The sequence below is a fragment of the Buteo buteo genome, chromosome Z (assembly GCF_964188355.1).
Source record: "Buteo buteo chromosome Z, bButBut1.hap1.1, whole genome shotgun sequence".
NCBI lineage: Eukaryota > Metazoa > Chordata > Aves > Accipitriformes > Accipitridae > Buteo > Buteo buteo.
Genome location: NC_134204.1, coordinates 29068661 through 29212839, shown reverse-complemented (window position 1 = coordinate 29212839; position 144179 = coordinate 29068661). Strand labels below are relative to the sequence as shown.

Here is a 144179-nt window from a genome sequence, read left to right as displayed (position 1 = left end):
GAATTGTTTTTCTCTCTGCCTGATGACGTCTTGTTCATTCCTGAAAACACATCTCCTCTCCTAATCAAACTATTTTTCTTACAGTCACTGGTCTCCCCAGTCAGGTAATTCTGTTTGACAGGTGATCTGGTCCTTCCTTGCTGCCTCTGGGGATTTGGAGTGGGGAAACTGCTTTATGCATCACTACCACAACAACCTGGACATCCACCAAACTCAGCGTGTGGTAGGTGGAGCAGGTCTGAAATTTGAAAAGGACAGCATCTGTGCTCCCAGTGCCTAGCTAGGAGGTAGGCCAAGAATCACCAGGTCACCTCTCTTCTTCCCTCTTTTAACCTGAGCAAATTAAAGGAAACATGAAAGCAAATTCGTCAAGTAATGGTGTGTGAATTCTGCAGGCTTTGCAGATACTTGTTCTTCTCACCTTGGTTAATTCAGCTGAGTAAAACACCTGAACTCCAAAGTGAGGCTTGCCCAATGCGTTGGCATGAGTCCAACTGCTGTGGCGTTTTGCTGACTCCACAGTCCTGGTAGCACCAGGGGTTTATCACTGCAGTCCAAAAGGGGTTTCCTTGTGTTATCACATTGCTTTATGTCTGGCATATTTTAAACATGTACTTACTCTTATTTGGAACAGCTGCTTTTATTCTGCTTTGCAAAGACTTGTAGCTGGCAAAAGCACCTCACTCTCTATTAACATCCTAAGGATAGAAGCACAGGCAGCTCATAAAGATGTAGCTGTTTGTATAATGCTTACCTGGAAATTAAAGACTATTCATTTTGGGTGCTACTATGGGAAATTAAATTCTTTTCCTCAAGAAAGAAAAGAAAGTGAAATCACCTTGTTCCTATAATCATGGGAAAAAAGATTCAAGCCTGGTGACTTTTGCAGGTCTGGGGGAAAAAATCTTAGCAGCCCAGTAAATTGTGTATTTTATTTTTTGGTATTCCTCACATAAAAAGAACACAAATGAAAAGGCCTGACCTTTTCACAGGCAGCAGCAGAGCTCTGACAATAGTCAATACTTACAGCTAATAGTTGCGCAATTTAAGATCTGTATAATGATACATTTGTAAACAATTTTTTTTTTCTCTTTTCCTAGAGCAACACATGGCTTTCTGAGTCGTCTTTGCTGCTATGGGTGGTGACATCACCAAATGAGATCAACATGTGCTTAATGTGGAACCTGTAATTATAGGGTTGTTTCAGACTGCCCACAGAGCAGTGCTGCTCTTGCCATGCTTACTTAGGATCACCTTGTTATTGGCAATGAAAAGCTGCACTTAAAGTACAATAAGTGAGTGTCTATTTCTGCAGTATCAAACTCATCAGAAATCAAGGATAGTAATTTGCAAATATGGTATTTTCTGTTATCACAAGAGGCTAAATGTTATCTACTGATTGATAGAAAAGATATTACAACAATGTCTGAAGACACTTCCAAGAGGTTTAGGCTTTTGCTAGTGGGCTGGTGATTTGGAGTCCCCATAGGGCCAGTCCCAGATGGGCCTACAACTGAGCAAATAGTTTTTCAGGAGATGGAAGGTAAAAGTGTGCCTCTGAGAGTTGTGCTCCCTGTGGACATCGATTCTGTGATGTGCCCCATTTTGTAGCAAGGGCAGTGGCATGTCAGGCACAAGCAGCCATAGCTGGAGCAAGTGGGGATGTATGTAAACTGCAAGAATGGTGATGGTGATAGACTAAAACCTCTCTGAAACACCCTGTCACAATGATCTCTGTTCTCTCCAAGGAGAGGTGAGCAGGGAAGCAGAAAAGATTGAAAGGTTTGCTATGCATCTTCACAGTGTGGTTGAAGCCATTCATTTCCCCAGTTTTCAGGTCTGACCAGATCTTGATTTTTTTTTCTTTTTGGTCTACGTAGGAATTGTTTATAAGCATTTAATAGCTAGTTTTGTTAGCAGTGTTCAGTCTCTGATTGTTCTTAGGGCTGAGACTGCTTGTATACCCTGACTCTTACGGGTTTAAAGGAAATCTCTGCTACGCTAAATACCAAAGTATAAGGGCTGATGTTTCAAGGCAGTTTTCTTTATTGTGGGTTGAATTCTGCAAATTCCTTAGTCATGAAAGATTTGCTCATAATCCTTTGCATCCAGAATGTAGCAGACCAATGTGTATTAATCAGACTGATACTTGACTTGCACACACAGATGGTCAGTAGACCCTGCAAACTCTGCCTGCTTCTTGTAGAAGTGTGACTGCATGAGCGGCACCCAGATCATGTATTAACAGAAAGCAGCATGGAGAAATCTGATCCCATGAAGGCTACAATTATTTTGGTTGGATTAAGAAATGTATGTATGCATAATTGCAAAGCAAACTCTAGCTGTTTTAAAAGATACTGAAATGCAATGGTTTCATGAAAGGCCTGATACAAAACAGATGAATGAGGCAGTCATAGTAGATGAGGAATGAATGAAACCACAGAGAGCAGCAGCAGCAGGGCTTTGCAAAGAGCTACGGCAGTACCTTTTAAACTGTCTTCACTGGGCTACAAGCAATGCAATAGCCCTAAAAGTGTGCAGATATAAAATTTGCACGGAAATTTTCAGCAAACGATGCAATAAACCGTTCCATGTTGCAAATAGGCTGTTCATTTATGTTCAGACTGGTAGGTCTCTCACAGAAGCCTGAAGGTTACCGGGTGCCCCACAGGAGATGCCCCTGCACCCCTCTGTCTCACCGGCAGGCAAGCGGCAAAGGCCAGGGAAGACTGTCTGCTGCCAGGATTGCTCCTGGGGGCTGCCAGCATCTGGTGCCACTTGAATAAAGTATATGGGAGCTCTTGGTTGTGGCCACATCTGCACTGAGATACAGTGGTGCCAGGGCTGGGCAGATGTGCTTTTGTCTCTGTCACCTCTGAACTTCAGCAAGTTTTAACCTTTCCACTCCAGCTCAGAAGCAAGTCCCATGCTGTAACACCTCCATCTGGGGTGATGTGGGAATGAACCAACTCAGGATGTCTGATTTATGTCCATGTGGAGGGCACTGATACTGTGCCTGGGCTATAGACACAGACCTCTCAGCTTTAAATGCTGCTGGTTGCCCATTCTTTCCCTTCAGATATTGAAGTAATAAAATATAATTCAAACTTGAATCCATAGTTGACAGGTGAGATAAGGAAAATGAAAGCTGTCCTTCATCAGCCTATAAAATCAGATCCGAGCCAGGACTACAAATATTCAAACAATGGAAAAAGATGTCCCCAGAGTCTTTTGGCAGATAAGGACGACAATTTGGCTCAACTGCTTCATGTAGGATTACAATAAGGACAGTACACTGTGGTGCTGTATTCATGAGCATGTCTGCAGAACTGAGAAGTTTTACAAGGCCAAGCAAAAGTGACATCCGTTTGAAAATGCATAACCAAATGTTCCCTATTTCCAGTTCCACATTCATGATTAGTTAATAACCTGTTCTAAAGTTTGCTCTTCAGGCAGGGGAAGGAAGCCAGACCGTGTGAATACCATGATCAGTCACATCTTGGGAAATGAATGGCTTGACATAGACTGATTTTGCACCCCTGAAGTGGAGCTGAATTTGCCCAGAGCCCTGATGCCCTGAGTCGGAGACACAGAGTGTGATGGTGTCCCTCCCTTCACCCCAAATACCAATACTGTGCAGGCTGCAGGGAGTGGAAATGCCTCCTGAAACCATATGGAAAGGAAGCTAGGGCAACAGACAATGGAGATTTGCTGTTAAACAAGAGGTGGGCAGCTGCTATGCTCTCTGACTAATGGCTGTGCTGAAGGAAAATGTATCCTGAGTTGCTGGGGTCTGAACTTACAACTCCTCAGGAAGGTCTCTAACAGCAAGAAGGTTTGCCATATGGCTCGCAGTACAGAAGCAGACCTTAACAGCAAAACACTGCCCTACGTTTAATGAGAGGATTTGCAGTTGCAGGTTTGGCAGTATTATCACAGCATGCAGCTGCTTTGCCCTGTTTTTGTGTATATGTTTGTACATGTATAAAACCTGTACTATATAATATCTTGCTTTCTGCTTTTCTTCCTCCCTCTCGTGCAAGAGCTGCCTCAGGGCTGTGAACTGCTCACATCTGCGCTGCTCGAGCATGGTTCAAAAGGAGCAGACAGCATGAATGCTGGTGTGGATATGGACCCAGTCTCTGCACTGGTCTGCAGAGTTATCTCACCTTCAGGGTTACCATTGCAGGCATAGTTTGTACTGTGAGCAGGGAGTAATCACAGGACCTCAGATTTTACTTCCTGAGAGGTGCAAAAATTATGTGAAGACCAGAACTCTCTTTGCTCTACTAACAGTTTTGCTTCATCTATGAAGATACTGAAAATAATTCCTTCTTACACTACGTAGTCTGGTAAATTTTCACTCACAACAATTATAGTGGACATCCTGGATGTTCCCAAATGGGTGCTCACCTAACTTACAGAGGGTTGCCTTCTTTTTACTCTCTTTTCTCTTTTAATCTTCCCTCTTTCTTATCACATCCAAGGCACCTGTTGAGTCAGGCTGCTTTACGATGGAGGTCCCTCTGATGCACCCATCACTTGAAACTTTGACCTGTACTCTAGAATTGTAACTTCCCCCCTTTTTTCTAAAAACAAAACCAACAAAAAAATTCCAAACAAACAAACCCCCCAAACAACAAAAAAAACCCCAAACAAGAAACCCCCCAAAACCCAAGCAAACAAAACCACTGGTGCTTGTGGCAGTGAAGTCAAGTTACGGCCAGACCTTCAGTCCCATGTTTGGTCTCAGGCCCCATTGCAGGCTCAGCCAAACACTGGGGCAATACAAATACAGGAGGTAAACGTCTGGCCTTCAGAGAAATAGGATTTGGTGGCAGTCAGGGGCCAGATGTTCCTGCAGGACTGCAGAGCATTACTGACCTTCACTGGTGCACTGGGGACAGAGCATGGGAGTGACACCTTTGGGCTGCTTTCTTCTTTAGAAACAGTATCTGCCATCACCTGAATCTTCAAGTGAAAAAGAACATACATTCTTTTTGGTTTTGAAACATATTCTCGTTTGTACAACAGTGTTAATTCCAGCAAAAAAGGTAAAACATACAGAATATCTGAAATACAATGGAAAAGATATTCAGTGATGGAAATGGAAAATCTTTCAACTGACCTAGATCAAAAGTGGTTTTGGAGTTCCAGTTTGTAGAAACTTGTGAGATTTTAATTTTTGGCTTGGAAAACTCTCCGTTAAACTAGCTGATGATTAAGTACTGTTAAAATTATACAATCTAATCTTGTGATCTATCTAAAAAATATTAATAAACCCTAAATTGCTGCTAAACCAAAGCTGTGTAGCAAAATCTCATTTGCGACATGAGGTCAGCCTCAGATAACTGAGCCCTTGTCTGTGCCCCGCTACGACACATGTGAGTGAGCAGGCAGGGAGGAAGGTTTGCATTTATTCCCTAGGTTCATATTAGGCTCCCTGTGGCCTGTGCAAAGCAGGAAGTTTGTTATGTGTCCCCAAACCCCATGGTGAAATTCTGCACTACTCTCATTTTCCTAAAGCCTCACTTCATTTCAAACATCACTCACACTGACTTTAACAAAAAACAAACAAGGGAAGCCTCTAGCTCTTGCTTTTTAACAGTGCTGCAGTACTGTTATCAATTAATATGTATAATATCATTGAAATAACCAGGGAGCTGCTGAAGTCCTGTGTACAGCCCCCATCAGTTAATATTTAAAATAGAAAAGCTATAACTAGACATGATTTAGGGTTTAGGAACTAACTATTAGGCAATGGGGCTTTATGTTTATGTCAGAAAAGGTAACAAACCGTGGTCTGGTCTAGGGGTCAGCGTTCGGAAGATCTTGCGATGTCATGGAAAGTTAGAGGGTTAGTCGCAGCCTTGTGATGTACCTGTAACCCCACCTCCCCTTGTTAGTATAAAAGGAATTAACTGCGCAATAAAAGGCGGAAGTTGGCGCTCACACTGTGTGTGTTATCTGTCTCTTTCCCTGGTCCGGGCCGACCAGTGATCTAAGCGTGGCACCTTGATATGTAGCGAATGCTACAGTCTGGTTAATAAGCCTTGAAGAACCATTTGGAACTGCCAAGACAGAGTAAGAAGTAGGTAAAGGTAATTCCTACAGGGCGAGATTGTGACCACCAACTCATTGACCACCTACTCAAATGATCCCACCTACTCAAAAGAAGGCAATGAAGGAAGAAAACAGAGTCTGCACACTAAATTTACATGAGCGGCAAAGAAGAAAGAACCAATCATTAAGGAAAATAACAGTGAATATGTATTAGTTCAGTGTATAAATGTGAGAATTTTTAAGACAAGGGTGTGCTGTCTTGGGACAGGCACCCATTCATGCGCGTCAATAAAATTAATTTGAAGATACCTCGACTCTGTGTGTTATTGGCTTGCACACTGAGTAAATGGACCCTGTTTGTGGGACAACAGTAGTGCAGGGGTATTATAAGCACAGTAACAAATGAGGCACCAGCAAAATACATGGGCTGCTTTAGCTGATCATTTTCAAGAAGTTTAACCTCTGAATTTTTACATGGGCTTTTTTACAGGTATGCTGAATAGCCAATAACTTCTGAATACATGCTGTAGAGAAGTAGAAACATGATTTCCTTTTGAATCACAGACATCTAAGCAGAGTCCATATGTCGACAGAGCTCCCCTAATAAAATTCCCTCACTGAGCTATGGAAGTGACGGCAATTGTACAGTTCTGCAGCCCCTATAACCCGAATAGAGATTATTCTTTCCCTTGTTACAATAGCAGTAGCAGTGTAGAGTGAGTTGATGTATGGAACTTGGCTTCCGTTTAAAGAAATCACATTGTAGGTCACTGTAGTATACTGTGCCTAACAGCATGAAGTTTGCAAACTTAGAGCTGGATTGCAAGTAACTTAGAGCAGTACTGCTTCTTTGGTAGCTTGAAAATGGCTTGAAAAACTACTGAGATTTTGGATCTCCATGCATTTCTTACCCTTATTATCATATCCAGTCATCTAGTTCAATGGCAGTTATGTGTTTGCTATGCCTTTGAGATAGTCACCAAAGACATTGCCTGGTATGCTTTAGTTGACTGAACATTTTTATTGGAATTTGGAGGTAACTGTGGAGAAAAGACATCTTGAAGCTGGGTCAATAAAACGGTGGAGTCTCTTGCTGTAATAGGAATTGAGACTTCTCCTAAGCAAGCTGTGTCTTGGCATGTAGCATAAAGGGTGGTGGCTGGACAGGTCTTTGCCTCAATTATTAGCCCTTTCTAGTAGCAGTTGGATATAAAATAATTGCAACAGTGATGCTTTTACATACCTTAAACTCCTGTCCTCATTCACTTCTGCATGTAGCTAAATGGCATTTGCATTTTGCTCACTATGAAGGCAATATGGCTGCAATCTACCACTGGCACAAATTGTCATGGCTCCTTTGGGTCTCGCAGAGGTCCTGGGAGGATGCAGTCCCTGGGACCTAGACAGGTTGATTTTTCAGTTGAATGTGATTGAACTGCAACTTGAACTAGTGATTTCACGTTGTCTGAAACACAGGTACAGTGCTGTGCTGTGTTCAGTCCTCAATATCAAAAAGTGCATGACGGTTTCTATTAATAGTATAAATGCTAATCTTCTGGTAACTAGCACAACATGTTCATGCAATATGTTTGCCATAATGTATGAATTAGTTTGGCCCAGCTTCTGATGTCCTCATTTTTTATGATATAATGCTCACTTGGACAAGGCTGGAAATTTTTGTGAGGAGATGGGGTTTGTCAAAAAGGGGCAAGGCTATTCCTGGGATTTAAAGGGAGATCTAGAGCTCAAGTCACTCCCTTTCATTTCAGAAAAAAGCAAGTGTTGACTTTTATGAAGCCATTTCTACCTGCTTTTCCAACCAATATTTCTTTTGCACAGCAACTATTGAACAAGCAATTTTTAATTCTGCACAAGATGAAAATTGCTCTGAGATTATTTGAATACCTCTGCTCCAGAATTTGCTCTGAAAAAAAGGCTATTGAAAATGATATGAATGCCTCAGGGTTTGGTCCCTTGTTTCTTAATGCACTGGAAATGTTCAGCAGTGAATCTTCTGAGGGATGAAAGTGAATGTTTCAAACCCCCCACATTACTATTCACGGACAGTTTGGAAAGGTAAGTACATAGTGGCTTGCTGTCCAGAAGGGTACGTGCCCTTATTTGTCTTGTAAATTTGCCCAGAGAGCATTTCACAGGTCACCAACCTGAATTATATTGCTTCTGACAGTGATGTCAGAATGAGCAAATGCTGAGGTCATCTGCAAGAAACGCTGCCATCATGGTACAGCAGTCTTCGGCTTGTAGATGGACGCTTTCCCTGTCTAAAGAAAAACTAAAGACGGCAGAATAAATACTTTCAGCTGCATGGTCTGATTTCACGAGCCTTTGCCTCTGGCTGCGAACAGGCAGGACTCCCTGGATGCCTGCCTGGGTCTGGGGCTGCCTCCTCCAGGCGCTGCGGAAGGAGCCAGCTGTCTGTGGGGACAAGTGGCAGGGGCAGGGGCAGACCCTGGCCCCCAGCAAGGCTGTCTGCAGCCCTGCTGCTTCTCTGGGCTTTCCTCCTGATCGCTGTTGGTGTCTTACACCTGCAGGAGTTGGACCCACAGTGACATGCTTTGTTATTTTCTATATTTCCCATCTATTCCAGTTGCCCTGAATGTCAAAGAAATGCCTGCTCTGATCCTCCTGTGACACGGGGCCCCACTTTGTAAGGCAGCCACAAATAAATGTGAAGATTGCCATCTAGGCCAGTCGTCTATGACTTCAAAATCTCTCCACAGCACCATACTTCCAGAAGGTACAGCTGGTGGGAAACGGCTTACAAACGCTGCATATCCATACGCAGCTGGGAAGCCTGGTATTGCAATCTTCAAAGTTCAGTAAACAAAAACTAGGCGAGGCTGAGCGTCTGTGTGGAGATGTATGGTCACAGGGACAGGGCTGACTGCAAACCAACTGGCTCCCATCAAGTGATGGCTGTGTTAAAGAGCAGGGTGCCTCGGCAGAGAGAGGCATGATTTCTCTGAAGCAAGACAGGAGAAGACCCGCGGTGGAGCAAGAGCTCCAGCAGTGTCCTCCTGTCAGCTTCAGCGACTGCAGAGCAACGGAGGCAAGGCACCATGTGAGAAGAGAGGAAGGGGTTTAATCCTGTTTTCCCCAACCTCTGCCTGGTTTCATTCACTGCCAGTGTTACTTCCAACTCAAGCACCGCCATGCGGTACTCGATGTTGGCATGGAGCCGCTGACATGAAGACGAAATGTCAAATCGTTGCCCTGCTGCTGCCTGCCTGCCTGGCTGTATTTCACTGTTTCTTTCCCCCACTGGTCGGGATGAGAGGTGGTGGGAAGTGCAGCCCCCCTCACTGGGGAGGACGTTGCGAAGGACAGCCGTTCAGCAAGAGCAACTTTTCTGCACAGCTGGACTACTTGGGAAGGGTGGGTGTGTATGCTGAATTTGGGTGGGGGTTTTTTTCATTATCCCAGAAAGGAGAGGAATTTTTATCATAACCACAAAGCTCAACTCTCTACTGATGAAGGGAGGGAGAAGGTGTATGGTAAACACCACTGGCAGCTGCTAACTGCAGTGGAAACAAGCAGCATCTCTGATTGACCTGCTTTGCATGTCTCAGATTGCATGCCCCAAAACCTGCAGCATGGGAGTTTCAACTGACAACTCCAGTGGACCCAGTTATACTGCTTCCAATATTTTTTCAGTGTTATTTTTTATACTGGAGAGATCTTGTCCACCTCCCGTAGTTCTTTGCTTTCTAGCCTCTCCAGCATTTCCTTGCTGCTTCCATAGTACCAGGACTAAATTAATCCTTATTTCACCTAATGCAAAGCTGGTCCCTGAGCACCCCTGTGTCTCTCCCTGCTTCTGCTGTGCAGTCCTGGGTCACGGCAGGGCACAGCTATTTTGCTGGAGGGGAAAGTTAAAGGCTTTGCCCTCTGTGGTGATTCTAGCACTGCCTGTTGTGAGTTTGAGATCTACCCAGGGATGGTCTGAAGGCAGAAGTCCTCACATATGGCATTTACAACTAACAAAAAAATGCCTTTAGGGAAAATATAGCTAAAATTCATTGAAGAAACAAGAGTGGATGCATTTCTAGGTTTGTGCGTAGTACTGTCAGAGGTGTGAGAGCAACATAGGTTTAGGGACCAAAGCCTGCTCTGGCATGGTGAGATTAGGCATCTATAGCAGCAAAGGAGGAGCAGCACAGTGCTGTGACCACTCTGGTAAAAAGACACAAACTAAGCCATTTTTGTGTGTCTACACGGGAACGCTCACTATGCAGTGCTGGGACTTGCTTTTCTGGAGCTGTAAAGTGCTCTGCCACCAGTTGTCCCACTGGTGTCCTCTCCCAGAAGCCATTCACTGCCTCCATCCTCAGTTGAACTAACAGGCACAGGCATGGTAATATTCTGCTTTATATGGGGATTTTTTTTTTCTGCCTTTGACAAGAAAACGGCACTACAGTATTGAATATCCTCTGTAAATTTAATACAAGGACCTAGAGTACTAATGCATTGCAGCTCTTTGAACTGAGACAAGTCATGTAATAGAGGATTCATGCCAAACTGAAGCTGCTGTTGAAATAGAAGAATTGAGTGTAATAAATATCCCCAGATACTGGAGAAGTCAAAGCCACTGTCTTCCGTTCTCCATGTTATAAGTAAATGCAGAAAAACATGCTGTCCATGGATATCTAATGTGCTGGTTTGAATTCATGGATGTAGAAGCATGAGTCTGGAAAGAGATAAACACCTTTTTTTTTTCTGTTGGTAAGATACACCCCATACCTCCTTGTTCCCCACAGCATGGTGGGTCACCTGTGACCTCCAGCCAAGGTCAGGCTCTCTGTTTTCTACCTGCTGTACAAACACATAGTAAGTAACAGCATCTGTTCTAATAAATTTACAGTGTAAATAAACAAGGTCAGTAAAGGATTTAGAATGAGAGCGCAATTTTATGGCTGGCTATCTGAGGCACAGAGGAATTAAGTTACGTGGCCAAGGTCACATCAGAAGTCAGCTGGAACATGAGGACTTGTTGCAGCTCTTGGATGTACACATCCAGATCATCTGGGGAGCACCCAAAGAGGGCAACTGACCTGTTTTGTCCCTCCTGTATTTTGTGATTTTGTGATTGTATGGAAACTGTTTATCAAACACATAATTTTATAAGTCCTGTGAACAGTATACAGTTGGTTGTTTGTGGGTTGTGTATGTGGGGGGGTTGTGTTTGCATTCTAAACTGTAGTGTGTGCAAGCAAAACTCTTGGTTTTGCTTTTAAAGCCCAGAGACCATTAGCAATGTAAAGTCAGATTTCATTTCTGTAGGTAACTGTGATGAGTTTGGAGTTATTGCTGAATCTCAAGATTGCCTTACTGTCTTGTTGTTTGCTGTTACCAGTCCACAACCAGGGCCTTGCAGGTTAGTAGGGGATGTGCAAGGAGCAGCCCTGTAGAGTTGCTGGGTGTCCTAAACCTGAAAGTGTGCACAGCACTTCACAAGCCATTCACCCTTTGCTGACACATTTGCCACCTTCTGATTGTGGAGCGGTCTGTGTTCAGTTTCCTGGGGGCGAATGAAAGAAACAAAAGACTAAGTATGCTGCTTTCTATCAAAAAGGGTCAAAATTTACACTGGCAATCACAGAAACAGGTACGAAAACAGAGCACTTCATTAGGATTGTACTTACCAAGAAGAGGCTTCCCCACCATCCAATCTACAGGTGGCTCCCTGCCGGAGGAAACCCAGAGGGCTGGCATACCCAGGCGGCAGGCACTACATCGCTCGTGCCTCGTTGCCTCTAAACCACCTCCCTTCACTCACAATGGCATTTCTTATTCCTATTTTCCTTCCCACTAGTTGTGCTGTCTGGATGCTGGGACAGGCATTTCTGCTTCATGTCTTTAGGTTTGCTTAGTGAACACATCTACCGCTTTGCTTATACCTCTTACTTCTCCCTGGCCTCTCCTAGCACTATCACCTGAGGATAGAGATCTCATTTGTACATTTAATAATTTCTTTTATAATCTCTGCAAGTTTCATTCTTACTCAAACTTCACATAAATATGTAATGTGAAATAACTGATGGTGAGTTTGGGTAGCTGCTGCATGCGCGGTGCTCATCTTACAGGGAGGCTTCTTCTGGGGCACTGTCCCAGCACACTAGTTACACGTGGTAACAAACTTGTGGAAACTTTTCTGTTCAGTGCAGAAGACTATTTCGGAAGCATCGTTACACCACCCTGACTGCAAACTCTCCCTGTGAGGCTAGTATCCCTCTCCCTCCTCACCAAGCCTGCAGACCTGCTGCCACAGATGAGTCTGTGTAGCAACAGTGCAGCAAAGCTCGGACTGATGATGGCACAGCTTGGTAATCTTTTCCAAAATGGAATAAACTCAAAGCCAGCACTACCATGTAGCCCCCAGGGACCTTGGTCTTCTGGGGAGTGGGGTGGGTTGCTAGCACAATTGCTTTCCCTCTCCCTCTTCTGGATGACTTTTCTTCAAAATTAACTGCTTTATTCTGCATGTTTCATAGATGAGGCTGATAGCAATCTTTCTTGCTCATGTCATCCCACCAGTCAATGAAACTGTCTACAAAAGGAACAGAATCCATAACTTCTCTCCCCTCCACCACGTGTTGCCTAAAGAAAGGGGATAAATGATCTGACTCCATCTGGTGTGGATGTTGCTTTCATTTTTGATTCAGGATCGCTATGTCTGTAAGACTAATACAAATCTTCTAGGTGGTAAGTACAAAAAAATGGACCAATTCAAAGCCCTTGTTGCAGTCCATCTTGGCTCTGTAGAAGATTATGTGATGTGTAAGCAAGTTCCTTTGGGTCCAAGATGAAGCTATCTTTTACAAACTTGTCTGTATCTCAGGTCCTATTTCAATGTTGATGCGTACTGATTTTCTTCACCCCCATTGCTTCACTATTATTGCTTTGGCATACCTGATTTTTGCACCGATGTATGTCACGATGTATTTACTTAATAGTATTACTAATATTCATTTATTCATTGTATTCTAGAAACAGCAGGCATTTCCAGACATCTAGCAGGGGCCACCTCTGATCTAAAAAAGCTGCCAGGTTAAGGGAAGGAAGTCAAGTCTATGACACCAGGCAAACGATACCCTCACTCAGCAGATCATATACGTAGGGTTTGCGCCGGCACATTTAATGAATGTGTTCAGCCATATAGAGATACTTGTGTGTGCTGAACAACATATACCCATTGGCACAGGGACAGCAGCTAACACTGCAAAAGTGTCTGTATTGAAGAGTCTTAAAATTCGCAGTCAGGGAGATTTTCCTCATAACTAATCCTGCATTTCAGTCTGGATTTAGTAAATAAAGCACCAGTCTGGGAGTCATTTAGTAAAGGTGAGTAGACTTCCTGCTCTACCCATAAAAATGGGTGTATTTCAGTGAATTATATATTAAACCTTCCAGTTTATGAGACAAATACTAAAATATTAATTTTTTTGGCCCCACAAATATTGTGAAAGAAAGATATTGCTGTCTGCTCCTGTAGATTGGCTTGGACAAAGGTGCCAAATCAGAGAAAATATATGTGTCAGAAACATATGTATTACATATATTCATAAGAATTGATAGAATTTTTTATATTTAGTCTATGTGAGATGTACTTACTCAATAAACCATATATTTCATATCTGATATGGTGTATTGAAGAAATGTGTTTAGACATGTAAAAGTACCTGCATAAGCTGGATCACACTCATGCACATCTATATAAACACACACACAGAGCTAGGTAGATAGATATAATATGGCAGAATGACCACAATGACGAACTACTGCAGAAATATCCAATGCACAATATGAACCAAAATAAAAACATAAATGAGACATTTTAGGGAAATCATGAATGCCTTTTATTTCTGCCTTTGGAAGCTGAATGTTGCCTTGCTCTGGGTCTCTTTTTCCCAAAGGTTAGCAAAGTGCTAATTACAAAGTGTGAGGAGCATTCAATTTCCTAACAGAATTTATTCTGAAATCATTTTTCCTCTGAGCCTCCTATCCATTGTCTCCACAATTTACCCTCTTCAGTATTGTTCCTTCAAGTTTTTTGGAAACCATCTTTTAAGAACTAGAAAAGCTTCAGCAAAAGAAACTACTTCAGCGAAAGGGTATTTCTGAAGTACTAAACCAGTGTAACATTTCTGTTCAAAGAAACACACAAATGAATCAATCAATGGGGGATGAAAACATGGCAAAAATGGCCTAAAAAATAAAAAAAGTTTTAAAAGAAATTATCAGGGATTGAGCCCATCCTTATTCAGTTAGGCAGCAGATTTTGGTGACTGAAATAGAAGCAGGAGCAGGCCCAGTAAGTCAAATTACGATGGTGAATGAAGGAAATATCTACATCAACAGATTGTAGGTGACACATTTTTAGCTTGAAATGAATTTTGTAGCCTGGAAAAGCTCTCCCACAAAATCTGTAAGTTTAAAAAAAATGATAACATTTTACAAGCAGACTAATAAACCTTTTTAAAACATTTTTTTAATAGGCCATAGAATATAAAGTGAGGTTAATGAATCAGGGGCCATTCTGGTCTCATGAAGGATGTTACCTATGTCAGATGTCACCTGGGCATCAGGGCTGTGATGCTCTGTGGCTACTGGAGAGGCAGGTTGAACTCTCCAGGGACAGCAAGCGCACACTCAGTAAGAGGAAGGAAGAAACTGCAGGTCTTGAATCATAATCCTAATTAAAATACTGAACGATATAATCATGTTACCTATTATTGCTAACAATGGTTACTGGAGGCAGTAGATGTGGCAATTCACATGTGACATGGAAAATGATGAATAGGAGAGAGGAAAACTCCCAGAGCATACATACAGTAACACAACAGGGAAAAGGCATGTACAAAGCAGATCATGCTATCCCAAGGTTAATCAGCAAAACTGTGGCAGTGACTGAAGGTATGGAGCAAGACACTTTTAAGATACAAATGAATTAATTATTGAAGACATAGGCTAAAAGAAGACAGGATAATATCAAAAAGCTTTCAATTATTTATACTTTATTGCACTGAATCTCTAAGCGATGTGTCATGCTTTGTCTCATACCGGGGCTGTGTAGGGAGAGCAACCACTGGAATGCACCACCAGCAATTTGTCTCCCATCAAATTTATGGTCATATAGATCCACTTCCTCATTTACAAGTGAGATTTTACACAGGAATGACTTACTGAAAAGTCACCTGCTGGGAAAATAGCTTCATGATCACTGGTCTGAATGTGCATACTCATAGCAGGCAGCTAAAAGGGTGTTATTCAGAAATATCCTTTATTATTAAAAGAAAACAAGGTTTATGCAATCTTTGTCATTGTGAAACATGGTGCTATTTATCTGGCTTTTTATTTTTAAGTAGTATTCTGATAGCTTGTTAAGCATACTTCATTCTATTAAATTGGGCTATGATTTCTTGGGCTCTGACAAAATGTCCGATTTTTTTCCACTGTCAGCTCTTGCATGTGCTCTCTCTCCACCCCCCTGCCCCACCACTTTGGGATAAACCCTACAAAACTGCAGCATGCCAGCAACGTTTGGCTTTGCACAGAGAAGGGCATATCTCATTTGTGTTAAGGAGATTACACCCACTTTAATCATCTGTATGTTACCAATATACTTATGCATATGTTTAGAGTAGACCAGAGAGAATATTTTATTCATTACACAGAAATCAGAGCCCAGATATGGCATTTCAGTTCTTGCCTGGAGTCATGGTGTGTCTCTTGGCTATTTGCTTCTAGCAAGGTGGATGCTTGCCTGGGGAAAAACCTGCCTGAAAGTCAGCACCTCTAGATATTCCCACTCCAGTCCTTTGCTCCTTACCAGGTCTCAGGCCCCAGCCCCTCCATCCACTGAAAGTATTTTGGGGATCATGTGGCTTCACTGTCCTCATGGAGGCAGTGTGCCCCTTGCACCTTGGTACACCTTTCTCCAGGTACCTCAGGTGGGAGTGCTGGTTCTTTGATAAAACAAAAACTGAAGCGTCCAGCTGAAAGTCTAGCAATGAAAGAGTACTATTAAAATAAAATTTAAATCATAATTCTAGCTTAAATTTAAAATGTGTTTAACAGTCAATTAATGGTTGGCAATGGGGTGGCTGGACATGCTCTTTTCTGAGTCCATCAGCAAGCCTGACATCCCTGGACTGACATCATGATGCCTGTCATAGGATGAAAAAGGCTGTGATTATCCACACAGATCAGTAAAGCCATGATTTCTGAGAGGTAGCCAGCATGACATAAAGTCCATGTTTGATACATAAATGACACTGATGACAGACTGAGCAAAAACTTTGCACTAGCACTTTGCACCAGCACTTTGCACCTTCTAACCTGAAATTACTGTGAATTCAGGATGCAGGTGTTACAAAAATATTGAGTGCCTATGTGGAACTCTCTTCTAGAGAAAGTGGCAAGCGGTACAATTTTTTTTATCATACTAGAATCACAAAATTTGACATGCACTTCTGTATTTCCCTTGAGTCATAAAAACCGCAGCCTAAAACTATTTTTAAAAGCCCCAAGATATTTTATTCTGTACTAAACGTGCACTTCATTCAAGCAAATGATCTCTTTCTTCCACACAGCAGAGAACAAGGATTCAGCCTGCTGGGCTTACCACCTTTTGCGAGCAGCTTTTGGTGTGCCCACGGCGAGGCAAGCCCATGCTGCTGTCAGATGTTTCCCTGTTTCCTCTAACAGGCAACAGTGGAAGTCCCTAAATGCTGGCTGTGTCTTGTGGGTATACCTTCCTCAATCCTGCCCCAATTTTCTTTTTTTTCATGTTTTTCAGTGTTCTTTCCTTAGGAAAAAATGGATTTCTTTAATAAGTACTGATTTTAGGGAATCTATTGTAGCCTTCTCAAAGGGGCTGGAGCTCTGACTTACAGAAGCATTGATAAGCCTTAATTCATCCTCAATGACCAAGGTACATTGTTCTTTTAGAAATGAAGTTACAATCTAAATTTAGCTGAAGTCAACAGGAAAAATAATCTGAAGAAGCTGCTTAAATGGTGCAAACTCATTTTCTGAACTGTGTGAAATTTTACTGACTTGTCTAGGGGAAAAGAAACCACTGAGATGAGATTCTGAATGTGAAATGTTCATCCTGAATATTACATTTCATTCAGAAAGATGCAAACACATGCAGATGAGTGTTTCAAATGAAAACACCTTTCTTTCTGCCCTGAAAACATTTCTGGTGGACTGATAAAGTCAATGTGTTCATATATCTAGTGAATGTTTGCATATGTGTGCACACACTCACACCACATGCACACGCACTCACTCAAAGTATTACCCAACAGTCTTCATTTCCAACAGGTAATATCAGATTGGATACAGAGCAATTGTGACATGCTCACATCTGGCATGCGGGTCCAGGCAACTGACATCACATCCACATTCTGCTGGAACGAGGAATGAAGGAAGTGATTTTTTTTTTTCTGTCTTTATGAATTGCTTTTTGATGGGGAGGCTTTTCTCCAGCGGGAATTTGTGCACAGTTCATAACACCTAGTATGAGTGCATGCCTGAAAAATACTATAAAATGCTTTATAGCGTGCTGCTCAGGTCTTCCATAAACACAAATACTATGATTCATTTGAATAGCACCTTTACATCAGCCAGGGATGCTGTTTCTGCCAGGCAACCACAAAAGTCAATCAGCAGTGCACAAGAATTGCACAATTATCATAGGAATCTTCATGAGCTGTTTCTGAAGCTAACGAAATACCATGATCTTTTCCTATCATGTGTACCATATTATTTGGAAAGAAGCTGAGATTTTGCAAAGTTGTAAGCACGTCCAATGCCAACACGTGCATGAGATAGCCTAGCTCTGCCTTTGAGAATGGCAGCCCCCTGCACCTTCAACAGCCCTGGGACTAAGCATTTCCAACAGGGCTTTCCAGTCTCCCTCCATTCTCTTCCAAAGCTCCCAGTCTCTGTGATTGAAGTCATTCACCAGTTAGGGATCATTCACTAGAAAAATATATAAATACCTTTCCTATACGTCTTTAGAAAGAATTGTAGCTGGTATTTTTGCTTCAGCTGTGGATCGTAATTCCCATGCCCTTGTAATTTTGGCTCTCCTGAGCACGACCTGGATGAAGGATTTTGTTTTTCAGAAGTCATGTCAATGCATGCTCCATGATGATTTAAAAATACAACAGAAAGATAGCTGTGAATGCTTTAATCTGTGATTCCCACAAGTCTCTGAGGTCTGTGTACATTCCCACACTCCTAATCACTTCTGTAAAGGCAGTTTGTTGTCTTTGTCTTATGTCTGGTGAACTTTGGGAAGAAAGTAGGTAACAGCAACAGAAAAAGTGCTCATCAACAAGTACTGCTTACATGAAAATAACTCTTAATCCTGTGAAATATCTTCCTTCCTCTCAGATTTTTCCTACTGTGCTTTCCAGTGGGCACTAAGTGTTGAAGGCACACCACGTACTGGGTAGCATGTCCTGTGCATCATGGGGAGTTATGACACCCTCTCCATGGCCTCCAGTGAGGCTGCACCTGGGGTGCTGTGCAAGGGGTTTAGCCCCCTGTTCGAGGGATGTGAGAAACCTGGTGACGGTCCAGCCGAGACCCTCTCAGACTTCAGGTCCTAAGGCACACAGACAGGCTGAGGGGGATGGGCTTGGGTGGTCTACAAGGAGGAGTCTAAAGTACATTCTGAGAATTGCCTGCAGTTGTGCAAGGGTTGACTACCAAGTTGGTGGGGCTGAGAACATCTGGGTAGCAGCAGCTGGTGAGATGAGGCTGCAGCATTGCAGCTTGAGAGTTCAGACCAGGCACCCTGCTCACTAGGAGGTGGCACAGCACTGGCACAGGTGGCCCACAGAGGGGTCTCCATCCTTAGGGGCTTTAAAGTCTTGGCTAGGCAAAGCCCGGGCAACCCGTCAGAGAGCTGGAGAAAGTCCTGCCTCAAGTGGAAGGTTGGAGGAAAGATCTCCAGGGTGTCATCCCAGCCAATACTTCTGTGATTCTCTGATATTTGAACCTATGAGCCATGCCACTGTGCTTCAGACCTCAAATGCACCAGATATTTCTCTTCCTTATTTAAAAGTAAAATTCACACAAGTTTTCTGCCTGTTGCTCTACAGTCCTCAGTACAGGAGGTGTACAGCAAACCGATCCTTCTGCCTCTCCCCAGGACTGTGTGCATTCAAGCAGATGTCCCTGACAGAGAGGCTTGCTGGGGGTGAGGTTTGCTGTTCGTGCAAGGCTCGCCCCCTCCCTGATCTGCCAGCTCGTAGTTATAGAGCTGGATTTTAACACATCAAACACAGCTGAAGACAAATCACGGACACAGCATTGGTGTAATTTTTGCTTCAGAGCAATAACATTTCTGCAGCAGCTAGATGTCTCAGCACCAGAATTCAAGGTTTTACTTCTACTTTTCCAATCTGAGAGTTCATGCGGCTGTGAGACAAGGGCAATGGGCCCGAGTTTCTCAAGGATTGAATCTCTTGTGTGCGCTAGGGAAGAAGATTTCCCCAAGAGAGCAAGGAAAGAGGATATTGTGAAACAGTGGAGAAGCTTGTAGTAGGCTTTCTGTCTCTGACTTTGCAAAAACTTGTTTGCTCAAGTTTTCTGAGATGCAGAAATTAATCTACAGGGAAAGTGATGAACCAAGATCAGACAGACCCACAAATGGAAATACCTCAAAGAGGAGCACAGAAAGAGTATCTATATGTCTATTTATATCTGTCTATTTATCTATCAATCATCTAACAATGACACTTTCATGGCAACATCAGAATTACACCTGAAATCAGTCCACCTAATGCCTGCACCTTGACTGCTAAAAATCACTCTCCCTTCAATCAATCAGCTTTTGCAACTGCCACTGGCATGAACCACTTAATGAAGACAAGTCACGGTGGTTATCCACATCTGAACCTCTCCATCCAGGCATTTGTTCATTTACTTTCATAATTTTTATGGCTTTTTTGTCATAGGAAAGTCCTCTGTGAAGACCTGTTAGCTAAGCTTACAATGAGAGAGGAAAAGCGAAAGTAATCCCCAATGGGCAATATCTCAGCTCCTGCTGTAAAAAGGGATTAATTCAATTACATTAAATACATGGCATACAAGAATAGGGGTCAGGGTCAGTGACAGGAACAAAGTGATGAGAGCTAGTGTCTTATTAGCATAGCAGTGGTGAGAGACAGGAGAAAAACCTATGGCAAAGACATAGGAAGTAAGGAAAATACCTTCAGACAAGTATTTGGGACTGACTTACCTTTACGTTTGTCACTGTGTAAACTTCTAAAGTAATTTATAATCACTTAAGAATCCCCCATCTTACTTAGCTTCTATTTTTGGCACTGCTTTTCAGTTACTTCCTAAATCAATGTGGTTGGTTGCTGTCCTTCTTTTTTGCTAGTGTTTCCAGTCTATCTCCTCTTTATCATAAGTTTTTTTCTTTATGATTTTTAATAGACATAAACATTTCAAATTAGATCCTAGTAACCTATTGACTTCCATCCTTTCCAGTGGGAGTAAATTAAAATTCAGTACTTTTTCTCTAGGACTTAATCTTAAAACCTACCAGTACCTCACAATGGAAGGTAACAATAACCCATCATGCATAACACATGTGGACTTTTGCAACTCAACCTGCATTTAAGCACTTATCATCACAAATTTTAACCAACTCTGCAGGAAACTCCAGAAGAAAGAAAGAAAAATCCTTTTCCCATACTTTATCTCTGCTAATATAATCAGCCATTTCTCTTGCCTTTTTCCTCCTTGTTATCTGCTCTGACACAAAGTGTTAGAAAATTCTAGACTGTTGCTTAGAACTCACACCTTTCTCAGAAAAATTGTCCCATCATCTTTCACAAGCTAACACATGTAGGTTCGCAGCACCAGGCTTTTTTTTGCAAAATTTACTGCAATATTCCATTGCAAGGTAAGAAGTATCCCAGATGTGACCATAAGTACACCTCACCTTGTTTTTACCTTAAGTTATTCTTTACCCATCAGACCATTCTCCCCAGCTTTTGATTACACTTCTTGTCCACAGCTACCTTCGGAGCAGGAGCTGGCACACTCTTTTTGCAGGGATGTGATTGAAATGAGACACCTGCAGTTTCTGCATAGTGTGTGCTCTTAAGATGGAATTTCAATATGTGCAAAAAATACTGTCTCGGTTGAGGGGTATGGAAAAAACTCCCTGCCTTTTTAAGTGGACGGCTATTTTAGCTCTGACTGCTGTCACTAAAAAGGTCCAGCAAATGTGTCTCTAAAAATACAGAGATTATTTTTCAGCTATAAATAGAAGCTTTGAGAAATGAATACAAACCTCAGAGAGATTTTAGCGGTTGCAAACACATGTAATGGCATGCCTTGTGGTAGATGTAAGCCACCTTGCACTTATAGCAAGAGGTAAGAATGTGCAGCTGGGTGATGGATAAACACTGATGAGCCACATGTTCAGCCCTTTACTCAATATTGTTTGTCTGGGTATCTGGTCTGAGTCTTTTGAATAAAATACAGCTAAAAACTTCCAGTCAAAGATGACATGAAGGTGGGGTCAAACTGAGATCCATCATGTCAGCCCAACTGGTGAGCTGGTGAGGGTTAATTCCACCAGGCCAAGATGGTTCAGGCCCATGGTCTACCCACCCTTGCAAAAACTACAAGTAAGCCTGGGGGATACACAAGGGCAGCGGTTTTCCCCTGCCTTGTGATGTCTCCTTTACAGCAGAGGTCAAATAAATCAACCAGTCACAACCTGAACTGTATCTGTCATCTCTGCCATGGTTAAGAAAGATGCACAAATTTTCATGAGCATGCATCTGGCAAGGTAATGAGCAGTGTTATCTCTTGAGCATGACACAGCCCCCAAATGTGACAGCTTAATGTTTGCTCATTTCCTTTTTATTTCTCTAACAACAACAAGACTGCCAAGGAACAAGTAATGCTCCTCATTACCAAAACTGAAATAACCAAAATTCCAAAAAAGCCCATCGAAGTGATCTGCTATTTTTACACAAAATGAAGATGTGCCAGAAACTCCTGAAAGTGCATGAAAGACCTACCAAAAAGTTGTTGGTTTGTGTGGAAAGCACTAAAATAGCAGAGTCTTACAAATGCCTCAGATCGATACTGAGCTTGGCTTGCTGAAGCACATAAAGGATGCTGGGGCTGGAAATCAGGAGCCGCTGACTCCCCTGTCTGTTGCTAAACTGCTAGCTCATGTCTTTCTATTAACGTCGGTAGTATTTTTAGAAATGCTCCATGTTACTCTTTTCACTTACCCATTCAAATATATTTGTTTTCTCTTGACCTCTTAGCTGAACTGTGGTTACTGTTTTCACCTTTTACAGCAAAAGTGACCGACTTGTGGAGATACTGCCACATTCCTCTTGATGTCTCCTGACTGTAAACTAAGGGCAGGCTACCATAAAACCAGCATCTGCTTTCTTTGCTTCTGTTTTATCAGTTTCTTAGTCCTTAACTTTTACGAGGCCAATTAGTTTCCCATGTCTTGTCTGGTACAGTTTGTTGAGAGAGGATGTTTTGTGCTTATAAAGATTTTAATTAAAGGTTAACTCAAATATCAGGGTTTAACAGCCTCTAGAACTCAATGTACAATATGCTGATCTGTCTGAGCTGGCTAATCATGCTGTGGGCTAATTGGTGCCATGACGGGCACAGTGCTAGCGGGGGCATGGTGAGAGAAACGGGAGCTGCACCCCTGCATAGGGAACCCATTTTGCTCAGTGATGCCAGGAGGAGCACAGCTCTTTGACGCAGCTTTGCTCAGGGTGGAAATTAGCATTGTGAAAGATCAGATGACAGCGGGCCTCATAGTTTAGCCTGATTCCTGTGGAAGATTGAGGTTTCTTCCCTGAACTGGCTGGGAATTTTTTTCAGCAAAGTCTCCCTTTTTTAATGAACTTCTGATGGATTGTCAAACCTGAAACTTTTCATGGGGAAGGGGCAGTTTCCCTTAGTTTCTGGATTGAAGACAGTACTGCTATGTCCACTTGGAAATGAGACTGTGACCTCGTATTCAATCCGTGAAAGCACAAAACCCCAGGAGCAGTCCAGAAAACAAATTGAACTACTAGGAAAGAGGACAGGAAGCATATACTTGTGATGCTGTGTAAATCCCTGGTGTGCCCACATGCTGGATGGTCTGTGCAATTCTGTTTCTGAGTCTCAAAGGGGATATGGGCAGGGGATGACCAGAGGCAAGGCACAGCCTCTGCCCAGGGAATGAGAGGGTTTTACGTTGGAGGGGAGCTCACAGGGTGGAGGTGAGTGGGCTCTGTAGACACCCGAGAGCTGCAGGCATGTGGGGAGAGGAACAACAGCTCAATGCCTTTTCCATCACGTGTTGTGCTGCAGGGACACGGATCTTTGCATGACCTGCAGCTGAGCCAGGGAACTCCTGGACACAGGATACAGTAGGTGCTAAAGTCCCACAGTGATGTAAAAGGCACTGAGCTTCTCAAACCAAAAGCCACTGGGAGCTGCTAATTACAAAGGTAGCTGCCCTGGCTGAGGAAGTCCTGGGCTGCCAGCTGCTGCTGGGGCAGTGTTCAGGGGCAGCTTCGTAACACACTTGCTCGGCCCTGCCCCAAGCACTGGCTTTTGGCAGCTGCCAGTGATGGGACACAAGGTGAGATGAAGATTTGGTCTAACCTCATACAGCACTTCCTATGCAATAACTTTTTGAAATTCCTTACCTGCTTTGTTTTGATGCTTCCTCAGCAGAAAGTGTAAGTTTTCCAGAGACAAAGTTTTTGTTTCAAAGAACAAGGCAGTTTCAAAAGACAAAAATAAATAAATCTGGTATCTGAATGAAATGTTTAGAAATTATTCTTTGCACATTTTTCCTGAGTATCAGGGAGATGCTTTGTAACACAACTGAGCAGGCCTGTGTGAGATGCTCAATTAGGCATGTTGGAGGTTTCTCAATTCCTAAACACTTACATTTTAAAAGTCTGTTAAAAACTGTTTGAATACTTCTTAGTAAGAAAGGTTTCTTCACAAAGGACTGTAGTTTGCTTCAATGGGAAATGGAAATAAACAATTCTGCCTTTAAAGAGCTCTGCTTTTTCAATGCAGATACCTTTCTCTACATGCACAGTACCAGGAACTGCTACTAGCTGAATTGCCCTTCACACAAACAAATATAAAACATATGAACAATTGTCTAAACTGGAGAAGGCAAGGTTTGTATTCTTCTCAGAAAGTTGAACTTAAAGGATACCCAGTCAAGAATTTTGCACTGATTGTTTGTAAAAGGGAAAAGATACAATCTGCCAAAAATGGGAAATCCTGTATTCCCTGTAGAATCAAAACTTTTTCTCAAAACCAGCATGCACAGAGGAGTTAAGGCTCCAACTGCTGTTACACTGGGGTGAAGAAAGTTTACCATAAAGAACATCAATGAAGCTGTCAAGGGTGCAGCCTCATAAACTCACGTCAGGCTACTTTTGTGACAATGGGCACAGATCAGGATCTGACATGAAGTGCACTTACGGAAGTCTGTTGGAAGCAGCTGTGGATACCTATAAACTGTAACTTGCTAGATTCAGCTAAAGCATCTCTCAAACTAATAAGAGAGGAGACAGAGACAAGAACACATGCTCATATCCTCATGAACATCTTGCCTGCTGGCCTTGTTCAAGGAGGCTTCTACAGAGTTCTTTTCCTTTAGGAAGAATCCTGAGGGAGGGTGAGCAGGGTAAACAACAACCGCCTCACCAAGGAGACAGTCAAGGCAATCCCTGTGGAGTACAGCTTGCAATTAAAAGCCCCTGTGACTGGTGAAGGGGAACAGAAATTGCACTATAAATTGCCTCCTGTCATCCATCTATAGAAAGCATCCTGCTTTCACAGATTACAAGAATCAGGGCCACCCATCTTTTAATTGCTGAAGGATACTGCATGGCTTTTAACTGCAGGGATGCGAACAGTTGAGGCTGTTGTTTCTCACCCACGTGGGGTAGGCTCTGTTGGGAGTCTGTCCCATGCTGACTGTAGTACAGGTCACTTGAGCAGGCATGGAGATGACCTAGGAGCCCAACTAACAAAGCTCCTGGGATTTACCACAGTGAGGTTGTCTGTGGAAGAGTCTTCTGCAAATGCCATCCAGGTTTGAAAGTGCAGGATTCACTGCTACTGCGAGGGCTGGCCAGCTGTCCAGAGAAGCACAAGGCTATGGACTGGTCACTGAGATTTATGGTCTTACATGATGCACTTCTGAGCCAAAGACAGATGGCTGCCAATTGCAAAAGGAAGGTGAAATGCCCTCCCTCCTAATGGAGGTGGAATTCTCTTCTGTTAACATTTTGCAAGACATAATGATGCATGAACTGAGGTTTTCTAGACAACTCTGGTGCAGTTACCTGCTCTTTCAGGAGCTATGCAGAACATTTTTTTACTCTAGTTAATTACTGAGTCCCAATAGTATTTCATGTTTACATGCAAGCAGTCTTTGCTCCGAAGAGCTGATGGGTTTATATATGGACAACAAGCTCTTGTTTTGAAACTCTATTTTTTCTTCCAGTGCTTTCATTTTTTTTTTTTACAGCACTGGATAATTTCTTGTTTCTTATTGCACGCATTGACTGTACCTTCCTTTTTATGTATTTTCAGGGCATTTGTTACATTCGGTTTTTTGGAAGCTCTGTGCTAAGCTCTCACCTTGCCAGAAGTCCCTGCTGGGAAGACTCCCATTGGAAACACTCCAGCTCTTTGAAGGAACATGGCTTTGTCCAACAGGCACCCACCTACTCCTGGTGGCCACACATTGGAGACAAGTTGTGCTTAAGGATTTGCATACTGGAGCCTCTGTCCCACTGCACATTGCTAAGAGGTGTTGGGAAAAGGAGGAAAACTGGGAAGATGAAGAAGGACAGTGATAAAGAGCAGGTGGAGGCCTGATGAAGCAGAGCCGATAGGTGATAATGACTGGTAGCATTAGAGCATGAATGAGGGAAAAGGTAAGAAATGAGGGAGCATGTAGAGGTGGTCTGATATCTTTGCAGCACCTGGGTGTCTGGAGTGATACTAGTTCTGCCAGTGGGCAAACAGGACCCAAGGGACTACAGCAGCAGCTGCTGCTGACCATGGGGAGTGGGTGGCCTCAGGGGAAGAGGAAAGTGGCTGAGCTGTGCAATGCCCTTGGCACAAGGCCCCAGAGTTAATGGTGCTCTTTCCCAGACTTCTCACTGCCTTTGGATGCCTTTCCTAGTCTTGCTAGTTTGGTCTTTCTCCTGACGGCATTTCTGTTCACTGTGTGTACTGGTTTCCAGTGGGTTGGTCACCACACCTCTTCTTGTGGCTAGCAGCTTGCCCCGAGGATGTGCAGCTCTCTTCAGGCTGGTTCCTGGCACTGCCAAGGATGGGACTGGGGAGCCTGTACTCTGGAAGCACTGCGCTGTGCCTGGCTCCTCTCTTGGAGAGAGATCTGTTATATGGCCCTTTAAGTCAGACCTGCAGCAGCTGCTGTCATGGTTTGTAACTAGGCCATAGGAGTTAGCTGAGTTATTCCTTCCTCAAGAGCTTAACTCCTGACACAACTTTAGAGAAAGACAGGGAGTTTTGATTTAAAACATTGAGGTGAGAGTGTTGGCCTAGAAAATTGCTCTATTGCTTAATTACACTTACTGATTTTTAAAAAGGAGCCTCTTTTTTTGCTATGAATTCAGCTGGCTTCTGCTTCTAGCCATTTCATCTTGTCAAGTCTCTGCTTGCCGAAGAGCTCTCTGCTAGTGGTAATCACATCCACATGCAGCTACTCCTGGACAGGGAGCAAGTCACCTCTTAACCTTTCCTTGGCTAAATTGACTAGACTGTGCTTCTTTGGTAAACAGCTTTTCCTGGACCTTCCAGCATTCTCCTTATTCTCCTCTGAGCTCTTTTCAATGCTGGAATGTGTCTGTCATGGAGGCTCCCAGCAGAGGTGTGGGATTCCATAGTGGCTCTACAAATGCTGCATGTAGCTATAGGGTAACACCTCCCTACTTCTTCTGGTCATAGTCCTGTGCTTATTACTTATTTTGTTAGGCATGCTGGCAGGACAGGCACAGTAGGTTAACCTGCTTGACTCTGAACCTTTTTGAACCCTGGCTTTCCAAACTATGTCTGTATTTGTGTGTCCTATAACCTTCACTCCTACATGCATTTCTATAGACATAATGCAACATGTTAATATGAAGCTGTCTTACCACTGGGATACAGATCTGACAGCAGTCATGACCTGATCTATTCACCATTCCAGCCATTCTGCCTCATATTCCAGATTTCCAGCTGTATGTTTGCCATCCTCTAGAGGAAAATACATCAAATAGCACTGGACTGTGAACAGACTCCTTTGGGCCACCAGAAATGCCTCCATTTATCATCTATCTTTGTAACGTTGAGATCTAGCAGCAGGCAGGCATCTGAATATGGGTCTGCCAAGCTGATACAGAAAGGTGTCTTCTGGCCAAGTTTATACTGGTGGGTAGGGTTTATCCAGCGTCTGTCTCAAAACTGGACAAAAAACTGCTGAAGTAGTGCTTGGTAGAGATCCAGGATCTGTGTACTTCATAATTTATTTCAGTCTTCAAACCATGGCCAGTCCCCTGTGGCTGATTAACAGTAATTTTCCAGGAGTTAAACTATGAAGTATGTTATGAAGGCATGCTTAAAAAAAAAAAAAGGAGAAACAAAAGCCCCCAAAAGAGCCCTTCCTGGATTTGGTAGCAGCAGAGTGAGAGCTGTGGTAGCTCTAAGGAAGAGATGAACATAGAAATGCAAGCTTGCTGGCCTTGCGTCTCTGTGCAGGACAGAGACATAAATTAGGCCAGCTGTTGCCAACTGTGTGGGGTGGGCTGGCTGGTTGGTTTGTCTGTTTGTTTTTACACCTACTGATCTGAGCTCCTTGCCCAGCTCCCGGGACTGCTGTCACCCAGGTTGCTGGGGCCAGGAGGGACGGTTAGTTTTGTCCCCTGTGCTCCCCAGCCCCACAATGTGGACATGAAACATCTGGCCTGGCCCCAGGCACGCTTCTTCCTCTGCCCGCTGAATTCTGCACCAGGCACAGAGGGCGCAGAGGGCAGCCTGCAACTTTTGCTGAAAGTAAAGGCTTGGTAGCTCTGGCAGAGCTAAGCAGGCAAAAGCCTGCTTTGAGGCAAGAAGGACAGCTGGCACACTGGAGAGTTTCAGGATAAAGAGGGACTGGAAAAGACAAAGACGTAGCAATACGGTTGGGGAGAATACCATCTGAGGATGAGCAAGGGTGCTTGAGCCTGTGTGATGAACAGGAGGACATGGGGCTGAGGGAGCAGGCTGGGGTTAGTGGAAGAGGTTGTTCTGAACTGGAGGTGTGCTGAAGGAGTGGAAAACATCCAGAGCATTTCATGAAATAATCCCGCACCTCTGAATATGTAATGCTTTTATGCACACAAATGTCCCAAGAAACACTTGAGAGAAAAAAAGGCATTCACTGCAGGAAGAGGGAGTCCGGGCAGCACATACTTCAGCCAAAAGTCCTCCATCCTTTCAGTGGGGAAAGAAAAAGTAGACCCGGGTACTGAGAGGTGAGCATTTGAACAAAGGGGAAGTTCAATGGGTTTGTGCCATCGAATGATTTATATCTTCTCAGCTTTATTGTGGTGAAGATAATAAAATAGAATTAGGTCACTGTGGTTTAAAGGCGAATGATCACTGGGAGGTTACATATACTGTGTTTTTCTTAATGTATTTACTGAAAACTTCACTGACTCCAGGTATTTTGCACATATCAGTGCTTTTTGTGAGGTTTTATCTTTTATGTGACAGCTTGATTATCTATAAAGTCAAAGCAAACAGCCAGGGCTTTTTTCTCTGCAGACATTCAGTTTCGAATTACTGGCCATCAAACTGGGACCTGCTGGAGTTTTGTGCATGTGATCTCTTCACCTCTCCTTCTTCTCAATGAGCTGTGGATTGACTGCTTAAATACAGCTATTTTTGTCTTCCCTTTTTTTTATACCTACCCTGCAACCTGAGCTCTTCCACAGTGATAAGAACTCATGTTGCTGCTAAAATGAAGTTCCAACAGTCTGATATAATGTCCGTTTGTCACTTCTAGAAATGAATTTCCAAATAAAGCCTTGTATATTTTTCTCTATTCAAAGGTGAAAAAGCAAACCAGAAGAAATAATAATAATTTAAAAAAAGCCACACAAACCCACACAACAAAGCCCAGCTATTTACTGTGGAGTGTTTCTGAAAGGCAGCAAAAAAATACAAATGTCTCATTAGAAAGATATTCTATATCTCAGAGGCAGCATAAACAACCATATGATGTGGCAGTTTCTATAGTGACTACTCGCTTTCCTTTGAAAACTCACTAAGCAGCCAGACAAAACCAGAGTGACTGGCTGAGGTGTTGTGTAATTATTTCCCCCTGCACCCCCCCCCGCCCCCCAAAATACTGAATACACAGATTTTCTACCCTTGAATTGGAAATGCCCCTCCCTGTGAAACAGCTTTTGTTGCATGATAGAAAGGAGGGGGAGGCTTCAGAAACAGCACAGCAGTGGTGTGGAGAGCAGAAAATTACTCAACGAGGTGAACTGCCTTCTGGCTTGTGGTCTAGCATTTGGCTGGCTCCAGCGGGACCCTCGGTGGGACTGCTGCCCGCCTGGCATGCCATGCCTGCCTCCGCGGCATCGCAGCCGCCTCAGCCTCTCTGTCGTTGGAGGGAAATCACCAGGCAGAATAATGTAAAGAACATTTACAGAAGCACAGTGTAACGCTTGGCCTTCCTGAAAACCTCTGAGCTGTGCTGTGAGGTGACACAGAGCAACGGTTACAGACCTTGGGAGAGAGATACATGCTGGTAGTTTCAAGGAAAAAGAAAAGAAAAGCCTTTTTTTTTCCTTGAAGCCCTTCGTTCTCTTCCAACATCTTTGCCCTACTTTTATTTGATAGAAGTTTAACAGCAACACTTTTTTTGCTTTGTGATATGAACACTTCATTGCAGAGCACGGAGTGAAATCGTGTACTTGATTCCTGCTGTAAGTTTTCAGCTGATTTTTTGAATGCCTTCTTGAGCACTAATTCCTAGAGAACAGAGAATCAGAGATGGGCTTAGCAGAAGTTTAAGTTTTTCCACCCTCATGGCTGCTCCTAGTATATTAGTAGTGTTCCCCTTGACGTTGTCACTCAGAGCTTCAAGAGCTGCCAGACAATCCCCCGTGGCTGACTGACAAGAAGTGGATATAAGCACTTTAGTCATGGGGAAAAAAACCCAAACCACTCAGTGTCCAAAGAAATATGACTCACCTGACAGAGCAGGCTGCAGTAACATTGAGTTTAACTTCACCTCTAAAGCAACCCTGCTCCAAATATGTCCTGACTAGTTCTGAGTAAATAATTCAGCAGTGCATGATTTATTTGATTTGTTTCAGCTCTCCTTCTGCTTATAGAATGGTGGTGAGACAATCCTGATTTCCTATCCTTGAGTTTCTCAGTAAAATTTCCCCCTTCTTCCTGAACCCTGGATTTATGACAGACAATTTGCTGTGAGAATTCAGTGCTTAAGACTGGAGACACATTGACTAGAGCATCAATCACATGGCATTGCTCTGTTACATTTTGGGTTTCATGCCTTTTCCGGATGGATATAGCTTGTGCTCAAAAGCTTTGGAGATACTTCCGTTCAAGGAGGGGTGTTTTGGGTATCAAACCTGTGAATTTAAAATTTGCTCTCTGCAGGTACTATTGAAATAAAGAGAAATTGCACCAATAATCATGGGAAATGAGCACAAAAGAAAAGAGTGCATTTCAAGGAATAGTCAGAGAAAAACATATGCATACTTTTGCTAGTGGTACTTTAAAAGATAAGTTGGCACACTGACCATGAACTGTTCTTGTGTTAGTTTTATTGTTGCTGAATAATGTTCTGGTGCTAAAACTGAGTACAATTATGCTGTGCTTTTGGAAGGACAATCCTGGTTTTGAGGTATTAATATCCTAAGATAGAGTAAGACAAAAGCTTTGGAAAGGAAAAAGGGATGCTGCAGGTTGGGTTTTTGGCAGGGAAGGATCATCAAAATTGTTGCTGCTCTTAACATACAATGCACCTAGTTAATGTTTTAATAAAAAAGAAGTGTGCTATCAAAGTAGATCTTAACTGCCTTTAAGTTAAGATTTACTTGTGGGCGAGATTATGATCTCAGTAACTCATCTTCAGTCTGAGGCAGTATTTTGCTTCTGCACCTGTGACAAATCCAGCTGTTCTAGATGAACTTCATAAAGAAGTGCTGTAAATTAACATGGTGTCCACACATAAATACTGAAGAAAGGGTGACAACCTGGTAAAAATGGTGGTTGCAGCAGTGCTCCAGAAATTAGAAAATCTGGTTTTAATACCTGACTCTGCCACAGACTTTCTCTGAGACCTTGAACAGACCCTTGAAGCCTGGTCAACCCGAAGCAGTCTGTGGTGCATGGTCTGAGCTGCAATACTCTCACTGATATAGCAGTTCATGTGGCACAGTCCAAAGTTAGGCTTTATAAGGTGCTTTACACTGGAATGGCTTACTGCCTTCTCAGATGGGAATATACTTTATGGGTATGAACAATAGTGTTGATAGCTGGGATTCTCAGTATTTTTCAGAGTTGACCTCATTTTCTTCTGTGGGATCAGAATCCAGCTAATGCAGGCTGGCTTTAAAAATCTAGCCCTACAATCAATTTCAATGTCACTGGTAGCATTAACTGGTTTGCAACAGCAACAGAAAATGCCATCCACATCATTTCTGTGACTTCTATATTGTCACTTTAAAGGTGTTTGAAGAATATTAATAAATAATTTCATACCAAAGTTTGTTGGTTTACTACCTGCCAGGGTTTGTTTACAGATTGTAAATGGATATGCTAATGAAGAAGTCAGCTGTGTGATTTATTGAAGTGTTTATCACCTCAGCTGATTTTACTTAAGCATAGATGAGTTTGTGAGATTTACATGCAGGCTGGAGAGGAGCTTGGAGAGACCTTGCATTTTTTTCAAGATGCACAGGCAGGCTTTTGTATGAAACAGCAAGTTCAATTCAGAAAGCAGCTTCCTGATATGTGTCCAGTCTTCTCAGAAGACAAGAGCAGTGACAGACCTTGCTGCTGTGACTCATTTGACTGCTCTGTAACCCCACGCTCTCCACTACATGGGAGCAAGCTGCCACTTCAGCGTTTTCCACACCCCTAAGGAGCTGGGTTTCCTGGCTTTTTTCCTCCCTGGCCTCAGCTCAAGTCCCTCTCGCACAGCATAGTGCTCTGTCACCTGCCAGTGCCCAGGCAAGTAGTGGACTGGGCTAGTTTTTCTCTTGCTATTTGAGCCTGGCCGTGCTGATAACAAATGCGTCTACACATTTCTAACATATAGGGGAGGAGGGTTGGTGACTTTAAACCCTTGTGTCTCCTTAAGTCTAGGGTCTGCTTCATTCCACCCCAGGTAATGCCTCACCCGTTGCATTTTCACATCTTTCATGCTTCATTTTGCAAGTACAAGTGCTCACTTTCAATGAAAGCTCGCTCACTTGTTTCTGTGTTGCAGAACAGTTTTGAATTGCTAGCAAGGTTTTGCCATCAGCTGAAATCAGAAGAGATAAAAACGATAACAGGATTTTTCAACTTGCTAAATGCACCTTTGCAGGTTGCCCTGTGCAAATATGTCCCTTCACAAGGGGTAATAAGGTTGCAGTGACCTTACAGGCAGGTCAGATGGGATGCAAAACAGGCAGTGCTTGCTTCAGGCAAGGGCAGGAGAAGGTTGTATACACGGTCTTGAGTGATGTATATCTGACGGTGGGGAGGAGGGTTCATTAAAGAGCACTTTCCTGAGCTGCAGGTGAATGTTGGGGCCCTTCTGAGGTAACTGCTGTGCCATGGCAAGTGTCATGAGGAGGAGCCTGGAGCCTGAGGGTCATCAAATGATAAACTGATAAGAGACAGGAGGCACAGTCACTGCTATGGAAGCTCCCACCTCAGCAAAGTCTTAAATAGCCTGAACCAAAATCTGAGATGCAAGTGGTTGTTGAGTGCAGAGAAAATATGGAACCAAAGGTTGCAGCTACCCCATCAATGGGAGTGTAGGAAGTAGCATACTGGACCAGCCTGCAGGTCCAGGTACCCAAAGATGCCATGCCACAAAGCTCTCTTTCCTGAAGTATTATAAGAAATTCTGATATATCTGGTATTAAAGAAATAGCCGGTATTATAAGAAACTCTGCTTGCAATGGCATTTGCATCATGCAAGTGGTTAAAATGCCCTGTTCACAAAACCAGTTAATTTTTAGCATTGGAAAGCTGTTCTGTTCCAAACAAGAAAGCAGAAGTATTTGTCTTGGATTAGATGGAAAGATGCAGTAGCTGGAAATATGCTGGTATCAAAAGAGGGATTTCCCAAATTGTTAATGAGACATCATTTGTCTCAGCTGATGATACTTCCAAAAATTGTTTACACACTGAATTATCAAGGAAGTTTTATAGGTAACTCTGGCTCTCTGTAGATACTTTTACTTTCTTAACAATGAAATAATATTGTTCTATATTGTTGGAGATATTAAAAACCTGACTGGACATGCTCTGGGGCAATCTGCTGCCTGTCACACTACTGGGGCAGGGGGTGGGATTATAGGATCTCCAAAGGTGCCAGTCAGTCCCCACAAATCTGTGATTCTTTCTTTCCTAATGCTAAAGTTGCTATTGGTTTTTTTCCCCCACAGAAATAAACAGATTTGATATGTGCATCTGTTGTCTGGTTTTAGTGAGCAATTATCAGTTAAATAGAAATTTTAGAGAGTGATAAATAGGATTTTAATCTTAAAAATATAGAGACTAGAAAGAAAACCAAGGCTGAAAACAGTAGGTTAAAGCCAAAAGACCTGAAATGAGATTATTCATTCCTTGAAATACACATCAGAATATTCTAACAGTAAGTCAAGGGAAACTGAGGCAGCCCAGGTTGGGCCCAGGTTGGTAAATCTGAGGCCAGAGCATTTTTTTAAAAAAGGAAATGCTCCCATGTAGACAGAGGGCATGCCACTGAGCCCCAGTTGGTGCTGCAAGCCATCTGTTTTGTTTGTCTCCAACCCGAGCTTTGAGACACTGACCCAGCTGTCCAGTTCGCTCTTTTTTATCAGCTTGTCAGGCTGGCCACTTCCACATATGGGGCAAAATGCTGCTGACAGGTCATGGCTGGAGGTCCAGGGCAGGTTGACCTACTACTGGTCCTTGAACCGTCAAAACTGCTGTTGGATGCAGGGGTCCTTCCTCTAGTAAAGGCATTGGGAGGATGGCTGGGGGAAGGGAGAGCAAGTCCCATTGGGCCATCAGTTAGTGTGAGTTAATTGCGCTGTTGCTCTGCTGCTGCTAATGCTCAGTTAGCACTTGTTGAGACTGTACTGTGCCAGACCTTAGCCCAGGTGACAAAGGTAACCAAAAGTAAAATCAGACATTGCTGTTAATTCAGCATTTTCCATTGTCGAAAGCAGTGTACCATTCTTCATGGGTAGATGCTGATTATAGGACTCACAAAGGAATAAATGAAGTAAGATTTCTAAGCAATTATCCTGATTGTTAGAGGGATGAATGTTCATGGAGCCAATTCTGAAGTCACTGGGACCAAAGGAACAGGAGTTAAATATGTAACTCTTCTTGCCAATGGCACCAGTAGAATGTGATATCTGTCCTTTTCCTTGTGTTAAGAATAAAAGACAAGTAGCTTTGAGAGACTTGATTAAAATCCTACCCTGAAGCAAAAAAGTAGGGTTCAGACACTTGAATTGGTGATTTCACCCTGACCGGTCTCTCTGTAAGGTCACCAGTTCTTTTATCATTTCCCAGTTATCCATGATGCGTTGGCTGCAGTGGCCACGTGAGAGATGTCTTTGCATGAATCCTCTGTATGGTCAAAAGCTGCAGAACTGTAGTAGCTGTAGTAACTATAGTGAAAATTCGTCTCCACTTGTTAGAAATAGACCTATGCCCTGGAATAAATGCTGCACAGGATGAAATTTCCATGATCAGCTGTCCATGGCAGAACAGCCAGCAACAAGTCTAATGCAACAGTGTGTCTTGCAATGAGATTTTGTTGTGATCAGGTGCCCATGGTAGTGATTTTATAATGAAAAATATGCAGGAAGTGGACAAAAATCAAAATGGGACTCTGTTGTTCTTGATGTCTGAAGGATGTTTGCAAGAAAAAAAATCCTTTGTGAGAATTAAATTAGAAAACACTGACATGCATCATTAAATTTTAACACTCAACCCTAATAAAAAGGGGAATGCTAAAGGAGATTGGGCAAGTGATTGATGCAGGCTTGGCGCACCTCAATTCTATTAAGGCAGCGAGATGACTGGTAAGCCTGAGACGCTCTGTCAACACTACTTGAATTAACTTGCCAACTCCAGCCCTTCTCTTGCTCTGGCAGCTGTGCCAAGTCCAGAGTGTGGATGCTGCTGCCATGGGAAGAAGCAACACTAGCAGGTGTTGTGAGGACTCGGTTTGTGACCATTACTCCTGCACAACAAGATGTCCTCCTTCCCTCTGAAGAGGGGGTGGGAGGTGGGGGGAAGGTGGTGAAAACCCTCTTCCGTTCTGACAGCAAGATTTATTGATTCTTGAGAATATTGCATTTTACAGTGATCTGTTTTTCCAGTTAATGCAACTTGAATCTGAACCTGGAAAATTTATGACGGCTTTTTAGATCAATACAAGCCTGCCCAGAAGCACATCGTTTATGCAGTGACCAAAAAAGGGAGAGAAGAAAAGGTTAGGTATTTCAGCTGCAGAGCAAGGAACAATAAATATGCTTTCGAGATGAAGCCTAATTTTGCTACGAGGTGATCCAGTTGTTTGAGACTCCAAGAAGAGAACACAAAATATGCCACTGCCTACAAGTAATCTTGTTTAACTGCAAACAAAAATTTTGAGCGAGGACAGCATTGAAATAACACCCTTTAAAAAAAAAAAAAAAAAAAAAAAAAAAGGCATCTCAACTCTTTCATGCAGTGCCAGAAATGACCTGCACAGGTTTCTAAGAGGAGACAAGCATTGGCCCTAATAGTACAGATGAGTTCTGAGGATGAATTTTCCACATAAACATGCAGTTTATACATTTGAGAAATCCTGTCTGCTACTGAGATCTCAATCCTTTATCAATAAGCCAGTCTAGGTGACTTGTCTAGGTCTCTGCCAGACTTCCCTTCATCCTTGAGGCTGCATCTCAGGATCTGAGAGGCAAGAATACATGTCATTTTAAGGCAAGATATATCATAGTTATTTATTATGTTTTGGGGTGGGTTTTCTTTTTTTTTGGGGGGGGGGGGAGGAGGCCAGTGTGGTGTTTAGATCAGACCATTGCCTAAGATAGCCTGCTGAGGCAAATGAGAACTCATATGAACAGCTAGAAGAGTCCTGAGGGCTCCACACATTTTTTAGTTCAATTGTTTTGTTTCAACAGGGTGCCATATTACAGCCATGAAAATAAACGCACTGCAATGGGAAATACTGCAGTTTAGGAATAATGATTACATATGGTAACCCTCCATGGCATCTCATAACAGATGGAAGTGCCTGAACAATGATGTGTGATCAACAAATGGTTGAGCAGTGTTCGCTCTTAATTTTAATTTTTTTTCCTCTTCCTTTCCTAGCCATAATGATGGGCATCCAGATTTTTAGTATCTCTTATCAAGGGTGTAGGATCAAGTGACACCCCCTCCCTACTCCTCCCTTTCACCACCCCAGCTTAACCTTGATGAACTGGTGTTCCTCTGAGCCTCCAATAAACTCTGGTAAACATGGATTGCATGTTTTACTAGGATGCAAACTTAACTCTTAGTTGCATGGGCCACACATAAATGTCACTGTCAACTTCTTCACTGTGACTCTTGATTATTATTTTTTTTTTCCCCAGAAACACCTACCAAAAATGTTTATCACAGAATCTCAAAGCCCTCCAACACCAAACCTTCAGGTTCGGTAAAGATGCTGTTGTTGTTCGGACCAGTACCAAGGTCATTAGAACTTGTATGAGTTGTCAGTACTTGGCATATAGGTAGCAGGAGAACCTAAGCACCAGCTCAGTAGCCAGGCAAATAAGAGAAGGTGTGTGCCACTGACCTCATTGCACATTTTTTGTGTTTCAGCCCTTTGCCACTCTGCAGGCTGTGCCCATTTAGGGGAAGCCACAATGAGGTTTCCTTTCTGCTGCACCCAGAGGACCAAAGATATCCATCTATGGCCTGTGATGGGGGCAACTGCACATGGCCTTGCCACTACACACTTCCAGAGCATTACCAGTGGGGTGGGAAGCAGCAGGCAGAAGATTGACTTAACCTGTGGTTGCCCTCCACAAATCACTTAATCCGGTGTCAGCTTCCACCTAAAACCCTGGAAAACTATGCAGTCTCCTAAATGATGCTCTCAGCTAGAACTTCCTTAGCTCCAAGCCTGGGTGTGAAGAGGCTTTTGGTAGGGGAATATCTGTCTGCAGCAATGGCATACAGACACAAGCAGTCTTATACCCATCCCAACCTCCTGGTAAGCATGCTAAACCTTTCCCCTTGTCAGGAGCACTGGTGTAGAGCTCACCCTGCTCTGTTCTGAACACAAGACACATGCTTTTCTTAAACCAAGAGCATCCTTTAGGTTGGTTACTGGGGAAAAAATGCAGATGTAAGATCCTGAGTGGCTGGGGTTTAATGAATTGCTGAAATACAAGCAAGATAGCTTTTTGCCTCTGTTTTGTAACATGAGATGTCCCTGCACTGTGGTCTGGTCCTTGCTGCCAAATACTGCTGAGTTCTGGAACTCACCCAGTCCCTGTTCGGCTTCTGAAACACTTTCTGCAAGCACCTAGGATCCACTGAGGAGGACTGTGAGTTGCACGAACAGTAAAGATATGAAGAAAAGGACAGAAATGCTCTTAAAAGACTGAAAAGTCAGCAAAGAAATGCATTAGGGAAGCATCAAGATATCCATTCCCAGCAAGCCTTTGTTTTTATTTTGGTGAGTGTTTGAAATGTGCTTGGCCTTCCGAAGGAAAGTTAGGGTCCTCTAGAATAAACTTGTAATATCAGGCAGTTTATGGTTGTCCATCACCACTTTCCTGATACAGCTGCAGTGGATTGCAAAGCATTTCACAGATGCCAAGCCCCTGTGATTCAACCAGTTCACCTGACAGTCTGCAGACAAATGCATTCATTTTCAGTAAAGGTCATAAGTTAAAGGGAAGCAGGAGAGCTATAAAATGAAAACGTATGCTATCTGAAACACTGTGACAGAAAAAATATAGAGCAGATATTGGTAACGCAGTGTAAACATTGGATGCAAGCCCAGTACCAAAGCTAGAAAGGCAGCATTTCAGCTAGCAAAACTATGAAAGAAGAACTGAAACCATGAGAAAGTGTTTTAAGCTTGTCAGCCTCTGTTTGCCCCGATGGTTTGAAATTGCAGCAGCAGGGGTTCTTGTTTAGTAAGAACATCTTTCATCTCCATGCTGCCAGGGACAGTGAAAGGGATCACACACTTCTTTTTCCCATGGCCACTTTGAACAGTGAGGCAAATCTGAAGGGAAGGTGTAGCAAGGACCTTTGTGAAAGTAAGGGTGAAATTATGTGGGATAATAGGTAGTCAGCTGGAAATGGGCCTGCAGGCCACACTTTGCAGAGCCAGACCTGCTTTCATTTGTTGCTGCTTTGTGTTGGAGGGACATTTCCCCAGGGAAATGGGGGGGAGGGGGAGGTTAGACACCATGATGTGATTACTTGAACTCAGTTGCAAAAGTTTAGTGTAGAATTATCAATTGTCCTTGGTTTGTAAAAAAATATTGGTAAATTTTCAATTTTATCTCTCAAAATGAACAGAATTGTGTCTGCTGTGTTTCAGCTGGGATTAGTAACATTTTGTGCTTTCATCCAAAATAAATCTGAATTAGCTTCACTCTCTCAGTGCTTCAATGATTGCCTTATTTCAGTAGTGTCACTTATTGCCTTATTTCAGTATTGTCACTTATTGCTCATATTTTGGATGAAAACAGAGCCTCCACCTTGTCTTATTTTTGCACATTCCTGCCTCTGAATTTGAGCTGATGAATGGTAAAGGTCAAAATGCCAGCAAGATTCAAACTGATACTTGAGTTTACGTGTACATATGCTGAACCTTCCTTTATTTCTGCCTTCAGAATTAGCATTTCTGTATGTGTGCAAAGGCCAACTAGGAAGTATCTAATAATGGATGTATTAATTGGAATGAATGAATACCCGCTTGCATGCAAAAATACATGCCTGTATGTTTCACATACAGTTTTTGGGGCAGGAGTTTAAAAACTAGTACTGAAAATAGAACTTTAAAGTAGGCAGAAGTGGCAAGAGGCTGGAGACAACTTGATGTGATGACTATAAAGAACTGCAGAGCTGTCATGAAACAACATCTATGGTACCAAAGTTGACTTGCATAAGGGTAAGCAATAGCAAAATTATATGGGTGGTTCATTGGGTAATGAATTTCAATTTTTAATGTTGTGTCAGTTATGGAATATACTATTACATGGTCAAAGGAGGTTGATATGAACAGTGATTAAATCTTATGACCCTTTAGGCAAATTCAGTCTTAGAGATGCAAAGTGTCAAATCTGTCACTGAGTGTTACATTAATCTCCCATTGACTTTTTTGGCAGTTCCACTTTCAGGGTGATGGGAAATAGCCAAGGGCTCTGAGGCAGGTGGCAGTGTCCCCTAAAATATTAGAAATGGAAAAATAAGAACAGCTTGTTATCAAGCAACTTTAGGCATGTTGGGATTCAAATCCTGCTGCTATATTTTAATGGGTCTTTGTGAGGGATACTCTAGGAAGTACTCCATCTTCAGTTGTAAGACTCCCCAACAACGGAAAGCGAGCAAACCTGAGAGTCTTCGAAGATTCTGGTAGATGACACTAAATACATTGATGGAAAAAAGTGCAGATCATCAAAAGCTAAGTACAATGCTTTTGAAATGAGAGGGGGAGAGTATCTGAGAAAGCTTTAGAGGGCACAGCAGGCAATAGGACTCATCTTGTCACAGCATCCAGGCAGTGTGTGAGAGCTGCCTGAGCAGTGTCTTCTCTGAATCCCTACAGTATGAATGCCCTTACCTTGGAAAAGGCTGCAGCGGCAGGCCTAAAATCCTCCCTTTTCACTAATTTGTTTTTGCAGCTTGTTCTGAGCTGCTATTTATCTGTTGATTTTGTTTCATGCAAGTAGGGCCTCCATTGCCCTAATTAGCTGATTTTGTAAAGCTCAGGTGCTCCTCTCATGTGGCACTAGGGTGGAGGGTATCTTTTCATTACTGATCCACCATGACTTGCAGTTTCCTGTTTCTTGCATTGCTCCTGAGGGCTGTGTTGCTGATTATTTAAATGCCCTCTTATTAGTAAATGTCCTCTTGTGTTGAGCAAGCAGTCATCAGCTGTATTAAACAAAATTTCCTCCACAAATTTTGGCAATTAGAAAGTCATTAGAAAGCATAGACAACAAAAAAGTAAATTAAAAAGCTCATTTAGTAAAATGGGAATATTAAAATAATCATTAAAAAAATCAGGAGAAGAGGTTTGATCAATTTTGAAAGTCCCCAATCCGTCACAAATGTTTTTGTGCTTACATTCTCCCTACAGTAAGCACGCAAAGTAATACACAGTGGTTGGAAATGACTGTGTACACACTATCTAGGGCTATTAAAAAAAAAAAAAAAGCATCTTGAAAGCATCTAGTTAGGAAAGAGAAAAGGGCGAAGAGACGGAAGAGGCATTGAGAGGATATCAAAGATGGATTGAAAAAAGTAAAAACCAAACAGAGCAAGACAGAAGAAAGCAGCAGATATGAGGAAGGTGGCATTTACAAAACCCAAACCCAAGGTTTTCAGCAGGCAGGGGTCATCTAGGAGGCTGCTGGAGTAGAGGAGGGCTTTCCTGCACTCTGTCACAGAGCTCACCTAGGTATTTATATGCAAGTGATGGACTCTGCTCCTCTCCTGTTGTTAAGTGATGAGCAAGGGGACCAGCTCTCAATGTTCGCCTGAAATCCACGCAGACTAGTGCAGGTATTATGTCCCCTGTAGTCTTTCAGATCTTGGTATTTTTCCCACCCTGGCTTTTAAAGGAGATTTTTTGGGGCATAGAGGAATACCTTGGGGAAAGAGTAGTGTCAGGGGCAGGACATCCTTGATTGCTTATAGCTGGGAAAAACTGGAAGCAGTGTTTGTGGCCTTACATTTTGTGGGACCCTTGTGAAGCCAGAATGTTTCTGTGGAGTGTAAATCAGCAGCCAAAAATATAGATGGGGCCATTTCTGAAATGTAATAAGAAACATATGGGTCCTGAATTATTCAGCTGTATGTTTTGCCTTCAAAACTCATAGCAAAGCATCATGTCTGCTTACAAAACCCCCAAAGCTATGAGAGTGCGAATGGAGACCTGGGATATCATGCAGTCTTGATGTCAATTCACTTTCACTGCTGATCAGTCCATGCAATTGGAAGAAAACCTGGGCTACCGAGTTTGATATCTGCAGGGCTGGGAGACCCTATTATGCCTATGACCCTTCCTGCTCATTCACATTTCAGAGCTTAGACGATGCTTCTCTGTTCTTGGAAGAGAATAGCCTTTACAAAAGCTCGGCGGGGGTGATTGAGACGGGTGGGTGGGAGAGGGGGATCTGGCTCTTCAGGTTAGGAAAAGCCCTTTCCTCTGGAAGCCAGCAGCCCAAGTAGCCGTGGGTTCAGCTCCTCCAGGGAGAGTGCTTTGAGTCATGGTCTGAAGGTTGCAAACAGGAGCCACAGCCATAAGAGTGAAAATGACATCATCTGTTACACTTTTAGCTACTGCTTTATTTTAAGCACTTACTTGCAAATGTAATTTGAAGAGGGGTTAGTCAATATGTTTTTTTCCTTCTGATACAAAGCTGAATAAGCAACTCATGCATGAAATACATCAAGGCTTGTTAATTTTCCATTAAATCTGTGAAAAGGGAATTTTCCCTGCAGACAAGATGTTTATTATAATAATTAGTAACTGATGCGATGATACCTGAATTTGGATTTCTATTGCTGCCTTTTTCTCATGATTGTCCAGGATTACACTTTTGATACACCTTTAAAAGATAGTTCATCCTACAGAACTCTAAAGTGTAGATGCATGTATATAGAGAAAAGTGTTTGTGTGTGTGTATTTGTGCATCTGTGCAGAGATAGCACATGCATGTAGATATACATATTAGTCTTTCTACATAGCATATACATTATATATATTTAAAGAACCACAGTGCGAGTGTACAATGTATATTTTTAGCATGGCTGAAATGCAATCATGATGATGGGGCGGAATCAAGATGATTAACAAACCATTGTACAGGAAACAGCCATTTCAGCCAAATGCATCAGGCAAATTCTCACTCTTTTGTGAAAACCAGTGCTATCTTGAACATGCAGGTAATGGGGAGGCAGGTGGTGAGTAACTGTGTGCACAGCTAATCTACGTGAACACACACTTAGGTTATCCCTGCTTCATCCTTCTCCTCATGTATCTCTTTGTTTGGAGCAAGTGTTCAATTCTATATTGGTGGAAAAATGTTGGCCTTGAATACTGCATAGTTCATGCTCTTATAGGAAGAGCCAGGACTGAGCCAGAGAAGGACAATTTTATCTGTCTGAAATAGTCACGGTTGTTTCCTTTCAGATTTCTGCAGCACCCAGCACCAAACTGTTCAGTTTGGGCTAGAGTGTAATAATGTAACACAAATGAGTAGTGATAATAATGATAAAGTATTCCTGAATGCAGATGAAGAAAAACTTGATAATTCAAGAAAAAAAAAAAAAGAAAGAAAAAATTTCCAAGGGAAGCCTATACTTCTAGCCAGGTGGAGTAAGTAAGGGCTTGTGACCTCTGTGTGAGAGTGTCTTTGCTCTTTATAGAACAATGTGCTTGTTTCTTACATTAGGAAACTATCTATCTCCTTTATCGTGGCAGACATTCTTGAAGACTGGGGAATTAAGAGTTTTATGACTTCAGTGTGGCTATGAAAGTAGGATGAACTTCACTGGGAATTTTTATTCCCAGCCCCTTTGCAGTGTTTTGGGGGATAGATTCTTTGCTGCACCTGATCTTTCCCAGGACATTGGGTGGGCAGCAGCCCCCCACACATACACACTGGGATCTGGGCAGGGTCCAGCGTCGTGTCCCCCCAAAAAACAGGAAAGCACTGCCTGGAGGTGTTACTCAGACTTCCAAACTCCTGCTGGCCCCCCAGGTGCACATCCAGGGAGCCCACAATATACCATGCATCAGGCATCACTTGATACTCATGCCTGATACTCTATTGTTGCCACTGGTGGAGCTTCAGCAGGGATCATGTGGGGGAAGAAAGGCTATTGTCCAGCCTGGCTGCAGCTGCAGGATGAATGCAAGGGGGATGGGCAGTGGGCTGCGTGGCCTCTGGGGTCTCCCATGCCCTTGGACATGTGTGGGGCTAGTGTGCATGGGTGTGTGGTAACACAGAGTACATTTCCATACCTCTCCCTCCTCATCCTGTAGAACAAAGGACATGCCTGATTTCAGGCACATAGCCACTTAGAGCATGGGGAAAAAAGGGATATCCTTGGAAGGCTGCAGAATAAAATGTGTCTTATATGGAAGATCAATGTGCAGTGGGAAAAAAGTGCATATAGGACTGCTATTTTTCTTATCTTTAGAACCACACTGCAACTGTTATTAGTATACTACATACAAAATCCATGCAAATGAACTTGCTCCTGATTTTTTTTTTTTTTTTGTAAATGAGATGATTTCTGTGCTATAGTAGCCACTTTGAAGTCAATCATACTGTGTTTGAAAGGCTGGCACACGTTTCATTTTAATATGTTATCCTATTCTATATTTTCAGTAACTTCACATACAGCAGGCAGGATGCTGATCTCATTTCTACCAGTATGAATCCAGAATAACTCCACTGGCTTTGATGTCAACACATGGCAATGAGAACCCGACAGCGCAGTGTGCTCATTTATTTACCAGCTGTCACCTATTACGTGTTGGTCACGTGCTTCTAAAATACTGCTTAACCTTAAGAGCAGCAGGGCAATCCTAGTCAACCCTTAGGCCCAGGTTTTGCACGTACAATGTCGTGTACATGCAGCAGGACCTCTGACAGGACCTCTGTGCCTATGCAGAGCTGCCCGGTGAGCTTCTCGGTGACGGCTGGTTCAGGAGAGCACGTCAGGCTGAGCCGCTCTAACCATACCAGCCTCACTGGCCCTGCCTGCTGCCGGCGATGCAACTAGCATCAGAGCGAAAGCTAGGCGCTTGCTGTAGGGCAACCTTCAAAGTGTTGGTTTTTTGGGGGGAGGTATGCATGGAGATGAGATGGCACTAAGTAGGAAAGGCTCCTTATCAAAGAAGAAGAGATTTTAACATAGCAGACAGCTGAATGCATGTTATCTTTTCCAATGGTTCAAAGGGCCGTTCTTGTCTGAAGCTGTTAAATTCTGAAGAGCAGAGACCAGTCAGCTCTTCAGAAATCTCTAAGTCACTTCAGAGCCCTCGAGACCCCCTTTTAAAAAACCCTGGCAGATGGGTTTTCTCTGCCCCATATCCTAAACTTTGCCGAACCATTTCTGGTAGTTCAATGTAGTTTCGGAATAGCATCACAAAGTGGAAACTGCACTGTTTCTTATTTCATGAATAAGAATTTGACAAACAGTGTAAATATTAGGATCAAATCCAGCCTCATCATGATTCCTCCATAAATTTTCTGATCTGACTGCTAGTAAACTTCATCTGTGTGCACAATTAAATAATGCCTGCTCAAGGCATGGAATTAATAAATTAGTATAGATCAGTGCAATGTCTTTCGAAAGCAGTGCCCAGTCTCACACTGATGTGATTGGCTCCAAACAATAAGACAGTGGCAATGTTTTTTCTGACAGAAGAAAGACTGCTCTGTAATTCTGCTCCTGGTCTTTCATTCTGCTGCATCCAAATGCCTGCCAGACTCCTCCTGCATCCACTGAAAAGCAAGTTTTTTGTGCATAAATGAATAAATAAAAGATCTGGCCAAAATTTTGGAACCCAAACATTTCATTTATTTTCTACTACTTTAATCCACAAGCATGGCACAGAAGCTGTAGCTGCTGTGAATCAGTGCGTCACTACTGTGATATGAAGCACGTATGTCTGTGCTTTGAAAGAAAGCACCAGTCCTTTGTAGTTTTCTTTCCTTTTGCCAGTTGTAGCATTAAAAAAATAACCTTTTTTTATACCCCATGCATTAAATATAAAAGGTAAACACCATTTATCAGTAAAACACGATATGATTTTCCATTTTGACAGCCAAAGGATATCTCTTATTTATAGGAAGATCTCCTTATGCATCTAATTTTTTTTATTATTGCATTCCCAGCATTGCCAGCTGAGGCAGGAATGTGAGCCCCGATGAAATGAAGATGTCTGGGGTTTTGGCAAATCGAGTGAAGGACTTTGCTACATTGGTACTGGATAAGGCATCACACCATTGAAGATTCTGTATTAACGGGCTGCTTTTGAGTGAAGGAAAGCAAAGTCCATAAGGTGATGTTTAAATAAATAAGGAAAATGCACAAATAATAAGGTCTCATCACGGTTCAAAGTTATAGTTAAAAATGAACAAATAGTGAGCCTTTACCACATCTGCGAGCTATTTGTTGTATGAATTGACAAGCACCACTTACACCAATTCCAGTATACGTATGCAAGAAAGTGCTAAATGACATGCAAAAATGCAAGTAAAATGACAATGCAAAGGCCATGAATCTATCTTAATGGGAAAGAAAAAAAGGGACCTATAAAGGCAGGAGTATGGAAGTGTTCCTTTCCAGGACCTTAGATCATAAGCTTGTGACTGCAGGGTATAAAAATCAAAACTGCAAGGAATGACATGCCACAACCATACGAAATCCCATCATCAGCCTCACGGGATATCATTAAACTGATTGAGGACAAGATCAAAATGGTCTGGATAGTCATTTTCAGAGTTATACTGATAACAGCCATCCAACAGCTCCACCATCACCCAGGTTGCAAATTAAAGGGGAACTGTCAAAAAAAATCTTACGAATTCTTAGACTTTGTTTTGTGTTAAAAGTCTATACTTATACAAAGTAAACTTTATGTCACTTTATTTTTTTCAAATGTTGCATGCTGTTGTACACACATATCAAGTATGCTGACAGCCTTAAGACATATTTTAGCTCGGCTATCACCAGCATATCCCATTATTTTTTGTTTCAGTGGAAGAGAGGGAATAATGAATATGATGGGTTTAAGTGAAGGTGTGATGGGTTGGCCCGGGCTGGACGCCAGGTGCCCACCAAAGCCGTTCTATCACTCCCCCATCCTCAGCTGGACAGGGGAGAGAAATATATAACATAAAGCTTGCGGGTTGAGATAAGGACAGGAGAGATCATTCACTAATTACCGTCACGGGCAAACCAGACTCAGCTTAGGGAAAATTAGATCAATTTATTACAAATCAGCCACAGTAAGGTAATGAGAAATAAAACCAAATCTCAGGACACCTTCCCACCACCCCTCCCTCTTCCCGGGCACAACTTCACTCCCGGATTTCTCCACCAAGCCCCCCCAGCAGCACAAGGGGGACAGGGATGGGGTTTATGGTCATCACACGTTATTCTCTGCCGCTTCACCTCCTCAGGGCGAGGGCTCATCACACTCTTTCCCTGCTCCAGCGTGGGGTCCCACCCACGGGAGACAGTCCTCCACGAACTTCTCCAACGTGGGCCATTCCCATGGGCTGCAGCTCTTCACAAACTGCTCCAGCATGGGTCCTTTCCACGGTGTGCAGTCCTTCAGGAGCGTGGTAGGACAAGAGGAAATGGCCTGAAGTTGCACCAGGGGAGGTTTAGATTGGATATTAGGAAAAATTTCTTCACCAAAAGGGTTGTAAAGCATTGGAACAGACTGCCTAGGAAAGTGGTTGTGTCACCACCCTGGAGGTACTTAAAAGATGGGTAGGTGTGGTGCTTAGGGACATGGTTTAGTGGTGGACTTGGCAATGCTAAGTTAATGGTAGGACTTGATGATCCTAAGATCATCTTAAGGTTTCTTCCAACCTAAACAATTCTATGATTCTATATATTTTCCAGTTTCAGGTGCTAGCAGTGGGAGGTAGACTACTGAATCACTATTCTGGATAGCTGATGTCCTGATTACCCAACACTGTGCTTGGGCAAGTGATTATAAAGGTATACATTAGCTATCATACTGGAAATTAGAAGTGAACAAACATGTATTTAAAACAATATAGAAACCATTCTGGTCATTTATCTCATAAAAAAACGTTTCAGTTAATGTCCCTTTGCAATGTCACTGCCAAACCATTTTCATTTGAAGGAAAATAATTCTGTTGATCACCATGGCATTGCTCTTATTTTCACTAATGGACATGGGAATAGGTCTGGTCCTCATCTATAGTTGTACTTACCCAAGCCTGCAAGAACTGTTTCAGAAACTCAAAGTTGATATTTGACTAAAATTGATTCTTAGCCAAAAGTTGATTCATCAAAGTGGTTGATGTGCTTTGATTAGGAAAAAATAAGACCCAGTAACTGAAACAATCCAGGATGAGAGATCAGAGTTAAAGATATATTTCATTCTTTTGGGGGGATGAAAGTGTCCATGACAATACCAAAAAAGAGGGTGTATGGCTCTTACTTTATGTCTATTCTCATTCTCATGATCATTTCAGCAAAATTTGGCCCTTGGTTATCCATTAAATTCAAGAGGCTACAGAAGCATTACTAAAGAGAGATATTTGGCCCCAAACAGATAAGATATTCCTAAGTGATGGGGTTTGGGGTTTTATGTACTTATTTATTTTGGGGATGCATAAATTTGAGACTTCCTAGCCTGTTGGGGGGTTGCATGTAATCCATGACTTCAGCTGGAATATTCTTTATTGCTGCTTAGTAGCATAAGAACCCATGCAATGCCAAAGCTGTGCAGTGCCTCCTTTGGTACAGAGTGAAGTTCATGTCCTGTCTTGGGGCTGTTCCATGGGAGGTAGTCCACGGGCGATGATAATGTTGTGGCTTGTGTAGCCACATTGTACAGGCTGTGTGCTTCATCAAGGAGATATTATAATGATTCTTTCTGTGCTAGCTGCAATAACCTAAATAAAGCCATTCAGACTAAAAGCATGTGTGAGCTGTGAAGGTGCATAATACCAGGTTTCACGGAATAACAAAACAGTGTTGGGCTGGAATTTCTAATGCAACTGGGGACTGTTGAAAATTGAAGAGTAAACTGTTTTCAGTGAAGTAGTGCAATAAACAATAAGAATTGTTCTAGCTACAGAGCAAACAAGGAACAAACTTTACTATCAGGCTCTGAATGTTCTTTGTCAAAACGCACATAGTTTGAATTACCAGGTGAGCCTCTTTTTATGTTGACCCTGATGTCAGGATTGTTTTGACTTTTCTCATGTGTTGAAATAAACAGACAATATTGCTGTCTGCTAGTGACTACGACAGATCTATAAGCTCCTTGAATAAGCCTTCTCAAAAAGCAGTTTGACCAAGGTCTGCTTTAGAAAACTAAACTGAATTAAAAAGTTGGAAGAAAAAAAAATAATTTTAAAGTTTATTTTAATTTGGTAATTTTTAATCTGCCCTCAAAATTTCAGCTAATTAGTTGGCTTTTAAGATTTCTGCATTGTTCTGAATGGTATTTCTGTTCTCAGACTTACCGGTGACCTTAACCTCAAAGTTACCCTTACCTCTATTTTGTCAGCTTGACACTCTGCTATGTTCAGGAGTAACCTGGGGGCTACTTGTCCAATCTCAGATCCCTTCAACACTGGTGAAAGTGATAAAATTTACCACTTTGTAGCGCTTCTAAGCGTCTTTTACCAATGGTGAATTAAACTAACAGCACTGAAAATGATGATATTTGAAAAATCCAAGAGAAAGGACTGAAGAAATTGGCCCTTGCAGGAGAAAATCTATAAGTCATGGCAAAGTTTTCTTTCATTCAAAGTATAGGATATTGGGAATTTAATTATCATTTAGGATTCACCTAAATGCATTTACCTTAACAGCTCATTTCACAGGGGTAAATATATGATCTTTGTATGGAGATGGACTTTAGGTTGATTTTAGGCCTGCATAATATATATAGTGCAGGAAAAGTGGCTGGGAGACAATGGTAATGTGTAGTTTATCAAATATTTATATTTTTCAAGACTACGGAAACAGTTATTCACTGTATCGTACCTCAGAAAAAGGCTAAACCTTGACTGCTTGTTTCACCTTTCAGGCCATAAATCGATGCTGATGGTAATCAGCAGATGGGGGGTGGCTTCTGAGCATGCTGAGTAGGGAGGCTTGTTTTTTCCAAAGCACAGTTTCTATCTTGAGGAGAGAAGGAGGGAGCTGAGTTGTGCTGCATCACTCTCCTTGCAATCTGTTCTGGCACAACTCCCTGTGCTGTGCGAGGGAGTTCAGCCATCCTCCATCACTGCCTTCGGATAGGAGTCAGGACTAATGAAGACTGAGGACTGAGCAGAAAGGGGTGAAAAGACTGAAATGTTTTTAGGAGGTGAAAGATGGAAATACTGTAATATATAGTCCCTTGTTTTGTACAAGACTGATGCTGGAATACAATACTAACCTTTATTCGTAACAAGGTACATGTGAGAAGTGTTAAGGTCCCCCATTTTGCTGGTCCCAATAAAATGGGAGAAAAGCAGACAATACAAAGGAAATCTTAAGTTTGAGACTGTTGAGGCTGTTATTTGAGACAAGCAACCTTCCTTGCCTGAATCAAAGAGACTACTCTCTGTCTAGCTTAGCTGATTGTAAGCTTTGCTTTATCATCACTGCTGAGCCTCCATTTGGATGGGGTCCTAGAGCTGAAAGCCTGAAACTTCCAGAGAAGGAGCACATTTGGCAGCAGTTGCTGATAGTATAGCACCTTTCAGGGCAACCTGTTTCTGAGCGATCAAACTGGAAATTTCTTCAGAGTCTGGTGGTACATACTGAGCTTGTCTTCTGCAGCCACCCTGCAGAGCTCTGGTTTTAAACCAGCTTTTGAACCCATCATGCCACCAAGGAGAGTAGCACAGTGGGAAAATCTTCACTTGTCTTCTTTTTTCCACTCCATTCCCCATTTATACTTTATGGAAAACTTCATGGATGGCACTTTCCCTTGGTCTTACAATAGCAAATTAAACCTTAAAGCAGGGAGTTTGCTGTGTTTGTCTGTTCTCTCCAGTGTTACACACTGTGCCGAATGTTTCGATAACAAGAAGGAGAAGCCACACTGGGCTGGCAGAAGTATAGTCACAGGCTATGTTTCTTCTAAGCTGCCAAGGAAGCAAGAGACAGTGTAGCTATCCAGGGCAGAGCCAAAGCTAGGAAAAGGAGAGCTGTGGTAGCTCCACTTACCTTGTGCAGCTCTGCTCTTGGAAACACGGTTCGCAAGCCTCTGGTGACAGTGTTACTATAGAGACGATGCCCTGTGCCACTTGCCCTTTCACTGCAGTCAGCAACTTGCATGAATGAAATCTGCCAAAAGCTTTCTGCTAAGTGTTTTCTCTAAGATGGAGGGTTTATATGACATCTAAATATACATTCAGACACTCTCCTTGCTAATTGTTACACAGAAATTTTGTAGGTTCCTGATTTCCCAAAGCAGAATGTCAGCTCTGCTTGAATTTTTGTCTTTCACAAGATAGATTTAAATGACAGGTTAATACTGTACTCCCCCAACCTGTGTATGGGCTCACAACTCTCTGCCTGCAGCACTTATCTATTTTTACTGCAGCCCAATTATTGATCACAGTTATGCTGATATTTTTTTTTTCCAGGTAAATATTTTACTTTGTACTACATTGAGTACAATACAAGCAAACCAACAGACCATATGATCACAGGTAAGAAATCAAATGGCATCTTCTGTTCCCAGCTGGTCCCTCTGCTGTAATCCACCTGACCAAGGCATGTGCAAGAGCAAGCCATTGTTAGATAGCCACATAAACCGGTCTGCCGCTCCACCAGGCAACCAAAATTACCATTGCATGCTACAAATTCCCTTCTGTGTTACAGTGAATTGCAGAGACTCATGGAATTTGAGCTGTGTTTCCAGCTGGGTGTTGAAGGGCGTGGGACCGGCGTGATCACACTGTCTGTTGGCTTCCCTCCTTCCTCCTCCCTGTGACTTCTGGACCTTTGGACAGGTTTCAACCAAGTTTGAGAGAGTGGATGATGTTGCAAGTATAATTAAGTTCTTGCACTTATTATGAGCATTAGTGGCAAGGTAGAGAGAGACAAATTAGCATCCCTGTTTCAGAGAAAGGCAGTAAAATGTGACTATTACATGCTGTCTGGCAGTAACCTGTGGCTAGCCCGTGGCTGTATCCTGCTCAGCTGTATGTATAACACTTGTCTAGACGCAGTAGGTGTACTCAGGTGGCAGTACCACAGAAAACATAGTGAGGGAAAGCCAGGGTCATTGTAGTGGGATTGAAATAAAGGAGGTAAGGGGGCTGAAATCATCCTTCTTAGAATACTTAGCATCTTGTAAAGGAAAGTGCCTGCTCCTGCAATACCGTCAACACAAGACTCTGCTTTCATTTAACAAGTCTCTAGCCTACATGTTTTTTGAGAAAAGCTTAGAAACAAGACCTATGAGTTTCAAAAGGCAAATTAAAAACAAACAAACAAACAAACACAATAAACAAACCCAATGAACTTTAGAAGTTTCTCTTTAAAAATATCGTAATATTTAAAAAAACCCCACTTGATCTGGGGTAAGAGGACAGAACATATTCCTAATGCAGCAGATACACTTGTTTTAAGTTCATAAGACAAGACCTTTATCTAATGCTGTGCTGAGTATGGTAACATATCTGCAATCAAACTGTTTGCCCATTTACCTTCTTGAGGGGAAGCCTGCTATCCTGCGTGCTGCTCTACAGGTAGAATGGTTGACATCCAAGGAGCTGGTCATATGAAAAGGTAAACTTAAAGCAGGTAGTGAGCTTGTTTTTCAGACAATATGTTTCTTTAAAAAAAAAAAAAAATCAGAATTAGTTTAATGAGTTGGTGGGAAAGCAAGTCAATAAACCTTATGCATAAAATACTGGTTCAATGCTGACGGTTACCAAATACTGTATATAGATCTAATAATGAACTAAAAGATTAGCAATTTTGGCTCTGAAGATAGAAACAATATTTTACTATATTTAAGCTTCATTTAACTTCATGTTTGGAAACTATTTTTTTTTAATGTGGGCTGCTTTTAAGTTACAAATTTTAAAAACCTTTCAAGCTTTCATAGTTTGCTATCTGAAGACTGAAGGTGCTCAAAAGTGTATGTCTTTTTTATAGATTTTATGTATGCTTAGAAATAGAAAGCCATAAAAGCAAAGTACATAAAAGTTTAAAATCAGTGAAAAAAAGTTTACTTTTAGCATTCTTATTGAAGTGTGAAGTTCTTATTAATACCTTAAAGATGGTTGAGTCAGATTCCCAAAACGCTGCAGGTGCACAAACCCCATAGACGCAAACCTATTCCCTTGTTGTTCACTGCTGTTCCCTTCACAGCCGTGGTCGTGCAGATGTTTGTCAGTGACTACCCATATTGCATGTTGGTTTTCCCCCTTGAGCCTCACTGACCATGCAGACAGTTAAGCATGCAGAGAATATGTTAGAAGACCATGCCTTCAGTCAGCAACTAACTACATTCATATTTTATTCTATTATGGATTAAACATCAGGGAGGGTGTATACCAAATGGAAGACAATTGCAAAGATGCTCCGAAGCTTGGGTTGAAAATGTGACCAAGAAATTGTTGGGATTTGGGAAGGTTCAAAAGTTGCTCTGCACTTCATTTGCATTGAATTGTGCAATGAGTGGGAATTTATATTTCTCTACATTTTATTTAGGAATTATCTTAGAATCATAGAATCATAGAATCATTTATATTGTAAAAGACCTTTAACATCATCAAGTCCAACTGTAAACCTAACACTGCCAAGTCCACCACTAAACCATGTCCCTAAGCACCACATCTACATGTCCTCCGGGGATGGCAACTCAACCAGTTCCCTGGGCAGTCTGTTCCAATGCTTTACAACCCTTTCGGTGAAGAAATTTTTCCTAATATCCAATCTAAACCTCCCCTGGTGCAACTTCAGGCCATTTCCTCTTGTCCTACCACTTGTTACTTGGGAGAAGAGACCAACACCCACCTCGCTACAGCCTCCTTTCAGGTAGTTGTAGGGAGCAATAAGGTCTCCTCTCAGCCTCCTTTTCTCCAGGCTAAACAACCCCCATTTTCTCAGCTGCTCCTCATAAGACTTGTGTTCCAGGCCCCTCACCAACTTGGTTGCCCTTCTCTGGACACGCTCCAGCACCTCAATGTCTTTCCTGTAGTGAGGGGCCCAAAACTGAACACAGGACTCGAGGGGCGGCCTCACCAGTGCTGAGTACAGGGGGACCATCACTTTCCTAGTCCTGTGTGCTGGCCACACTATTTCTGATACAGGCCAGGATGTGGTTGACCTTCTTGGCCACCTGGACACACTGTTGGCTCGTATTCAGCTGGCTGTCGACCAACACCCCCAGGTCCTTTTCCACTGGGCATCTTTCCAACCACTCTTCCCCAAGCCTGTAGCATTACATGGGGTTGTTGTGACCCAAGTGCAGGACCTGGCAATTAGCCTTGTTGAACCTTATACAATTGGCCTTGGTCCACCGATCCAACCTCTCCAGATCCCTCTGTAGAGCCTTCCTACCCTCAAGCAGATCAACACTCCTGCCCGACTTGTTGCTGTCTGCAAACTTACTGAGGGTGCACTTGATCCCCTTGTCCAGATCATTGATAAAGATATTAAACAGAACTGGCCCCAATACTGAGCCCTGGGGAGCATCATTTGTGACCGGCTGCCGGCTGGATTTAACTCCATTCGCCACCACTGTTTGGGCCCGGCCATCCAGCCAGTTTTTTACCCAACAAAGAATATGCCTGTCCTAGCCATGACCAGCCAGTTTCTCCAGGAGAATGCTGTAGGAAATGCATTCAAGAAAAAGTCTTGATTTACTACACATTCCTTTGTGGATGTATGACATACCTATTGTTGATCAGTTACTTAGTCTGTGTTCATTTAAATCTGAAGAACAGATTTACAACACTCCAAGGAGAAAAAATATTAGAGAATATAATGCAGGGAGACAACAACATTGGCAGTTGGATGTGTTAGATGCGTGGTCTCTTCTGCTTTCAGTGTCTGTAACTGAAATACATGTTGCCATATGTACAGCCAGGATTTTTTTCATTTTTTTTATAGGTGTCTGCAGTAAGATTCCTTTGCTTATAGGAATCCAGTGGGAAACTCCACTTAAAAATTAAAATATGCTTTAGATAGAGATAAGGGTCTCTAGCTTCAGGAGCACATCTTTCAACATCTCCACTCTCATGCTCCCAGAGTTTAACACAGGCCTGACTTGCATAAGTTTATAGCAATACTTTCAGAAAACATTGTCCTTTTTATACTGACATGAAAGCACAGTAAGTCCTCTCGGTGCACGCATGTCTATGGGTGTCACACACATATTTGTGTTTGCAGATGCTCACCATTTACCTCACCCTGTGCACAAGACTCAGAGCACAGGAGCACGTGTCAAGCTGCAGTTGCAGCCAAGTGACATTTCTTCACAAAGCTGCTGGCTCCTGCCTTGTCAAGGAGTGCGTGCATAGACCCGTGGGACAACAGGCTGATCAGCGAGGTTGGCCCCATCTGGCACTGGGGTCCCAGGACTGGAAAGAGCTGGGGACACTGTGCCTGGAATCCAAAACCTTACATAAAGCAGGAGAAATATTCCCAGGAAATACAACTGCACTGCTTAGGTGTTTGTGACTGTGTCTGAATACAGCCCCATTAGCCTGAGACTGCACATGAATTAAACTTTGTACATACAGTCTGAAATTTATTAATGCTGTACTGTGACCTTGGAATATGTAACTATATTATGACTAGCCAGCAGGACTCTCAGGATAAAAATAACGAAGAAAAATGATGCAATGAGGATGAAAGACCTTCCCACTAACTTTGGGGAATTTGTTCAAGGATGACTTGGTGAACAGCTGAAAGGGCTTGGCTTGACCTCCTGTGAAGTTGAGGAAATAGGTGGTGAACTGCAGGGTAAGGAACAGAAAACTGCCAAGACGAAATTTTGCTATGTGAAAAGTGACTGATTTGCAAGAGTTGTTTGGAAGCTGTTTCAGGAATTAGCTTTTCTAGGAGCTTTCCTCCTTTATATCCTGCTCTGTTCCTATCATCAGGTTGATCAATACATTGTTTTAAGGAATCTACCATATTCACCATCAGCCACAGATTCACAAAGCGAACAGTGTCAGTACTGGACCCAGTAAGGCCTCTGGGGTAAGGATGATCACTGCTGTCATTTAGCACTTAGCATAAAAATGGGAAAAGAGCATGATGGGTTTTCTGAAGGGATAATATTGTAGAGAGGAGAAGAAGCTCAGTTGCAGCTATTTGCCTAACCATGAATACTGTTAATTTATAAAACATCTCCATTCCAATTTTAATTAGAAATATTTTTAAAGAAAAGAAACGTTGTTTGTAACTGGTGCATAGAATTTTGTGTTAATGCATTTACTGAATTTGCATTCTGAAGTGTAGAAAAAGTAGTACAAAATGATGTTCCAGAGGCAACACTCAAGGCAAAATTGCTTATCGGCCCTTGACTTATTAATAACAGAAAATCAAATTTTCTTCAAACACCTTATTGGACAGTACTTGTAAGCATCGGAATAATGGTATTATTAATGATATTGTACTGTAACTCACTGGTTCATTGCACAGATCTGGAGAGACCAGAATTCTTAGTAAATTCCCATCAAACTTTTTTTATTGAGAAAATAAAAGTGCATGGCAAAATCTCCTTCTTTTCTGGAACTGGGCTAACTTTGCCTTTCATTCTCCAAGAGAAGGATTTTTAGAAATCCAGCATAATTCGCATACTGCTCAGTATATTTTCACTGCAGGCATTTATATCAGAGACCACAGTTAGGCATTTATATCAGAGACCATAGCTTGTCTTTCTCACCTTCCAGTATAGGCAATGCAGCAGAAGGCATGGGAGCTCTTGAAGAGTTCAGTTCAACTCCCTGACCTCCCCAACTGCAAATAAGACTTAAGCAACCTTTCTTGCTATCCTTGTTGTCTTATGCACCATAATGATGACAGAGTGGTGGTGCAGATCGCACTCTGAAAACAGGAAGTACTAAACTGCAATGCTGGTATGTTTGAGGAAAAGAATTTTTACTGAAGACATATGAATGCAGTAATGAATTATTTAGTCACTGTTTGCACATTTGAGGTACCTTCCATTATTTCATTAAATTTCAGTCTCTATACCGGTGAAACTTGCATGATAGAAACCAAACCTTTCATAGAATGACCTGCATTACAATATGGCTGTGACCTGTGTGTGTTGCTAGAGAACCAGGTGCTATTCAGTGAGAACAAACCCAAATCAATATTATAGGATGAGGTTAAGGGTCAGCGTCTACCAATATGACATGGAAGCAGAAGAAAGAAGGCAAAGTAAATGAGCTTTCTTTCATCTAAAGTATACATCAATGTTTCTTCCCTCAGGGCATCCTGATGGTCAATGAATATTTCAAGAAGCAAAATCAAGAGGTTCATCTCCAGTCATTTCATTAGCTACCTTTTTATTTTGTCAGTTAACTTTAGATGAAACTCAGCAATGAGACCACTGAACAAGTGACAAAGCATTCATTCACTTCAGCTGGGCTTCCTTTATACACCAATGGTGGATATTTAGTATCTTCTAAGAACCAATGAGTTGGCATCAGCTGAGCGCCCAAAACTACTTTAGCCTTCATTCAAAATTAGTAATGGAGTCACTTTCCATAAAAAATACAATATTTTAACATTATAAGCTTAAGTTACCACAGTTAATTTTTTAGGCATCTAGTCTAGTGTCCTGAATGGAAAGGTTTAGCATCCTCAGTCCCCACTGCAACGAGTGGAGGAAAGGAGGTGCTCCCGCAGAGTGCTGCTCACAGCACCCCAGTTAGGGTCCTGCTCTGAACACCGTCTCGTCTTCTCCTGACAATATAGGGGGAAGACAAAGATTTCCTTCCTAAACCAGAAACACAAGTTTGGTGTCTTTCTTAGCATGACTGTTCCAAATATTCACAGTGCAGTTTTCAAACTTAACTTGTACTGACTTTTGTTGGGAAATCCTGATGTGATCCTCACCCAATGCACATGTAGGCTGCATAAGTAGTAATGCACAAGGACAGACCATTATATTATTAAGGCTGCAATGAAGACAACATGCAGTTATTGTGGTCTGGACTATAGAAAAGCTACAAATTTTAATCCGCTAGTATCCTGAAACTGTAAAACAACTGGGCCTCAATTCTCAACCCATTAAAACACTGGAGATATTTGCAGTGACTTCATTACATCCCAAATTAGAGCCAGTGCAAGCTAAGGCTTGGAAAGATGCACAAATGACTTAGAAAAACAAGGCAATAATTGATTAAACTGGGCATCAGATGAGGTAGTGTCCATACTGAGGATATCCCATCTTCTGGGAGTGTAACCTTTTAGGACAGGTTAAGTCAATTGAATGCAAAAAATATTAAGTATTTCAAAAAAAGAAGACTGAAAGCTATTTTGATCAATTTACACTTTGTTACAGACCCTTTGAAATGTGGAGCACACATTTAAATCATGTGGCTTATGCACACCTTATTCCTTAGGTATACCCTACGTTTACTCAGGGATGCTGCCTTTTTCTGGCCCTCCAAACCTGAAACACCTGCAGTCAGTCTGAGGTTATAGTAACATCCACAGCTGCATTTTGGGGCTCTGCTTGGGGTCTAAGGACCTATTGTTATGCCTTCAGCCATGTGTTTATCCCCATCAGCCATTAAAACAGCAGCAATGTTCACCCCAGATCATTATTACTTAAGTCAATATCAGTCTAGTTACTAACCAGATGAGCTCTTACCAAGGTGATTAGGATGTGGTAACTGCATAGCTGCAAGCAAATCAGATCATTCCCTACCATTGTCCACAATATGTGTAAAAATAATTCTTCCAGGTGGTTCAAAGCAGTTGGCTATGTGCCTAACAACTCACCTAGGCATTCTGGGATTGCATAATAAAATACTACTTGTCATGCCTTATTGCTTAATTATTGTTATCAGCTTTCAGAATTTCAGTAAACTGGGCGTACTGCATAATGAGGTTATACTAAGCCTGAGGCATTGTATCACAAGTACAAAGACAGCTATACTGCTATATTGTACTGGCTATACTATTACTGCAACACAGTAAACTTTTCAGTCTCTTACATTTTTTCCTAGGGAAAAAAAAAACCCAAAACAGTTTACAGTAGACTATTCTTCAGTGTGCCTGGATCTCAAATTCTCTGGGAATGACAAACTCTGATACGATAAACTCCCTTTGTTAATATCATCACAGCATGCTTAAAAAGTATCTGGAGAATAGATGAGGAGACGCCTCAGGCTAGGAGACAGCAAAAGGGAAAGCAAAATGAGAATGATCGTCCTCTCATGTTATGAAATCTCACCTTCACTCATTTGCATAGTGACAACTTCTCTCTGCTTTTTGAATTGATGACATCAAGAGCATAAATGCTTAAGGTAAAAAAAACCCAAACAACTGAGTAATACTAGCAGAAAATTCCTTAAAAGTAGAATATACGTGTAGGAAATTGAGCAGAAGAAAATGAATGTAAATAAAAATCCAGAGAAGAAATACCTCTGGGTTTGCTGTTCTCTAAGAACTTATATCTACCTTTTCTCCTATGTATATCAAACAGCTTTCCTAAACCAAGCAAATCTGCAGTTTATAAATGAGAAAAGAGGAGAATAATGAAGGTAAAATACACTATTTAATATAAATACATCTATGTGACAAATGTCAAATACATTGTTTTCCTTGGCAGGTGGGCTTCTCCCATTCTTTCAGAATTACCTAAATTTACTATCCTCACTAAAATAAGATTTTATTAGTTTTTACTGCCATTAGCAGTAGAGAACAAATTCAGCTCTTGGAAGATGAGCTGGATTTTATTCTGGTTTATTTATCATCAAAAGAACTGTTAATTAAATTCTCAGTGCAAAATATCACTGTAGATGCATCAACCCAAAATAACTCAGCTTGGCTTTCAGTGTTTATTAGATTCTGATGTATGTTTTCCTGCTCATGCTCAGGAAAAATATAGCAAAACAAAACAAAACAAAACCCTAAAAAAAGCTTTTAAATGGAAATTTATCTAGAAGTCCCTGGAAAACAGTTCTCATGGAATGAACATTGCAGTGGCTACCCCTGGTCAGACAGCCAAGCAAGACTAAGCTGGGGATAGGTTAGATGCCCCTGATTAGTTCTTGTGCACTTGCTGCTGGTACAACAGTGGATGGACAGGCCAAGCCACCAGTGGCACAATGCAGAGATAGAGGGAGGCAGGGGTCTGCAAGCAATCTTCAGAAAATTCTCCCCAAAGACGTGGAGTTCAAAGAGATCACAGTGCACTCAGTCTGGAAAACGCTTACTCATGAGAGCATTCCATTAGCTTTTGGACTGGGAGCCAGAGCATGCTGGCACTGCTTGAAAAGAAGTTAAAGACCAGCATGCTGTATAGCAATCCTGCGATGTGATGCTGTGCCCCTGCTTTGGACAAACAGTCCTGTTGATTACAGCAGGAGTTTTAGATTAAAATCATAAGGAGTTGTTTGCTCAGTTTTAAAATCCTGGAGGCAGTTGGTGAGTGCAGTCAGTATTGGTCACCCTTTGTAAGTGCCCAGAGGAGAAAATGAGAGCTGTTGCAGGGATCCTGAGAGTCAGGAGACACCAGAGGTGCTGACTGCATGGCTGGTGCTCTCCTCCATGGGGAACGCAGACAATTGTTGCTGCAAGAAATGATTCTGCTTGTCTGAAGGGATAAAGTGACTCTTTTGGCCAGTGCCCACCTTGACTTACCCTTTGTGCAATGCCTTGGATTTTGTAGGGTTGAGGCTGAAGTAGAATTGTGCCAGAATCCATACTCTCCCCCTTTTTTCCTCAAATGACGAATTCCCATCCCACATCTGGGACACTGATTCTCCCAAGGAGAGTGCATGAGAGGAGAAGTGATCAGGTTTAATGTTTGTTTAGATTCCTACTACATCTGTCCAAATCTCTTCCTACAGCTACCCATCCTTTATTTGTGTAATTACTTTCCAAATTCAATTGACAATGCCATGGCCCTAGTTACCTCTTTGCTCTTACTCTACTTTTTCCCCAGTGCCCGCAGCCTGAAAGCAGGTACGAACAGGTATTATCACAGAAAGTTGCACAGTATCTGGGGCATCTTTCTCAGCCAAATTAAACACAACTCTTTCTTGATTTCATGTTCTTAGTCAGAAACTTTTCCTCTTAAAAATGTTTCACAGTCCTTGATACTTACCCCTTTTCTGTGCTGGATGCTAGCAGAACATGGGCTTCAGAGCCAGACCAGCATGCTAGCCACCTAACTCAGCTTTCTGAAAAGACAATGGCAAGAAAGTTTATCATCAACCCTGATCATGCTTGGAGCATAAACCCAAAACCTAGACTTCAGAGAGTATTTCTGAGGGAGAAAATAGCTTTTTGTCCATTTTGTTATAACTTTCACCAATGTCCTTTGTACTTTGTCTCCCAATCTTTTCTTCTTCTATTCATGACTTCTCAGTACTTCGCACCATAAGGTGGTTTTAGCAGTTTTCTTCTAGATACAGTTTTATTGGTCCTTCTACCACCATCTTCATTCAGTTTTCTATAAAAGTGGCCATGGATAGCTGGTTTATACTCCCCACTGAGTATTTTAATATCAAATGAGATTGAGACACTAATTGAATGCAAGGAGAATGCTGTGGTCAAACTGGAAGCCTAAGCCTACACCTTTGAGATGTTTGAAAATGAAAAGGTAATCAGAGACTGCTCTGGATATAAGCAAAACTTTTAACTGAATGAATCACCTACAATTATTTTAATGCTGTTGAAAATAGAAGGGTGAATGGAGGAATATGGCAACAAAATATTTTATGACCTGTGGGCCATAAGGAATTGTTTGGATGCTTTTTCTCAATGATGACAAAAGCTACTGTGACTGAACTTACCCTTTGCAAATCCTCCAAAGAAAACATGTGGTGCTTGTGTTAAGGATGTCCAGATAAATAACACTGTTCCCTCAATTTATTAGTAAACCTATTTCCTATTACAGAGTTGACACATTATGGTTTGTGGAACCAGCATTTTTTCAATGAAATGTGAAAAACCAGCTCTGATCATGTGTTGCTAAAATCCAGAGCCTTTGTATTACCTGAAAATGGAGATTATCTTCTGTCTGTGCAATGTAATTCCATGACTTTGCTTAGAAAGGATATATTCATCCACAACTTTTCGCAAAACTGAGTGCAACTGCAGCATACTGTGTGTTATCCCAGAAACAGCAGCATTTCAGTGCTGCAAAAAAATTATTCCTGCATGTAAAAAGCTGTAGTTGCAGAATTACTGGGAGGAGAAAGAGGCTTTACATATATCATGTACATGATATATACAAATACATGTTATTGTGCCACATAATGACAATGGCCGCTATCTCAAAAATGTGTATGCAGAGTCACTGCAGTAAAACACATCAGAGCTGGCTAATACAAATCTTTCCTTCTTTGAGTTTTGAAGACTAAACCATGACCTTTTAAATTTGGAATTAAAAAAGTTGTTGGAACCAGCATAAAGACAAGTTGGAAAAAAACCACAACCAAAGAGGTTCAAGATATCTTGTGTAAAACTGAATGGAATATTTGGAAAAGAACATTAAAAATAACCCTCCTTTTCTGCATTTTGAAATTTGCTTGGTCATAGATCTATATTTTTGCATTGGAAATCATACTTTTCAGCAACGGTTCTAACATTTTTGCTCTACTGCCTTTGCAAGTAATGAAGAAGAACAAAACTTATCTGTATTTCAGAAATACGATAACAGCACTCTAGCATTACCCAGAGAACTTATCATGCAACATCTGGCAAACAGGATACCTGCAAAAATCAGAACAATTTTTAGGGAGAAATTGTGGCAGACCATTGTCTGTCCCATGGCATGGTTCTAGCTCCACAAAGGCTCTTGAGGCACTGCCATGGCAGGACCAGTAGAGACTGCCATGGGCACAAGGCAAATGCTGATGGTGCCCCCCTATATATCAGAATGCACAGTGGTGGTGGTCTCTGCACACTCCCAAACCAGGGGCCCTTTAGCAAAATACTCAGCTTGCTGCCCTCTCTGGGCAGCCCTGCTGCACGCTCTCCACTCAGGGCATTCACTAAATTCTGCAGTGTGACCCTTAGCTAGCACATCCCAACCTACTGCAAAATACTGATGACTAGCAATGGCTTATTAAATTTAAAAGCAGATAAACTAGAAAGAAAGAAAAGATCAGGGGAAAACATCCCTAAATTATCTTTACTTTGTATCAGCCTATTGGAGTGCATGGAGCAGACAGATAAGTAGTAGACAGAAACAAAAGGGAAGCCAAAAAAAAGCCAAAGTGATGCTGCAAGAAGGTACCGATAGAAATGTTGCTATTAAGCCACAACAGAAAGTGCAAGAAGGTGGAAAGGAAGCAGATGGTCAGTCTTGTAGGTGGTCTGAATGAACAACTCTGGAAGCTGTTTTGAGATGTGTGTAAAATGAAGTTAACCATTCCTACTGTTTATTCTTGTAAGAGTATCAAGTTCTATGCAAAAAGTATGAGGTTTTGTTGTAGTTGAAACAGTTAAAGAACTGGATTATCATGGCAGTAAGACTAAAGGGCATGTCAGTAGAATGACTAAAACCTGTTTAGGCAATAACAGAGTCACAAATTATTCTCAAAGGAATAGGCCACATTTCATTGTAACTTACTACAGATATTTAGGTGAAACCCAGTCTCTGAAACAGAACTGGAGTGAAAGGCCCCATCAAGACCCTTGCATAAATGTAGTTTGCATACACAAAAAATTCTCTGCAAGGGTGCAAAATGATGCAGTGCGCTGGCTGCAGCTATGAAATATGTGAAATCACTGTGGCCTTGAAGAGCTGGGATGTTCCCAGTGCAGGACCGTGGTCTGCTGGACCTCTGCAGTAGGCAGATCCAGCAATTCCCCAGTTTCCATGTTCAGAAGCCTGTCAGTGCACTCTATGAAATAATGCTTGCCTGGATTTCTTGCTCCATATTCTCTATGCAGCAGCAATATGCCGTTTCTGCCGTAGTGTTCTCAAGGCAATGTGAGAATGGACCCTTGTAAAATAATAATAAGTTTTAAATCCTAAAGAACTAGCAGAGCTAGGCAACCTCTGCAAAGTACTTTAAGTCATGTCTTAAAGCTAGATGATAATATAATGTAAAATATCTACTTGCTGTTGGGTTCCCAGAGGTGGCTTTAGATGATTCAGCCTGTAGGGAAAACAACAAAAAAAAAATGCCCTTTGCTCTAGAGCACCTCCATGTTCTTTTGCTACCCAAGTAGCTAGGATGGAGCAGGGTGTGACCAATAGCCCATGGTATTTGCCTCCTCTGTGCTTGCAGTAAGTTACAAGACTAACACCTGGCATACAAGAGAGCTGATGCTCTTCCAGCAGGGCTGCAGACAGGCTGTGCTGCCTGGGCAGACAGGTTCCAGGCAGCCTGCAGCCAGGCTGGACACAGGTGTTACGGCAGCCCACACCACCTTGCAGGAGCTCTCAGCTTCCAGCTGCCCCCCAAGTTAAGCAGATGATAGTGTACATACAGTCACTCAAACCCCTCGGCTTGATTCGCTCCCCTCTTAAGTCAAGCGGGAGCTCTAAAACTGGCTTGAGAGGAGGCGTACATTGAGCCTCTGGACTGCAGGGCTCCTCAGGTTGGTGTGACAGGAGATAAATTGTATCTTGTCCCTAGAAGCCAAATGTAATTCCAGAACTTGGGAGTCCTTCAACATGAATTAAAAACCTGCAGAACCCACCTCCTGAAAACCAAACTACATCCCATATCAGCAGACCCTTCTCTCTCTTGTTCAGAAGGGTTTAAAACTGCTCAAAGGAAGCTCAAAACTACTGCCTGATGCAGATTCACATTGTCTTACCATTGCTTTTGCTGCTGCAGTTTTAATTACACATCCAGCTTTGTGGTACAATGGGTATCATTGCTTTCAATGTTTTTATTATCATTTATTGCCAAATTTTAAGTGCCATCCTAATTAGTACACAGGATCTAATTACTTAAAACTGCTCTACTTTCTCTCCAGCAGTGCAGAAGCAATCATTTTATTTTCATGCAAAACTATGTGTTTTTTTCATAGCAAATTTCAGGATAAGTTTATTCAAAATCATTAATTTCTAATTTGTCTTTTTTTTTAATAGTCAAGAGGAAATTCCTTTTTTTTTGTTCCATTTCATTCTCACTGAAGTGAATTAAAGTATTTTTCCTTTTTTTACTTCTAACTTATTTTTCTACTGAACAAAAAGAGGGATATTACTCTGATATAAAGTAATTAACTTTTTCCATTGGGAACCAAAGCAAAATGTTACTTGGTGTTATTTTTCTCTCACTTCAAGAAAGTTGGAAGTGAGAGAAAATGTTATTTTTAAAAGCAATAGTGTTGCTTTCCTCACTTTTTTTTTTTTAATATTTAACTCCCCCTTTTCTATGGAGAAAGTGGGACGAGTGGGAAACAGCTGAAGTACGGATTGAAACGGATATTTAACCACAAGCAAATAAAAACTTTCTTTCTTTTGCTGTTCAAGAAGTATCATTAAAATTGAAGTAATACGATTTAAAATATTTGAAAGAAATGACAGACAGGTAATTTTTTTTTTGCATTCAGTTAAACATAAAGCTTGCCATCTTAAAAAGTAAAGTAAGTATTTCCCCTCTTAAAGAGTCTCTCCCAGAGTCCAGGTCCCTGGCTGCTCACTCAGGTACAGTCCTCTCTGGTGCCCCTGGCCTTTGCCATATCACTGCTGCCTGAGAAGCTCCTCCAGCAGTGCCAGCTTGAGGAATGTTAGGCATGAGGATGTCTCCCTGCCTAAAAAAATGGGGGAAGGCAAGCGGAGTTGTCTTTATGAACCACACGGCCAGGTTCTTGCAGGGACGTGCAGGGTTCCTGACTATCACATCATGGCCAGTGGCTGCAGGATGACACTTCTGCTCTGCTGGGGTCAGGGCGATGTGCTGACTGTCCCTCTGTGCCCGCGCTGCTGCTGCGTGCTCTGCTGAGTTGCCCTAAAGGAGCAACACATGGAGGAGATTCTGGGAGGTAACGGCTGGACCATGTGGGGATGGTGGAGCTGCTGACTGCAGGAAATGGGATTGTGGGGTCACACATGGGGGAGTGGGAGTACTGAGAGTGACAGTAGGTCACATTGGGAAGGCATCAGGTAAGGTACAATAAGTTATGGGTATTATTTGCTGTAATATTGGTGGCATATTCTTGACTTCATCATGCATCAGGAAACACTTTTTCACTGTGAGGGTGACAGAGCAGACACAGGTTGCCCAGAGAGGTGGTGTAGTCTCCATCCATGGAGATACTCAAACCCAAGCAACCTACCGTAGATGGCCCTGCTTGAGCAAGGAGGCTAGACAAGATGACCTCCAGAGGTCCCTTCCAACCTCAGCCATTCTGGGATTCTGTCACCTCTGGTATAGGCTGGCAAAGCTTCATCTCTAAAGTACGTTATGCATTACTGCCTCTCCTTATGAAAACCTACCCACTTCAGGAACCCGCTTCAAGACACATTATGCAGTCCTCAGACTGATACTTCTCTCAGTGAGGACAGCCTTCTGAACCACTTCACTTTCAGTGAAGTTCTTAAATTAGTCTGAAGTAATGCACATGGATATGTATTTCTTTTATGCTAGGGGTGACATTTGGCCTTGGACAAAAGGCCAGCCTAAGGGTTTGTGCATCACTGAAACCTCATTTAAAACTTGAAGATAGGACTTGAACAAAACCTGAATATTAGTGGGTAACAAATGGCACACACCACCAAGAAGTATGTTCTAGTTTTAGACTTCAAGCGCTTTATTTAAAACTGCCTGTTTACTTTAAAAAATACCAGATCTGCAAGAAAAATACAGCTCTACATGTCATGTTTGACTCTATTCAGTCAGGGGACACCAATTTGGTATTGAACATACTAAAGGAACAAAACCAAACCAAAACAAAGCAAACAAAAGCCAGACAGCAGTGGGTATCAGTCACTGTCTCTTTAAAACAGCAAGGCATATTCCATAGTCCGCATGGGTTTTGCTGTTTCTTCTACTGAAGTGGTGTACCTATGTGATTTAGCCGCAGCTAGGAAGCTGGTATCGCTTTCAGACAGTGAGGGTCACATGACACTGAGTCAGCTTTATACAGCACATCTCCTCCACATTTCACCCAGCAGCGGATCTGTTGATACGCTCCATTATTGCAGAATATAAATGGGTTTCCAGATAGGGAAAGATGATGACAAACAAAACTACCTGAGTGACATACCAACAGGGCAAGTCACAGCATGAACACTGACCACGGAGCTGGGAACCTGCAGCTTCCTCAGAGACACATCCAGGAGGTTAAAGCATCTTTTCTTGTCTAATTTCCATCTCAGATGAAGTGGCATATGCTATCATCTTGGATAGATGAGGGCAGAGGTCTGCATCCCTTGAAGAGTTTAGTGCAAGACCATTTTCTTCCAAAGGCAGTCTCTTGTCCTTAGGGTTTTAATGTGTGACACTTCTCCCATCACGAGACAGTTTGACTGTAACAGTTAAACTTTTATCATACCATGTTCTAGCTGCATATTATTTTACAGCGCAGTATAAAACAGGACTACCTCAGCAGGCTATTTCAAACATATCTGTTTTACCTACCTGTATGTAAGCATTTTCTTCTTTGATACAGTACATTCTTTTCACCTCTTACTTTTCAAATTCATAGGTATTCTTCCAGTTATGTATGTCTTCATTTTTTCTTAAAATAGGAAAATGCCAAAAAGCACATACAATGCACTTTGTGTATTGGTGTGCGTTTCTCAGAGTAATGCATTTAACCTGCTGTGCTTGCGAGGCAAGCAATGGTTTTACCTTTACATCCGGTAACCACTACCAGTCTATTCTGCAACCAGTTAGCAAGTCCCCTTGGCAAGCCCCTTCCATGCTCCAGAAACCAGCTGCTCTTACTGGTGATTGAAATAAAGGCATATCCCAAAGCTATGTATTGCAGTGGGAGAAGTCAGAAGCTGGCTTTCTCCAGTGGGCACCATGTGGCAAGTCTTGAGGGTATCTAATATTAGAATAGATTATTAGGGTGGGGGTTATATAGGACATGGGGAGTGGACATTACTTCTAGGTAGGCACCCATACTATCCTATGGAAACTGCCAGGATCAGTGAGGAAACACCAAAGTCATAGCTGGGCTCAGATGAACAGGGCTACGCAAAAAACAACACTCTGTGCCTATGCATACCTCACAAACTTTAAAAGAGCTGCTGCTAGATCTTCTGCATTTGTTCTATCAGCAGTGCCAGCTCTAGTGAAGAATGACCACCGTTGCTCTTTACCACTGTGTCATCTCAGCCACCTAACATGGCTGTAAAAATGCTTGTTTGCACTCTACAACCTTCAGACTAATGACAGTTCAGAAAAATAGTCTGCTTTGGATGCAAGACCCGAACGCATCATGCTGTATTAGCCAAGGCTCTCAATGCTGTATTTATGCAGAGGAACTGTTCATGTTAAAAACACTAGGCGCTATAGGCAGGTATAATGTTATGGACCAGCACCTACAACGATGGTGTTTCAATCTTTGTGGGTGCCTCTAGGCAAGTAAGACAAGCAACTTAGTAGTGACAACCTGAAATGCACGTTAATGAGTCCAGTGTGCCCTGGAACAAAGTACATACTCTAAGAAAACAGTACTGATGTTATCGGTTTGTCCAGGCAAGCACTCTGTGTTCCCAAGCAGCAGGTAGTGAATTTGGGCAGTCAGTACTGGAAGGACCTGCACACAGAGGAAGCATCTTCTCAGTCAGGGACCAGAGGTTATCTTAAAAACCAGGCTATAAAAGTTTATACTCGTTCCTAGGTCACAGTGAGATTTCTCCCACGTGAGTCTAGCAATATAAACAAGAGGCTTAGTGTAAACCAGTGCCTTGCTTCTGTCAGTAAAGTGAGAGGAACATCTCAGAGATGCTGATTTATCCGACAGCTCTATCCCATTTTAGGCGAGGATAAAATGCTTTTAGGAGGTGATTGAGTTCCTCTCTTGAGTGGGTCTCAGTGCATATTGGGGAGCAGATGTCTAACTTTTATGTGGAGAGGAATGAAACCTTCATTTTTGTAGTTGTAGACGTTTTCTGGTACCATTGCTCCCTGGAGCTGCTTGAGCCTGGTCAAAATTAGTTACCCAGAGCCCCTTGAACTTCTGGAGCCTGAAAAGCATGGGTTTCAGTAGCTCATCCAAAACCAGTGCTTTTTTGGTTTAAGTCATCTATCCGCGGGCCGTGAACACGTGCGGAAAGGCTACGTTTGAAGTATCTTATTAAGTGAACTGCCTTCGCAGGAAAAAAGGCAGCAAGAGTATGTAGATTGCCGTTTGCGTGTGCGCGGGAAGCAGGACTCAAATTTTCCTGCAGTGCTACAGCGAGATGGAGGAGACGGGACCCTCGGCCTCGGACAGCGGAACTGCTTGTTCATCCGTCGGCGTCAGGGCTGCGGCTGGAGCCCCGCTGCCGGCCTTCCCCGAGCAGCTCCCCAGCTCTGCCGGGGCGTCGCCTGCGGCTCCCCGCCGCTCCGCCTGAAGGCTGGGACGGCGGCAGGGCCTCGGGGAGCCGGGGCAGCAAGGGCCAGACCCCGCGCTGACCAGCCCGGCGGGCCGACGCCCCGGGAGGGCCCGGGGAGCGAGGGGCGATGGCCGAGGGGCGCGGGACGACCGCGGGGCGCGGGACCCGCGCCGGCCGAGGGCTCCCCCCGCCGGGGCCGGGGCCGGGGCCGGGGGCCGGGGCGCACCCCTCGGCGTCCCCTCGGGGCGTTGTTCGCCCCCCGCGTCCTTCCTGCTTCCGGGGGCCGCCGCGGGGAGGATTTGCCGCAGATGACATCAGCCGCGGATGCTGGAAGCGCGGCGGCGGCGGCGCGGGGATGCGCCGGCTCCCCCCCTTCCTCCTCCTCCTCCTCCTCCTCCTCCTCACCAGGTCCCTGCCCTGCACCGTCTCCGTATAAAAGCGCGGCCGCCTCCCCGCCCGCCCTCACTCCCTCCCTGCCGCCTGCGGAGCCGCCGCCGAGCGGCCCTTCTCCCCTCAGCGCCCCCGAGCCGCGGGGCGGAGCGGGGCGGCGGCGATGGCCACCGTGGTGGTGGAAGTGGACTCGGAGCCCTCCTGCAGCATCCCCAACCCCACCTCCCCCTCGCCCAGCCTCTCGCACCGCTTCCTGGACAGCAAGTTTTACCTGCTGGTGGTCATCGGCGAGCTGGTGACCGAGGAGCACCTGCGGCGGGCCATCGCCAACATCGAGCGAGGTGAGGCGGCGGGCAGCGAGGACGCCGCAGGCAGCGCCGCGGCACGCCCCGCGCCCCCCCCCCCCCCCCCCGGGCACCGGCGCCTTCCCCCTCCGCGGACGCGCCCGGGGCTCCGCAGCACCCCCCACCCCACGCCCACCCCACGCAGGGCCGGGGCACGCGAGCCGCCGGGTCGCGGTCTCCGGCTCTTTATTCCACGCGGGTGTCCCGCCGCAGCCCCTCCCCGGGTGGGGTGCGGGCGCTGCGGAGCGAGGGCTGCGGGCCGGGCTCCGCTGCCGCCCGTGCGGAGAGCCCCCTGCCCGCCATTGTTGGGGCGGAGGGGGCCGGGGCGGGAGCCCAGCGCCGCCGCCGAGCCCGTCTGCCCGGAGACACCGGCGGGTGGGCGTGGCGCAGTCCGCACTGCGGTCCCTATGGCAGCCCGGAGCGGACAAAGGGCGGCCGCCGCGCCGGCGGCGAACGCGGCTGGGGTTGGGGATGGGATGGGATGGGATGGGGTCGGGACCGGGACCGGGGCCGGGGCCGGGGCTGCGGCTGCTGCCCGCCAACCCCCGTCCCCCCGCCGCCAGACCGAACCGGAGGGATGCGGGGCGTTTTCCTCCTCGGCGGCAAAGACTGCTCGAGCGGGAGCGCAGCCGTGCCTTTGTGTGCAAGTTTGGACGGTGAGACTTTTCTCTCGGCTGGAGAATTTTTCAGGACTCGACCTCTATATGCGCATATGTATATTCCAATAAAGAAAAAACATATGGGTAACAAGGCTAACACCTGCGGGCTCAGCCTCGTTATTGTCCGGCTACGGGCTGCTTTGACGCGCTGTTCGCTTGTCCTTTTCTTGACACGGCGATACAGGAAGGTATCGCAAGTGAAATGACAGTTTAATAACTTCTCAGTGTGGTTTCTTGATACAATAGATTGCAGTGTACATGCAGAGGGGAAAAAAAAAAGCCTCGTTGCGGTAATAGTGGTAGGAAGCACAAAGAAAATTGTTGCCGGACCCTATAGTTTGTTAAACTCAATTGATACCTGATTTTGTAACATATATTTTTGTTCTGGGCTGGTGAAAGGAGAGATTTCAGAAACCTGCCATTGTTAGAGGGGAGGAAGAGACCCTGGAACCGGGAATTGGTAGCAGCCTTGTCATGTAGGTGTGGTTCAGCAGTCCGGCTAGGACTTCATTTGTCTCTATTGTTGCTTTCTCAAGCATTGTTGCTTTGGCTGGCTATTTCTCTTGATTCTTTTTCACGACCGTTTGTGGTAAAGGACTGCCTCATCACAGCTAACCAGCTTCACCATGACCTGTTCATCTTTATTGCTACCATTGTCTCCTAGGGAGAACCTACTGAGGCAGATGCTTTGTCATTCAGAGCCTCTTCAGCGTTGCACTTTACTGATTCTATCTAATTTTCGGTTGTGTCAGAAGAGAATCAGCTGCATTTTAATTAAATTATTAAAAATTATAGAGCAAATGGATAAAACTTCTGCCCTCAAGACAGCTGATGTCATCCTTCCTCTGAAGAAATGCTCCTCCGTCTCTTGAAGCTTCTATTGTACAGTTGGTGCTGCATTGCTCTGTTGCTGCTAGCTCCTGCCACTAAGCATAACACCCCCTTGCAGTTTTAGATGTTCAGAGGAAATGCTTTGGCCTTTTTATTCATCGTTTTGGATTAGAAGTCACCTCACTGCTCCTGGTGTCAGACGATCTGACTGAGATTTTGCCTGCTAGGAAAAAACCTTGATGAAATTTTGAGGTGCATTGTTCTGGATGAGTACACTGGGAGTCTGAAGCTCTATCTGCATGAGGCAAATACGGGCTCGACTCATCTCTTTCTCTTTGGAAAGTGTGCTGTAGTCTGGAAAACAATGCTTCTTTCGACCTTTATTCTCGACAGAGCCTTAAATGTCTTTTGGGTTCTTGATAACTGCCTCACTGTCTTCTCTGGTACATCTCCTGAGTACCATCACTGAAAACTGTGGATTCATGCGCCAAACTGCAGAGCAACGTGTCAAAGAAAACATCTGCTGATAACACATCAGTGGCGTGATGCTACGCAACCTGGTGGAATGCAGAGTCATTTCTTAATATATCATGAAGAGGGAATGGCGTGGCAAGATGCATTTTCAGTAATTACGTTTGGGATGTGACTTTGCTAAGGGGGCAATCCTCCAACCCACCGTCCACCAAAAAAGAAGAGGGGAGTGAGGAGAAAGCTTCAAGACTTCCACTGATTTGGCAGATGCTACTGGGTGTGCCCTGCCTGCTGTCTGATTTGTTAGTCCTGTGTCTAGTGGCATTACATTCCTAAGACTGCAGAAAGAAATAGCTCCAGTTCAGCCATGCTTCGAGTAGTTACATCCATGCTGTTAATGATCTACATAATTGGATTGACCTTGGATTTTAGTTCCAGATTTCCCTCCGTTCTACCCAAACCTGATTTGGTTATATAATGTATAAAATACATTATGCTACTTTATAATGCACATACATAATTTTTGCAACCAGGCTGCTGAATCATCCAGCTGCAGATTTGGGATATTTTATCCAAATACCAGCTACAGCTTCTAGGACTACTGTGAGCATGGGATGTCTAGGCTTTTCCCCCCCCCCCCCCCCCCAATTTATTTTGTGTTGAGTCCTGTATTTTGGACATTGCCTGGCTCAGCAGTCTTGACTACACCTAATCAGAATCTTATCCCTACAGCAAATTTGGATCCACAACAAAGGCAGCTAGGGATGGTGGACAGGCCATATCATTAGCAGCATTGCTGAATCATAGTCCATATTGCTTAACTGACCTCTAGAAAGCTTTGTAGTCTCCCCACACAAGCTTGCTGTCAGAGGCCAGTGAGCTGTTTATCTTCTAGCTTCTTGAAGTTCAGCGCTCATTCATTGAACGTACCGCAGCTTCATGATCGATGTTGGTTTTCTAGTCATAGTTTTCATATGCACTGTATATGCATGGTATTACATCATCTTTACTTTCTTGCTCTCAAATATTCCAACACCTGGAAAACATTAAAGCCTGCTGAGCTGTATTTGTCTGCCAAAACTATGCCCCAAAAATGTACCATATGGCTGAGAGACTTTTTGAGAAATGAAAATAAGGAGACTTGCAAAAGCGACTCACTGCTTATGCCTCTGAACAATGATGCATCAGTCAGGAAGTGGAGGTGGCTGGTTATATAGCTCAGTTATTTTTCTCTTGAGTGGTTATAAAACACACAGGCAATACTGTATTTCCAAATTTATTTAGAATTTCAAATGGCAGCTACTTAATAGCTGGTAGCATATCCCATAGTAAGCATGCTTCTACCTGGACTGGGATGCTGACAAGGAAAAGCTCTGGATGAATTCTCCCTGAAGAGGCTTCTGGCTCTTGAAATGCAGATGTTCATATTTGCATGGAGAATCTACCCAGAGCTGCAATGGGAGACAGGCACTGTGGATCTGGTTGCTCTGCTCTTCCCCCTCTTTCTCCTCCTCATCCTTCAGCCCTACTACATGGCTTCTGCCAGTGCAAGTCTTAATGCTTCTGCTGCCTTGAAAGAGAATATAGCATGGGAGGTAGTGTTGACAGCAACGTTCACAGCCGGAAACCCTGACAGAGTTACCAGCAGGAGTGTTAGTGCCAGTCTCACGGTGAGGGGTTGGCCACACTTCTTCAGGCATCCCCTCGCCAAACCCCAAAGTGATTTAACTCAACAATTTCATGCAAAGGCATGGTCAGGCATGCGGGGAGGGGCCACCAGACACTTCCTCACCTGCAGTCCCTTCTACGTTTGCCAGCTAATTTGTGTAAGTCTAATGATGTTCCTTTAGGAAAAAAAAAAAAAACCACTCTAATGCTGGTGTTCAAAATGGCAACAGTGCCTGGACTTACCTGCAGTGCAACTGCCTGCTCATTATTTTTCAAAACTAGAAGATTTTTCAGAAAAATTTCAAAAAAAAGAAAATTATAGAAAAATGTTAAGCATGTTCTTCTCTCTCTCTTTCTGTTAATTTTTAATTTAGTCAGCAAAATCTTATGGAAGGAAACTCTAAATTTGTCTTTTGGCTGCAATGATCTGCCCGCCCCCCCCCGCCCCCCCCCCCCGGTCGAATTTCAATCCTTAAAAATATAGTTTGGAGTAATACATTTTTTGATCATATATGTGTCAAGTGTCTCACTTTCTAAGTAGCTGGGAGGAAAAATGGTAGGGAATAGAGATGTGCTGTTTAGTTTTTAAAAGAAAAAGATCAAGCATAGCATTTTTAAATCTCAAGACTTGAATTTTGATACTTCATAAATAAAAGATCACTTACATTTTAATTTAAAATATGGGGTGCTTCAAAGCTTTTGAATTAAGAAGTCAGCAATTTAATACTTTGTATTTAAATATTAATTTGCAACATGCTAGGTGATGCTGTCTCTTTTTTCTCAGAGGGACAAGTACAATGGTCCTGCAATGTGACTAAAGTGTCCTCTGAGTGATTAACTCAGTTGTAAATCAGTGTATTGCTATTTTTAAGTCAATTCGGGGACATCAGTAACTTTTAGTAATGTAGCTACTAGGTTGGATGTGGGACCAGCAGTCCTAAAGCTGGGGCCTTAAAGGATGTTCACCCATTGGAAAGGCAGATTTCCTCTTGCTTGTGACTGATTCCTGTCCAAAGTGCTCCTTCTGAGCACTCAACACTTTCCAAAAAAAAAAAAAAAAAAAAAAAAAAAAGCTGTGAGCCTTGAAAGGAGGAGGGGCTGGGTTTGGATTTTAGAAATATGCAAATAGCATGAATGCAAATGGAGAAATACTCAGTTAAAACTTCCACTGCTCATGTATCAAGCTAGATGTGTTTTGTATTTTGAATTTTAGGAATCCGATCATGGGACACAAACTTGATTGAATGCAACTTGGATCAAGAACTGAAACTTTTTGTGTCTCGCCATTCAGCTCGATTCTCTCCTGAAGTGCGAGGTGAGTTTTTGGAAGTGTTTGGCAAAGGGGTTTTTTTGTTTGCTTTTTTTGTAAGAGCAGAATCAATAAATACACCCTGGAATTGTATGGCCCACTTTCATTTGTGATTCTTCACAATGAATAGGTTTTTACCTTTAACTTAAAATATGGCTTGAAAATTATAATTTGTTTTAACTTTCTCACAACTTAACTTAAAAGTAATCAGTCTTTTAGTTAGCTTCATGTATATTGCTGTGATTACTTTGGTAGTAGATGTTAGTTTTAGGGCCATATTAAAATTAAGTAAAACTCACTTTTTGTCTGAACAGTTTGTGTAGCACCAATCTAGTAGTCCCAGAGACTGAAGCTTATTGTGGTAGGTAGAGCACATACAAAAAAATAACATGAAAGGTTAGCTCTACAGTTTGATAGAGCCAGAAACTGTGTCATGGCTGTTGCACAAGTGCGGTTCAAGCCCCATGTTTCTTCCCAAAGGGCTTGGACTTTTTTTTGGTGTGAAAAGCTGAGGGGTGGAGGGTCTACCTTGACTCACAGGAACTTTCTTTGGCTTGTATGAAGAAACGAGAAATTTTCAGGGCTTATAAGACTAAACCTCTTTTGCTGCCTTTTCTTCAAGCCTGCCCTTCCTTTAGAGGATTTATACAATAAAGCAAAACAAAACAAAAAAAACCCCCAGTTTTGTGAAGTGTAAAATTTGATTTTGTTCTGGTTGCATGGGAATCAAGTGTTTGGTAAGTTTTCTAACATCTCATTGCTTTAACACAAATGCTGAGTGAGCATGGGTGAAATTAATCACTGTTTTCATGTAAAAATATATAACCTTGTCAAAGGAGTAGAGGTTGCTTTCATTGGAGAAATCATTGTGGCCATGTGCGTGTTGACTAATACAACCTAGTGCTGATGAGTGTTACAAATTCCAGCTTCAGGAACATCTCTTAAGTGTGGTGAAAAAACGCTATGAAGTGTTGTATCATGCTACTACATCACATTCCTAGGGTCAGCTGCTATACACTGTTGACAAAGAAATCCTTATGTCTTACTAGCATGACAGCATTGACCTGATGGTTTTGAATAATGTACCAAAATGTGTTGTGTAACTAATTCTTCCTCTTGCAGCATAGGTTGTAGCAGATTTTGCTGTATGTCCCCAAATCTATAGAGAGTAAAACATTGCCAGAATTAAGAAAAAAAAAAAAATACCTCTCTGATTCTTCCCCTGGTTTGAAAACCAACAGAACCAATACAACAATACTCAGTGTGAAGATTTAGAGTCAAGGCATGTAGTTCCTCATTTACATGGAATTGAACTCAGGCCTAGAATACATGTCTTCCACTTCAGTTTAAATGCCATGAAGCCAATTCAACTTCTCAGTGACATGACTCGCTTTGTTTTACAGAGAGGGTATTCCAATAAGTGCAATTAGCAGAATTTATCTTTAAGAAATGCAAGATGCAATGTATCCCATTTTTAACATGTATGTGTTTTACTTTAAAACCTCAAGGACAATAAAGATCCTGCGCTTCTTCTTTAGCAAAAATATTCTAGTGTGTTTAATACCCTTTGCTGTGTTTTTTGGATGATACATCCTAATACCATTGCATGAATTAAAATAAAGCAAATACTCTGTTTTCTTATGATAAATAAAAGAAGATTATGCACTTTTTTTTTTCAACAGAAAGATTATAGAATCCTCTAGGAATTTTTCTCTAGGAATTGTATTTTTGGTTGACTTCTTTCCTGTTTGTCTAGACTTGCCTGTTTAGTCTGTCATTGTGTTGAATACAGCTTAATTGCATGTGACTGGGATTCATCAACATCTCTATGACAAGCAGTAGTGAATGTGTTTTTCACCACTGCTCAATCTTTAAACAATAAACTGCCAAAATCTATGTTGAAAGAGCATGAAGGGACCCTGAAACTTGGATAAAGGGAACATCCAGGAATAAAGCTAGGCCTCTTGACCAATTTCTTGTCTAAAATTTTGTGGGGAAGCCCATTGGCACCTCCAGAATCCTGCTGCACAGATCAGAGGATCATTTTTTTTCAGTTTGTCTCTGTGGTTCTCTGATGTTGGATCTGCATGAGACTCCTTTGTATCCTCTCTACTGTTTGGTAGGGAGAAGGGGTTTTTGTTGCCATTTGTTAATAACATTTCAGAACATTTGATTTCTGTTACAACACCCAAATGCTGAATTTTGAGTGTTTAACCAGTGAAATGGTCAATGTTCATCCTAAAGAGATGATTGTAAGTACATATTTCCTTATGGTGCCAAACTCAGAAATTCTGCAGAATTTGGGTAACTAGGTGACCTTTTGTCCAAGGAAAGTATTCATCAAGGTGGCAGGGTAGTCTGTGGGATGTAATTAAACAGCCTTTTTTTCAGTCGTCTGAGACTGAACTCTTTGTGCGACCCACACATAGGGACAGTTTACTCTTGAGGAAGGGTAGAGTAATCTAATGTGTCTGCACAGCTTCTAGTGTAGTCAGGTCTGACTGCTGACTGAAGCCTGTTTGATTATAATGTTTAATTATGGTAATTGGAGTGCTGGCTCAGTACATGCCTGTGTGCTTCTCGAAGCAGCTTGAGGATACACACAGCAGCAATGTGAAGGGTAGGACTCTTCCTCCAAAATGAAGCTTGGAGGATATAGGGCCAACCCTGTCCACACACCATATGCCTGTGATATTGAAGGAGAGACATGCGAGATAATATGTCTGTCAAAGCATTCATGTGTTTTCACTTGAGGAATTTGAGGTCTAATCCTTCTCCCTGCATAGTGAATAGCAATGTACATATTGATACTGCGGAGAACATGACCAGATCCCAACACTCTTTTTTGTGCTCTTTTCAAGGCAATGAATTGTCACAGTGGTATTTGTGCATCCTATAATCAGCTGCTGGGCAATTTATGGATGATATATGAATCCAGAAAAATAGGATTCAGAATGGAGTTGCCAGCAGATCTTTTCTGATACCTTGTAAAGCAGCTGAGTTAGCAGACTCCTTAATAATACCAAATCTCACAGAGATGTTGTTGTCAGGTGCTGGTGAAAAATGAGTAAGAGAGCTTATTAACTGGTTGCCAAGACAACAGGCAACATGACTTAAAAAGGGTACTCCAGCTCTTGCCTCTGTTTTCTCTGTCATGTACTGATAACTTCCATCTTATGTTAACATCACAAGGACAAAAAATTCAAACAATGAATTGTAACATGGAAAAGGAACTATGTATCTGGTAGTGAGGCTGAGCAAGTGGAGAGTCTTGGAAAGAGCTCTGTTGAAATTGCAGCTGTACCTACCAGCATTTTCTTAATTAAAAAAAAAAGTTTCAGCTGCATAAAGCAGCTTCACAAAAGACCTAGTAAATGGGTTTTGGGAGTGGGGAAGGGTAAGGCCATTGAGGCCCCTTCTGCAAGACTTCTACATCTGCTGTTTTTTTCCTTAGCTTCCACCTGGGGACAGTTGACTGTTGCATTGGTGTGTATTCAAGCCCTTGTCTAGATGAAATTTGGTTTATTTAAATAGCTGTTCAGTAGCTAGTCACCCCTAACCTTCAAAGAAATACTGCTCAAGCAATGCACCGTGACTACTTTGTACTTTGTCCTGTTGTTATGAAGAACATTTATCTGTGGAAGATGCGTCTCCTATCTGAGCATTACTGGGAGGTCTCCTGTTGCCCATAAGTCAGCAGCTGGTGACTGCACTGGCTTAAGCAAGTCCTTCCTTACCTGAGCCTGAGACTTCATTTTCACCAGCCTGTGGCCAGGGGCTACCTTGGCAAAGTGTAAGACCTGTTTGGTGTCCCCTCGGCAGCCACCTGCAGCAGCAGTACCAGTGGGCTTGCCTCCTTCAGGCTTCCTAAAGAAGGTTGTTGTTCTCTGAAACTGTCATTACCCCAGAAAGCCTCAACTGCTTTCATTTTGAAAGTTACCATTTCAAAAGTTACTGTTTGGGACTGTTAGTATCCTGTGGAGAATTTCTGGATCTGGGAATTTTGGTCATCGATACGCACAGCTCCATACTTTGCCAAAGTGGTGGATAGTCCTATTGCCTTTGTCAAAGCAGATCTAAACCCAGTTAATATCACACCTAGTAGCTTGCAACGTGAGCTCGTTGATAAAATCCTCAGGGTCGTGGGTTTAGTGCTGTCTTACCGAAAACTTCAGTTCATCAAAAATTGTCAAGTAAGAGGACACAGGTACTTGAGCAAAACCTATCACTTAAAATAAAAGAAAGAGAAAAGAGCCAAGAAGTCAAGACCAGGTTTCTCAGCTGGTATGAGAATACCATCACTAAGTGCCTAGGAATTAATTTCGCTTAAAATCTCAAGCAGTCTGGTATGCACATTTAGAGACATCCTATAAATATGATTCTTCAGCTATTAGAGACTGTGATAGCTGGAGTAGCTATCGAGTGGAGTAATTTTAGCTCATTTGTGTTTGGAGAGGTTAATTTTAGTTGGCTACCAAGCTTGTTTTGTGTCTCAAAGTATTTGTGCCTTAGAAGAAAGAAAATGGAGGCAGAACAGGACTTGAATAGGGAATTGAGCTGACTCACGCTGCTGAGGCTGTGAATGGTGTCCCTACAGGGTGTTGCTGCCAGTGGTCCAGGGCTGCAGCAGTGGGGCTGCCTGGCAGCGGAGCCTGGGGAGCCTGGGTGTCCTCGCAGGGGCACCTGGATGGGGCAGGGGCATGTGCAGCACTCTCATCTGCTCGCGAGCTTTTTTTTGGGGGATGCTAGAATTTTGGTGGCTCAGGAAGGGATTACAGTGCAACAGCCTGTATTCGGATACAGGAATTGTCAAAGCCTTCCTTTCTTAGCACTAATCAAAATTCCAGAAATGGGCTAATAAGTGACTTTATCTTTTTTTCAGTGAATAAATTGTTCCACTTACGTGACAATCATTCTGGCACTGACTTCCATTTCTGGTTTTTTAGGAATGATCTCAGTGAAAATTAGCATGAATTTACATTGCTGCCAAAACAGCAGTACCTGCTGCTGCTAAGCTGTTAGCGTGAATCAGCAAAATAACTGAGAGGTTACTTTTAAATACCTTGTATCACAAGTACATAAAATGTGTTCAGTGGTCTTACAATAGCCCGGATTTTACGGGAACATTTTTTTGACCTGTGTGAGGGAGGTACCAGACACATGGGATTAAGTTAGTTGTGAAAAAAGACAGAATTTTAACTCCATTATGAAATTTGAATCCCCATCCCTCTTGATTAGAAGAATACAGCATACCTAATGGTATATTCACAAAGGTTATTTTGTTAATGGTTATTTAACAAAAACTTACAGAATTATAATTCTTAATTTGTCCCTTGTGAGACTCCTCAGTCTTTCTTTCCTAACATTTTGTCTATGTGGGATGTCTGAAACTGAAGACTTAAACAATATTTTATTTTTGACCCTTGCCCAGTATCATTTACAGATGACCTACCTCTCATCTCTTCCATCATGGATTTATAATAAATGTGTAACCACAACATAATTGCTAGTTTTTTCATCTAGATTCTGGTCATGGACAACATTTTTCTCAGATGTCTGTTTTTCTTAATTTTGTTAAGACTTACCTTTTTTTAATTGCTTGGATTTTCTGTTACTTTCTGGTACAGCTTATCAATCACTTGAGACAAATATTAAATGCTTGTAATTCGGCTTTATAATGAAAAAAGACTTGATATGAAGACCACTGAAATAATTGGATTGGATTTCAGATTAGAAGAAACACTTTCTAGTATTATTAAGATAGAACGAGGACCAAATTTTCATATAATGAGGAAGAAAGTGAACCTTTTAACTTCTTTCTTGCCAGATAAAAACTATGCTTTATTTGCAGTGAGTTGCTTACCACTGCATTCAGTAATAGGACCAGACCTAGGGAAGGAGAGTTGAGACACTCTTTGTCTCTAGACTGAGTGGAATGGGGAGCACATGTTCATCCTCATTGCCAACTGTAAAATGAGCGTTGCCACTGTGGCTGCTGCTATCAGCCTTGCATCAACATGAGGAGCTCCAGCTGTCATCTACCTTGTAGAGACAAATGCAAGAGATGTACTAGTGCTGGCTGCAGATCCAGGTGCTCCTGGCTGTAGTCTGCTGGGAGTATCCCATAGTACCTCAACAGTCCCTATGACTAGGTAGGGAAGACAGGCACTTTAGTCAGTAATAGTCACAAATAGAAAACTGGGTAATTCTGTAACAGAGGCTCATGCTTTTGCATCAAACCCCCAGATGGTCCTGCCAAAAAGACATGATGGTTACTTTTGGCTTGTGGTTGCTGGTGGCAATCCATTCCTAGACTTGAGAAGAAACACCAGTGCTCCTGATGACCTGGGCTTGCATGCTGTCTGTAAGCAGCATAGACTCATAAATGTAAGGACATGACTCTTCTCCTTTCTGGCTTTTCTATTGGTTGGAATTAGCCTGTTTATGATTCAAAACTAGTTGCTGATACAAGACAAAATTAAGTTGAAAAAAATTGTATTAAAATAATAACTAATTCAGAAACAAATTTGTGTGAATATCAGTATCAGTATTATTTTGATGTTGCAACTTTATGTATTTTGGTACTTGAGAGCTTGTCAATAACGGTGAGATGAGTCACTGTCCTGTGTCCCTATGTCCCCATCTCCTGCATAGCTGTATGTGGGAGATTCTGCCCATCAGAACTCTGGGAAGCTTAGGGTTTTATTTAAAACGAACAAAAACCCAAACCAACACCCCCGCAAAAAAAAAAAAACCAAAACCAACAAGAACCCAAACTCTTCCAGTGAGATAAGCCATTTTAGGCTGTGTAATCTGTGAGTGATTCTAATGAGCTATGGAGACTTTTACCTAGAAGCCAAGTCACCACTGCCAAATGCAGCCTTTGGAATCTCTCCCAGTTTTATGGCAGTTCTGTAGCTCTGCTGGAGAAAAGACTGATCCCAGCTTCGGGTCCCATGTCCTGAGTCACAGATAAGCTTTTCTAGGTCTTGTAAGCTCTTTATGGTGGATTGAGTGTCTGTCCTCCCCACCCCTGAGAGACTAGAAAGAGCAAAAGCAACAAAACTTATGGGTGAAGATAAAGATGATTTAATAGCTGAAGGAAAGAGGAAAAAAACAACAAGCAAAGTGAAGGAAATTGCTTACCACCTCACACAGGCAGACTAATGCTCAGGCAGTCTCCAAACAACAGCCACCTTGGAAACTAAAAACCCCACCTTCTTCCTCTACTCCACCTTTTGTTGTTGAGCATATTACATGGTATGGAACATCCCTTTGACCAACTTGTGTTAGCTGTCCCAGCTTTGTCTCCTCCCAAATTCTTGTCTACCCCCGGCCTACTCACAGGCAGGCAGAGTGGGGCAAAAGAAAGCATTGATGCTGTGCAAGCACTGCTCAGCAATAGCCAAAACACCAGTGTGTTACCAACACTGTTCTAGACACAAATCCAAAACACGGCACCTTACTGGCTGCTGTGAAGAAAGTTAAATCCATCCCAGTCAGAGCCAGTAAACTCTTCTAGAAAGGGTTGTTTCTTAATAGTCATATGTTTATCCACTAACAAGAGCATGACTCCCGTCTTGGACAGGTCCTTTCAAAAGACCATCAAGAAAGGGCTGAAGTTTCCTGGATCACTGTAAGTGTGAGGAAATTGGCATAATGAAAACTGTCCCAGACACATGGGACAGACAAGACAGACTAGAAAAATATTAAAACAGGGAAGAGAAAAGCCTTGCTTTCATCTTTGTGTTTTCAAGTCATGTTTTTTTGCTGGCACCATTGTTGAACTTCTGGGGAATAAATATGGGATGAAGTCTGACAGACCCCTAAGAAGAGAGCCCAACTAGAGGGGTCTTGCTTCTGATCTTGAGGCTTTGAAACATCCAGTGCACATCCTGGCATGGGTATTATGGCCATCCAGCATGCTTTGTTAACCTCAGTCTGTGTCCTGAAGTTTTCCTGGTCGTCCAGAACTTGCACAGAGTTTAGACAAACTGAAAAAAATGAATAAAAAATTACTTTCTTTGTGACCAGTGCTTTAAATAAATATAGAAGGCAATGCCTTCGAGAGTATCTCTGGATGGGATTTAATGCTTGTCGCAAGCTAATAATTTAATGGCATTACTTATAATTATTTGTCTACCACTATTGAATTTTTCAAACTTATCATTACTAGCTGTAAAGCTCAGATTCTACAAGTTAATTAGACTTGGAAGATTTAAATATTTTTCAATACTAATTAGGTTTTTGTACACTTAACATTTCCTAGCAACTTCATAAATTTTAATAATTCTGTCCACTTTTTCAATAATTGTATTACAGAATGCCATTCTTTTTACTTTTCAATCCACTATATAAAAAAAAGCTTGAAATTGTCTTTTGTTTGTTTTTTATTGTATCCTACAAAGTGAATTGCTGGATCAGATGAAAAACATACCACTTTTCAACTTAATGCATGGAAGACATGGAAGTCACCAAAAAGAAATCCAAATGGAGATGGTGTATTACTTAAGTGATGCTTTAAAAGTAAGGATGGGCTCCTTTGATCATAGCACTGTCTCAAATTCATAAATAGTTTGGCTGCACCAATTGTATTCCTGAAGAGTCCCTCATGGGAGTAGTTGCTCTGCACCTAACAACCTTCTATACCTATTAAAGCCTGTAATTACAACAAGAGTTATAATTTGTCTCCAACTTCGGTGGGATAATGTCATTGTATGTCAAGTAGGGGATTACTGTGTGGAAGGAGATCTTGCAACATTCTCATTTTGTGTTAAACAAGAGGATCTGATAGTATTAATCTATTAGGAGAAGCTGTTGAGTGGGGGAGACCCATTTACTGGGCTGTGCTAATGGGTGTGTGTCCTCCACAACCATTTACAGACAGGGATCACAGGAAAGAGGAAATGCAAGGCATTCAGATTTCCTTAAACTGTATAGACTTACTATTCAGTCCATGTAACAGTGTAATACAATCATGTATTAGAACCATCCTTACCTAAAAAGGTATAGTTTTGACTGCTGGATTGTTTCATGGCCTGTGTGCTCCCTTTGTAATTAAATTGGTTTAAACTGAAAGCAAATTCCAGGCCAAGAAATCAGATTCTTGCAGAGAATCTGGAAGAAACTTAGAGATATACTTTATTTTACAGGTCTCTACTGTTTTTAGTTTCACACAGCATGCTATGTATTTGCAGAGTTGATGATCCTCTAACTTTCAGTCCATTCCTAACTTCAGTCTTTTTTCCTGCTGATGTGGGAGACAGCTGGGCATCTATGAAATTACCTGTGTCTTCCTGTGCTTTTCAGGCCTTCCTAGAGTTGTCTGAGAATCAAATGAATTTTTAACACAGTGCCTGCTGCTTTCCAGGTGAGGTGGTAGTTAGTGTGGTATGTTCAGCCCAGGGCAATGTTCTGGTCCTGGCATGGTAACACTTTCTCCCTTCTTGTCTTGACTTACAGTCACAAAAAAGCAGGGATGACTTTAAAAGAAGGGGCCACTCTAAAAGCTTTCTGTCACCATTGGAAGCAAAAGGGTGGTGGTGCAAGGCAGCACTATATAATAAAGCTACCCTACCAGCTCCAGATGAGCTGGTGCCTCTACCCAAGACAGTACAGCCCCATGCAGGTGCAGCTCCAGACTTCAGTCCCTGGGAGCAGAATGATCTCATCAGTGATCATCCTCTCAGAAGACCATCAAGAGGGTCTCATCACATCAGTATTCAGCTTCCCCACAGCTCTGAGTTGGCAGGGTTCTACTGCCATTTTTTCAGAGACAGCTTTGGTGTCTCTGCAAGAGCAGGTTTTGCATGGACAAAGCATAGATCAAAGGCTTTATTCTGTGACACTGATGTCTGAAACTGTTTTTCCCATTTTCCTGATTTGGTTTTTTTTATTTCTTCAGCTTATTTTAAACACTTTATCCTATTCCCTTCTGCTTTCCTAAAATGAGTGAAATGCTGAGTTTTGATATTAGCAGATGTTTTCAAGACTACAGAGAAGCTTGTGTTCATCCTAGATGACACTTATTCCTTTCTGCATGCTGTTCCTCCTGCAGTCTTCCTATATGTCACAATAAGTCATGGTAATTTAGTGGTAACATGTGAATGGCATCTTGTCAGTACTGGCACTTCCAGGCTTGCTGCCTTTCTTGGACCCACACCACAGCTAACAACAAAGCAATGTTTACTTTTTTAAGAGATGAATTTAGAGAAAGCTGTGGTCAGGGATGTCTCTGCTCACAAATGATGTTTTGTAGTTTTTCCTCCTAATTCTGGCTTCCTTCTGCTATTAGATCTGTTGGAGACTATTCTGGCACTTCCAACTTTTTTGTTGGTACTCCTTTTGAGCAGATTGCTGTCTCTTTGTCAGTGATTGTTACCTTAATCTAGGCAATGATCAAATTAGATTTAGACCAAAGTCCTTGCTGAACCCCACCAAATATTATTCCCTGTACTATTCCATGGCTATGACTTACTTGCAAAGACGGGACACTCTTAAAGAATATTGCGTCAATATTAGACCATCTGTTTTTTATTAGATAGTCTAGGTAACCTGGTTGTTGGCTAGGTGTGGACTGGACACAATAAAAAATCTTATCAATAATCATTGGGGAAAAATAAAAGATAAGATGTTTTCATACCAGCAGAGATGGTTCTCAAACCAGCAGAGATGTAGCTTATGTGGATCTGCCTTGCAATAGTACTGTGACAACAGTTACTGCTTTGTAAGCGGAGTTAACAAGACGGATATTCTCCACTGAGATGACTATTTGTGATCAAATCAAAGATTGGCTGCATAAAGCTTGGAATCATGGTTGCTATAGCTTATGGCAGAATAATAAACAGATTGACTGCTGAGTTTGATGCTTTTTCAGATTTTAGTGTCAAAAGTTTAGACTCTGAATAATTCTTACCAAATATTTAAAGAACTTGAGAGTGATTTTTGAGATCCTGTGAGATAAGAGGAAGCATAGGAAAGTGTGAGCAATCTCAGTCTTGCAGCTCTATTCATATTGTCTCATTATCTCTGATGTCTTCTAACTTGCTACTATTTTCAAACATTACCCTTTTCCAGTACAAAAATAAGTTGTAATAATATACTTCAGGTTCAAAACTCATTCCCACCAAAGACTCTACATAAAATTTATCATCATATTATGCAGTTACAACTACTTGATTTAATAAACTTGAAATAAGCAATTAAAAAAAACCCCAAACCCAAACAAACTAATGAGCTACATAATGTTTTCTTACCCATTCCCTTTTTTTGGAAATCGCCTGCCATGGAACTACGCTCCCTCATGCTTTTTTGCCAGTAGATGGCATTCTCAATGCCCACACTCACTGCCGTGCAGTAAACGAGCACATACTAAAGTCAGTGTGAATACTTCTGTACTGTTTCTAGGTCATAGTACTTAATGTGAGACATATGTTTCTATTTTGCTCTGAGATCTGGCTTGGAGTTTAAATTTCAGACAATTTATCTCTGTTGACTGTGAAGGACAAATCCCTCAATGTGGAAAGAGCTCGGCAAACTTCAGTCTCTCATAGTCAATGGAGGAAAAGCAGAGTATAGCTCATGCAGGGCAAGAGGTCTCTCAGTTTGAAGACCACAGGTAGTGATCATTTATGAAGATGCTTAACATTACAGTAACTCTGCAGAGCCAGTAGGGAGAAAAGCAAGACCATTATACATACAGCTATATTTGTGCATAAATTAACACATGCTGTAGATTTAGCTGAGTAAATCAACCTTACAGATCATGTATTTGTTGTATTTTCAGGATGTCTCTAACAGAGCTGAGCTTCCCCTGTTTTGAAGCTGCAACATAACCACACCAAGACGTGTAGTAGTGCCTCCTCTTCCATGTTGAATTTAGAGCACGGCAAAGAATAAAAGACCTGAGACCTAAGCAAGTAGACTCTGACTCACTTGTCAGGTTTAGTATATCTCAGGTTTTTTCCTTTGTCTCAGTCTGTGCTATGACTGTCTGTTAGGAACATAGGAATACAGTAGCGTCTAGTTTGACAAAACATTTCAGTATTGGCTGTCTAAAAATACTTGTTCATACAAGTTAAATCCCAGTGTGGTCTTTTTCCTTTCTTAGGGATGGAAAAAAAAAACCTCATGGCTTTTTAAGTGACTGCAGAACACATGATATATCCTAAATCAAGACACCTGAAGTTTAGTCCTTAACTTTGCTGCTCAACTACATAAAGACTGACTGTGGCTATCACACTGAGATACCATGGACAATCCTTGATCTGGATTATTCAGTTGCAGGGACTTAATGACATTTAATTTGTTTTGTCTTGCTTCAGCTTCCCATTGAGGACAGCTCTGCCAAGTGTGCCAGTAGGGAATCTAACGTCAGTGATTTGTTCAGCATGATCTTCATTAGAATTCAAAATGAGGCCACCAACTCTCTTCAAATAAGCTACCAGCCAGATGTTGGAAGTAATCACTACAGGGATAACTCGACTTGATTTGAAAATAACACTAAAGATGAAAAACTGAGATTAACCATTTGCCAATTTGTATAACTCCTTCAGATTTCTGAGTTGTATTAAAAAAAAAAGTGAGGACCATTTTATGAAACTGAACACTTGCATACATCTGTGTGGGCAAAACCTTTTGATATATGCAAATACTGGTAAATGGACATTCAAATACTTTTCTGTTGATTTAATTGTGGGCAAAGTAGCAAGGCTGTGGATACTTGCTGGGATCAACTGTTTGTTACCACTTATTAAAAAAAAACTAATCTAAACAACAAGCAAATATCCCCCAAAGCCCCAAAACATAGCCAGCATTTTATCTTAAATCATGATTACTACATCAGTTTTACAAATTCTGCTTTTAACAAGTGTAAATTCTGTGTAATTTTACTGTAAACAGAAGGGCCCCTCAAGATCTACTCCATTATATGTTAGGGCAGCATTGGAGTGCTGTTGAAGAATTGCTATTTATAGATCCCATCTATAGACAGTTGGAGGGAAATCGTTGTGGGAAGCTGGTCTATAGTTTGTAACAGGGTTCCACATAAAATGAAATGCTGGGTTGCTGTGGCACCACTTGAAATAAAGCCCAGCAATTCTCTCCTATGGTTTCCTTGTGAGTCTGGGTGGTGCTGGAGTGGGCAATAAATCGGCTGACTTCCATTAGACCTAAACCTCTATAGGAAGCTAAGTGTCTGTGTAAAGCATAAGCCAAGCTGGTGAAATATTGTCTACCATCTCGTAACAAAGCTCCATGCCAAGTGGGAGTGAAATGCTTTTAAAAGCTGCCACGTGTCTGTGGAAATGTGTGCTTCGTGATTACTAAAACATTATTGCCAGTCCTAAATCCAGGGATGCTTATTTACAGGGTAAAAGTTAAAATGCCATGGGGAGATGAAGTAGGTGACATTTTGATTACCCCTCTGAGTTTGGCTTAGTGACTGACACAACCTTCAAATCCTGGGGGAAGAGAAGTTGCAAGGAGTAGTTTTTGCCTTTTGTCACCTTTGCTGTGCCATCCCCGCCTCTGCATGGCTGCTTTTCTTCTGGCTGAGGGTTAATTAGAAGGCTTTGAGGCTGAAGTTGTGGAAGGGAATTTAAATTGCATCTATATGGATTACGATCTGGTGGAGTTCATTAGCATGCAGGCGGAGTTCGTGGGCCCCTCTGCCTCTCTTCCCAGAGCTCGTGACTTCCAGACATTTCCACACTCCAGCAGATCTGTTATGCCTTATGGGCTTGGCCTGCATTTTCATATTAGCACAGTTTAATTAGGCAAGAAGAGATTGCTTCATCTCCAGAATGATCTACAGATACAATAGATCAATATTTATTACAAGGATTCTTTCAAATATGTGTCTGCTCTGTTAGACAGGTTTGCTCATTCAGAGGCCCTAGAGCCATTTAAGAAACAATTAAATCCTCTCTGGTGTGAAGCGGAATATTAAAAAGGATTAAGACTGACAGATCGTGTATTCTCTCTAGTTTTGGCTGTGTTCCTATGCCTTGCTATTCTTACCGGATACATAGGTTTGACCGCGGGAGTTGGGTTCATGGACCACGGCCCATCCCTTGCAGCAGTGTAGAAAGTAAGAGAAGATGTAAAACGGGTTAAGGCATTGGCTAAAAATGATCAAGCCCAAACAGAAATATGTAGCTGTAGAGGAATATGCAACCGCTGTGCTGGGAAGAACTTTGCGTAGCTTAATTCCATAAAATTTATCCTGGTTATCCAAATTTGATGTGAAATGTGAGTATTAAGTGGTCCAGTTGTCTAAACACTCATGTGAGTAGCTGGGTTTACAGTGGCCATCCACTCAATGCCACATGAGGAGAACTTTCATGATCAAGTCGTTGTTGATTTTTTTTTTTCCTGATTTTGCTTTTACCCCCCCCCCCTATTTTTTTTTTTTTCCCAATTAAAGTTATTGTTCTATGCAAGGGAAGCAGTTTTCCCATTAGGGAGCAAGTTGGAACAATATGCAAAATTTGCTCGTTTGTGAGGATTCACAAAGGACCTGAAACAGAAGTCATAAATCAAAACTTTTCAACAGAAAAAGTCAAGATGAAAGATTTTGTTATGTCAACGAATAAGAAGAAATTGTATAATTTGTATAGGAAACAAACATTCCCTTTTCTAAGTTTTGTGCAATTTGGATTTATTTACATGGTAGAGTTTACTACTCATCTTATTGTGCATATTCCTTATATATGACTTTATTTAATGTCTGTTTGTAATACTGTATATTATAAATATCCCTATTTTTAAATTTGCATTTTTCAGGTTAATGTCTTATGAACTACATAGTAATGTAACTTTGTAGAATTGTAGCCATCTCAAAAAAATGCAGTAAGGACCACAATCACCAAGTTAAAAAGTATGCTCAAACTGGCAAATACATCTGATTTGACTAGTTCAGCATAAATGAACCTCCCTTTACTTTGCTGGAGTCTTCAAATATAAACTGAATTTGTAGCAAGAAAGGTCTTGTATTTGAAATTGCGCCTTTTGGAAATCAGTCAGAATTTCACTCTTTCTGGATCCCAGTGGAGGCAGGATCAACCCCAACTTTATATATTGTTCCTGTTCTCTATAGGTAAGTAATTTTTTATTAAGTTAAGAAAGAGTACTTGTGCATTTGCACAACTTAGAACTATTGTCAGGCATAGGTCAGTTGATTAACATCTAGTAAGGGTTCTCTTTTTAGTGTAACTCCCTTAGAAAAGTGTGCCAGATATATAGAAAAAAGAAAAGTAATGCAACTTTGCCTATCATGCAAGACAGTGGAAGCTTCCAATGTAAATCTAATGGCAATCTTTGTGTTCCTTTGTCAAGAGAAAATTTTAAAACTCACAGGATTTCTCTTGCCCCCAAAAAGAGAAAATAAATTAAATACAGAGTTGTTTTGATCTTTGGGGGGAAAAATGCAACTATATTGGTATCACGTTCCTTAAGCATCCCCCTGAGTTGTTTTTTTCAAATTATGATGATCCTAAAAGTGTACTTGAGTTGTGTTCATTTAATACTGGGTGGGTTAAATGTCTCATCAATGCTGACGCTTTGTCATTCTGATGAAGTACAGTTCATGAGTGTGTGTAATTACACAGCCTGTGTGCAATCAGCAAGATTTCTAAAGGGAGTGTATCATATCTAAAATAGCATTTTCTTCATTGCATAGTCTAATTTTACCTGACATTTTGCCAGCCAGGGCACAAGCTTTCTGCAGGAAGCAGCAGAGTATCTCTGATCTCCTTTAGACAAAAGAAGGTGGAAAATTAAGTTATTATAAATTTGCTTCTAATTATGTTAATGAAATATTACATCATGCAGATCAACCTGCTGTAGCTCTTAGATATTTCTTTTATTTACTGTGCATGAAAAATGCTTTTGATAACCCATGTTGATCATGCTTGCCTATGCAACCAATGCCTACAATTATTGCACTTAAGAATATATCTTCAGAACATACAATGTTAGAGGGTTGATAATGAGCACAACAGTAGCTGAAGACACTGATTAATTTAATCAGGGTTATTTTGCCTGCTGCCAGTGTAGGAGGATGGATGCTGCCACTGGAAAATGCTGGAGCATTTGACCTGTGGCTATGTATTTAGGGAAAAAATCAGTTCAGGCAGCCTGTTTCTGAAATGTTGGTAACACAAAATGTTTTCTCCATTATAAAGGCAGTGGGTATTTACTACCTTGTTCAGGTCAATTTATTATGAAGAAGCATGACACTTTGTACTGTGAATGTTAATAATGCCTGGAGGCATTAATATGAAAATTGTTCATTTAATTTTCACTGGATTACTTTTCTCATTTAAACAACAATAATAATGTAAAGTTAAGCACAGAGCTCTGATAGCTTGCAAGGGTCCTTCCCTAGTATCTTGAAAGGTTAATCTTTTAAAATACAGCTTCAGATTTCAAAAGGGTTTTTTTTTGGTGGTGGTTTTTTTTTTTTTTTTTTTTTTTTTTGGTGGCTATATGTGGAAAGCTGAATATTTGTTACTAGTTCTCTTAGTTCAGCCAAAGCAGCATGCTTGTAACCAAAGGATACAGAGGCCATTTTTTAAGGCAAAATTTCTGTCAACCCAGCTGAATGAAAGAAAATGGGTAATAAACACAACTTGCACTAGGTCAGTGATTTCCATTGTCAGAAAAGGGGCCCAGCACAACACTTACATCTACGTGGTTGGAAACCAGACATGTAAAAGACGTACTTTGTCACGGAGATGGATATTGCTAATGGAATGGCCTGTGAGAGCGTTGTCTGCCAGGTGATGAATAGATTAGCACTAGCACAGCCTCTCAGAGGCTGCAGATATCGTCCTCTGAGGCAGAGGAGGAGTGATGTGTTAGTGACAGCAGCTCTCAGGGGAGGAACGATAGGGGCTGAGGAATATATCAAGGGGAAGATCAGTGGTAAACAGACAGACTGGATGGCTTTTACTCACCTTCTATGAAATCTCTGGATGTTGCCCATGGCTATAAAAGAATAAAATGGCAGAAATTTACTGCCGTTGTATTGTTCACTAATACATGGGCTGAAAGAATGTCTTTCAATTCCTTTAGATTTACTTATGTCCAGTTTTCCAATATTTTCATGTCAAAACACCATGAAGAAATTTTTTTTTTTGGTGGCTGCTGCTAGCAGAAGCCCTGGAAAGAGAGAGAGGGATTTTTTTCTTCCTTTTCTGACCTTTAGCATGCTCTTTCCAGCAAAACACCCCCAGTCACCTCCCCTTAGGGCAGGGGCTGTGGTCTGCTCAGACCTCTTGTGGTGCCTGGTCACATATATTCTGACAGGCTCAAGTGTTTAATGAGGATGGCCAGCCACTTAAGATGGGGTTGGCCAAAGACCCCTCAATTTTCACAGCTACTGGCTGCTCTTTTGCTCTCTCAGTGATAAGTGCAGATCACAGAAGCCATAGCTGATGCAGGCATTAAAGTGAGAACCAAGATTGCCCTCTACGTTTCTGCATTTTCTGATTGAATATCGTCAAGGTAAGGCTGCAAGAAAACAGCTCCAGAATCACTCAGGATGTTATAGAAAAAGCTTGGATTTGTTTCTTGTGCCAGCATTGTTCTAAGATAGCTTTTAAAACAAGACCACCCCCAAGTGCTAGACTTGGTACATCCATCCACCCTGCAGCCAGCCCTAGAAGAGAATTGGGCTAATGCTGACTGAGAAGAAGAAGAGAAGCAGGTTATGAGGGAGACTAGAAGTAACTTTCTTTTCCTGGGTATTACTCAGAGACTCACTGAGCAGGCTTTATTCCTTACTAGGGAACGTGTTTTGTTGGTTATATCAAACTGCAGCATAACTAGTATTGTCTTCATTTTACTGTTATTTGAAAAAGCTATTTAAAAAAAATATGTTGAATCTAGACCTTTAAAAAGCCTGTTATTTCTCTTATATCATCCTAAGGGAAATCTTGCTACTTCCAAAGTAATATAATTTTTTCCCTGGAGGCAATACTTATTAATAGCCTATACTGAAATTCAGACCTGGAAATTGCTTTTGCGTTCCCATGAAAAAAAATCAGTGCAGTACTTCATACTCCATGTTGCATGTGTTCTTCAAAAATAACTTTCAAGTTAATCAGTACTAAAGGAAAATTCTTATAAAGCTTAAACCTTTAAAATTTTACTAGGTGAGTGGCTCTTCAGACCAGTTGTCAGCATAATAATATTCAAGGGTAGAGATAATTCACTACTGTGTTTCTTTATAGTTGGGGTTTTTTTATTATCCCATTCCTTTGCTAACAGCTTCCTTCTACTGTACTAACCTGATAATTGGGGATAAATTGCAGCAAATCTTGACATGCTAACAAACTTCAGAACTTTAAATGGCTGGCTGAATTATGAAGAAATCTGCATTTGTTAACAAAGTAATAAAATGCAGAAAGAGGGAATAAGTCCCCAAGTGGGAGACCATACACACTACTTGCACAGGAATGCTTACTCTGCATAAATAGTTAGCAGTTTATATGTGTATGTATAATTCACATAAACATGTAAAAGCCAAAGTTGATACAAGATGATTTGAAAAATGATTTTAGTATTAATTTTTCTTTCCCTTCCTCTCTAATGAAACACAAGAAATGGGAAGCCAAGTCTTCCCTTTGTGCCTTATTTAGACAGATTTCCATTCTGAATTTCTGTAGAAAGAAGGCTGAGAAAATTATTATTAATATCGTAGGAATTCAGTATAGTCCATAGTATTTTCAAATTTGACTAGTCAGTGGTGCTACAAGCTGTTATATCTGCAGATAGCTCTGCTGATGTCACATCAGTTATATGGCCCATATGGTTATGTGGACCACAGCATAGTGTACGCTAAGAGAAATGAAGGCATACAGGGGAGTTTATTCCCTCCATGGAGCATCCAGGTGTGCCCTTGTTCTGGATGCAGGAGTCAGGGACCCCATGGACTTACAGTTGTGTGCTTGTCCTCTTGGAAACCCTTGGTACTCCCAGACCATCAGATCCTTCTCCTGGTAGCTGCCAGCCCAGCTCCTTTTCCATGGAGAAGGTTCCTCAGTCTGCAGTGCTCTATGTCTATGTGATGGGTTGACCCTGGCTGAACTCCATGTGCCCACCAGAGCCGTTCTATCACTCCCCCATCCTCAGCTGGACAGGGGAGAGAAAAATATAACAAAAAGCTTGCGGGTCGAGATAAGGACAGGAGAGATCATTCACTAATTACTGTCACGGGCAAAACAGACTCAGCTTAGGGAAAGTTAGCTCAATTTATTACAAATCAGCCACAGTAAGGTAATGAGAAATAAAACAAAATCTCAGAACACCTTCCCACCACCCCTCCCTTCTTCCCGGGCACAACTTCACTCCCGGATTTCTCCACCAAGCCCCCCCAGCAGCACAAGGGGGACAGGGATGGGGTTTATGGTCATCACACGTTATTTTCTGCCGCTTCACCTCCTCAGGGCGAGGGCTCATCACACTCTTCCCCCACTCCAGCGTGGGGTCCCACCCACGGGAGACAGTCCTCCACGAACGTCTCCAATGTGGGCCATTCCCACGGGCTGCAGTTCTTCACGAACTGCTCCAGCATGGGTCCCTTCCGTGGGCTGCAGTCCTTCAGGCACAGACTGCTCCAGCGTGGGTCCCCCATGGGGTCACAAGTCCTGCCAGAAAACCTGCTCCAAGGTGGGCTCCTCTCTCCACAGATCCGCAGGTCCTGCCAGGAGCCTGCTCCAGCGTGGGGTTCCCATGGGGTCACAGCCTCCTTCGGGAACCCACCTGCTCCGGCGTGGGGTCCTCCACAGGCTGCAGGTGGAGATCTGCTCCACCGTGGACCTCCCTGGACTGCAGGGGGACAGCCTGCCTCACCAGGGTCTTCACCACGGGCTGCAGGGGAATCTTCGCTCCGGCGCCTGGAGCATCTCCTCCCCCTCCTTCTTCACTGACCTTGGTGTCCGCAGGCTTGTTTCTCTTGCAAGTTCTCACTCCTCTCTCCCGCAGCTGTTTTCTCACTCCCAACTTTTTTTTCCTTCTTAAAAATGTTATCACAGAGGCGTTACCACTATCACTGATTGGCTCGGCCTTGGCCGGCGGCGGGTCCGTCTCAGAGCCGACTGGTATGGGCTCGCTCTCTCTCGAACACAGGGGAAGCTTCCAGCAGCTTCTTACAGAAGCCACCCCTGTAACGCCCCCCCCCCCGCTACCAAAACCTTGCCACATAAAACCAATACAGTCTATTACCCTTTCTCAACATGTCCTTGGACTCTCATATGTTTCTTACGTTACTCCACTTCCTTTGTGGGTTTCCCATCTAGTTAGACTCTAAGTCTGTCAGCATAGGAAATACATAATTATAAAAGAAAATACCACCAGGCTATTATAAAGGCCAGAACTATATGATTCACAGGAAAATTTTAAGCTGAGGGAGATAATTTGAAATGAGAGGGGTTTTTCTTCTTTATTTGTAGAAGAAACAAAAACAATTTGGGCACTAGAAATGTAATTAAAACCCAATGGTTTTGTGAGCTTTTGTTACTCATTTAAAAATAGTACAACAGACTTTTATCTTCCCATGCTTTTTTCTAAGGGAAGCAAATTACAATAGTCAAATTATTAACCACTCAAAACCAGTAGCTTATGAAAAAAAACCCTGAAAATTTCTTGTTTGTATCTATACTCCTGGGCCATTCCTTTGATGAGGTTACAGGCTTGCTTTGAGAGGTATAATACAAAGGATCTTATACTGTCAGATGAATTCTGAGTAGAAATATACCCAGATCCGAGGAGGAAATGCAATAAAACAATTTTTCCAGGAAATTACATTATAGTTGTATCTCATTCTGTCAACTTCCTTTGCTAGACCACTTCACATATATTGCCATGGATCCAGACATTGTCTTACAGTTGTTCCTACTCCACACAGAAAGTAAAGATAGCAGCTCTTACTAGAAATACTTGATATATTATTACAAAAGTAGCCAGGATTTTTTAGAAGAATGATGCAGTAATATGATACACAGTGAACACGAGATAACAGTGCAAGAAACCCAAGCCTTGTTTCAAGAGAACACTTAATGAATTCTTAAATCTTTCCTTGACTAGGAAAGTGCTGAAGTGTAAGCCTTAGTTTTAAGCCTTAAGCTGTAATGTTCAAAACCACAAAGGTATGCAAGAAGATCTGTTTTCCACACATCCAGTCCCTAGGCTTTAAAGGACAGAATTTTAATGTTTTCTCCATTTCTGCCAAGTGACAATCTGGTTAATAGCCATACTACTGTCATTGTTAACTTTTTAATTTTCTACTGTATTATCACTGTGCTGAACTAGTGAAATTAGACAGACAGTACTTAATTTTCTATCTTCAGCTGAAGAGATCAACATGGATTTGATGCTCTACAAGTAGGGAGTATGAGATGAGAGTCCCCAAGAACCAAATGCCAGTGCTAGTTTGAATAGGTGATTAAAAAGTGTCTTATATAGTAATGGAAAGGGAAACTTGTACATCATAATATATTTCAGATCTTCCAATTCAAAGATGTTTGCACAGTCCCTAATTTTGGGGGCTTTGTTTTAACATGTCTTTGAACAGGATGGAAGATCAGATTTCTTCTCCCTTTCAAAGTACTTGCACTCTGATGGTCTAAAATGTTATTCACTTGTAACTTGAAAGTACTTTTCAGAGGTAGTGAAAGATCTGTGATCAGAAGATCAAGGCTTTGGAAGCCTTGCTGTGTCTTACTAACTGTAAGGTCTTTTCCACTCCTCTTCAGACTCGAAGCAGCAGTGACATGAGTAGAGTGGTCATCCTTGATCTTATGCTGACAGTTGCCCATGCAAGGTTTGACTGCATAGAAAATTCACACTCCAGCTGAAAAGCCTGTTGGCTCATTCACAGATTGTTGTAGAATCATAGAATTGTTTAGGCTGGAAAAGACCTTTAAGATCATCAAGTCCAACCGTTAACCTAGCACTGCTAAGTCCACCACTAAAACATGCCCCTAAGCACCACATCTACACCTCTTTTAAATACCTCCAGGGATGGTGACTCAACCACTTCCCTGAGCAGCCTGTTCCAATGCCTGACAACCCTCTCAGTAAAGAAATTTTTCCTAATATCCAACCTAAACCTCCCCTGCCACAACTTGAGGCCATTTCCTCTCGTCCTATCTCCAGCCACCTGACAGAAGAGACCAGCACCCACCTCACTACAACCCCCCTTCAGGCAGTTGTAGAGAGCGATAAGGTCTCCCCTCAGCCTCCTTTTCTCCAGACTAAACAGCCCCAGCTCCCTCAGCCGCTCCTCATAAGACTCATTCTCCAGACCCTTCACCAGCTTCATTGCCCTTCTCTGGACACGCTCCAGCACCTCCGTGTCTTTCCTGTAGTGAGGGGCCCAAAACTGAACACAGGACTCGAGGTGCGGCCTCACCAGTGCCCAGTACAGGGGAACAATCACTTCCCTAGTGCTGCTCGCCACACTATTTCTGATACAGGCCGGGATGCCACTGACCTTCATGGCCACCTGGGCACACTGCTGGCTCGTATTCAGCTGGCTGTCAGCCAGCACCCCCAGGTCCTTTTCCACTGGGCATCTTTCCAACCACTCTTCCCCAAGCCTGTAGCATTACATGGGGTTGTTGTGACCCAAGTGCAGGACCTGGCAATTAGCCTTGTTGAACCTTATACAATTGGCCTTGGTCCACCGATCCAACCTCTCCAGATCCCTCTGTAGAGCCTTCCTACCCTCAAGCAGATCAACACTCCTGCCCGACTTGTTGCTGTCTGCAAACTTGCTGAGGGTGCACTTGATCCCCTTGTCCAGATCATTGATAAAGATATTAAACAGAACTGGCCCCAATACTGAGCCCTGGGGAGCACCATTTGTGACCGGCTGCCGGCTGGATTTAACTCCATTCACCACCACTGTTTGGGCCCGGCCATCCAGCCAGTTTTTTACTCAGCGAAGAGTATGCCTGTCCTAGCCATGACCAGCCAGTTTCTCCAGGAGAATGCTGTGGGAAACTGTGTCAAAGGCTTTACTATGGTCTAGGTAGACAACATCCACAGCCTTTCCCTCATCCACTAAGCTGGTCACCTTGTCATAGAAGGAGATCAGATTGGTCAAGCAGGACCTGCCTTTCAGAAACCCACGCTGACTGAGCCTGATTGCCTGGTTGTCATGTACGTGCCACATGATGGCACTCAAGATGATCTGCTCCACAACCGTCCCTAGCACCAAAGTCAGACTGACAGGCCTCTAGTTCCCCAAATCCACCTTCTGGCCCTTATTGTAGATGGGTGTCACCTTTGCTGACCTCCAGTCAACTGGGACCTCCCCAGTTAGGGAGGACTGCTCTTAAATGATGGAAGGTGGCTTGGTGAGCACTTCCGCCAGCTCCCTCAGTACTCGGGTGTATCCCATCCAGCCCCATAGACTTGTGTGTGTCTAAGTGGTGTAGCAGGTCACTAACCCTTTCCCCTTGGATTATGGGGGCTTCATTCTGCTCCTTGTCTCTGTCTTCCAGATCAGGGGGCTGGGTACCCAGAGAACAACTGGTCTTACTATTAAAGACAGAGGCAAAGAAGGCATTAAGCACCTCAGCCTTTTCGTTATCCTTTGTCACTGTGTTTCCCCCTGCATCCACTAAACGATGGATATTCTCCTTAGCCCTCCTTTTGTTGCTCATGTGTTAATAGAAACATTTTTAATTGTCTTTTAAGGCAGTAGCCAGATTAAGTTCTAGTTGCGCTTTTGCCCTTCTAATTTTCTCCCTGCATAACCTCACAACATTCTTGTAGCCCTCCTGAGTTGCCTGCCCCTTCTGAAGTTCGTAAACTCCTTTTTTTCCTGAGTTCCAGCCAAAGCTCTCTGTTCAGCCAGGCTGGTCTTCTTCCCTGCTAGCTCATCTTTCAGCACATGGGGACAGCCTGCAGCTTTAAGATTGCCCTCCTGAAGAATGTCCAGCCTTCCTGGACTCCTTTGCCCTTCAGAACTGCCTCCCAAGGGACTCTGTCAACCAGTCCCTAAACAGGCCACAGTCAGCCCTCCAGAAGTCCAAGGTAGCACCTCTGCTACCCCCCCCCCCTTACTTCTCTGAGAATCGAAAACTGTCTCATTTCATGCTCGAAGTCCAAGGTAGCACCTCTGCTACCCCCCCCTCCTTACTTCTCTGAGAATCGAAAACTGTATAATTTCATGCTCGCTGTGCCCAAGATGGCCTCCAACCATCACATCATGCACAAGTCTTTCTCTGTTCACAAACCACAGGTCCAGTGGGGCACCTTCCCTAGTTGGCTCACTCACCAGCTGTGTCAGGAAGTTATCTTGCACACACTCCAGGAACCTCCTGGACTGTTTCTTCTCACTGTATTGTATTTCCAGCAGACATCTGGCAAGTTGAAGTCCCCCACGAGAAAAAGGGCTAGTAATTGTAAGACTTCTCCTAGCTGCTTATAGAATATTTTGTCTACCTCTTCATCCTGGTTGGGTGGTCTATAACAGACTCCCACCACGGTATCTGCCTCTTGGCCTTCCCCCTGATTCTTAGCCATAAACACTAAATCCTGTCGTTGCCATCACTAAGCTCTAGACAATCAAAACGCTCCCTAACGTACAGGGCTAGCCCACTGCCTCTCCTTCCTTGCCTGTCACTTCTGAAGAGTTTATAGCCATGCATCACAGAACTCCAGTTGTGCAAGGTGATTTTAAAATAGCTCCTTGCAGGAATTGTTGCCTTTTTTCTCTCTTGACACTGAAGGCATCTGAGAACTAGACTAATTACTAGTTGCTAGTAGCGCTTGAGACGGTGCTGCAAGAAGTTGAGAAATGTCAGAAGACAACAGTATTTACCCTTAGGGATGAGGGTAGAAGTCTGACCAGACAGTTTGTTTATATTTAGCAACCCCCTTTCTCTGCTCTTGTAGAATATTTATTATGGATTTATTTTTGTGTCAGTTGATAAGCTGTGTGCTGTACAACAGGAGATCACAAAAGACAGGCATGAATAAATCAGACATGCCAGGAGTTGAGAGAGGGAAGTGAAATAACTTTTCTTTTAATCTTTCACTTGTCCTTAAGTTGTCACTGGATAAGTATCTGAAATGATAGGACTTCTCTTCAACAGCAGAAGAGAACATAAACTAGAAGGCAATGTTTCTTTGTGGACCAAAGAAGGGTGGCGATCTGGGTGGTGATTTGCATGTACACTTGGAGAAATAAGCATCTGTGAGAGCTAAAAGTTAATGATTTAAAATAGTTAGCACCTTCCCAAATCTATTTCTTAAAAATAGATTTTAAACATTACTGTAAGACACAATAAAAAGCTAATACATGGGATTAATAGATATGAAAGCAAGAGATTGTCTTCTGAAATTTTTAGAACAACTTTAGTATCACAATAGCTATACTACTACATGGTTGGGTTTACTTCTGAACTTCTTACTCAGGTGAGTCATTCAGTGGACTTACAAATTTGGCTGGATCCTATCCTTCAAAGATTTAAGCACATGCTTATATTTTAGCATAATCTTTTTGCAGAGATCTAAAAAACAGCACTTTGAAGTGTGGAGTTTTTTAAACTTTTCCTTTGTCTTCTGATTTGTCTCCTTAGTCTGATTTTTGTTGAGAAAAGCTTGAATGAGATGATTAAAAATGACACACATCTGCAGTTGCTTGGACTTAAATTAGCAAAATTAGACCAATGCCTTTAATTTAAGTTGGTTTAAAGCATTATAATGAAATACTCATTTTTCTTTATACTGTTTACTATGGCTCTTAATCCTTCTGGTAGACAAATCAGAGAGTTTATGCTGGGACCACTGCTGCATGCATATGTTGCAAAACTCACTCCACAGGAGCTGTTTAGTTACTAAAGACATTCTTGAGTAGAATTTCTTAGGCCTATTGCTAAGTGCATGCTAAACACAGGATAACTGTGAATTCACTGTTGCTATGCCAATTTATATTAGGTGGAATCTGAGCTGGGGGGTAATTTCCATGTAACTTGCAGATGGGGTATAGAACTATATGAGAGAAGATGAATAATTTATGTCTGAATTCACAATATTAGACCAAGAACCAACTCACAATTAACTTATTCTTCAAGCCATGGGAAAATTCACATTGTGGTGCATGGTGAATGTATTAATTCATTGAAAATCTGTCAATGTTAAGTTTCCTTGGGATTGCTAATTAGCAAGTTAAAATATCTTTGGCAGTGTGAAAAATCCTGTATTTTTATCTTGTAAAACATTTTCTAGACTGTTGTTTTTAATTACTCTATCTCTCTAGTGAGTTTGTCCAACTCCCACTAAAGTCAGTGGAAGAAGTTATGTTGTCTGAAGGCCAGTTACAACAGCCCTCTGGTTATTACTCTATGTAACTTAGGATGTTTCTTCTGCTTCCAGCATCAGTGGTAGATGGTGCATAAGAAATATACACAGTCAAATTACCTGTGTACAGAAGAACAATATCTTATATTCAGTAGTACTTCTGTAATTTTTATTACAAATCATGCACAATAGCCATAACTGGAACAAAGACCCTTGTGCACAGCCAGTTATAAAATATAATTATTACCAAAATGTTCACTAAATAATTTTACAAACAGAAGTGCAAACAGTAAACAGACATTGCCTTATTTGAAGTGCAGCTGTGGAGCAAAATGTGTGATGACTTTATTAACAGCACCCGGAAAATTATCACAAAAGCTAGCAAATATGTTAGCCAGGGAGACACTAAGCAGGTGGAAAACAAACTACTTCTGGGTAGGAATTCAGTTGTGACACACAAACTATTCTGCAAGTTGTCAAGAGATGCTTTGTGGACAGGACCTTGGTTTTATGTCTAGCTGAGTCACCACAGCTCCAAATGTGTCCTGACATCTACAAAGAGATGTGATGAGTCCCTGAAGGATCTAGCCATCCTTTGAACATTTCCCATCAAGGACTGGAAGGCAGAATAGTAACCTTGATTCTGCCACTGTTTTGCAAAGATGGTTTGTCTAGGCCTGCCTCAACTCTGAAGAGGGAAAAAAGGGAGAGAGAGTTGAGGGGAGGACAAATGCCTAACTCTTCACACTGAGGGTGCACTGAGGAACCCAGAGGTCCATTAAGAAACAAAGTACTCTTGCTATTAGTGTCCCAGCCATCAGCTTAAGAGGTCTGATGTCATAGCCACAGGCTCAGTGTGGCCATTTCAAATCCCAGTCCTCCACCCACTGCCCCACTCCCCAGGGAATAGTTTTTTTTTTGCCAGAAATGTTTTTCAGTATTCAGAGGCAATGATGTATATCGTTTGGAGTAACGGGCATGGATGACGGTGCTATTTGGAAGTAGGGGAGAACAAATGGGATTAAGTGACACTTGAGGCTGTTATGAGGAGCAGGACTGAATGCTGCCTTTATAGCAGGAGTGGCCAGCGTGGTTAGTTGTGGTAAAGATGGGAGAGTGCTCTTCATTCTGCTCCCCACAGAAGATCTGCCTGCTTGCAGACATGCTAGTGCAGTAGGAACAACTTGCAGAAGTGCTGTCATGCCACAATGAAGCATATAAACTGATGTTGTGTTGTGTTTGACCATTGTTATGGACAACATCCACAGAGTTTGCATAGGGATGTTGCAGCTTCTCTCTGACTTTGCTGCCTTTTTTATTTCCCTCTAGAATCTTGATTTATAACACTGCCTGCAGTTACTCCGTTATATCTGACACTAACCTCCAAAGTAAGTTTTCAAATTCTGGATCAGTGCAAAGTGAGAAATGACCTAAAGGACATGGGAATAGGGCTGAGATAGTATCAATCTGTGATCTGCAAATCAAACTTTCAGCTAGGAAATGCAGAATTCTATAGCCCATTAAACATTTGGTAGAGCGGCATAAAATATTTGGGGGAAGAAAAGAGGAAGAGTTATTAAGACTCAGGTTTTTTTCTATTGCACTGTTTTTGGAATCATTTTTTAATGTGTTTAAGCTGGGCAGCAGAGGCTACCTATTGAAAACTAGGTTCTCACCATCTGTAGAAGTTTCCTTCTTAAATTACAGGGTTTGACATATAAATACTGTTGATCTCACCTGAAATGGTATTTGGCATTAGAGACTGTGCAATCTTACCAAGTTTTCCATGTTTCAGTACTTCAGCAGCTGAGTCAGATTAATAAAAGACATTTGTTTTCTATGCAGAACTTCAATTTATTTTGTAGTTCATTGCTTCCATTGATTCTGTTTGAAATGCAAATAATGGCAGAAACGGTAGGCCAACAGCTGCAGCTGTGAAACATGGTACTCACTCCAAATGTAAATGTGGCACACAGGGACTAACCGCGCCCCCCCCCCCCCCCCCCCCCCGGAGGGGTTTTGTGATGAACAAAGCAAGCAAGTGCTCCCAGGAGCTAGGGAAGTGAGCTGGAAGGACTGCTGAAAGGAAACGAAAAGTGGAATTTTGACCTCTGTCACTAAAAATAAAGATTGAGAAGCTGGTCAAAGATTTTAGTTAAGCATATTTTAATTGAAAATACCCTTTCAATAAAATTCACATTCTGTTAGAATGTCTTTTTTATTTTTCCTTAGATGGATTTTTCAGATAGAAGCTGAAGTCAAATCTTATCTTCCTTTTGCTGCGCCCACAATTTCCAAATTGAACATGGTGTAAAAATTCAGTTCCATTTAAAAAACATTGCCAGAAAAGCATTGTTTTCCTTACAGTGTAAGACTGGCATTATTGGCAACATTCATACAAAAGCTTCCTTTCCCCTTCTATTCACAGAGTGGGGTGAAGGAGGAAGGTCTGCACAGCTGAGGCATGGGCACTTACTCAGGTCATAAGCAGTAGCGACAGCTGTGGCCTGATGTGCTGATACTGTCCACCTCCACTCCCCTGGGGGACCTGCAGCCAGAGGATGTGCTGGACATCTACATTTCCTCAACACACCTAATAGACGCTGGACTCATGGGCAGCAGGTGCTGCTCTTGGGTTACTTGTTTATATTGCATGTTTGTGTCAGTTCACATACTTCTCAAGAGAGTTTTTGTCCCTGAAAATTACAATTAAGACAGAAAGGAGACAAGGGACAAGTGGAGAAAGGGACCAGGGAAGAAAGGATGCAGGTTTTGTAACTAATTAGCACAAACATGTTCAACATTTTGTGATGCTGGTGGTGCAAAGGAAATGAAATTCCACCGTGTAAAGTAGGGGGGGCACCTCAGCCTCATTGTAAGGTAAAAGAGCTGAACCTTCCCTGGGCATCTGGTTTCTTACTGCTTTCCTATTTCCTTCTGAGTCACTAGGAGCTGCAGGTAGCCAGCACTGGATTTGGCCAGTGAAGACAGATCCTTGCAAGTCGCCAGACTGCACCTGAATGGCGGCAATTCCTCTTGACTAGTGTTCAGACCTTGGGTTTATGAACAGAAAAGAGGCAAACACTGGAATTAAGTTGTTCAGAGCCAGAATTAAGATCTTTTGTGATTCAGAAAGGTCTAGAATTTACTGTCATACAAACTGTGAAGATGTACTGCAATCTGTAACTGAAATGAACCTATTATTTAATATATTATCTGCCGCCAAGACAGGTAACGAATATTTTTTTTGAGATTAAAATGACAGAAAGGAGGGCTCTATGGGAACTGTGAGTATGTACGTGGATGTAGAATGGCATATATAGTAAAGTCTGACAATGGTGGGGTGATAAGTGCTGAGATATTTGGAGTGGATAGGGAAAATGTGGGCATATTATTGTTGCCATAGATCAGCTTTCAGAGGAATGAGAATGAAGCACCATCTCACAGATATGTTAATGTATAGGAATGTTAATACATAGAAGTCAAGTTTGGGAAAAGAAATTCTGATATAGGATGGACTGAACTGTATCAGTGTAATTAAAAATTCAAGTCAGACCTACTAATTGATTTTATGCTTGTTCCTTCCGCCAAACATAGTTTGCATACACAACTCATGTGGATTGAAAACTGACACATGTTCTGAATATATAAATGAGCCCTTAATATTTTTAAGACTTGTCTGGTCTGATTTAGTTGAATGTTATAAAGTTTTTCTGAGAGTTTCATGTATTAAATGAACTATTAAAATGCCAGGTGAATTCTCAGTATCCCTAAGCAGATCATGAAAGCACTTTACAGCATTCAATGGAGAGTGGCATGGGACATTTTATAAATATATTGAAATAACAGCAAACATGCTGTGGCTTGATGATACATCTATAAAATATAAGTCCACATGCTTTGACCTGAGGGAAGAGCAGAGATGTGTTTACAGTTGCGTATCAAGATCTAATATTCACTAGCAGAAAATAGATTAAATCTGTATACAATGAGAGCTGTGCCAAAGAACTTGTGTTTTTGTGTTATAGCAACCAAGCCAAGGGCAGTTTGTAAATAAATGTGCCAATTTTCTTGGGATTCTTTGATTATTTTGTTGTTGTTGTTCTTTGGCCTATGAGAGAGAAAATATTTCCCTTCATTGTAACTATCATTATGAGGTTTTTTTTGATGAACATATGAAATATTAGTGTCAGGCTGTAATATTCATACCAGACAATATCTGTGTTTAGAATTTGATTGGTCTCTAGCCCCTGCTTCATTGTTTTCTAAATTAGAAACAAAAGCACATATACCGTCTCACAGTATTTGGGGAAAAACAAGGCAAGGAAGACCTGTTGGAAATGTAGGAATTTTGCTGAGACCTTCAAGCTGGGAAGTAAGGGATGGGACCAGAGACATTGTTTTGAAATCTAAATCTGGTTTATTCCTATCCTGTTAGTGATTACTTAAAGCACTGGAAAGCGTGGCTCAGACCCACCAGTTTTTTTCCTGGAAGTGATGGGGAAGCAAGTTTACACACCTCAGCAAATCTCTCTGATCTTAGCCAAGCTCAGTGCCCATCGTTGCAGAGGATGGGTCCTAAAACTGGGATGCAATCTTCCTGTGGATTCCTGGTGTGAACTACCCTGAGATAGTGATGAAGCCCTCTCATGTCTGGGTGATACCTGCTCTCCTCGAGGGTGACCTTTGTTTCTAAAACGCCCACGCCTTGCAGCTCAGTAGATGGGTCTTCTGGTTCTCTCCTTTAACTGGGTGTATACAAGCAGCTTTAGGATAAGTGCTGAATGTTCCCAGCAGTGCAGTCCTAGTTTTACTTTTTATCTTTCTTAGCTGTATGCAAAGAATAAATAACCTCTGTATGTGAAGATACAATTGCTTGCCCCATGCCTACCAGCAGTCATATCCAGTTTTTCCTTATGCACTCATAAAAAATGAATGAAAATTTGCCCAATGACCTATTAAACATTGAGTAGCAGCATATGGGATTTAGCCCACACTGCTAGGCTTATGTGGGGAAAGCCACTGTAACCAACAGCTCTTTTTATAATCACTGGGTATTTATTTTGTCCAGGTGCTTAAAAATTGTCTATTTCAGTGTTGCTCTGTGCCACTTCTGTTTCAGATGAGGAAGGTACATGGTTCCCAGGACTTGGTGAGGTTTTCATCAGTGTAGGTAGGACTGTGTAGTAATGAGGAGTGTGGGATACAGAGCACATGCTGTGGCACTGTGTGGGCTACAAGTTGAATAAGAGAGTCATTTTAGTATCAGCTGAAAATTAAAAAAAAAAACAAACAAATTGTGCACTGACTGTTCTTTGAAGAGAAGGTCTCCAGAAATTATTGTTAAGAAATGCAGGCAGTATAGAGTGCTCTTTCTCTTAGGTGAAATCTCACCCTTTGTGCGAAGGTGATGTTACCTTGCTTCCTGCCATGTGTGCAGCCCTAGTGCATACTGTTCACCATAAGACAGATGTGGCTGGAGGCACATTCAGTCTGAATTTGTACAGTGCTTGACTGTCCTAATGCTACTTTTGGCTTGAATTTCTTCATTTACCCTGTAGACATCTGTTCTTAGGCAGCACACAACGTTACACCATCATATCTGAACCAGGAAAACGTTTTTCTCCTGACTTTTCCAGAGGTGGTCTTCAAGGTATCTTGGAATGGGCCTCCTTTTGTGCGTGCCTGTCCAAGGGCATGCTTAAAGCTTATGAATATCCTCAGTGAGTCTTGCCAAATGCTATAAAATTCCCACCTTTGCCACTCCAGATGCTGCAGAATTTTGGGGGGGGGGAACCCTACAGGAATTTTTGAGACTAGCTAAATCAAAATGAAGATGTTAGTTATTGATAAATGATTTATACTTACAAAATTTCAACAAAACTGTCCTTACTGTGTGTACTGAATTTATCACACTCCCTCATTCTCATCTATGTAAGAGCTGAGATTTTTCCCCTCTATCTGGATTTTCTGCATATCACCATCTTTTAAGAAACTCCCAAGAGCTGTTTTTTTTCTGGCTCTCATGTTCCCCAATTGTTTTATCTGGGGAAACACAGCATGAAGATAATTTCAACAGTATGACCCTTGGGGCTACAGTAAGAACCTCCAGACTTGAGGACTCCTGGAACATGTTTCCAGGGGCAATCAGTGCACAGAGATAAAGGCAAAGCCTAGAGCCTGCTGGGGAGAGGGGCCAGAGACTTGGAGGGACCATCTTTATAAATGAGGAAGTGGGCTGGCTCTCTTTAAAAATCTGAACTGTTCTAGATCCCTTGATTTAAACAGAAATTTACATCTCTAGGATCCACCCAGTATTGCTCAAGAGCTACCACTTCAATAAATTATAAGTGTCAATCGTTATGAAATCCCCAGATGGAATACGGATACAACACATCTTTTAAAACATACTACATAAAAGTACTGTACATTTCTTTCTTCAGTGTTTCCATTTTAATTGCAGCTCTCATTTCTCTATGTCAATATCAACACATCAGCTCTATTAATATTCTGCCAACACTTCTCTAGATTTCAGTTTTGACACACTTGCAAGTGCATCTTCTCTATCTTTAAAGTCTCATCTTGGCAATCCATTGCTAGAGGCTACTTTGTGTCAATTGCCAAAAGTAATTGGAAAGATGAAATTTGTTTAAAAAGTCGATGATCACCATTCTTCCTGCTTGTACCCTAAAGCATCGCAACTGGATGCAAGCCGGAGGAATTAATTCTAATACCAAGCCTAGTGTGAATGAGTCTCTTTTTAAGTTTGTTTTTTTGTAAACTTCTAGATTTCAGATACAGAAACAGAGGTTGCAATGGTAAATTTTTTTCACAGCATGATGAAATCTGTGTGATGAAACCAGCTTTAATTATTCAGTTGGTGCCTGCAAACAGTTGCTTAGTGATTGGTGGCCTTTCTGTTCAAATCTGGAGTAAAACTGATTTGTGGGCTAGGTCACTAGCTGGTTTAAGTCAGAATGACTCTGCTGAGTTAATTGGTGTGCACTAAGTCAACCTAGTTAAAAATATCTCTGTATATTTAAGAATCGTATGGATAGCTTCTATAGACAAAACAATGCTGATCGATAAAAGATACATTCATACAGTTTTCAGTGTACTAGTTTCTCTTTTGCACATGTCTTTATTTTCTCTGATTCCTGTCTTGAAGAGTACTTACAATCAGCCTTGCAGCAATTTTACTTTTGGAAAGTACTAGGCGAAGCCGATCATATGGTAACTCAAAAAGACCAGCCTGTGAGAAGTTTGCAGTAAAAAGCATCACAATATGTTCATTCCTAAATAAACACTTTTGTATTTGAATTCATGATTCTTCTTCTTCTTCAAAAAAAAAAAATTTAAGGATTCATGTAGTTAAAAATTAATTAAAAATGCTCTATTGTTTAGTTACAAATACTCAAACTGAAAATAAAAACATGTTGTTCTTAGTGGGAGAGAAAGTGTCAGGAGAAAAGATTCATAGCAGCTTACAGATTAATCTCCTAAGCAGAGACTGGTCTGTGCATGTGTTGTGGAAGCAGCTTTCCAGTTACAGGGCACCAGGTGGTCACCTGTGGTTGATTTAAGAAGCAAACACTGCCACAAATGCTATTAGTAGTGTGTAATGAGATTAACTCCCCATAGTACTTGCAATATCCTTGACTTTTTTTCCTAAAGCAGCACAGGGCTGATCACCACCTCTTAAACAATGAAGAGTTTGATCTTTCATTGTTGTATGCACATAACTCTCATCAGCATTAATAGGAGCTAAGCATGCACATAAAGGGAATAATAGACCTTAAAGTTTAAGGAATCATGGTATGCTAAAGGTTTCCAACAATGTCACAAAGGACCAGGCCAAAATTGTACGACTGTTCCTACTGGGTGACATAAAGTATTTTCAGAGATTTGTATTCTTGAGGCATAAAGGGTGATCAGAGGTTCCAAAATAACAATGAAGATTTAGGAAAAGTAAGAAGGCTTAGCTGCAAGAGACAGAACCTGAGGCAGAGCTCATATTTAATTAAATGTTTTTCCATTCCATGACAGGGTGAGCTTTTGCTTTTTTTCATTTTAAAGTAACTAGTTTTGATGTGCACTGAGCATTGCGGTGGACTTCCTGGGAGTTTGATGGCTCTTTAGTTAGAGATGACACAGTTCTCTGCAGCAGTTCTTGCATATGGAAACTATTACACTAGGTGTGAATTCTGTGCCCTCCTGTAAAAGCTTGCTGTGTCTGTGTAAGCAGAAAGGATCCTCCCATTATGGGTCAGCAAGAGTAGTTAGTCCTCTGCTCCTCAGCTCAGAAACTGCCTCAACTATTTCTACAGGCAACTGCTTCTTAGGAGGAAGACAGGGAGTACAAAAGGGTATCAGAAATGGTAACTCAAACACTTGAAGATTAAAATAGGTCTTTTCAGAACTAGATCTGTTCTTCACTTATTTTTCCATACAGAAGTTGGTGTGCAGAGAGTGTACAGGGCCCATAAAGAATAAATAAATAAAAAAAAGACTGGAGGGACTACTTTATGGCTTGTTTTAATTCCAGAAATGAAAGCCAAAAGAATATTCCCTTTGTCCTAAAACATCTAGCTGGCAGATGTGCCTTCTCATTTTCTTCTTTGTAAAACCTGCAATTAATTAATAGTACTTGCCTGTATTGTATGCAGAGGCAATTGATTTCATATTATATTTGCAATTCGTATAAAATGATCATGGTGGAAAATTGCACATATCCAGTAAAGAATCAGAGGATGAAGGTGTTTCGAGGCTTTCCAGTGAGTCTCTGTCTTGGCAGAGCAAGATCTCTGCCTTCGGGTAGAACAGTTGCTCTGCTCTTTCAGACCAGGAAAGCAGTTGCTGCTAGAATAGGACAGTGAATTCACGTCCAGAAATTGATTAGCAACACTGCTTATCATCATGGCTTTTTTCACTGACTATATATAAAGCAAAATAAAAGCTTTGGGCAAGTTGTCCTATGGAGCTGGAAATCCAGATGGTTGCCAGGGGAAAAGCTTAAGCCTGGTTCTCATTAAAGGCTTACAAACAGACCATCTTGTTAGGTTTTGCAGTGGTTGCAGAGGCTCAGGGATATTCCACAGCTGGTAAATTAGTTTATAATAATAATAATATGTTTATCAGAATGCCAAGTTTCTAAAGCACACAAAACGGTACCCAAGTATTAAAAAATAGAACTTTTCCACTGTACTACAGCTATTATGGTTGTGTGATTTGTTCAGGTAACAGCAACAAAGCTGTGCTGTTACGTGTGAAATAACAACTTTACAGTTCTTCAAAGAGCACCACTAGGTAAATTATGTTTAAGGAGGTATTTTGGCAAAGAACCTGGGATTTTTATTGTACCTAATAAACGTTACAGTACAAGTACAGTACAAGTAGCAAGGGTAGGATATAAACTGTGGTCTGTTTCCCAAGAAAACTTATTGATTGTCAGACTGTAGAAAGATTCAATCATAAATAATTTTATGTACTGCAAAGATAAGTGTCTAATCTGGAGTGCAAGGCTCCCCGCAACAGCCCTTAGTGTTTGTAAAGAGATCTGTCATTCATTACTCATGGGCTACCAAGGCAATGAAATCTTTCTCTGATTTGAACTAGGAGGAAGGATAGAAATTATATATAAACTGAGAAACTTCAAGAATTACATGTCAAAGAAAATGTGCTTGAGGGAAAGAATGGATTCCCCACGTGTGAAACCCTTATAGGTTGTATTGACTTGTCTGACTTTTGACAGAGATGGCAGATGAACTTAAAACAAAGTTGCTTATGCAGTGATGACCCCAAGACCAGAAATATCCCCCAGAGGATTTTAATTGGAGCTTTGGGTTTGGCTTCAGCTGCCATAGTGATGAAAAGCCATTAGTAAGCAGGCTGTGGCAATTTGGAAACATTAACAGAGACCTTCTGAAATTATCAACATTCAGAGTTTTCTCCCTGAAGGGAAGGACTAAAAGACTAAAAATGTGTTCAGGTAGAGATGTCTGGGAAGAGGAGAGGCAGACTTCTGAAATTATTTTTTTCTGAGATACTCGTTTCAGTATTTATCCCTTTGCTGCATATCTTGCATTTACATCAGCTTTTCCCTGATGCTGCTGTGCTCTATTTTTCATATGAAGGTGGGAGTTGCAGTGAAGTGCAAGGAAGCATCTGCACAGTGTGCTGCAGAGAAAAGGAAAAACCTCTGAGCAAACTTCTCTTCCCTGGCAGTCGGGATGGTGAGGGCAGAATAATACAGCCAGGACTGCAGCACAGGGAGGTAAAATAGAAGGACATAAAAAGGAGGTTTTAGCAATGTCAATGTTTGAAAGTAAATAAAGTACATTTAACTGAAGTTGTTTTTTTTTTGAAAAATACAGGAAGGATCTTGGCTACTTGCTTAAATTCCTTTAAGGAGAAACATAATGCTGATGGTCCCTATCTTGTTTTCAACAGCAGATATTTATAATCAAAGAATCTTTTCCATTCGTCATTGAGCTCAGTGGCAAATTTCCTATGGAGTGCACTTGGATTTGAGTAAGACTCTGTGATATTTAATGCAGGTTGGCACAATTGTATTTTGTTATAAGAAGTCATTAAAATAAATCTGATGTTTGTTTTCCATAAAAAACAGCCCTTGGAAAAAGTCCCAACCACTTTTCCTTTGATGCACAAATTTACTTAACTTCTTTAACAGCCCGGTAAATGGTTTTGTCTGTAATGTGAATATACTGGGCACTCGGTATAACAAAAGAACACTTAAGCTTCTAACCAGTCCTGTGAATTATGATATATGGTACTGTTTGATAAACAGTGGAGTGTGAGGTAATGAGCCACAGAGGTATTGAGAGATAAATAGTATTTTTTCCAAATAAGGTTTTATTTGGCTATTTGACAGTTAACACCAAGCTGGGATGTGAAAGAGATTCCTTTGCTGAATAAGTGAGCAAAGTTAAAGTATCACATTGTGGGGACTACTGCACATAAATTATACTGGGAAATGGTCTGCTTGGTTTAGGATTATTTTAGTTTCTGGGTCCGAGATGTTTTCCAGCGGTGAAAGAAGAAATTTCCTTTTCTAGACAGAGAAGGTTGCTTCTGGAAGAGGTCTGATGTTGCACAGCTTGCTTTCTCTTCACTGGTTAGTAATACTCCCAAATGCAGGCTCAGACTAGGACTTTCATTGACCTTCAGGACTGATGAGTCAGCTCTGCATCACTGCAGTCTCCCATCATGGTGCATGTTGGCTGCTAGTTTCTATGCAGTACCGGGGCAATGCACTGTGCAGCTGAAAACTAAAGCTCCAGATCCATGGATCAGTTCTGTGGTGTATCGCAGAGCTGCCCTTGCCATTTACTATGTATTTAAGATTTAAGGGTAGGAGAGAGATTAATGTGAGACAATTTACTAATGTGCTGTTAACAGCTTTTTAAGATTATTACTTGTAATGGAGATGTATAACTCAAGACCACTGCTTACAGAGAATCTCATAATCACCTACCTGCCTGCCTCAAATTTATGAAATACAAAAACTAAGAGAGGAAAAGATTACATTTTTTTGCTTTTGCCTAGATAGTCCTGGACAAATTTCTTACAAATTTTGGTGGGTTTTGGTTTCTGTTTTCTATTGCCATTTGTAGAGTTTCAAGGTCTGCAGTGATAAGATTATTATTTGTTAAATGATGTAGATATCTTAATAGCTAGGCAAGTGGTTTATGGAAGAATTTCAGCTCTGGGAAGTAGTTAAAGGTGACTTAGGGGGTCTATCTGAAAAAAAAATCCATTATGCATAGCTTTTTAAGTTTTCAGTATTTTCTAATGCACAATATAGTGATGTACCTTGCGCAACCAAAAGGATTGTGTAGGTGCAGCACTCTGGTTGGTCAGGTTTCTGTTTCTGTATGACCTTGGAAATTGTTTCCTTATCTCTATTTTATGGGGTTAGAATTCTTTCACATCTATCACATGTGTTTTAAAGATAAAATTCCTTGTGAGAATAGTTGTTCAGAGATCACAGTGTCTCTAGAATTTTAATCTACAAAACCAATATGTGGAAATACTCCTAAACAAGACTAAAAGACACATTTCAAGAAGCCACTCTGAACTGTGAATATTTTGGAGGAAGATCCTAAATTTTGTTTATATGCAGCACTAATAAGTGCTATGTATTGCCTTGAAAATAATGGAAAACCCTACAATTTTTATAAAAAGGCTTTAAGGGCAAAACAATTGAAGATTAAGACATAAAGGTATATATGAAGATTTCCATGTTATAGAATCATAGACTCATAGAATCCTCTTGTCCTATCTCCAGCCACCTGACAGAAGAGACCAGCACCCACCTCACTGCAACCCCCCTTCAGAGCGATAAGGTCTCCCCTCAGACTCCTCTTCTCCAGACTAAACTGCCCCAGTTCCCTCAGCCGCTCCTCCTAAGACTTGTGTTCCAGGCCCCTCACCAACTTGGTTGCCCTTCTCTGGACACGCTCCAGCACCTCCATGTCTTTCCTGCAGTGAGGGGCCCAAAACTGAAGACAGGACTCGAGGTGCAGCCTCACCAGTGCCCAGTACAGGGGGACGATCACCTCCCTGCTCCTGCTGGCCACACCATTTCTGATACAGGCCAGGATGCCGTTGGCCTTCTTGGCCACCTGGGCACACTGCTGGCTCATATTCAGCCGGCTGTCAACCAGCACACCCAGGTCTTTCTCTGCCGGGCAGCTTTCCAGCCACTCTTCCTTCCCAAGCCTGTAGCACTGCATGGGGTTGTTGTGACCCAAGTGCAGGATCCGGCACTTGGCCTTGTTGAACCTCATACAGTTGGCCTTGGCCCATCGATCCAGCCTGTCCAGATCCCTCTGTAGAGCCTCCCTACCCTCCAGCAGATCAGCACTCCCTCCCAACTCGGTGTTGTCCAACCCAACTGTCTGCAAACTTGCTGCGGGTGCACTCGCTCCCCTTGTCCAGATCACTGATAAAGATATTAAAGAGAACTTGCCCCAAAACTGAGCCCTGGGGAACACCACTTGTGACCAGCTGCCAACTGGATTTCACCCCATTCACCACAACCCTCTGGGCTCATCCATCCAGCCAGTTTTTCACCCAGCAAAGAGTACACTTGTCTAAGCCATGAGCCACCAGCTTCTCAAGGAGTGTGCCGTGAGAGACAGTGTCAAAGGCCTTGCTGAAGTCGAGGTAGACAACATCCACAGCCCTCCCCTCATCCACTAGGTGGGTCACCTGGTCATAGAAGGAGATCAGGTTGGTCAAGCAGGACAAGCCTTTCGTAAACCCATCCTGACTGGGCCTGATCCCCTGCTTGTCCTGCATATGTCATGTGAGTGGTCTCAAGATGAACTGTTCCATAATCTTCCCCGGTACCGAGGTCAAGCTGACAGGCCTGTAGTTCCCCAGATCCTCCCTCCGACCCTTCTTGTAAATGGGTGTGTGGTGGTTTAACCCCAGCCAGCAACTAAGCACCACGCAGCTGCTTACCCACTCCCCCCTGACCTAGTGGGATGGGGGAGAAAATCGGGAAAAGAAGTAAAACTCCTGGGTTGAGATAAGAATGGTTTAATAGAACAGAAAAGAAGAAACTAATAATGATAATGATAACACTAATAAAATGACAACAGTAGTAATAAAAGGATTGGAATGCACAAATGATGCGCAGGGCAATTGCTCACCACCCGCTGATTGACACCCCGCTAGTCCCTGAGTGGCAATTCCCCACCCCCACTCCCCCCAGTTTATTTACTAGATGTGATGTGACATGGTATGGAATATACCCCGTTGGCCAGTTTGGGTCAGCTGCCCTGGCTGTGTCCCCTCCCACCTTCTTGTGCCCCTCCAGCTTTCTCGCTGGCTGGGCATGAGAAGCTGAAAAATCCTTGACTTTAGAGTAAACATTACTTAGCAACAACTGAAAACATCAGTGTTATCAATATTCTTCTCATACTGAACTCAAAACATAGCACTGTACCAGCTACTAGGAAGACAGTTAACTCTATCCCAGCTGAAACCAGGACAGGGTGTCACATTGGCAAGCACATTGGCAAGTGCTTATGAGTGCAACAGTCTTCTAGCTGTCTCTGAAACCTCTCATTTCAAGGTTGGAAGGGTGATTCCTGAGTGAGATGGTGACTTCAGGTAAATGAATTGTTGGTGAAAGCCCATGACAGACGCTTGGGATGGGATGGGGTGTTGGCTTCTCAAAGCCACACTGACTATAGCTGTGCTTTCGAACAAGGCAGTTCTCATGACTAGAGACATTGCATGCCCTTCCAGCCATCACTCTTCCCTCTCTTTCTGCCCAGATATTAAACTGCTCTGCTCTCTAAACACTCCTTTTTTTCCATTCCTGTAATTACAGGTGATCATTTCTTGGAGTAGGGTCATAAAGCTGCACTCACCTGTTTGTAAAGCGTAATTCCAGCTATGCCAGTTCAGATTTATGTCCTTTGCTTGCCAACCTGTGATTGAAATTACATTGCTGCCAAATAGTGGTGGAGAGGGCTTCCAGGGTTTGAGCTTTATCCACCATGAGGATTGCAAATGACACAGGCCAACAAAAGAACAGAAATGGGAGGGTTCAGAGATAGCCATGCCTGACCACAGCAACAATTAGGCATCAAATGGGAAAGCAAAGATTGCTGCCAGGGACCCGCTATCTCTACAACAGCTGGTCAGGATATTGGATAGTTCCCCCAGAAATATGAAATCTTAGGGATTGGGAATAATAGGTTATCGTAGGATGGATAAGGAATGTTTGGTTCCCTAATCAAAGAAGGATTCCAATAATTAAAGACAGTCACTCCAAGAAAAGGCTTGTCTTTTTCATGTCAGTGGCAGATTTTAATGCTCAATAGCAATAACTTGTAGCTGAACTCATTGAACAGATTAGTGCTGTTGACTGACTACTGGACATATTTTTTTCTTAAGCAAAGTCAAGGGTGAAACCATTTATCAGGAGTATTGGATTCCACTACTCTTTCAAGTCCAATATATAAACAGGAGGTGTATTCTTGTTCTCTTTGACTCTGATTTTATTGAGGTCTTCAGCAATCTTGGTTTTAAATTTCATTCCTGTCCAGAGTCTCAGTGAAATCGATAATGAAATCCATAGGGTACTTGATTCAGTTTTTGTGGCTTATCCCCTTTTTGGGAGATAAACCCATTTTAGTAGACATTAAAAATATAATATAATACATAAACTTCTATTTTTGTTGTGCTTTAGACTGATTGCTTCAACTTTTTTTTCGGAGTACCTTTTGTAGTACTGCTTTGCTCAGAAAAGATTTTTAATGCTTTACAGTCCTTCATAGAGCCCTGAAATTGTAAACCATCAAGAATTATGTGAAAAATACTGTTTCTGAAGGTGAGGAATGACAGCTGAGGATAATGATTTGCCCCTGACAGTAACAGATGGGAGTGAAAGGGCAGCAGTTTGTTTCCACCTGATAAATGGCTGTATTTTGACAGCAAATTAGATGTCACATGAAATTGGCAAATAGGGCGAGAAATCAATATTTAGTGTGAAAAGTTGATACAATTAGTCTTCTGATCAACAGGGTGTGTGAAAACATGTTTTAATGTCTTGAATTTACTTCAGGAAATTTCAGTGGGAATGAGTCGCAGAGCAGTGAATTCCACTGTGATCACTTGTAGTTCCTGGAGCAGCTCCTAGCACATAAGCCTGGAAGTATTGGAGATTAAAGTTGAAGGCAGAAGATATGAATCCAGCTATGAATATTAGTGCAAACAGGTCAGCTTACTTTCCCTCACTGCTGTTCAAGAGTCCTGAGCAAGGATTGGTGAACTGGGTTTGTGTATAGTAACTGGAGGCTGAATCTTGCAGTTACTGTTCAGGCTCTATCATCACCCTCTCTCTAGCCTTCCGCTTTCAGGGCTCTATTATCACTTGGAAGTATAAACCCAAATGAGATCTGACAGATCTTATCCAAGAACTAAAATGAAATTATATGCAACTAGCCTTATTTCCTTAAATAAACGTGAGCTTAAGAATCCTAAAATATAATATGCTGCAGGACACTGCCTCTCAGGACTTGTAGTTTATAAATTGTTGAAAGTCAGATGTGAGTAGGAAAAATGTTTTAACTATCACCAGGCTGCAGCTGAACCACATGAAATTTGAATATGAATTCCATTTATGCAGGGAGAGGGAGAAGATAAATGTGGATTTATGCTTCCTGCAGAGTCACAACAAGGTTCAGTATTCCAGCAGATCAGATGCAAGGAAGATTAACCTAATTTTGTGGAAACAACACGTAATTCTCTATAAAAAGCATGTAACATTAGATATGAATCTCAACTAACCATTGTGTTTGGAGCAAGCAGGTTTAAAGAATTACAAGGAAAACAGTCACACTTTGCAGTCAGTGTCACTCTTCTAAATCTTTGTCACCATCAGAGGGCTCAGCAATGTTAGTAGAGCTGACTTTTTGTTCACAGCTGTCATGCCAACTCAGCATCCTTGCAGGTGTGGATTTGATTTTCACCTAGAAATGTGTAAAGTACTCCAATATTTGTACAAATATAAGAGTTCTTGCTGGAAAAAATGATTACACTTTCCTTGCACCCAGCTTAAATTTAAGAAGTCATTGGGCTGAATTGAGCCCTGGAGGAAGTGAATCTATTTTCTCTGATGTAAATGGAGTTATGCCCGTCTTATGCACTCCCCATCATGTCACCTGATGGGGACTAACTGATTAGCCTCTACAGCCCTCAGCATCACCTGCAGGGCTTTCAAAGCATGCCTGGAAGGGGCTTTCTGAAGTTCTGCTCTTGTAGTCCAGTGCCTGGACTTTATACAGTCATTTCTCCATCAAGTCTGCAAATCATTTTCTTCTTACTTGCAGATACAGAATTCCAGATTTTTACAACATCAGAATTTGCTTTGGCAACTCTGTAAAAACCCACCACCTTGCTTAATGCTGCACTTACCTATTTCTCCAGCTTGCAGTTTAGGTCAGCAGGAAACTTAATGTGCTCTGAGGGCCTTGTTTCAATGGAGAAGGTGAAGGGGATGGAGTGCTCCATACCACTTACACAAGATTTCTTCAGATAATTGATAATCTGCTGTAAAAGGGGATCTTGATCCTTTCTTCTTGGTCTGGAATCATTGCTGCAATGTACTGCCTCCAGGTTGACAGTGGGAAGGTTTGGGGGCTGGTCACAATTACAGCAGCATTTGACAGTTTATGCCTATTGTTCTTTGTGTTGAAAACAAGGAAAAAGATATTTATTCAGCTAGTATAAGATGTAGCAACCATTAGATGACCAGTCATCCAGAACTCTGACTACTCTGGTGATAACATAGAACAATCATGCTGAACACAAGGTTAACACATCTTTTTTGGAGGACAAATTTGAAGTCGCCACTAGAAAAAGAAGGTGAAACAATGAGCAATTTGAAGTTATTTAAAATGTATGGATTATTGCATTACTGTTGGCTAGGCAAAAAAGCTCCTTTTTTCCAAAGAAATTTATTGCTTTAAATATATCATGTGCAAGGGATATGATAACCTTCCAATAACCTTCATCAGACATGGTAAATCTGAAACAGATGTCATTGAGATGATCCTTGAGCATCAGTTATTGTTTTCCAGCATAGTGACTGACAAACCCCAATACTGTCTTTCTGAGTCTTAGCAGCTTGAAGACCATGCTCCATCTGACCTCTTGTTCAGTGGTGAAGACTTTTGTTGTGTTCCTCAAGCTATTTGTTACTCCTGGTTTTACTCAAGTCATATTTTCTTCTACCAAACTAATTAAATGTAAAACAGTGTCTGATTTGCCCATGCTTTGACCTTTAGTGCTTGGATGCATAGACACGGAGTATAAAACCCCTCCTCTCTTCCCCCACCTTGCTTCCAAGCCACCTATATATTCACATGTACAAAATCCTTAGCTGGTAATATTTTTCAGTCATCTAGCTCTTGCTTATCATGGATGTAAAGGCAATGAGGACTGAAGCTTTTAAGATGTTACTATGTGTGGATATCAATAAACAGAGTATTGTCCTGAGTAGGAATTAAAATATACCAAGCCTTTCCTGCCATCTATACCCAGAAATGTTGAGGAAAAAGGTCGCACATTGCTGCTTCTCAAACACAGCATTGCCCTGTTGGGAAAATGTCTTTTCCTCAGTGATTTTATTTGTCAAAGATGTCTTCTCAGAGTTGAAGAAAGAACTCTAGGAATGGATGTTTTATGGTTCATTTTGGACGGTTTTTCTCCCTTCAATGTCCAGAAATTCCTTCATAAGATAGGGGCAGCTGGGGGGGTGGGGGTGGAGGCTGGGCACTGGAGCTACTTGCAAGTGCAGAGCACTGAACGTTTCCAGCTGCAGAGTTCACTGCCTACTCATGGCTTGTGGGAAGTTTCGTTACCAAGCCTTGCAAGCTATGCCATCTGCTAATGCCACCCAGCACGGTGACTGGTGTAACACAGCAGTCCTGTCTTCTGACAGTGAAACAATACTTTAAAGTTCTTTACAATGAAAAAGAAAAGATGCTTGAAGTTGGCAAAAAGAGTTGTGTTTGAATGCCAGCCCAGGTGTCAAATAGTTATCATCTTCAGGGAGACAGTATTTTCCCTTCACCTTCTCTGCCAAGAATCATCACAGGAAAGATTTCCCAACTTCCTCTAGTGTTTACTTTCTGTGGAAATGGCACTGAAGGGGAGCGAGTGAGTGGTGGTGTCCATTTGGGGTGGCAGGAAGGGCTGATGGGAACCCCTCTATTGAGTAGCTTGCTGCCTACAGCATGCACCCCCATGGGCTGGTGTTATGCAGGCATGCCCAGTAAGAAGTGTGTCAGTAGAGATCCTTGGTTAAACAAGACTTGAAGGAGAGCTGGCCTTCTTTCCCTTGCCATTCATTTATATTTGGTGTTTGCATGAATTTAACATAGTCACTGTTAAAAGTGGGCCCCATGATCATGCTTCTTGGTTGGCCTGAAAAGATCAACTCTGTAAGTTAGAAATCTGTTCAGTCACTTCTCTAGGAAATGTTACTGACACTATCCCCATCTCAATAATCCTGCTATAAATGTCATTCATTGATATTTGACCAAGTAGGGGAGCAATAGGATCCTATGTTCGTAGGAACTGGGATGATGCATGTGGAAATCACCCTTTAAGAAATTGCCACATGCTGTTTGCTTCTCCTCTCTGTTCTGGTTCTGAATCAAACAGCTGCCAAGACTATTCATATCTGGTTTTAATTTGAAGCATTACTTCAAAAAAATCAAGGATGAGCAGACACCTTAGATTTCTTCCAAACATGATTAATATTTATTTCTGAAAGTCTTTAGATAGGACTTGCTTTCCAGAAACTATAGTCCGAAATGGGTGCTTTGAGTCAGATGGACACTATGCATCTTTGTCTAACATTGCATGTGGCTAATTGCATTTCTTTTCTACCTGTGTTTAATGTGTTAATGTCTAATCATATATGAAGCTTAGTCTGGCCTGAAGCAAAGTGTGTGCTCTGTGTCACCAACTGTTGAGTGAGAAATTTCTGTGGCAACTAAAGGATGATGATTTCTTTTGTTTCCTTACCAACAGTAAAGACTAGATTCAATAAACTCTGCCGAATCTCTTAACTTGAGGGAAATCTGCAGAATAACTAAAATATCAGATTGCAGAGCATCTTCTGAGGGAGTCTCTGGTAACAGAGCCATCTGGATATTTTACTGAATGTAGCCTTATATATGCATTCCTGTTAGGCAAGGAAGCAGAGCTATAAAAATAAATTGAGTTACAAAGGGTAATGCCAGAACTGGATGCTGCAGAGGGAGACCTGCGCTCCTCCCCTTTTGTAACATACGGTCTGTCTCCATTCAAAGAAGTATAGCAAAAAGAATAGGTGTTAAGAAAACAGGTTTCTTGAAACAACTTAGATTATTATCCACAAGTGTCTAGGCACTGTCATGCACAAGAGAGTAAACTGCAACACCATCTCACATTTTACTTGAGAACATTATTATTCTTTTTCCTTCTCCTTCACTTTCTATCATTTGATTGTAAGCTCTTACTCTTATAAATGCAGAGCTTCCCCAGAGCAACACCAAAAGACGCAGCACATTGTGAGCTCGGTGGGTGAGGAGGAGGAGAGAGGGCAGGAGGGGTGCAGGCAGGGCAAGGAGGAGGGGGCCATCACTGGCGGAGGCAGGGCTCTCTGCCTGGGTGGGGGGCTGCCCGGGGAAGGGCCAGGGGCAGCGCCAAGACTGATGTGCGAAAGGCTGGCTGCCCACCCTCTCAGACTGCCCCACACCGCCTGGTGCTCTCCCGGATGCAGAGCTCTTTTCAGCGTGGCCCTTCTTGGCCTCGTTATTTTATGTGTCTTTACAGGGGAGCTTTTCTAAGTTGGCAAATGGGTGACTTGTTCTGTGTCCCTTGTACTTCCTTTTAAGTGCAATTAATTCTTTTAATTGATTAATATTGCATAGAGCAGTTTGCTCGGAAGGCACAGGTCTTCTGTTTTTTTGGACCAATTACCAGTCTGGATTTCTGAATGACAATACGGCTGCTAATTAATCTCACTGCAGTTCTCACAGAAAGAGAGCCTGATAAGAACTTGCAATTAACATAAGGGAAAAAAAAAAGTCAAGAGTCCTGTTGTGATTTTCTGGCACCCACTCCAGATGAATATCACTATTAAATACAGAGACAGACTAACTACTAAGCATGAAAGCGAGTGGGCTGCAAGGCTGCTCCAAACACGCCTGGACGTTATTCATTCAGGAGCTAACTGTTATTTGTACGCTTGTTCACTCTTGTTGCCTAATACTGCCTGCTACGTTTTTTGTAAGCAAGAGGAAGATGAAGCAGGGCAGCACAGCAAGTGTCTGACCATCCCCATAGGGAATCTCTCCCAGTGTCCCAATGTTAATCAATATTAGCAGAAGGCTGAAAGGGGAGTGTGGCAGGGTGAGTCCCAGATTTCACCAGGTTCGTCTGGTGTGGCTGGGGACCTGGGGTCTGCGTGGGGTGCTGCCTGGCTTGGGATTGCTCCCACAGTGCGTGACAGGGAGCACGTGATGGTGGTGGTGGTGGGCAGTGGGGTCACCCCTGGGCTCCTTTGCTTGTCTCACAGATTGTGCTTGTTAGCCATGGTGGGCAGCACCGGCATACAGGCAAGTATTCACTTCGCTTCTTGCAGGGGAAGTTTGCAGCCTATGCTGACTTTCCTGCTGCTGCGGCAAAGCTGCTAATAGTTCCTGGAAAAGCTCATTAAAACCACCTGGGCATGTTACAGGGCTGTGTAATCTCAGCTGTATCTGTGGTGTAGATATGTCCATGCAAATAAAGGGCCAGATGCTCAGCTGCTGATGGTTTCTCCAGTCCCTGATCTGCACCAGCTCTGTGAGACCATGGCAAGTTACAGGGACTCCTCTGGCCAGGCAGAAGGGACAGGACCTGGTGCTGTTGCCAGTTTGTTTTCATTACCTTGAATTTTCTAAAGCGGTGTTTCTGACCCAAAGGACCACATGCCATGGGTGTTTCTGAAGAGATGAGCAGTGCAAGCAGTTGCTGTGGCCGGTGTGTGCTGCTCTGGGTGACCAGAGAGCTGTCTCACAGCGGGACGTACAACAAGCTCATGGAAAGTGATGGTTTAAACCATGCTGGTTGAATTTAATTTCTTTTTCTTTTTTTTCTCTCTGTGCTTGCAGGTCAGAAGATTCTTCACCACAGAAGTGATGTCTTAGAAACTGTAGTCCTGATCAATCCCTCAGATGAAGCAGTTAGTACTGAGGTAAGTCAGAAATACTTCACTGGAAGTGTCAAAAAAGCTCCATTAAGTGGACAGGGTGAGAGCAGTAAAGCACATGTAGTTGAGATGATTCTTGAATATAATTTGTTGCCTTCCAGTTTAGTGTCTGACAAACTCCAGTACTATCATTCAGAGTCTTAGCAGACTAAGAGCAGGTCCTAACTGTGGATGAAAGGACATGTTAGGAGCAAACACCATGAAAAACATCAGTCATCTCTTGATTTTCTCCATTTTTTCCCAGACTCCTGACTAAACATCAGAGGCATAGGACAGAAACATACCTCTAATCCCAGCACTCATTTTCTGATAATGCACCAAATTTCCTTCTTGATGAAGTGGAGGCAGCTGTGGTGAAACTGCATCTGCTTTTCTTCTGCTCCTCCATTTTTTGGTAGCTTTGGATGCTTATTTTACACAAGAAAAAAGTGCCTGAAGGTGCCCTGAGACAAATTTAGGTCTTTGAGAAGAATTACCAGCTATGTAGTGGTGACTCTAGGTTGATCCATCTGTCCTTCAAAAGCATGTGGGATGATCAATGGACTCTGGACAGTGCCCCAGAAGAAGACTGCCAATTCCTCATGAACTCACCAGAGTAGAGTCAAAGAACTGAGCATGTAGCTCAAAGACAAAATTGACAAATTTAGCTAGTGAGACCGAAGGTTGAAAAAATAGGGATAATTGCATTGCTAGCCTGTGCTGGGAAGCTCTGACACAGTACCATTTCTGTTGAGAAATGAAGCAGCTCTGCTTGTAGTACATAGTGAAAAATCCATTTTATTACCAGCCTTAAGTGATATTAAACACAAACAGGAGGAAGGACTCTGAAACAGGTGACATTTCTGAAGTTGTAAAAGTTTAAATAACTAAGTCACTTCAGTAAATGGCAGCTCATTCACTAAAAAAATATGCATGAAAATCACTTATAAGGCATTAGAGGTACTTGGTAAGGAGCAAGGGTGTCAGCTGGGTAGCAGCTCTTAGACATTCAGAGTAAAAAGATATAAAGTGAGCGTGTGTGGAGGGGGGGAAGAGCCAAAGGAACTGCCAAAAGTAGGGAAATGCCATTTCTGTTGCTGTTGCTCGTCATACCTTTGATGGATGACCACATGGAAGAACACAGTCTGAGGCCCATTAATGACTTCTGAACCCTGGCTTTACTCCTTTGGCTCTGGAAGATGTTTGGCTAGGTTACTGTTAATTTCCTCTCGCTAGACTGTGGGAGGCAATCTTTACTTCGCTTTCATCTTGGCAAACTGGTCACGGCCAGAAGTTACAAGCTGAGGTTTACCTTGGCTGGCTGAGCAAGACTGACTGGAGACAAGCCAGAAAAAGACAGTAAGAAAGAGGCAGGAGAATTAAATCAGAGGTTGGAATAGATATGCTCTGCCCATTATGGCAAACAGAAAACTTTGTTTCATGTATCAAGAGATTTACAGGTTGCATCTGGAGAAACAGTGATATACCATGGAGCTCTGACTTCACCAGAAGAGGAACTTGAATGTCTCCATTCAGGAAAAACAAAGGAAAAATATATTAAAGGAAATTCCTGCTAATAGCCATAGTGGTGGTAGTCTGGGCATGGTTCTTCCCAAAGCTCCAGTCATGTTCTGTCAAATGCCAAAATACCTCCCAGAAGAGAGAGGCCCAAAGGGAGAAAGGCTGTAGTTTCCCAAAGACAACAAGTTTCTGAAACCCCCATGAACAGTTACTTCCTTCTGAAGAAGACCCCACTTCATTGCTCTAACACTCCTGCAACTGTACCTAAGTCTGGGAAACCACTGCTGATGCTCCTGTCTCTGTTCATATTCCACCTTTACCTCCGTTTTGACTGAGGCTACATCTTGCTACTAGCTTTCTTCAAGCAGTTTGGGAATTTAACCAAGGTTAAAGCTGAACAGAATCATCACCTTGCAGTATTTCTTCTGAAATGGAGTGGTCTTGAAATCAGGAAGCAAACTTCTGGTAGTCCTTTGGGAAGCCTTGGTTATAACCAGACAGAGAATTTATGTGTCTCTTGAAGGTCTTCCATGTGTATCATACATTATGCTCCATAATCTGCAAGCATTTATTTACTTTTTTTTCTTGCCAGAGTTTGCTAGCTCTGCAGAATGTATTTCACCATCAATTAATAAAATAGGTTGAAGGGGAATTATTTGACAGTCACATATCTGTGATTCACAAGTCAGGAAATAATTTTGCTGTTGGAAAACCTGGTGAGTTTACACATAAGTTGGCAAACTGCCTGGCACTGCTGCCAGCAACAAGAGAAAACACAGAAGAGGAAGCCAGTTCTTTTATGGTTTTAATACAGCTAAACCAGACAAGATTACAGAAACACACATCAGACAGCCAGCTGCACTTATCTATATTTTAGTCTGAAATAGAAATAGATACACTCGATCCAGCAGGGATATTGCTGAATTTGTAATTATTTAGTGCAATTAGTGACAGACCAGTATTAGTCCTGCATTTAATTAAAGGAACTTTCTGCTGCTCAGCATCAGGGTCACTTATTTAATAAAATAACAATGAAAATATGGTAGAGTTGGGATCTTCTTTCAGATGCATACTCATCAGTGTCTTTTTTCTACTTGTACTGAAAACTCAAATTGTTCAGGAGAGATTCAGGTTGAGCCTTCCTGGCTCAGCCTCCCTGGTGTAAGTGGGAATTCTTTAGAACAACTGATTGCTTAACAGTCAATATAAAAATTTGAAAGCATAGCTTGCTAGGAGAGCTGAGGTGATTATGTCATCTCCATGGAGATAGAGCTTGGATGCAATATCATGTGGTGTTGTTCCAGATGGACTCTGCTCATTTAGTTTAATACGTAGATAGCCTTGTTCTGGAATCACTATTCTGGTTTAACTTAATCCCTCATTAAACAGAGGAATTAGTGCACTTGAAATTCGTACCTTACCGTAAGCTGAATTGAATTTTCAGTGTTGGACAACACTTTTGAAGTATTTGCAAAAAATTTACTCAACAGTACAGAATCTTACACAGGTTTTGTTTAGTTTTATTCTTAAATTTAAGTTGAATTCAGCCAACAAAAGTATACTGAATATATGGATTTCTCTTAGCATGGGAGTAAATATCCCCCTTGGGGGGAAACAGGAATTATTGGTAGTTGTAGTGAGGGTCAAGTAAAGTAACAAGCATCTACTTTAAAATAGTTAAGAGTTATTTAAAAATGCAGAAGGTTATTTCTCAGTAGTAGACTCATTTGTGCCATCAGTCATCCACTTAGTTTACTTTTATATTGAAATTATATTTATTATTCATTATATATTATCTATATTATTATATTTATATTGAAAAAGGTCTTGGGCTGGCACACTTTAAAAACTTACAGTGTCCACAGTTAGTGACATCATGAGATGTAAACTGTGCATATGAGTGTATCTGAGTGCTTGAAGTTCAAGTTTATGATTATGGTGAAACAGAATTGTCCCTTGACTTTCTAGATGATTCAGTTTAGAACAGAATGACAGTCTAAGTATGACACTTTAATGTGTGATTTGTGGCTGTAACTTTTCAGTCATGTTTTCACAACTGAGAGGCAAGTAATGCTGTACTTTAGGAAAGAGCAGCCTTCCAAAACCTGAGTCTGACACATGCAGTTGTCTCTCATTAGCACATGGAACACAGCTTACCAAGGCTGTCCTGATACAGTGCTGTTAAAATTCACTGAGTTACATAAGGAATATGTTTGTTAATTGAAAATACATTTTTTTTCATTAAAATGTTATTCCGTTCTGCTCCTTGCTCTTTTTTCCATGTCATTAGTTTGGTTTATTCATCAGACCTTCTCTCTAATTGCTTCTTGTCCCTCCTTTTTTTCACTTTTCCACCTTTCTCATTGTCTTTTGTAAACAGCACTATAACTTAATAATGTTTCGTCAGTCCTGGGAGACTCTGGTGCAAAATATGTTTTAAAGTACGAGAGAGAAACTGCACATGCTCAGCAGAATATAGAAACACATGGTAACTCCCATTATTGATACATTTCTCTCCTTCACTCTAGGTGCGCTTAATGATCACAGATGCTGCAAGACACAAGCTCCTTGTACTAACCGGACAGTGCTTTGAAAACACAGGAGAACTCATTCTTCAATCAGGGTCCTTCTCCTTCCAGAACTTCATTGAGATCTTCACAGATCAGGAGGTGTGTTCAGAAAAGTGTCTTCTGTACATTGTCAGGTGATGGAAAGGGTTTCTATAAGGTTGAAAATGGCCCTCTGTGTTGTTAGAGTTAGCATTGGCAGCCTGATGCTGATGCTCTTTACTATTCATTATAGGCTTTCTTTCAAAACATTTATTTAGTTTACTTTAGATTTTATATAAATTGCTTAACAAAAGAATTAAATTTTAATTTGGGGAGTTAAATTGTAACTTCCAGAAACAGAAAATCAAGGAAACTTTTGACAATGGAAGGAGGTAGTGCTGTGTTTAAAATATACAAGTTGTTTATCTAAGGTGCACATACAAAGCAGTCAAATTGAACTTGGCACCAGGTTCTTGCCTGGTGGCAGCTAAGTAATAGGTGACATTAAATAAGACAGAGGCTGTCTGTTGGAGAAGCTGTAGTTTTTTGCACCACCTACCTGCTTGGCTTCTTTATAGTAGTGTTTAAAATCTGGCCAGTGAAATCTGTAAATCTTCTGATTTTTACATACCAAAAAGATAAGTAAGAAGTATACTGGTATTTAATGCCATTTGTTTCATGACTTGTTATTTTGCCGTCTTGCTTAATGTACTGTGTCTGAAAGCTCCCATAGGCCAGGAACCCATAGTAAACAAGCTGTCACACTTAATTTGGCTGCTGTGTAAAGTATATATTTAAATAAACTATATGGCTGCATCCCTAGGAATTTAGTTTCCACAATTAATTAGGAGCATGTCAGTGGAGTGAGATCTGAAACTTCAGCACTGAAAAAGCGAAGTTTGCATGAGCTCCAGCGTGATCTTACTGTGTCCCTTTGGTCCTATTCTCAAAGCCTCTTTGTTCAGCATACGGTTGTAGGGCTGGGGAAAGAGCTGGATTCCTGCTCTCTGAAACACGCATGATGTGTAAAACTCACTGGCAGTTCACAGAGTTACTTTTTTATGACATTGCATACCCAAGCTCCTAGTACCTCTGGCTAATTAGCAACACATAATTACTTTATGACTACATGCAAAACTAGGGCAAATCCTACCATTACTGTTAGGAAGTGAAATTGTTGGCTGGAAAGCAGAAGGGTGGTGTTTGGCCAGGAGTTACAGTCACCAAGGGATTGCCACCGTGGTGGGCGTGCAGGGCATACTCCTGTGGGCTATAAGCAAGGCTCACTTGGCTCGTATCTGCAGCTGGCAGCAGGCTCACCAGCCAGCCAGCATGGCTCTTTGACAGTCTTGGCTTCTAGCTTATTTCTTCTGGAGCCTTGGGCTTCTACAAGATTTCACAAAAGCAAAGAAAGATTGCATTTGCCATAGTGCAGTCTGTGTATGCGACATTTTTTAAAGGTCCCATTACTGCAAGTTTTTAGGTGGGCTACAAATTGGAAAAAAGTTTAGAAAAAAGGGCTAGAAAAAAGTGGTTAGTGGTTTTCTAAGTGGTGATCAGAAGAAAGAATACCTGTTCTGTCCTGACCTTGGTGGACTTGGCAGTGTGAGGTTTATAGTTGGACTCAATGATCTTAAGGGTCTTTTCCAACCTAAGTGATTCTATGATTCTATAAGCATGTAAGGTTTGATGAGTACTGTGTAGAGTTGGTGTTTCTCTGCCAATTTTTACTTCGCTGGACCAAACCTGAACTATGGTCAAGGAATGTGCTTACAAATAAAGAAATACCCTTTGGGGGATACTCTTAGAAAGTCTAATTCAGAAATCCATCTCTAGCATGCAGAACTCCCTGCAGGCAATGCCGAGAAGTGTTTTCAAGGTGTTTTCAACCTCTCCTGTGCCAGAAGATTGAAGATGTCCCATTCCATGCCCTCTGCAACAACAGCTAGCAGAGGAAAACCTTTCTTTTTACCTTTGTGGTCCAGCATAGGAAACAATCTTGTGCTTTCTCTGAGCAGCAAACTTGCTGTTTGCCTTCACTAGCTCTGACACCTTTAAAACTCAAGGATTCCTCAACAGATTTCTCTCAGTACTTGAAAAGATGATCAGCTTCACAGATACATTTCTGTGCTCCCAGAGTGACTGAATCCAGAGAAGAGAAGGAGTAGTTACATCTCTGTGTTATCAAATAGAGTAAGCAGTGGAACTGTCAATATCTTTGGTGTCACCATTTGAAATGCAAATACATTGAGGCCTTTACAGGGGCAGTCCTGAACTTGCTATTCCTAAGAGATATGAGCTACGTGTGGAATGATTTTTCTCCAACTTTTCATTGGCCTGCGCTACCAGTGGCTTAACACTGTCTGCATTAAGTGTGCCAACTTTTAGGAGCAAAGTCAGTCAGAATTTAGCAGTATGAAACAGAAATCCAGATATGGTATAATATAAACTGGAGAGGACTAACCCCAAACCTTGTTCCTGTATATTCATTAGCCCAGTGTATTACTGTATGATTTTTTTAATCTAGCCAGAAAATTGGCCCTACATTAGAAGCAGTCTGCAGTCAAGTTATCTCCTTATGTGTACAACAGACTTGGTTTTATTCATCCAGAGGAAGTGATATTTTACTACTTTTGTCTCTTCCTAATAATGTATTTTCAACCCTGATCAGAGACACAGCATAAGGAGTACACTCGAGATCCTAAATCCATTTCAGAGCTGTGGTCTGTGCTGCCCTTCTTTTCTAATTTCTGCAATAAACAACAGGAATGGTTCTCCTGTTTTCCTTATCTTTCATCCTTTTCAGCCTTTTCTCCTTTTATTTTGTTTTGCTTTGTTTTTTCCTTTGCTCCTTTTCAGACAAAGCCATATCTGACATATGGGTGAGATTTATTTATAGTCCTGTCAAATGGTTTGGATACTAAGTAAGGCTGACAAAGAAAGATAGAAAATACTTATTTTCTGCTTTATGTAGGTATTGGTTGGATTATTTTTCTTTGGATGACAGCCACTGCATCTTTGTTGAGTTTTATTTTGGGTAAATGCTGAAAATAAATTATGTAACACAAGGAAAGGAAGGGAGACAAACACACATGGAGGCCTAAAGAGCTTTAGTGCAATCAAACATCATTAATTTTTTATATATTCATTTATTCTGCTGATTCAGCTTGTGGTCCAAGACTTTAAAATTATTCAGCTGTAGCATAACCTATATCGTCTTTATGAAAACTGTTCTCACAGCTTGAACTGACACTTGAGCCTCTGCAAAGAAGGTTGTGGTATTTTGCATGATGATGTGCTGGTATATTTTGCACTGATATTTTATGTCTGAATTACTTCTTTAAAGAAGAAGTTTACATAATTTGGTGGTCTCTGTTAAGAGCAAATAGAACAGAAATGGACTACATTAAACCTAACTGTCAGTAAAAAAAAAAGTCAAATGAAACTGTCTGTGGAACTGGAAGAAGGTATGAAATATGTCATACTTGTTCATGTTTGTTTGTCTACTAATCTGGGACCATCAAACACTGTTTTTTCATTCAGATTGGAACAGAACAACAGGTCTTAATACTATGGCATAGAACTTCTTTTATGTGCCTTTATTTCAGCAGCTGGTTTGGTATTAGCGTGTTATCAAATACTGTCAAAATTAATGGAGTTATTGTAAATTTCAACTTTTGTGGCCTGTGAGTTTAATATCAAAATAAGGACAAGAGCATTTTTAACCCTAACTACTTTTTTTCTGGCTCTTTCTTTAGCCCTGTACCTTGTAGTCTCAAAATTACAAAATTTGTCGCTGTTTGCATTTCTGAAGCAGTTGCTCATTTCTTAGTGTTCTGAAAAACTCCCCTGCAGTCAGTCGTGCTAATCTGGGAGCGGTGCTGGCTTTTCAGGAAGCAGCCTGCAGAAGGAACTGCAGTAATGATGGTGTGGTGGTGGAATATATCCCATGAGAGAAGGGGTAAAGAAGGCGGCTGCCCCTGCGAGGATGCTGGCCTCCTCTGAGTTGCAGTCACTTTCTGCCGGTTAAGAGAATGTGCTTGTCCCTTAGATATTTGGCTGGTTCTTCTGGGTGGACTGGGGCAGCAGGGAGACTCAGGAGCCAATGGTACACATAGTGGCAGCTCTGGCAGCATTAGCCTCATAGTCCTCATGCCCTCTCAATATAAAAGCTTGTACCATCCTCCTATAAAGGGTGGAGGAGGGAAGGGGGAGCCTTGGAGTACTGTTGTCCTTTGGGCAACGGGGAACAGGAATAAGGTCCTTCTTTGTATTTAAAAAAACACAGTAGTAAACTAATTGTGGTAACAGGTTCCTTTAGCTTCTAGGATGGGTGCTGACCAGTGCAGAAGCAAATGGAAAAGGTTTTATCTATATCTGATCAGGACATATTATGTTCTGACAGTAATTGTCATTAAAAAATGAATTTACATGCATCTTCTTTTGGTTTTGTTTTACAACCCTAGATTGGTGAATTATTGAGCACCACACACCCTGCCAACAAAGCCAGCCTAACTCTTTTCTGCCCTGAGGAAGGGGACTGGAAAAATTCCAACCTTGACAGACACAACCTTCAAGACTTTATTAACATTAAACTCAACTCAGCTTCCATATTGCCCGAAATGGAAGGACTCTCTGAATTCACAGAGTATCTGTCAGAATCAGTAGAAGTGCCATCACCTTTTGACATTTTGGAACCTCCAACCTCAGGAGGCTTCTTGAAACTCTCCAAACCCTGCTGTTATATTTTCCCAGGGGGAAGAGGGGACTCTGCATTGTTTGCAGTGAATGGATTCAACATGCTTATCAATGGAGGATCTGAAAGAAAATCTTGCTTTTGGAAACTTATCCGGCACTTGGACAGGGTAGATTCCATTCTGCTCACTCACATTGGAGATGACAACCTGCCAGGAATTAATAGCATGCTTCAGCGAAAGATAGCTGAACTAGAAGAGGAACAGTCCCAAGGGTCTACTACCAACAGTGACTGGATGAAAAATCTGATCTCACCTGATTTAGGAGTTGTATTCCTTAATGTACCTGAGAACCTGAAGAACCTGGATCCTAACTTTAGAGTGAAAAGGAGTGTAGAAGAAGCTTGTTTTACTCTCCAGTATTTAAATAAATTGTCTATGAAACCAGAACCTCTTTTCAGAAACTTGGGAAATACCATTGACCCCATCATTTTATTTCAGAAAATGGGAGTTGGCAAACTTGAGATGTATGTGCTTAATCCTGTCAAAAATAGCAAAGAGATGCAATATTTTATGCATCAGTGGAGTGGTACTAACAAAGATAAAGCTGAATTCCTGCTACCAAATGGCCAAGAACTAGACATTCCGTTATCCTACTTCACCTCTGTCTCGTCCCTAATTGTGTGGCACCCAGCTAATCCTGCAGAAAAAATAGTCCGAGTTCTGTTCCCTGGAAACAGCACCCAATATAGTATTCTAGAAGGACTAGAAAAACTCAAACACTTAGACTTCCTTAAACAACCAATGGTTACACAAAAAGACCTAACTGGGAACATTGCTAGTCCAGCTGTGAAACAAGCAAAGTTGAAACAACGAACAGACAGCAAGGAGAGTCTCAAGCCTGCTGGAAAGACACCACCAAGCAAGCCTGTCAGAAAAGAGTCTAAAGAAGAAACACCGGAGCCTGCAAGGCCTAGTCTGGCACCAGAAAAGCCTCAGAAGTTGGAAAGCAAAGAAAAAGTTCCAGTTAAAAAAGAGAAACCAGCAAAAGTGGAGACCAAACCTATAGTGGCAGAAAAGGACATAACAAGTAAAGAAGAGCAATTAGTAAAATCTGAAACTTCTGAAAAACAAACTACAGATGTAAAACCAAAAGTGTCAAAGGAGAAGCCAGTGAAAAAGGAAGTCAAAGCAAAACCTGAGGAAAAGAAAGAGGAAAAAGAAAAACCAAAGAAAGAGGTTTCTAAAAAAGAGGAGAAAACACCCATCAAAAAAGAGGAAAAACCAAAAAAAGAAGAGATCAAGAAAGAAGTTAAAAAAGAGGTGAAAAAGGAAGAGAAGAAGGAAACTAAGAAGGAAGTAAAGAAAGAAGCTCCACCAAAGGAAGCTAAAAAAGAAGGTAAAAAAGAAGAGAAGAAGGAAATTAAGAAGGAAGAAAAAGAAACCAAAAAGGACATCAAAAAGGTTCCTAAGGAAGCAAAGAAGACAGCTACTCCTTCAACTGAAGCCAAAAAGCCAGCAGCAAAGCCTAAACCACAAAAGAAGGAGGAACCTGCTAAAAAAGAAGCAGTACCTGCTGGAAAGCCAAAGGAAAAAGGAAAAGTTAAGACTGTTAAGAAGGAGATCAAAGTCAGTGGAGCACAAGCTGCCCTTGCAGCAGTTGGAGTTGCTGCCACAACTGTAGCAGCTGTAGCAGCTGCAGAAATTACAGCCAGTGGAAAGGAACTTGAAGCAGAGAGATCCCTTATGTCTTCACCAGAGGATTTAACAAAGGATTTTGAGGAATTAAAAGCTGAAGAAGTAGAAATAATAAAAGAAACAAAACCTCAAGTTGCACTTATAGAGGATGAACTGAAACTCACTGGCACAGTACAAAAAGAGGCCTTTGAAGTACAAAAAGAAAAATTAGATAATGAAGGACCTGCTGAGTCCTCTGATGAAGGCATAACTACCACAGAGGCTGAGGGTGAGTGTGAACAGACACCTGAAGAATTGGAACCTGTGGAAAAGCACAGGGTTGATGACAATGAAAAGTTTGAAGATGAGGGAACTGGCTTGGAAGAGTCATCCGAAGCAGGAGATTATGAGGAAAAGGCAGAGACAGAAGAAGCTGAAGAACGAGGTGAAGACGAAGAAGAAAAGACACCACTGGACACCACAAAACCATATATGGAGGAAGCAAGAAGAATTGAAGAGAGCTCAGAAGAAATAATGGCTGAAGCAGATGCTAACATTAAAGATGAAAAGTATATTGAAAAGGCAGATTATGAGGCATCAGATGAACGGGCTGAGGAAGACAGGGAAGAAGCAATAGAAAAGGCAGAAACTGAAGAGACTGAAGAAGACGAGGAAGACAAAGCAGAAGACATCAGAGGTGAAGAGGAAACTGAAAAAATAGAAGCTGAAGAAGACTATGTGATGGCTGTGGTAGACAAAGCTGCAGAAGCTGGTGAAGTTGAAGATAAATATGGCCTACTCATAATTACACCAACAAAACGCTCAGAGCCTCAGTCTCCAGCAGTTGAGCCAGCGTCTTCTATCCATGATGAGACATTACCTGGTGGTTCAGAAAGTGAAGCCACTGTTTCTGATGAAGAAAATAGAGAAGATCAACCTGAGGAATTCACTGCTACTTCAGGTTACACACAGTCTACCATCGAAATATCTAGTGAACCAACTCCAATGGATGAAATGTCAACACCCCGCGATGTCATGAGTGATGAAACTAACAATGAGGAAAGTGATTCCCCCTCTCAGGAGTATGTGAACATTACCAAGTATGAGACATCACTGTACGCTCAAGAGTTTGGCAGGCCTAAACTTTCTCCACTTCCAGATGCTTTTAATGGATTATCTGAAGGATCCAAAACAGAGGCCACAGAAGGTAAAGACTATAATGCCTCAGCTTCCACCATCTCACCACCTTCTTCATTAGAGGAAGACAAATTCTGCAGATCTGCATTCCAAGATGTATACCGGCAAAAAGAAAGTGAAATCCAAGGCACTGCCAAATTAGAAATCAAAGAACCTTACCAAGAAGATGTTGGTGGAAAACGTAGTCCAGCCAAGAGTCCAGCTGACAGTTTGTCCCCTCCATCTCCTGTTGCCAAAACACCACTGAGTGAACGTAGTGTGAACTTTTCACTCACTCCCAATGAAATCAAGGTCTCATCTGAGCCTGTCCCTATTGCTACATTGCCTGATGTACATCAAGAAGTTGCAGAAGAGCACTGTGCAAGCCCTGAAGATAAAACGTTAGAAGTAGCATCTCCTTCACAGTCTGCTGCCGGTAGTGCTGGCCACACACCTTATTATCAGTCTCCCACTGACGAAAAGTCCAGTCAGCTTCCCTCTGAAACCAGTGAAAAGTCAACAGAAGCTCCTGTTAGCTTTGAATTCAGTGAAGTCAAAGATGAGTCTGCAAAACCCAGAATAAGCCCTATGGATGAGCCTGTGCCAGATTCAGAATCTCCTATTGAAAAGGTTCTCTCACCTCTGAGGAGTCCACCACTGATAGGTTCAGAGACTGGTTATGATACATTTTTGAGTGCTGATTTAAAGTCTCCCACCAGAGATGATGGAAGTCCTTCTGAGGAGAAACCTGAAAAAGAAAAATCACCTGTTCAGATGAGCCCAGCTTCTGAAGCAAGCTCTGTGGGTCTTTTCCAAGAAAAACAAGATGAAAAAAGCATGGAGTTTATGGTAATTAAGGAAGGCTTCAGCTTAGAAAGGAAAATGGAGGATACAGAACCCAGCAGCTCCCAGTCTTCCCTGGTCTTGGATGAGCGGAAGTTAGCAGGTGATCTCTCACCTACTCAAATAGATATCGGTCAGTTTGGTTCTTTAAAAGAAGATACCAAAATGTCAATTTCTGAAGGCACTGTTTCTGACAAGTCTGCAACTCCTGTTGATGAGGTGGTAGCAGAAGACACCTATTCCCATATAGAAGGAGTAGCTTCTGTCTCTACAGCATCTGTTGCTACTAGTTCATTTCCAGAACCAACTACTGATGATGTATCTCCTTCTTTGCATGCTGAGGTTGGATCTCCCCACTCTACCGAAGTTGATGATTCCCTTTCAGTGTCAGTTGTACAAACACCAACAACTTTTCAGGAAACAGAAATGTCTCCATCTAAGGAAGAGTGCCCAAGGCCAATGTCAATTTCTCCACCAGATTTCTCACCTAAGACCGCAAAATCAAGAACACCAGTGCATGATCACAGATCTCCTGAGCAGTCAACTATGTCAGTAGAATTTGGTCAGGAGTCCCCTGAGCAGTCTTTAGCAATGGACTTTAGTAGGCAATCTCCAGAATATCCTACTGTAGGCACCAGTATACACCATATATCTGAAAATGGACCAACAGAAGTAGATTATAGCCCTTCAGATATACAGGAGCCTACTTTTGCACAGAAGATTTCCCCTGTGGAGCAGTCATCTTACTCTCAGGAGAAAGATATTTCAGAAATTATTTCAGTTTCTCAAATTGAAGCTTCATCCTCAACTTCATCAGCTCATACACCTTCCCAGGTAACTTCACCACTGCCAGAGGAAACTTTTTCAGGTGCTGTTCCACCCAGAGATATGTCACTACATTCTTCTTTTACCTCAGAAAAAGTGCAGAGCCTAGGAGAAAAGCTGTCACCAAAGTCTGACCTATCTCCATTAACTCCAAGGGAATCTTCTCCTCTGTACTCCCCTAGTTTTCCAGATTCACCTCCTGCAATCACAGAAGCGGTGTCAGCTAGTCACACACCTTCATTGTCACTGCAGGTGTCCTCTGTCAAAGCATTTGGTTACCAGGAACCCCTAACAAAGCACAGTCCAGAACCTTCACTTAGCCCAGAAAAAGAAGATTCAGAGAAAAGCAGCAGGTCCCCAGAAGAACTTAGTTATTCTTATGAGGCCACGGAGAAAACTACAAGGTCACCAGAGGATATTAGCTACTCCTATGAGGCAGTTGGAGGATCTACTAGATCACCTCAGGCCACAGATTATTCCTATGAGACAACCAGAAAAACTACTAGGTCACCTGAGGCCACAGATTATTCCTATGAGATAATTGCAAAAAATAAGAGGTCATCTGAGGCCACAGATTATTCTTATGAGGTGACAGGCAAAACCACCAGGTCACCAGGGGCCATGGATTATTCCTATGAGATGACTGGGAAAACCACCAGGTCACCTGGGGACAAAGATTATTCCTATGAGACAACAGGGAAAACAACCAAATCACCTGAGGCCACAGATTATTCCTATGAGACAATTGGGAAAACCAGCAAATCACCTGAGGCCACAGATTATTCCTATGAGACAATTGGGAAAGCTACCAGATCATCCGATACTATGGATTACTCCTATGAGAGAACAGGGAAAACCACTAAGTCACCAGAAGCCACTAGCTACTGCTATGAGACGACTGGGAGAACCACCAGGTCACCAGAGGCCATGGCTTACTCCTATGAGACAACTGGGAAAGCCTCCAGTTCACCTGAAGCCACAGGTTACTCATTTGAGACAACTGGGAGAGCCACCAGGTCACCTGAAGCTACCAGCTATTCCTATGAAGCAAGTGCACATTTCACTCCAGGAAAATCGTTAGCAGAGTCCCGTCAAGATGTTGACTTATGCCTTGTGTCCTCTTGCGAATATAAACATCCCAAAACTGAACTTTCACCCTCATTTATCAACCCGAACCCCCTTGAGTGGTTTGCAAGTGAAGAACAGTCTCAAGATCAAGAGAAGCCATTAACGCAATCTGGGGGAGCTCAGCCACCTTCTGGGGGAAAGCAGCAAGGGCGGCAGTGTGATGAAACCCCACCCACGTCTGTGAGCGAGTCTGCCCCATCTCAGACCGATTCAGATGTTCCCCCGGAGACTGAGGAATGTCCTTCCATCACTGCAGATGCTAACATTGACTCAGAAGATGAGTCTGAAACCATTCCGACAGACAAGACAATTACGTACAAACACATTGACCCGCCACCTGTCCCGATGCAGGATCGCAGCCCTTCTCCTAGGCACCCTGATGTTTCCATGGTTGACCCAGAGTCTCTGCCCGTTGATCAGAATTTAGGTAAACCTTTGAAGAAGGACCTCAAAGAAAAGACAAAGACAAAAAAGCAGGGTACTAAGACCAAGTCCTCTTCTCCTGTTAAAAAAAGTGATGGTAAATCAAAACAAGTGGCTTCACCAAAGCCAGCTATAAAAGAATCTTTAGACAAAATTTCCAAAACAGCTTCTCCAAAAAAGAAGGAGTCTGTGGAGAAGGCAACCAAAAATATCTCTAACCCAGAAGTAAAGTCTCGAGTGGAAGAGAAAGATAAGGACACCAAGAATGCAGCAAATACAACAACATCCAAGTCAGCAAAGACTGCAACCACAGGTAAAGACAGAGAGCAGTTCCCTAGTGTTAAGATTTTCTTAGTTTTTACAGTGAAGTTAGTTTGCCTTTATATCAGGTAAGCATGTGGTTTGCAGCAAACCCCCAAAGAAAGTCCAGGTTTTAAATATAAATCCAGTGCATAAAGGCCATATTTAAATGCATGAATTTCACTAATTTAACTTGTGTAATCTGAGAAACTTGATGTTTCGAGTACATAAAATATAAAGAACTTAATATTAGCTGTCTAAACTGTTAACCAACTAATAGCATTAAAAGTACCACTTTTATAGGTGAAGTGAAATCAGTAGTGAAGTGAACCACTTTATTCATTGTAAGATACAAGTATGCACACCTTAACATAAATTAATGCAATTTAATATTGTGGGAGGCAAAGGTACTATCAGCCATTGGATGCTTTGCTGGATTAATTTTAAAAGGTGTATTTTAAAAAATTATAAGCATAGTAAGAGAACTTTCAGTGAACTAAGCATGTATATCACATAATCTGGTTAAAGTCTTATGCCATCAGTGATGACTAAACATACAGAAAGTTAATGTAATTTTGAATAACTGTTATGTATTCTAAGTAGTAATAAAATATGAATTAGATTATGGAAGGAGGCATTGTGCTAATCTGTTGTTTCTGGCAGATCTTGTTGAGGGTGTTTGGGGGATACTTTGATTTTGCTATTGTCAGGACTGGTGTTCTGCTGAAAGCTTTTTTACAAGGAGCAGATTTAGGATTCAGTACAAATAAACCAGCATTCAACTGTCTTTAGCTTCCCCATTTTAAGTGGTCTACTGTTCCTTTCTTACACCATCATTTGCATGCCTCTGTTAGTAGATGCATTTCAAAGCAGCAGTATAGTTCCTCATGCTGAACATTTCTCCAGCACTTTAGCTCTATGTGAGGTTCTTCTTCCTTAAAGCATACTTCTCAGGTATACGCTAGAGCAGAAGGCAAAGCACTCTTTGATAATGACATTTAAGCGTAAAATGTAACATCTAATATTTTATCCAGTGTTGGTATCTACAATTCAGAAAGATATATCACAGATTTTTTATGGTAAAAGATAATAAAAGATTTTGTAACATAACCAATAGTAAGAACTTTCTAAATCAGGAAATCTTATCATATCATGATGCTTATTTGGCATATTGCCCTGTGATGAATGGCAGGACATGCTAGACAACTGTAATAGACTTTGCTGGCCTTACGGTATGTGACCTTAAATACAGCGTATTGCTCAGGTAGTAGTTTACCAAGCTCCATCCTCTGTAACAACATGAGAAGGCTAACAGAACATGAATAGTGATCATCTGGATAAAATTACTGGTTGAATCCTGATCTTCAGTTCATACGATGATCCACTGTGCAGCAAAAGCCGCTTTTTTTGGGGGTAGTATTTTTAATGTCAGTGTTTAAACTTTCAAGTTCCTTTTGACTGAAGCTCTTCTTTAAACAAGTACTATACTATGTGCAGCAGCAAAAACATGCTTCCCCCTACTTTTTGCCATAAGCGGCTACTTTGTGTATGCAAATAAGGATCCAGCAGGCAAACAAACACTTGTTCTCAGTTGCCTGAAGTAATTGCTTTACAAGTTTCTCTGTCCTCCCAAGTTCCTCTTTGACCATCTTTCTGCTCACATGTACTACTTTCCTGATGCACCTGTAAGGCAGGCTGAGCATATCAACAGCTACCATGTCTTACTATGTACTGATAACCTGAATCTCAGGACTGCTTCAAATCTGCATGGCTCCCAGTGTGACCCTAGTTTTTATAATTGTGCATACTTGAGACTTTCAAAAAGCTGTACTTCTTAACCTGGAAGATAATACCACCATTTATTGAACAGTAATTCAGTAGTCACAGCCCTGTGTAGTAATTGTTGGATAATAGTAGTGTGTTACTGGCAAAGGTTTGGTTAATTTTCGGTTATGTGGTAGTGAGTTTGTATTGTATTATATAGTTACCATTATTCAGTTTTTTCCTCCCATTACAATCGTAAGTGGGATACAACAAAGCTCAAACATGTCACTAGGTGTAGGAGGGTGAAGCTATAATTGGACACATCTGAACTCAGTGGCTGTAATAGTAATTAATAAATGCATGTTTTTAACCAGCCTGTGATATATTTTGTTGTTTGGTTTCCAAAGGACCTGGGAATACTAAGGTGCCAAAATCTACAGCAGTGCCTCCAGGACCTCCGGTGTATTTGGATCTGGTGTACATTCCCAACCACAGCAACAGCAAGAACGTCGACGTTGAGTTTTTCAAGAGGGTGCGGTCATCCTACTATGTGGTGAGCGGGAATGATTCTGCAGCCGAGGAGCCAAGCAGGGCTGTTCTGGACTCCCTGCTGGAGGGCAAGGCGCAGTGGGAGAGTAACATGCAGGTAGGCTCTTCACTAGTATCTCTACCTGGAAATTTAACCTTCTCTGGGAAGCCAGTACAGGAAGCCAGAGTGCCTCTGGAGTGGATGGCAGCTGCTGGGGAATGGAGTCCCCAGGCTGGCCCCCTTGCTTCACTGATGATGTGAGAGGACACCCGAGTGAAGGACAGAGCTGCACCACACTCAGCCACTCCCCCGTTTCTGGCCCTTCTGACCTGTTCCTGGTGAATAAAACAGTTGGGAGCTGCTTTACAGGGCCATTTGGCTGTTTCGTATTGTTACTGTACCATATATGATCCAAGTTTGGAGATGTTGCAGTTTGTAAGTAGGAAAGAAAAGTGAATGTTTCATGGTTTATACGGTAATCACGTACACTTGGAAACTTCATGTGCCTTTCCATCATGACCAATAAGTAAACAAAATATTTGGCCGTAATCTGAAGACATATCAGTGCAGACTACAGACTGCTAATTCTCTGGAAAGCTGCATCTCAGCACCTTACAAAACCAAGGTTTTATTTTGATAAACTACTTCTTTGCAGTCATATTACCTTACCTAGGTGTTTATTTTTTTCTTTTTACCCATCCATTTATTCAAGTATTTATTGCATAAAGACCTACTCTTTCCAAAAGGGAAACATACTTGTTCGCTGGGGCTTCTTACAAAGCTGTTTTTCTTATCAGCTGTTTCTGTTGTCCATTCCTCAGGACTTCTCCTGTTTTGTGTTGCAGGTGACCTTAATCCCCACCCATGACTCGGAAGTAATGAGGGAATGGTACCAAGAGACCCATGAGAAACAGCAGGACCTCAACATCATGGTTTTGGCAAGCAGCAGCACTGTTGTTATGCAAGATGAATCTTTTCCTGCATGCAAGATTGAACTGTAAGAATGAGACCATGCACCACAAGATTAAACTTTGTTTCGAGAAATTCTTCAGTTTGAAAACACCTTTTCTAAAAATTCAACCCATCTCTTTCAACTGCTGAACTATATACCTGCCAAATGCTATACTGTGTCACAGTGATGCAAGTCACTAATATTTTTCAGTCTTTGCTGATTGCTGAGGGAAATAACATTATTCCCATAGTAAGGTTCAAATTACTACGAAAATACAGATCCAGTTTCATCTCTGCTGAACGTTTGGAAACCATGCACTAGCAACCCCAACTGACTTCTGCCAGGTAGAGGCATTTGCCCTCTAAAGAAACACAAAGAGAGAGAAAGAGAGAGAGGGGTAGGAGGAGAAAGTAATAAATAATTAGTTCTGCATTAGTCTTATGGCAATAGATGTATCGCTTACTGCAGTCTGCTTATGCTCTCACATGAAAAGAAACTTTTAAATTTGTATCAATCTGAGCTATCGCAAAGGGGATCATTTTTACAGAATTAAGTTAGCTGGAAAATAAAAAGAAATAGAACATGGCTAGGAAGGGATGTACAAGCTAAACACTCATCAGCAGTTTTCCACTTTAATTTGAACTCTGCATACTGACATACCATAACAATCATAGGCCAAATATGCACGTAGTCTGCACCCCATCCAGAAGTCTAAAACCTTTCTTTCAACATGCAGAATTGTTGGTCTAAGGCATGCTCCCAGTGAAAGTCCACTCATTCCAGCCAGAACTGACCAGTCCACATGCTTGAACACCCATGTCCACTGTTGATTAACTGAAGCAAAATACCAAAGCAGTCAGGAGGACATACAGTAGACAATTTGCCTTAGAAAGTGACTTGAATGTACAAAGAAACTTGATGCACTTATTTTTTAATGTTGAGACAGCAAATTTATAGAACATCTGTGTAGGATCATAGTTACACCAGTAAAGAAGTGTGAGTGTGCATGTGTGGTACGAGAAACCTATCTGACTGGTCAAACGGCTTGGTGCTATGAATTATATACGTTAATTATGTGAACACTTCATTGATGCACCTGGACAGCTCAACAAGGCAAGATGAGCATTTTTTTGAAAGCTTCTTTTGTACTGTGGAAGCAAGATTGAAGGGGTGTCCAGTATCAGAGTTACAAAACTTAGTGAAGCATTCTGAATGATTAAAAAGGTTACCTGCAAGCCTGTACAGTATTCAACCTTCCTTTGTCTTATTTTATTTGTTTAATTTAAAAGTGAATATGGGAACAAATGTACAGAAACCTTTTTTTTTAGTGCTGTGTGAACTTTTAATAGATGAATTTTTAACAAACGTTTTCATTTACAGGAAAATGCAAAGAAAAATTTTTCAGGTGAAGGCAGTTTTTTTAGTAGTTTTGTAAGATAAATGAATAATATTGTTTAAGGTTCTAGTGAGAATGGATATTGAGGTAAAATTTATTGAAAACAGTCAACTGCCAATACCTTTTGGGGGGTGGGGGGATGGAAGGGCACCCTGGTGGTAAAATTAATCTATTGCTGATGACAGAAAATGGGATTTGAAAAGTTGATTGCCTAATACTTACAAGGGTGTAACCTACATCCTCAATCCTTGCAAGACATTGAAAAAAGATAGAATAAGCAAAAAGCTAAAATAAATCACCCTTTCCTTTCCTTTCCTTTCCTTTCCTTTCCTTTCCTTTCCTTTCCTTTCCTTTCCTTTCCTTTCCTTTCCTTTCCTTTCCTTTCCTTTCCTTTCCTTTCCTTTCCTTTCCTTTCCTTTCCTTTCCTTTCCTTTCCTTTCCTTTCCTTTCCTTTCCTTTCCTTTCCTTTCCTTTCCTTTCCTTTCCTTTCCTTTCTCCTTTCCTTTCCTTTTCTTTCCTTTCCCTTTCCTTTTTCCCTTTCCCCTTCCCTTCCCTTCCCTTCCCTTCCCTTCCCTTCCCTTCCCTTCCCTTCCCTTCCCTTCCCTTCCCTTCCCTTCCCTTCCCTTCCCTTCCCTTCCCTTCCCTTCCCTTCCCTTCCCTTCCCTTCCCTTCCCTTCCCTTCCCTTCCCTTCCCTTCCCTTCCCTTCCCTTCCCTTCCCTTCCCTTCCCTTCCCTTCCCCTTCCCCTTCCCCTTCCCCTTCCCCTTCCCCTTCCCCTTCCCCTTCCCCTTTTTCTTTTCCTTCTCTAGACTTGCAGAGGACTGTTCTGTTTTTAGTCTCAGAATTCTTACCCCAATTAAAAAAAAATTGTCACATTGTAGAAGGTTTGCAAATCTGAAGTTAAAGAAGGTGTAAAGGCCTCCAGAATGGAGATATGTGCTGGTCTGTATGATTCACAATTATGTCTGGTATTAAGTTTCACAATGTAGTGAACTATGACCTCATTTTATTTTCTTTACTTATAATTTATTTCAATTTTACATTGTTAGGATATTTTTGTTTAATAGGTATATGTTTGCACTCCTAATTTTTATGAGTTTCTTTTTTTATACTGCTTTAGGGTCCTTTAAATGTGGGCTCCTGAGGCCCATTTAATGCTGTGAATTACTGTTTGTCAGTTGTTGGGGGTTTTCATTTATTTTTAATGCCTTCTCTTTTTTAGGTATCTCTAGAAATGCTGTTTTATTTATTGCTATACCTTTTAAGTTTTTAAGAGTAACTTAGAATGACTATGGCACAAAAGACAGATGGAAATGTATTGTGAAGACAAGCATGTTTGCTGGGCTCATAATCATTCACTTAAAATTGATTTTTGTAATACGTAGTCTACAAAGTTATAGGCAAATGTTTGGCAGAATAGTTGTCCTATTTCTACAATTCTTTCTGCTTTGTCTACTTTCTTATATAGGTCAGATTTCAAACTTTTTGAGTGGGTGGGAACAGATTTTCTGATTTTCTGACAGTATCTGAAATGGTTTGTATCTCTGCTTTGGTAGAAAATCTGTTTTAAGTACAGCAGTGGTCCTGAGACTAATCTCACTTACGCCACTTGCTCCTGTGAATC

At 41.9% G+C, this 144179-nt stretch overlaps 1 protein-coding gene across 1 annotated transcript; it reads left to right on the top strand.

The window, feature by feature from the left end:
* Positions 1-69051: 69051 nt before the first annotated feature.
* Positions 69052-143289, top strand: MAP1B (microtubule associated protein 1B). The gene is made up of 7 exons (XM_075019694.1): positions 69052-69753; positions 74599-74700; positions 122703-122785; positions 126829-126969; positions 131316-137928; positions 140087-140325; positions 141054-143289. Exons 1-7 carry the CDS (start codon positions 69576-69578, stop codon positions 141207-141209), a joined length of 7512 nt encoding a protein of 2503 aa, XP_074875795.1. The 5' UTR covers positions 69052-69575; the 3' UTR covers positions 141210-143289.
* Positions 143290-144179: the final 890 nt, after the last annotated feature.

Excerpts from the sequence above, each read along its gene's own strand:
- MAP1B (XM_075019694.1), top strand. The coding sequence starts at position 69,576 with ATGGCCACCGTGGTGGTGGAAGTGGACTCGGAGCCCTCCTGCAGCATC. Across the intron at positions 122,786-126,828 it reads ATGAAGCAGTTAGTACTGAG|GTGCGCTTAATGATCACAGA; the intron begins GTAAGTCAGAAA and ends CCTTCACTCTAG. Across the intron at positions 126,970-131,315 it reads AGATCTTCACAGATCAGGAG|ATTGGTGAATTATTGAGCAC; the intron begins GTGTGTTCAGAA and ends TTACAACCCTAG.